The sequence below is a fragment of the Coregonus lavaretus genome (assembly GCF_964263955.1).
Source record: "Coregonus lavaretus genome assembly, chromosome: 30".
In the NCBI taxonomy this organism is placed as follows: Eukaryota; Metazoa; Chordata; class Actinopteri; order Salmoniformes; family Salmonidae; genus Coregonus; species Coregonus lavaretus.
In genome coordinates, this window is record NC_140017.1 from 26,680,850 (window position 1) to 26,825,028 (window position 144,179).

General features: G+C 43.5%; 1 protein-coding gene across 1 annotated transcript; it reads left to right on the forward strand.

The window, feature by feature from the left end:
- Positions 1 to 22,435: 22,435 nt before the first annotated feature.
- On the forward strand, positions 22,436 to 67,914 carry LOC311106183 (cell adhesion molecule DSCAM-like; the record flags this gene model as incomplete). Its single annotated transcript, XM_084148499.1, has 31 exons — positions 22,436 to 22,472; positions 33,789 to 33,935; positions 34,120 to 34,398; positions 34,618 to 34,893; positions 35,706 to 36,002; positions 37,153 to 37,425; positions 38,774 to 39,052; positions 39,331 to 39,450; positions 41,641 to 41,820; positions 48,052 to 48,248; positions 48,495 to 48,591; positions 48,804 to 48,932; positions 49,094 to 49,261; positions 49,718 to 49,788; positions 50,148 to 50,391; positions 51,919 to 52,065; positions 52,919 to 53,074; positions 53,353 to 53,486; positions 53,691 to 53,844; positions 54,043 to 54,160; positions 57,015 to 57,181; positions 57,340 to 57,438; positions 58,449 to 58,637; positions 59,671 to 59,961; positions 60,164 to 60,340; positions 60,669 to 60,699; positions 61,277 to 61,389; positions 61,654 to 61,803; positions 63,051 to 63,251; positions 63,453 to 63,755; positions 67,366 to 67,914. The coding sequence occupies 31 exons, from the start codon at positions 22,436 to 22,438 to the stop codon at positions 67,794 to 67,796; spliced, it is 5,655 nt and encodes a 1,884-aa protein (XP_084004625.1). The 3' UTR covers positions 67,797 to 67,914.
- Between the last annotated feature and the right edge of the window lie 76,265 nt (positions 67,915 to 144,179).

Genomic DNA, 144,179 nt, shown 5'->3' on the forward strand with positions numbered 1-144,179 from the left:
ACAAGTATTTGATACACTGCCGATTTTGCAGGTTTTCCTACTTACAAAGCATGTATAGGTCTGTAATTTTTATCATAGGTACACTTCAACTGTGAGAGACGGAATCTAAAACAAAAATCCAGAAAATCACATTGTATGATTTTTAAGTAATTAATTTGCATTTTATTGCATGACATAAGTATTTGATCACCTACCAACCATTAAGAATTCCGGCTCTCACAGACCTGTTAGTTTTTCTTTAAGACGCCCTCCTGTTCTCCACTCATTACCTGTATTAACTGCACCTGTTTGAACTCGTTACCTGTATAAAAGACACCTGTCCACACACTCAATCAAACAGACTCCAACCACTCACAATGGCCAAGACCAGAGAGCTGTGTAAGGACATCAGGGATAAAATTGTAGACCTGCACAAGGCTGGGATGGTCTACAGGACAATAGGCAAGCAGCTTGGTGAGAAGGCAACAACTGTTGGCGCAATTATTAGAAAATGGAAGAAGCTCAAGATGACGGTCAATCACCCTCGGTCTGGGGCTCCATGCAAGATCTCACCTCGTGGGGCATCAATGATCATGAGGAAGGTGAGGGATCAGCCCAGAACTACACGGCAGGACCTGGTCAATGACCTGAAGAGAGCTGGGACCACAGTCTCAAAGAAAACCATTAGTAACACACTACGCCGTCATGGATTAAAATCCTGCAGTGCACGCAAGGTCCCCCTGCTCAAGCCAGCGCATGTCCAGGCCCGTCTGAAGTTTGCCAATGACCATCTGGATGATCCAGAGGAGGAATGGGAGAAGGTCATGTGGTCTGATGAGACAAAAATTTAGCTTTTTGGTCTAAACTCCACTCGCTGTGTTTGGAGGAAGAAGAAGGATGAGTACAACCCCAAGAACACCATCCCAACCATGAAGCATGGAGGTGGAAACATCATTCTTTGGGGATGCTTTTCTGCAAAGGGGACAGGATGACTGCACCGTATTGAGGGGAGGATGGATGGGGCCATGTATCGCAAGATCTTGGCCAACAACCTCCTTCCCTCAGTAAGAGCATTGAAGATGGGTCGTGGCTGGGTCTTCCAGCATGACAACGACCCGAAACACACAGCCAGGGCAACTAAGGAGTGGCTCCGTAAGAAGCATCTCAAGGTCCTGGAGTGGCCTAGCCAGTCTCCAGACCTGAACCCAATAGAAAATCTTTGGAGGGAGCTGAAAGTCCGTATTGCCCAGCGACAGCCCCGAAACCTGAAGGATCTGGAGAAGGTCTGTATGGAGGAGTGGGCCAAAATCCCTGCCGCAGTGTGTGCAAACCTGGTCAAGACCTACAGGAAACGTATGATCTCTGTAATTGCAAACAAAGGCCAAATATTAAGTTCTGCTTTTCTGATGTATCAAATACTTATGCCATGCAATAAAATGCAAATTAATTACTTAAAAATCATACAATGTGATTTTCTGGATTTTTGTTTTAAATTCCGTCTCTCACAATTGAAGTGTACCTATGATAAAAATTACAGACCTCTACATGCTTTGTAAGTAGGAAAACCTGCAAAATCGGCAGTGTATCAAATACTTGTTCTCCCCACTGTATATGCTCTCTTATTGGAGCTGGAAGGAATAGCAGCCGTTTTACGGGCTCCTGACCAATAGTGCTATTTTGTGTGTTTCTTCCCCGCTGATCGAAACTTTTTTGTTAACATAATGTTTCCGCCATATGACCGAAATCTTCTGGACATCAGGACAGTGATCACTAACCTCAGTTTGGATGTGGATTTCTACTTCAATGAGACAACGGCAAAGGACATACTGCTCATCCCGGGCCAGGCCCAAATCCCCAACACTCGAAAAAGGAAGAGACTGCGTTATAGAGGCTGACGAGACTACGTCGGCGATAGAACAGTAATCACTGGAGAATAAACTGTACGAGCTCTGTTCAAGTTCTTCAGATCAACGTAATCTGAAGAACTGTGATATCCTACATTTCTTCAAGTGGTGGCTTAACAAGAACATGGAAAATATAAGTCTAGCTGGTTTTTCTGTACATCGGCAGGACAGAACGGCAGCGTCGGGTAAACACAAGGGGGGTGGTGTGTGTCTTTGTTAACAACAGCTTGTGCACGATCTCTAATATTAAGGAAGTCTCGAGGTTCTGCTCGCCTGAGTTAGAATACCTCATGATAAGCTGTATTTTTGTAGCTGCCTATTTACCACCACAAATCGATGCTGGCACTAAGACCGCACTCAACGAGCTGTATAGGGCCATAAGCAAACAAGAAAATGCTCACCCAAAGGCGGCGCTCCCAGTCGGCAGTGATTTTAATGCAGGAAAACTGAAATCGGTTTTACGTCATTTCTGCCAGAATGTAAACTGTGCAACTAGATCACCTTTACTCCACACACAGAGACGCATAACAAGCTCTCCCTCGCCTTCCATTTGGCAAATCTGAACATAACTCTATCCAGGCAATATCCGCACTGAGCTAAAGGCTAGACACTAATCCAGACACCCAGACACCCTGGACCCACTCCTATTGTAGTCCCCTGTAGCTCAGTTGGTAGAGCATGGCGCTTGCAACGCCAGGGTTGTGGGTTCGTTTCCCACGGGGGGGGCAGTATGAAAATGTATGCACTCACTAACTGTAAGTCGCTCTGGATAAGAGCGTCTGCTAAATGACAAAAAAATAAATAAAAATATCCACAGATGACGCAATCTCTATTGCACACCACACTGCCCTCTCCCACCTGAACAAAAGCTCAGCTTTCAACACCATAGTGCCCTCCAAGCTCATTACTAAGCTAAGGACCCTGGGACTGAACACCTCCCTCTGTAGCTGGATCTTGGAATTCCTGACTGGCTAGTGATCCGCCACGCTGACCCTCAACATGGGGGCCCCTCAGGGGTCCATGCTTAGTTCCCTCCTTTCCTCCCTGTTCACCCGTCACCCACGACTGCGTGGCCGCGCACGACTCCAACACCATCATTAAGTTTGCCGACGACACAACGGTGGTAGGCCTGATCACCGACGACGATGAGACAGCCTATAGGGAGGAGGTTAGAGACCTGGCAGTGTGGTGCCAGGACAAAAACGTCTCCCTCAACGTCAGCAAGACAAAGGAGCTGATCGTGGACTTCAGGAAACGGAGGACCGAGCACGTCCCCATTCACATTGACGGGGCTGTAGTGGAGCGGGTTGAGAGCTTCAAGTTCCTCAGAGTCCACATCACTAAGGACCTATCATGGTCTAAACACACCAACAGTTGTGAAGAGGGTACAACAACGCCTCTTCCCCCTGAAGAGGCTGAAAAGCTTTGGCATGGGCCCTCAGATCATCAAACACTTCTACAGTTGCACCATTGAGAGCATCTTGACTGGCTGCATCACCACTTGGTATGGCAACTGTTTGGCATCCGACCATAAGGCGCTACAGAGGGTAGTGCGTAAGGCCCAGTACATCACTGGGGCCGAGCTTCCTGCCATCCAGGAACTCTATACCAGGCGGTGTCAGAAGAAGGCCCTAAAAACTGTCAAAGACTTCAGCCACCCAATTCATAGACTGTTCTATCTGCTACTTCATGGCAAGCGGTACCGGAGCGCCAAGTCTGGCACCAAAAGGCTACTGAACGGCTTCTACCCTCAACCCATAAGACTGCTGAACAGTTATTCAAATGGATACCTGGACGTTTTGCATTGACCCCCTTTTTTTGGGGGCACGGACTCTCTTGCGCTGGCTTTATGCACATTCAATGGACACACTCACACACACACACACACATACAGTGCATTCGGAAAGTATTCAGACCCCTTTACTTTTTCCACATTTTGTTACGTTACAGCCTTATTCTAAAATGGATTAAATACAAAAATGTCCTCATCAATCTACACACACAACCCCATAATGACGAAGCGAAAATAGGTTTTTAGAAATTTGTGCAAATTTATTACAAATAAAAAACAGAAATAACTTATTTACATAAGTATTCAGACCCTTTGCTATGAGACTCGAAATTGAGCTCAGGTGCAACCTTTTTCCATTGATCATCCTTGAGATGTTTCTACAACTTGATTGGAGTCCACCTGTGGTAAATTCAATTGATTGGACATTTGGAAAGGCACACACCTTTCTATATAAGGTCCCCCAGTTGACAGTGCATGTCAGAGGCAAAACCAAGCCATGAGGTCGTAGGGATTGTCTGTAGAGCTTAGAAACAGGATTGTGTTGAGGCACAGATCTGGGGAAGGGTACCAAAAAATGTCTGCATCATTGAAGGTCCCCAAGAACACAGTGGCCTCCATCATTCTTAAATGGAAGAAGTTTGGAAGAAGAACCACAAAGACTCTTCCTAGAGCTGGCTACCCGGCCAAACTGAGCAATCGAGGGAGAAGGGCCTTGGTCAGGGAGGTGACCAAGAATCCGATGGACACTCTGACAGAGCTCCAGAGTTCCTCCGTGGAGATGGGAGAAACTTCCAGAAGGACAACCATCTCTGCAGCACGCCACCAATCAGGCCTTTATGGTAGAGTGGCCAGACAGAAGCCACTCCTCAGTAAAAGGCACATGACAGCCCGCTTGGAGTTTGCCAAGAGGCACTGAAAGGACTTTCCGACCATGAGAAACAAGATTCTCTGGTCTGATGAAACCAAGATCGAACTCTTTGGCCTGAATGCCAAGCGTCACATCTGGAGGAAACCTGGCACCATCCCTACGGTGAAGCATGGTGTGGGGATGTTTTTCAGCGGCAGGGACTGGAAGACTAGTCAGGATCGAGGGAAACATGAACGGAGCAAAGTACAGAGAGACCTCAGACTGGGGCGAAGGTTCACCTTCCAACAGGACAATGACCCTAAGCACACAGCCAAGACAACGCAGGAGTGGCTACGGGACAAGTCTCTGAATGTACTTGAGTGGCCCAGCCAGAGCCCAGACTTGAACCTGATCGGACATCTCTGGAGAGACCTGAAAATAGCTGTGCAGTGACGCTCCCCATCCAACCTAACAGAGCTTGAGAGGATCTGCAGAGAAGAATGGGAGAAACTCCCCATATACAGGTGTGCCAAGCTTGTAGCGTCATACCCAAGAAGACTCAAGGCTGTAATCGCTGCCAAAGGTGCTTCAACAAAGTACTGAGTAAAGGGTCTGAATACTTATGTAAATGTTATATGTCCGTTTTTTATTTTTAATACATTTGCAAACATTTTCTAAAAACCAGTTTTTGCTTTGTCAGAATGGGGTATTGTGTGTAGATTGATGAGGAAAAAAACAACTTAATCCATTTCAGAATAAGGCTGTAACGTAACAAAATGTGAAAAAAGTCAACGGGTCTGAATACTTTCAGAACGCACTGTAGATACACTTTCACACTCTTCACATACGCTGCTGCTACTCTGTTTATTATCTATCCTGATTTGCCTAGTCACTTTTACCCCTACCTACATGTACATATTACCTCAATAACCTCAACTACCTCGTACCCCAGCACATTGACTCGGTACCGGTACTCCTTGTATACAGCCTCGTTATTTTATTGTGTTACCATTGCCTTTTTTTGTGTGCAAATATTTCTTACTTTTAAACTGCATTGTTGGGCAAGGGCTTGTAAGTAAGCATTTCACAATAAAGTTTACACCTGTTGTATTCGGTGCATGTGACAAATAAGATTTGATTCAATGACCTGACAAACCATGCATCATTTATGAAAGGCATTGTCAATAATTGTGGCTTTTTTTTCTCTGTGCTGTAATTGATTGACAGATTTATTATCACTATTTCATGTTGTTTCATGTGGGCTTCGTGCATTGTTTCATGCAAACTATTTTCAAAGGTAATACTAGCCAGTATGTAGCAGTGACTGCACCCCCCAGTGTTGAAGTAGGGCAGCTCAAGGCAGCATACAGAAGCTCTCAATCATGATGGGGGACTGCCTGATACACATCACCCTGAGGAATAATGGTTATTTTGCATGTGTGTGTGTGTGAGTGTGTGCATGTGTGTGTGTGTGTAATGCACAGTACAGTATTTGACTCGATTATTTGGGGGGGATGGGGTGCTTGCTGGAAGTGAGGGAGAGGCAACAGTTGCCCTGACAACGTCAGTAGCTGTCAACACCTCCGTCTTAAGAGTGACAAATGGTACTTATTACATCAGCGTTAATTTCCCCCCATCTCCTTCAGATGAAGATACTTAGCCTGCACTGATCAAATTGTGTCAGCATAATTACTGAGAACAGACCCTATTAAAAGCCAGGGCTTCAGATTCAGTGTCGAGCCTCATAGTTAGGCCTATCATTCAGCTGCATCTCTGGGAGGCTGATGTAGACAACCCGTATACTAATGTCTTTAAGTCCAGAACTCTACTCACTCAGACAGAAATACTGTAGGAGAACAGGCAAGGGGGTAATGGACATAGGGTTCAATTCAATGGAACTGCACTGCATTATTTACAGTACATAGGAGGAACTTTTTCCCATGGTCCAATAGAATCACAGGATGGTTTTGGGTGCTGATAAAAATCTACTTCTCTTACCAAGTAGACTCCCTTCACAGGTGTTTCAAGTTGTTTGTGTGATCAGTAATTTGTCAACAAACACTGCATTGTAAGATCGTTTGTATGCTTATTACTATGAAATGATTAACGGGGCACCAGTCCTTTCTTGGACAAAATTAGTATTCTAAGACGACTTACAATAACTTATTTACAATAACTCTGTAAGACTCAAATTTGAATAATAGTAATACATTGATTTAATCTGAAGGTATAAATTATTTAAGAATCTATTGGAGTTCTTTCCCAGAATAACAAGACAAACACAAGTTCTTAAAATAGCTCAATGGACCGTAAAGGAAATCACACCACAAACAATCACCCTCATGCTCTTAAGGAAATCGTGAATGTCATGGATACATTAGAACTAGTAGATATATGGAGGCTTAAATATCCTGATCTAGTGAGATATACAAGTTAGTCGTCTTGACTTCTTTCTTATGTAATTCTCGTTGGCACCAAAAGTTTTTAAAGTGTTGATAGGGGACAGAATGCGGTCGGACCATCATATAATTATAATTATAATTATTATAATTATTATTTAAAAAAAAAAAATTGGGGGGGGGTGGGTCAGCTTAATATTATAGATAGATTGTAACTTCCATCAATGTACTTGTCTGCATCACTTCCAATCCCCCATGTTTTTATATATATATATATATATATATATATATATATATATATATATATATATATATATATATATATACAGTGAGGGAAAAAAGTATTTGATCCCCTGCTGATTTTGTACGTTTGCCCACTGCCAAATAAATTATCAGTCTATAATTTTAATGGTAGGTTTATTTCAACAGTGAGAGACAGAATAACAACAAAAAATCCAGAAAAACGCATGTCAAAAATGTTATAAATTGATTTGCATTTTAATGAGGGAAATAAGTATTTGACCCCCTCTCAATCAAAAAGATTTCTGGCTCCCAGGTGTCTTTTATACAGGTAACGAGCTGAGATTAGGAGCACACTCTGAAAGGGAGTGCTCCTAATCTCAGTTTGTTACCTGTATAAAAGACACCTGTCCACAGAAGCAATAAATCAATCAGATTCCAAACTCTCCACCATGGTCAAGACCAAAGAGCTCTCCAAGGATGTCAGGGACAAGATTGTAGACCTACACAAGGCTGGAATGGGCTACAAGACCATCGCCAAGCAGCTTGGTGAGAAGGTGACAACAGTTGGTGCGATTATTCGCAAATGGAAGGAACACAAAATAACTCTCAATCTCCCTCGGCCTGGGGCTCCATGTAAGATCTCACCTTGTGGAGTTGCAATGATCATGAGAACGGTGAGGAATCAGCCCAGAACTACACTGGAGGATCTTGTCAATGATCTCAAGGCAGCTGGGACCATAGTCACCAAGAAAACAATTGGTAACACACTACGCCGTGAAGGACTGAAATCCTGCAATGCCCGCCAGGTCCCCCTGCTCAAGAAAGCACATATACAAGGCCATCTGATGTTTGCCAATGAACATCTGAATGATTCAGAGGAGAACTGGGTGAAAGTGTTGTGGTCAGATGAGACCAAAATTGAGCTCTTTGGCATCAACTCAACTCGCCGTGTTTGGAGGAGGAGGAATGCTGCCTATGACCCCAAGAACACCATCCCCACCGTCAAACATGGAGGTGGAAACATTATGCTTTGGGGGTGTTTTTCTGCCAAGGGGACAGGACAACTTCACTGCATCAAAGGGACGATGGACGGGGCCATGTACCGTCAAATCTTGGGTGAGAACCTCCTTCCCTCAGCCAGGGCATTGAAAATGGGTCGTGGATGGGAATTCCAGCATGACAATGACCCAAAACACAAGGCCAAGGCAACAAAGGAGTGGCTCAAGAAGAAGCACATTAAGGTCCTGGAGTGGCCTAGCCAGTCTCCAGACCTTAATCCCATAGAAAATCTGTGGAGGGAGCTAAAGGTTCGAGTTGCCAAACGTCAGCCTCAAAACCTTAATGACTTGGAGAAGATCTGCAAAGAGGAGTGGAACAAAATCCCTCCTGAGATATGTGCAAACCTGGTGGACAACTACAAGAAACATCTGACCTCTGTGATTGTCAACAAAGGATTTGCCACCAAGTACTAAGTCATGTTTTGCAGAGGGGTCAAATACTTATTTCCCTCATTAAAATGCAAATCAATTTATAACATTTTTGACATGTATTTTTCTGGATTTTTTTGTTGTTATTCTGTCTCTCACTGTTCAAATAAACCTATCATTAAAATTATAGACTGATCATTTCTTTGTCAGTGGGCAAACGTACAAAATCAGCAGGGGATCAAATACTTTTTTCCCTCACTGTATATATATACACAGTGAGGGAAAAAAGTATTTGATCCCCTGCTGATTTTGTACGTTTGCCCACTGACAAAGACATGATCTGGATAAGAGCGTCTGCTAAATGACGTAAATGTAAATGTAATGATCAGTCTATAATTTTAATGGTAGGTTTATTTGAACAGTGAGAGACAGAATAACAACAAAAAAATCCAGAAAAACGCATGTCAAAAATGTTATGTTATAAATTGATTTGCATTTTAATGAGGGAAATAAGTATTTCACCCCTCTGCAAAACATGACTTAGTACTTGTTGGCAAAACCCTTGTTGGCAATCACAGAGGTCAGATGTTTCTTGTAGTTGGCCACCAGGTTTGCACACATCTCAGGACGGATTTTGTTCCACTCCTCTTTGCAGATCTTCTCCAAGTCATTAAGGTTTCGAGGCTGACGTTTGGCAACTCGAACCTTCAGCTACCTCCAGAGGAGGAATGGGAGAAGGTCATGTGGTCTGATGAGACAAAAATATAGCTTTTTGGTCTAAACTCCACTCGCAGTGTTTGGAGGAAGAAGAAGGATGAGTACAACCCCAAGAACACCATCCCAACCGTGAAGCATGGAGGTGGAAACATCATTATTTGGGGATGCTTTTCTGCAAAGGGGACAGGACGACTGCACCGTATTGAGGGGAGGATGGACGGGGCCATGTATCGCGAGATCTTGGCCAAAACCTCCTTCCCTCAGTAAGAGCATTGAAGATGGGTCGTGGCTGGGTCTTCCAGCATAATAATAAATAATAATAATATGCCATTTAGCAGACGCTTTTATCCAAAGCGACTTACAGTCATGCGTGCATACATTTTTTTTTTGTGTATGGGTGGTCCCGGGGATCGAACCCACTACCTTGGCGTTATAAGCGCCGTGCTCTACCAGCTGAGCTACAGAGGACCACATGACAACGACCCGAAACACACAGCCAGGGCAACTAAGGAGTGGCTCCGTAAGAAACATCTCAATGTCCTGGAGTGGCCTAGCCAGTCTCCAGACCTGAACCCAATAGAAAATCTTTGGAGGGAGCTGAAAGTCCGTATTGCCCAGCGACAGCCCCGAAACCTGAAGGATCTGGAGAAGGTCTGTATGGAGGAGTGGGCCAAAATCCCTGCTGAACTGTGTGCAAACCTGGTCAAGACCTACAGGAAACGTATTATCTCTGTAATTGCAAACAAAGGTTTCTGTACCAAATATTAAGTTCTGCTTTTCTGATGTATCAAATACTTATGTCATGCAATAAAATGCAAATTAATTACTTAAAAATCATACAATGTGATTTTCTGGATTTTTGTTTTAGATTCCGTCTCTCACAGTTGAAGTGTAACTATGATAAAAATTACAGACCTCTACATGCTTTGTAAGTAGGAAAACCTGCAAAATCGGCAGTGAATCAAATACTTTTTCTCCCCACTGTATATTATATATATATATATATATATATATATATATATATATATATATATATATACAGTGAGGGAAAAAAGTATTTGATCCCCTGCTGATTTTGTACGTTTGCCCACTGACAAAGAAATGACCAGTCTATAACTTTAATGGTAGGAATATTTGAACAGTGAGAGACAGAATAACAACAAAAAAAATCCAGAAAAACGCATGTCAAAAATGTTATAAATTGATTTGCATTTTAATGAGGGAAATAAGTATTTGACCCCTTCTCAGTGTATCAAATACTTGTTCTCCCCACTGTATATATATATATATATATATATATACATATATACACATATACATACATATATATATATATAAATATATATATATATACACATACACACATACAGTGGGGAGAACAAGTATTTGATACACTGCCGATTTTGCAGGTTTTCCTACTTACAAAGCATGTAGAGGTCTGTAATTTTTATCATAGGTACACTTCAACTGTGAGAGACGGAATCTAAAACAAAAATCCAGAAAATCACATTGTACGATTTTTAAGTAATTCATTTGCATTTTATTGCATGACATAAGTATTTGATCACCTACCAACCAGTAAGAATTCTGGCTCTCACAGACCTGTTAGTTTTTCTTTAAGACGCCCTCCTGTTCTCCACTCATTACCTGTATTAACTGCACCTGTTTGAACTCGTTACCTGTATAAAAGACACCTGTCCACACACTCAATCAAACAGACTCCAACCTCTCCACAATGGCCAAGACCAGAGAGCTGTGTAAGGACATCAGGGATAAAATTGTAGACCTGCACAAGGCTGGGATGGGCTACAGGACAATAGGCAAGCAGCTTGGTGAGAAGGCAACAACTGTTGGCGCAATTATTATAAAATGGAAGAAGTTCAAAATGATGGTCAATCACCTTTGGTCTGGGGCTCCATGCAAGATCTCACCTCGTGGGGCATCAATGATCATGAGGAAGGTGAGGGATCAGCCCAGAACTACACAGCAGGACCTGGTCAATGACCTGAAGAGAGCTGGGACCACAGTCTCAAAGAAAACCATTAGTAACACACTACGCCGTCATGGATTAAAATCCTGCAGCGCACGCAAGGTCCCCCTGCTCAAGCCAGCGCATGTCCAGGCCCGTCTGAAGTTTGCCAATGAACATCTGGATGATCCAGAGGAGGAATGGGAGAAGGTCATGTGGTCTGATGAGACATAAATAGAGCTTTTTGATCTAAACTCCACTCTCCGTGTTTGGAGGAAGAAGAGGATGAGTACAACCCCAAGTACACCATCCCAACCGTGAAGCATGGAGGTGGAAACATCATTCTTTGGGGATGCTTTTCTGCAAAGGGGACAGGACGACTGCACCGTATTGAGGGGAGGATGGATGGGGCCATGTATCGCGAGATCTTGGCCAACAACCTCCTTCCCTCAGTAAGAGCATTGAAGATGGGTCGTGGCTGGGTCTTCCAGCATGACAACGACCCGAAACACACAGCCAGGGCAACTTAAGGAGTGGCTCCGTAACAAGCATCTCAAGGTCCTGGAGTGGCCTAGCCAGTCTCCAGACCTGAACCCAATAGAACATCTTTGGAGGGAGCTGAAAGTCCGTATTGCCCAGCGACAGCCCCGAAACCTGAAGGATCTGGAGAAGGTCTGTATGGAAGAGTGGGCCAAAATCCCTGCTGCAGTGTGTGCAAACCTGGTCATGACCTACAGGAAACGTATGATCTCTGTAAATGCAAACAAAGGTTTCTGTACCAATTATTTAGTTCTGCTTTTCTGATGTATCAAATATCCGTCTCTCACAGTTGAAGTGTACCTATGATAAAAATTACAGACCTCTACATGCTTTGTAAGTAGGAAAACCTGCAAATTCGGCAGTGTATCAAATACTTGTTCTCCCCACTGTATGTATGTGTGTACATATACATATACACACATACACACACATACACACCCACATACATACATACATACATACATACACATACATATCCTTTAAAAAAAAATAGATATATTCCCCTTTATTACTTTCCAACCCCGCCACCCTTTCCCCACTTGGAGTAAACTAGTGAACAACAACGCCTAGGCCTCTACTTCCAGCCCATACCCACTATCTACATTTTATGGACACAGTCAATTTTACAATAATTACATTTTGTTTGTTTTTTCTCCTGAACTTCTTCTACTCTCAACCTCTCCGATCATTTTCATGATATCCATCCGGTTTGCTTCTATATGCTATATCTTTCTAACTGTGCTCCTTCACAAAAGCTCCCAACCTACAACCCATACACTTATTATGGACACAGCGTACCTACATTATTAGTTATCTTGTTATTGTTTGTTGTTAGTTGTTATTAGTCCCATCCTTCAATTCCATTCAACACCTCCCATCTATCTTTTAACACCATCCATATAGGATTTCTATTTGCCATATATATTTCAACTGTACTGTGATGTCTTACAAAAGCTCAGAACCTTTCTATTCTCATAGTTTCTACAGATTGTGAATTGAAAATAAACATTTTTGCTAATAGTATTATTATGTTATTGATCGATTGACTATGACTTTTCAGATCACCCAGTAGTGCTATCTGCAGGGTTAGCTCCAGGTAAATATTGCAATCCTTTAGCCATTCCTGGACCTGTGTCCAAAAACAAGCTACAAATGGACAGTACCAAAACAAATGATCTAATGATTCTGTCTCTTCGCAGCAAAATCTGCAGAGCTGGGAAGATTGTATCCCCCATATAAATAACATTATATTGGTAGCAAGAATTGTATATAATAATTTAAATTGAAAGATTCTAAGTTTTGAATCCGGTGTCGTTTTGCGTATCAGTTCATAAACACTATGCCATGGGATCGGTACGTCAAAAATCTCTTCCCAACTATTTTGCAATCTATATGGGACGGCTGTCAATCCTTTGGTCCTTAAATGAAACTGATATACTTTTTTATTTATCACAGCTTTCCTTAACCAATTATGTTCTTTAATGCAAGGCCGACAGACAAGTTCCTTACTTTCTCCTCCTTCCACTTTCCTCTTCCATTTTTGCGGTAAGGCTGCAATTATTTGGTTGTAATTTTGGGTAGAGCAGACATTTCCATATGTTTTTGTTAGCTGCATGTGCGACATAACTCCACCAGTCCTACCGATGATATAATTTACAAAGATTATACCTTTTTTAAACATTTTGTAAAAAAAAAAAAGGTTTTTTGTCAATTAGTATATTTGAGTTTAACCACAATATTTGTTGCATTATTTGTTCTGTCGTTTCTGGAGGATTAAATTGAAATTGCAACCAACTTTCTATGGCTTGTTTTAGAAATAGTGATATCTGGGAGATGATTTCCTTTTCAAATAACTGAAAGTGAGTGGTTGTAATCTGAATAAAGGGAAAAAGGCCATTCTTGAACATTGGGTGAGACAATCTTACAAATTTTCTAGAGAACCAGTTCGGATTTAAGTATAACTTTTGTATGACTGAAGCTTTTAGTGATAGGTCTAATGCTTTAATGTTTAATACTTTCTGTCCTCCGAATTCATATTCATTATATAAATAGGCCCGTTTAATTTTGTCTGGCTTGCTGTTCCAAATAAAATGGAATATTTTTTTCTCATATAATTTAAAAAACTGTTCGCTAGGCGTAGGCAAGACCATAAGCAAATAGGTATACTGGGATAATACTAAAGAGTTAATCAGGGTGATTTTTCCACAAATTGACAGGCACCCACCTTTCCATGGTAGCAAGATCTTATCTATTTTTACTAACTTTCTATTATAATTTATTGAAGTGACATAATTTATTTCCTTTGGGATATGTATTCCGAGTATATCCACATCACCATCAGACCATTTTATTGGTAAACTACATGGCAATGTAAATGTTTTATTTTTTATTGAGCCAATACGTAATATAGTACATTTGTCATAATTTGGTTGTAATCCAGAGTGGTTAGAAAATGTATCTAGATCCTCTATGAGGCTGTGGAGGGATTCTAGTTGTGGATTTAAAAGAAAACATGAATCATCAGCGTACAATGACACCTTTGTTTTTAAGCCCTGGATTTCTAATCCCCTGATATTATTGTTGGATCTGATTTTAATAGCTAACATCTCGATGGCCATAATAAATAGATATGCCGATAGTGGACAAACTTGTTTCACTCCTCTTGACAGTTTAAAACTTTCTGAGAAATAGCCATTATTTACTATTTTACACCTAGGGTTACTATACATGATTTTGACCCATTTTATAAGAGATTCACCAAAATTGAAATGCTCCAGGCATTTATATATAAACCCCAGTCGTACTTTATCCAATGCCTTTTCGAAGTCTGCTATGAATAGCAGGCCTGGTTTCTCCGATTTTCCATAATGTTCTATTGTTTCCAATACTTGCCTTATATTATCTCCAATGTATCTTCCATGTAAAAAACCTTTCTGATTAGAATGAATAATATCCGACAATACCTTTTTAATTCTATGCGCTATACATTTTGCTAGAATTTTTGCATCACAACACTGAAGTGTAAGGGGTCTCCAATTTTTTTAATGGACTGGATCTTTATATTTTCCACTTGTATCCTGTTTCAGTAATAATGAGATCAGACCTTCTTCTTGAGTGTCAGATAATCTACCATTTACATAGGAGTGGTTAAAACATGCTAATAACGGTCCTCTTATTATATCAAAAAAGGTTTGGTATACTTCGACTGGTATGCCATCCAACCCTGGAGTTTTTCCAGACTTAAAGTCTTTAATTGCATCCAGAAGTACCTCCTCTGTAATTTCACCTTCACATGAGTCTTTCTGTTTGGCTGTTAATTTTACATTATCAATAGAAAAAAAATCTCTACAATTAGCTTCAGTTAGAGGAGATGGAGGCGACTGAAACGAAAACATATGCTGAAAGTACCTTGTTTCCTCCTTCAAAATATAATTTGGTGAATCATGGGTTACTCCGTCAATTGTAAGCAGTTTCATTAAATTGTTTTTGGTAGCATTCCTATGTTGAAGATTAAAAAAGAATTTGGTGCATTTTTCCCCATATTCCATCCAGTTTGCTTTATTTTTATAATATATTACACTTGATCTTCCTTGAATATGTTTCTCCATTTCTTTTTGTTTTTCCTCTAATTTTTTCTGAGCCTCTATGTTACAGTTTTTATTGCCATCTATCTGTGCTGTTAGACTTTCTATTTCCTTTGTTAGTATAAACTCTTTTGACCTAAATTGCTTTTCAATTTTCGAGATGAGTTCTGAATTGCATGGCCTCTAAAGGCACATTTAAAGGTGTCCCATACAATAAGGGGATTTGCTGTACCTATGTTTTGTCGGAAAAAGTCAGTTATACATTCCTTTGTCCTAGTTAAAAATAAATTATCATCCAATAGGCTTTGATTAAAATGTCCAATATCCTCGCCCACGTGGAAATTCAGTAAGAGAAATGTATATTCCAATTATATGATGGGCCGACCGCATTCTGTCCCCTGTAGCTCAGCTGGTAGAGCACGGCGCTTGTAACGCCAAGGTAGTGGGTTCGATCCCCGGGACCACCCATACACAAAAATGTATGCACGCATGACTGTAAGTCGCTTTGGATAAAAGCGTCTGCTAAATATTATATTATTTATTATTTTATTATATCAACACTTTTTTAACTTGTGTTGCCAACGAGAATGAGATATGAAAGAAGTCAAGACGACTAGCTTGATTGAGTCTCCGCCATGTATATCTCACTAGATCAGGATATTTAAGCCTCCATATATCTACTAGTTCTAATGTATCCATGACATTCACGATTTCCTTAAGAGCATGTGGGTGATTGTTTGTGGTGTGATTTCCTTTACATTTACATTACATTACATTTTAGTCATTTAGCAGACGCTCTTAACCAGAGCGACTTACAGGAGCAATTAGGGTTAAGTGCCTTGCTCAAGGGCACATTAACGTCATTTAGCGACTCACAAATTGGTGCGTTCACCCTATAGCCAGTGGGATAACCACTTTACAATTTGGGGGGGGGGGGGGGGGGGGGTTAGAAGGAATACTTTATCCTATCCCAGGTATTCCTTAAAGAGGTGGGGTTTCAAATGTCTCCGGAAGGTGGTGAGTGACTCCGCTGTCCTGGCGTCGTGAGGAAGCTTGTTCCACCATTGGGGTGCCAGAGCAGCGAACAGTTTTGACTGGGCTGAGTGGGAGCTGTGCTTCCGCAGAGGAAGGGGAGCCAGCAGGCCAGAGGTGGATGAACGCAATGTCCTCGTTTGGGTGTAGGGACTGATCAGAGCCTGAAGGTACAGAGGTGCCGTTCCCCTCACTGCTCCATAGGCAAGCACCATGGTCTTGTAGCGGATGCGAGCTTCAACTGGAAGCCAGTGGAGTGTGCGGAGGAGGGGGGTGACGTGAGAGAACTTGGGAAGGTTGAACACCAGACGGGCTGCGGCATTCTGGATGAGTTGTAGGGGTTTAATGGCACAGGCAGGGAGCCCAGCCAACAGCGAGTTGCAGTAGTCCAGACGGGAGATGACAAGTGCCTGGACCAGGACCTGCGCCGCTTCCTGTGTAAGGCAGGGTCGCACTCTCCGAATGTTGTAGAGCATGAACCTGCAGGAGCGGGTCACCGCCTTGATGTTGGCGGAGAACGACAGGGTGTTGTCCAGGGTCACGCCTAGGCTCTTCGCACTCTGGGAGGAGGACACAGCGGAGTTGTCAACCGTGATGGCGAGATCATGGAACGGGCAGTCCTTCCCCGGGAGGAAGAGCAGCTCCGTCTTGCCAGGGTTCAGCTTGAGGTGGTGATCCGTCATCCATACTGATATGTCTGCCAGACATGCAGAGATGCGATTCGCCACCTGGTTATCAGAAGGGGGAAAGGAGAAGATTAGTTGTGTATCGTCAGCGTAGCAATGATAGGAGAGACCATGTGAGGATATGACAGAGCCAAGTGACTTGGTGTATAGGGAGAAAAGGAGAGGGCCCAGAACCGATCCCTGGGGGACACCAGTGGTGAGAGCACGTGGTGCGGAGACAGCTTCCCGCCACGCCACTTGGTAGGAGCGACCGGTCAGGTAGGACGCAATCCAGGAGTGAGCCGCGCCGGAGATGCCCATCTCGGAGAGGGTGGAGAGGAGGATCTGATGGTTCACAGTATCAAAGGCAGCAGACAGGTCTAGAAGGACAAGAGCAGAGGAGAGAGAGTTAGCTTTAGCAGTGCGGAGAGTCTCCGTGACACAGAGAAGAGCAGTCTCAGTTGAATGACCAGTCCTGAAACCTGATTGGTTTGGATCAAGAAGGTCATTCTGAGAGAGATAGCAAGAGAGTTGGCTAAAGACGGCACGCTCAATAGTTTTGGAAAGAAAAGAAAGAAGGGATACTGGTCTGTAGTTGTTGACATCAGTGGGGTCGAGTGTTGGTTTTTTGAGGAGGGGAGCAACTCTCGCTCTCTTGAAGACGGAAGGGACATGGCCAGCGGTCAAGGATGAGTTGATCAGCGAGGTGAGGTAGGGGAGAAGGTCACCGGAGATGGTCTGGAGAAGGGAGGAGGGGATGGGGTCAAGCGGGCAGGTTGTTGGGCGGCCTGCAGTCACAAGTCGCAGGATTTTATCTGGAGAGAGAGGGGAGAAAGAAGTCAAAGCATAGGGTAGGGCAGTGTGAGCAGGACCAGCAGTGTTATTAGACTTAACAAACGAGGATCGGATGTCGTCAACCTTCTTTTCAAAGTGGTTGACGAAGTCATCCACAGAGAGAGAGGAGGGGGGGGGGGGGGGGGAGGAGGATTCAGGAGGGAGGAAAATGTGGCAAAGAGCTTCCTAGGGTTAGAGGCAGATGCTTGGAATTTAGAGTGGTAGAAGGTGGCCTTAGCAGCAGAAACAGATGAAGAAAATGTAGAGAGGAGGGAGTGAAAAGATGCCAGGTCGGTAGGGAGTTTAGTTTTCTTCCATTTCCTCTCCGCTGCCCGGAGCTCTGTTCTGTGAGCTCGCAGTGAGTCATCAAGCCACGGAGCTGGGGGGGAGGACCGAGCCGGCCGGGAGGATAGGGGACACAGAGAGTCAAAGGATGCAGAAAGGGAGGAGAGGAGGGTTGAGGAGGCAGAATCAGGAGATTGGAGGGAGAAGGATTGAGCAGAGGGAAGAGATGATAGGATGGAAGAGGAGAGAGTAGTGGGAGAGAGAGAGCGAAGGTTGCGGCGGCGCATTACCATCTGTGTAGGGGCAGAGTGAGTAGTGTGGGAGGAGAGCGAGAGAGAAAAGGAAACAAAGTAGTGGTCGGAGACTTGGAGGGGAGTTGCAGTGAGATTAGTAGAGGAGCAGCATCTAGTGAAGATGAGGTCAAGCGTATTGCCTGCCTTGTGAGTAGGGGGGGACGGTGAGAGGGTGAGGTCAAAAGAGGAGAGGAGTGGAAAGAAGGAGGCAGAGAGAAATGAGTCGAACGTGGACATAGGGAGGTTGAAATCCCCCAAAACTGTGAGGGGTGAGCCATCCTCAGGAAAGGAACTTATCAAGGCGTCAAGCTCGTTGATGAACTCTCCAAGGGAACCTGGAGGGCGATAGATGACAAGGATATTAAGCTTAAATGGGTTAGTGACTGTGACAGCATGGAATTCAAATGAGGAGATAGACAGATGGGTTAGGGGAAAAATTGAGAATGTCCACTTGGGAGAGATGAGGATTCCTGTACCACCACCCCTCTGACCAGATGCTCTCGGGGTATGCGAGAACACATGGTCAGACGAGGAGAGAGCAGTAGGAGTAGCCGTGTTTTCAGTGGTGATCCATGTTTCCGTCAGCGCCAGGAAGTCGAGGGACTGGAGGTTGGCATAGGCTGGGATGAAGTCAGCTTTGTTGGCAGCAGAACGGCAGTTCCAGAGGCTGCCTGCGACCTGGAACTCCAGGTGAGGGGTGCGAGCAGGGACCACCAGGTTGGAGAGGCAGCAGCCGCGCGGTGTTGTGCGTTGTTTGTGTAGCCTGTGCAGAGACGAGAGAACAGGGATAGGCAGAGGCATAGTTGACAGGCTGTAGCAAATGGCTACAAAAATGCAGAGGAGATCGGAATGAAATGAGCTAAGCATCTGGGAGAGGAGAGAGGGGGGCCTCCCTCACCAAAAACTTCTACCTCAGAAACTAAAATTGTTTCACTGAACAGTTGTTCAATGTTTAAAGGAATAAACTCAAACCCACTTTATTCAGCTAGCCAACTATGACACCATAGCTGACTAGCATGCTAGCATCCAATAACACACAGTTTAACACACAGTTAAGCACCAATACTCACAACAAACCACCAATAGTGTGTTAACTAGCTAACCAGCATGCCAGCATCCAGTAACACACAGCCAAGCACAAACACTTGGTCACAGCAAACCACCAATAGTGTGATAACACACTAAACAGATCATTCGTGTCTGTGTCAAGTTCCTTTCATGACGCAGCAATGATTCAACATTGGCTAGCTAGGACAAGTATATTGTAATTAGCTACTACCGCACCGTTCGCTGGTCGTGATGGGTAGCTAGCAATGGCCACTGTGTTGGCTTTGTTTGAAGAACGGCTAGCTAGCTAGCTTCGTGCTACACCCGGCACACAATGGCTACTGTGTTGACTCTGACTCTGTTCGAAAAAACGGCTAATTAGCTCGCTTCGTGCTACAGCCGGCACGGCGGAAGACACTGCCAAGACACAGTAGCTACCCACGATACCTAGCTATGACGCCGTAGCTAACTAGCAAGCTAGCATCCATTAACACACAATTAGCACCAATACTTGGTTACAACAAACTGCCAAGAGTGTGTTAGCACACTAGCACACTAAACAGATGATTCATGTCCGTGTCTAGTTCCTTACATAACGCAGAACGCAGCAACGCAGAACGCAGAACGCAGCGAAAATTAAACGTTGGCTAGAAGCACATTTAACAGTGGGAACAGCTAATCGTTACCAGTAGCTACCCGCTAGCTAGCTAGCCTCGTGCTTCGATACTAACCTACAATAACCTACAATAACAACAATACTAACCTATAATAAATACAATACCTAACTACAACTAACTACCAACCTACGATCTAATGCATGGTTAAGCTATACTCAACACCAAATGAGAAGTTTGCTTACCTCCAGCTAGAGAGCTAGCTAGCCTCGAGCTTCAATACTAGCCTACAATAACCTACGGAAACCTACAATAACAACAATACTAACCTATAATAAATACAATACCTAACTACAACTAACTACCAACCTACGATCTAATGCATGGTTAAGCTATACTCAACACCAAATGAGAAGTTTGCTTACCTCCAGCTAGAGAGCTAGAGAGCTAGAGAAAAACACGTCCTCTCCCGACTGCTGCTCCCGACACCAGTGGTGTCGGTCCATTGAGCTATTTAAAACAGTATTATAATCCCCCACCATAATAATATTGTCTTGAATTGCTTGCAGGGTTGATAATTTATTATATATATTGTCAAAGAAGTGTGGATCATCATTATTTGGTCCGTAAATGTTAATGAGCCATATCTGTTTATTGTCCAATAACATATTTAAAATAATCCATCTACCTTGCGTATCTATTTGGACAATTTGCACATTCGGATCGAAATTACTATTAATTATTATCATCACCCCTTTTGAGTTTCTTTGCCCATGGGAGAAGTATATTTTGCCCCCCCCATTCCTTTTTCCACGCAACTTCATCTAGAATTGTTGAATGGGTTTCCTGTAAACAATAGATATTATATTCCTTCTCTTTGAGCCATGTAAATATTGTTCTTCTTTTGTTATTATCAGCTAAGCCATTACAATTATAACTGGCTATACTTATTTCACCATACACCATAATGAGAAACAAGTTTCAAGTCTATTTATCATTATATATGTCTGTACATTTACCAATAAAAAATACCGTAATGGCGTATACATTACTCTTACTGAATTTCCACGTGGGCGAGGATATTGGAAATGTAATCAATTTATTTATTTTTAACTAGGACAAAGGAATTTATAACGGATTTTTTCCGACATAACATACGTACAGCCAATTCTTTATTGTATGGGACGCCTTTAAATGTGCCTTTAGAGGCCATGCAATTCAGTACTCATCTCGAAAACAAAAGCAATTTAGGTCAAAAGAGTTTATACTAACAAAGGAAATAGAAGGTCTAACAGAACAGATAGATGGCAATAAAAACTGTAACATGGAGGGTCAGAATAAATTAGAGGAAAAACAAAAAGAAATGGAGAAGGCATTTGATTAAGTTCGACTGGGGTTCATATATAGATGCCTGGAGCATTTCAATTTTGGAGAATCTCTTATAAAATGGGTCAAAATCATGAATAGTAACCCTAGGTGTAAAATAGTAAATAATGGCTATTTCTCAGAAAGTTTTAAACTGTCAAGAAGAGTGAAACAAGGTTGTCCACTATCGGCATATCTATTTATTTATTTATTTATTTATTTATTATGGCCATCGAGATGTTAGCTATAAAAATCAGATCCAACAAAAATATCAAGGGATTAGAAATCCAGGGCTTAAAAACAACGGTATCATTGTACGCTGATGATTCATGTTTTCTTTTAAATCCACAGCTAGAATCCCTCCACAGCCTCATAGAGGATCTAAATACATTTTCTAACCTCTCTGGATTACAACCAAATTATGATAAATGTACTATATTATGTATTGGATCAATAAAAAATAAAAATGTTACATTACCATGTAGTTTACCAATAAAATGGTCTGATGGTGATGTGGATATACTCGGAATACATATCCCAAAGGAAATAAATGACCTCACTCCAATAAATTTTAATAGGAAGTTAGCAAAAATAGATAAAATCTTGCTACCGTGGAAAGGTAAATACCTGTCAATTTGTGGAAAAATCGCCCTGATTAACTATTTAGTATTATCCCAGTTTACCTATTTGCTTATGGTCTTGCCTACGCCTAGCGAACAGTTTTTTAAATTATATGAAAAAAATAAAATCAATTTTATTTGGAACGGCAAGCCAGACAAAATTAAACAGGCTTATTTATATCATGAATTTGAATTCAGAGGAAAGAATAGCACTCGCTCATTATGCAGTGTGATGGTGTGGAGATGAGAGCCGTTGGTTGGTTGGTGCGTGGTCGCGGAATGGCACAGCGGGAGAACACCTCCACAATGGCACCAGGTATGCAGAGAGCACATGGAGGGAAGGTGTATTAATGATACATTTAAGTACAATACAGTAGCTCCCTGCCTGCCTGCTGCCTCTGTGCCCAGCCAGGCTCAGACTAAAGGCTCACACACATTGCACTGAATGTGCATCTACCATTCGTCTGCCGGTCGTTCAGCACCCTGTGTTTTAGGGACCACCCACTGTAGATGCCAAACTGCCTACATTTTTCATGCAATTCTACATGTAAAATCGGTGCGCGCTCGGTTCGCAAATTACATTGAGGTGCTAAGTACTCTCAGCCAGCAACCTCTATCGGTCTGTCTGAGCCCTAAGCTGTGTGTTTATAGGATCCACAGTGCTGAACAACTCAGGTCCCAGAGGTTATGCAGGCTGGATCGTTTCCTGTATAGGCCTTGTATTACTAAGAAGGGTTGAAGGCTCATTGACATCACAGCTTGAAGAGGGAGTTTGAAATACTATTATTGATGTATAAAACAAGCTAATTCAGGACAACCATTGTTGGTTGTGCTAAAGTACTGTACAGGTCATTCTATACTCTGCTACACTGTTCATATGTGTTAGTGGCTACCTTCACAATCCAAACTAGGATTTGAATTGCAGTCTGTCTCTCATTGTGCAGTGAGCAAGGCTGGGAGGTCAACCTTTTCAAGAGTCCACTGGGATATGTGCCAATAGTGCTCGCTGAAATGTTTTTGATAATTGTATAATCTAGCCATAATTGGTACTAGCGTATCAGACCTACTGTATAGCATATGCTTTTGTTTGCTACTTTGAGAGGTTTTCTTCTGTAAAGTACATTCTATATGCTATTTCAGATAAAGTCATATCCTTCAGATATAGTCCTGAATCACAGGTTCCAACCAGCACTTTGATCAAAACTAGAGAGAGTAGGAAAAAGGTGTTTGGAAAAAGGTTAACTCCACATGATTTATTCAAATAACATATTTCACATATAAGATTTGTGTTTAAATATGCATAGTTCATCTCATGGCAGCTGGGCATTTTTTGCATGGATTGATTCAACCCAGCTGAATGATTTATGATGAATAAAAAGGCATCTTTAATTTACTGACCAGAGGTAAATAACACCAGTCACTGCAAAATAGAGGCCGCTTTCTTTACAGGCCAATCACAACAAGCCATCAAATAATTCCTCTAAAATCACTTCTTGATTTTACAGGTCTTTGATCCATCACTCAACCCTAATCCTCTCAAAGATCAAAGGAGTTACTATGTGGCCTTAAGGGGTGTTTTGCTGTAGCACAAAGGAGAAGAGGGGAGATGGCGACACGCTTCGTCACCCTTACACACACATTCATTATTGACGCTCCACAGTGCGCCGCGTCCCTATGCTACCCTACCCGTGGGTCGGTGTGGTGTGGCTGGGCCAGCTGTCTAGTGGGCTGGGCTCTGTGTACTGGAAGAGATAGGATTATTTTATTGACCCTGCAGGTACAAGGTTCCCCCTCACCTCTATAGGATGGCTAGCAACCCTTTCTAACCTCAAATAACAGGAGTCAGGACCCATACAGTACATGTAGCTGAATAAGTAGAGAGGACAGAAAGAGGTGGGAAGGAGGAGAAAGTGCAAAGAGGGTCTGAGAGGTGGCTGAAGGAGAGGAAGGTCCAGAGAAAGGGCGGAGTATGTTTTATATTATCCAGGGTGTGAGGACTGGGCTGTTGGTGAATGTAGCCTATGTACACTCTGACAGCCATGATGGAGCCATGTGGTCAGCCAGCCGGGTGTCCATTCAGCCGCCCTGCTGCACTACAGGCTGAGGAGGAGAGGAGCTCGCTGGCTCCCTGTCCCTGCATGGTGAGGTCAGCAGCCCAGTGATCTGACCTCAATCAGACCAGATTAGAGATCAGATCAGATCACCGGCACGACGCAGTGCATCACTGACCTCGGAGCAGCCACCAATTAGACTCCGAACATGCCATCAGAACAGAACACCCTGTCCAGGAGGACAAGGAGAGAGTGTGGAGGAGCAGGCAGAGCCAAGATCCCTGTCCGTACAATGTCCATACAATCCCACACCTATTTCCCATAGATTTTTCCCATTGAGGTTTTCGACAAGGCATTGTAGCATTTTGTACTACTATTTCCATGTCTTTGACTACAGATCTGTGTCAGAAGGTGTGCTGTGAAGGTGTGGTGCAGGAATCAAGCGCAGGACGCAGGAACTTAGTCCAATAGACTTTAGTGAACCAAAACTCAAAACGAGTCAAAAGAGCTTGGAATACGAGCGATTACGCACACAGGCGTAAAATCAAACAAAATAACAATAACGCACAAACACGTGCGAGAACCTCTCCAACACAGAGGAGAGAACGAAGCACAGACATACACGATAGCAAGTTCAATCACACACAACACATGACAAACACAACGAGAACTATTATGACAATAATGAACGCTAAACGATAACAGGTGTACAACATCAAGACAAAACCAAACGAACATCGAAACATACAACGGTGGCAGCTAGTACTCCGGAGACGACGACCGCCGAAGCCTGCCCGAGCAAGGAAGAGAGGCAGCCTCGGCCGAAACCGTGACAGTACCCCCCCCTTGACGCGCGGCTCCAGCCGTGCGCCGACCCCGGCCTCGGGGACGACCAGGAGGACGCGGAGCAGGGCGCGTCGGGTGACTACGGTGGAATTCTGTCAGGAGAGACGGGTCCAAAATGTCTCTCCTCGGCACCCAGCACCATTCCTCCGGGCCGTACCCCTCCCACTCCACGAGATATTGGAGACCCCCCATCCGACGTCTCGAATCCAAGATGGACCGCACGGTGTACGCCGGTGCCCCCTCGATGTCCAATGGGGGCAGAGGAGTCTCTCTGATCTCATCTTCCTGGAGTGGACCAGCTACCACCGGCCTGAGAAGAGACACATGGAACGAGGGGTTAATACGATAGTCACTAGGCAGTTGTAATCTGTAACACACCTCGTTCAATCTTCTCAGGACTTTAAACGGCCCCACAAACCGCCGACCCAGCTTCCGGCAGGGCAGGCGGAGGGGTAGGTTTCTGGTAGAGAGCCAGACTCGATCACCAGGTGCGTACACCGGCCCCTCACTGCGGTGGAGATCGGCGCTCGCCTTCTGACGACGGATGGCCCGCTGCAGGTGGACGTGTGCAGCGTTCCACGTCTCCTCCGAGCGCCGCACCCACTCATCCACCGCAGGAGCCTCGATCTGGCTCTGCTGCCATGGTGCCAGAACCGGCTGGTAACCTAACACACATTGGCAAGGGGTTAGGTTAGTTGAGGAGTGGCGTAGGGAATTCTGGGCCATTTCTGCCCAGGGAACATACCGTGCCCACTCCTCCGGCCGGCCCTGGCAGTATGATCTAAGAAACCTACCCACATCCTGGTTCACACGTTCCAACTGCCCATTACTCTCTGGATGGTAACCCGAGGTAAGGCTCACCGAGACCCCCAAACGCTCCATAAATGCTCTCCAGACTCTGGAGGTGAACTGGGGACCTCGATCAGACACAATATCCTCGGGTACCCCGTAGTGCCGGAAAACGTGGGTGAATAGAGCTTTGGCGGTCTGTAGGGCAGTAGGAAGGCCCGGCATAGGGAGCAAACGACAGGCCTTAGAGAACCGGTCCACAACGACCAGTATAGTAGTATTCCCCTGCGAGGGGGGAAGGTCAGTGACGAAGTCCACCGAGAGGTGAGACCATGGTCGTTGTGGAACGGGCAGGGGTTGTAACTTACCCCTAGGCAGATGTCTAGGCGCCTTACACTGGGTGCACACCGAGCAGGAGGACACATAAACCCTCACATCCCTGGCTAACGTGGGCCACCAGTACTTAGCACTAAGGCAGTGCACTGTCCGGCCAATACCAGGATGTCCAGAGGAGGGTGACGTGTGAGCCCAATATATCAATCGATCCCGAACCTCGAGCGGGACGTACGTCCGACCCTCCGGGCATTGAGGAGGACTAGGGTCGGTGCGCAACGCCCGCTCGATTTCAGCATCGACCTCCCACACTACCGGTGCCACCAGACAAGACTCCGGCAGTATGGAAGTGGGCTCCACGGACCTCTCCTCCGTGTCATACCGCCGAGACAGTGCGTCTGCCTTACCGTTCTGTGACCCAGGGATGTATGTGATCTTAAATACGAACCGGGCCAAAAACATGTTCCACCGCGCCTGGCGAGGGTTCAGTCTCCTAGCTTCCCGGATGTACTCCAGGTTACGGTGGTCAGTCAAAATGAGAAAAGGGTGTTGAGCCCCCTCAAGCCAATGCCTCCACACCTTTAGGGCCTGTACCACGGCTAACAGCTCCCTGTCCCCTACGTCATAATTTCGCTCCGCCGGACTGAGCTTTTTGGAATAAAAAGCACAGGGGCGGAGTTTAGGTGGCGTGCCGGACCGTTGCGAAAGCACGGCCCCTATACCGGCCTCTGACGCGTCCACCTCTACCTGAAATGGTAAAGCGGGATCCGGATGCGCCAGCACCGGAGCCGAAGTAAACAGGTCCTTCAGTCTCCCAAAAGCCCTGTCCGCCTCGGCTGACCACTGCAAACGCACCGGACCCCCTTCAAAAGAGACGTTATGGGAGCTGCCACCTGTCCAAAACCCCGGATAAACCTCCGGTAGTAATTTGCAAACCCCAAAAACTGCTGCACCTCTTTAACAGTGGTTGGAGTCTGCCAATTACGCACGGCTGACACCCGGTCAACTTCCATCTCCACCCCTGACGCAGACAACTGATAACCCAAAAAGGAGATCGACTCCTGGAAAAACAGACATTTCTCTGCCTTGACATACAGGTCGTGCTCCAACAGCCTCCTCAACACTCGGCACACCAGGGCCACATGCTCGACTCGGGTAGACGAGTACACAAGAATGTCATCTATGTACACGACCACCCCCTGCCCCTGCATGTCCCTGAAGATCTCATCCACGAATGATTGGAAAACTGAAGGAGCGTTCATCAACCCGTATGACATGACAAGATACTCGTAATGACCCGAGGTGGTACTAAACGCTGTCTTCCATTCATCGCCCTCTCTAATGCGTACCAAGTTGTAAGCGCTCCTGAGATCTAATTTTGTGAAAAAACGCGCCCCGTGCAATGACTCCGTCATGGTCGCAATCAGAGGAAGTGGATAACTGTACTTCACCGTGATCTGATTGAGACTACGGTAATCAATGCACGGGCGTAACCCTCCATCCTTCTTCTTCACAAAAAATAAACTCGAGGATGCAGGGGAAGTGGATGGCCGTATGTATCCTTGTCTCAGAGATTCGTCTATGTAAGTCTCCATAGCTCTCTTCTCCTCTTGAGACAGAGGATACACATGGCTCCGTGGGAGCGCAGCTCCTGCCTGGAGGTCTATCGCACAATCTCCCTGCCTATGAGGAGGTAACTGCGTCGCCCTCGACTTACTGAACACAATAGCCAAATCCTCATACTCGGGGGGAATGTGCAATGCGGGCACCTGGTTTGGACTCTCCACTGAGGTAGCCCCCACGGAAACACCTAAACATCGCCCCACACACTGGGCAGACCACTCCATCAGAGCCCTCTCCTGCCACGAAATAGATGGATTATGGATACTCAACGCATTCCCAGCACCACCGGATACGCAGGAGAGTCGATCAGATATAGCTGGATAATCTCCTCATGACCCCCCTGCGTACACATCCTAAGTGGTGCTGTGACTTCCCTGATCAAGCCCGATCCCAACGGACGGCTATCTAGGGCATGAACGGGGAATGGGACGTCAACAGGAAGAAGGGGAATCCCTAATTCTAAACAAAATTTACTATCTACAAAATTCCCAGCCGCGCCTGAATCTACTAGCGCCTTATGCTGGGAATGAGGTGCAACCTGTGGAAATCGCACAGGTATACAGAAGTGTGCAACAGAGAGCTCTGGGTAAGTGGGGCGCCTACTCACCTGGAAGGACTCCCCAGTGCGGAGCCTGTCGTCTTCTCCCCTAGGAGACCCTCCCCAGCACCTAGCCGCGGTGTGTCCTCCACGGCCACAGTTGGTCGAGGGGACGGCCCCCCTCGTGCTCCGACCCCTCCTCTCTCTAGCGCCAGCACCCCCGAGCTCCATAGGGCTCGGCTCGGAGGTGCTGGAGGATGGAATGGACGGACCCCCCTCGGAACGTCCGCGGGTAGCCAGCAGGGTGTCCAGCCTGATGGACATGTCCACTAACTGATCGAAAGTGAGGCTGGTATCCCTGCAGGCCAGCTCCCGACGGACGTCCTCTCGTAGACTATAGCGGTAGTGATCGATGAGGGCCCGCTCATTCCACCCTGCATCCGCCGCTAGAGTTCGGAATTCTAAAGCGAACTCCTGGGCGCTCCTCCTCCCCTGCCGGAGGTAGAATAGACGCTCCCCCGCCGCTTTCCCCTCAGGTGGATGGTCAAACACAGCCCTGAAGCGGCGGGAGAACTCTGAGTAGGTGATAGTGGAGGCGTCTATTCTCCTCCACTCGGCGTTGGCCCATTCCAACGCCTTGCTGGTGAGACAGGAGATGAGGGCGGACACGCTCTCGTGTCCCGAGGGCGCCGGGTGTACGGTGGCCAGGTATAGCTCCACCTGTAGAAGGAAGCCCTGACACCCGGCAGCGGTCCCATCATATGCCCTCGGGAGCGAGAGCCGAATTCCCCTGGGTTCCGGAGCTTGTATGGGCTGACTGGCCGATGGTGATGGCACGGAAGGTGGAGGTGTGGGTGTCCCTCTGGTCTCCCAGCGTTGAAGCGTGTTGATCACGTCCTGAAGGGCGGTCCCGATACGAAGGATCTGGTCGTTCTGCTCGCGGACCCGCTCCTCCAGAGACTCAGGTGCTGCTGCGGCTCCTGCTGATTCCATCTTCGGTGTGTGATTCTGTCAGAAGGTGTGCTGTGAAGGTGTGGTGCAGGAATCAAGCGCAGGACGCAGGAACTTAGTCCAATAGACTTTAGTGAACCAAAACTCAAAACGAGTCAAAAGAGCTTGGAATACGAGCGATTACGCACACAGGCGTAAAATCAAACAAAATAACAATAACGCACAAACACGTGCGAGAACCTCTCCAACACAGAGGAGAGAACGAAGCACAGACATACACGACAGCAAGTTCAATCACACACAACACATGACAAACACAACGAGAACTATTATGACAATAATGAACGCTAAACGATAACAGGTGTACAACATCAAGACAAAACCAAATGAACATCGAAACATACAACAGCTAGTACTCCGGAGACGACGACCGCCGAAGCCTGCCCGAGCAAGGAAGAGAGGCAGCCTCGGCCGAAACCGTGACAATCTGTATTTCTGTCTTAGCATATTGCTGGAGTCTCCCTATCACACATTAGCTGTTGGCAAAGTTGAATACACAGCTGTGTGTAGAATCACTCTATCAATAAGATCAGAGCTAACCCACTGGGCACACACTGGTTGAGTCAACGTTGTTTGCATGTCATTTCAATGAAATTAGGTTGATCCAACATGGAATAGATGTTGAATTGACGTCTGTGCCCAGTGGGAAGCCACATGGCCAGAATCATCCTATCCGTCGTCTCTCTATGGAACTGGGAAACACGGTCTATGTCACCAGAGGAGCCAGAACCCCCTCCCCTTAAAAAGGAGAATACACATTCTCATCTACAAGTCGTGCCTTATTTAGCATTCAAAGTAATTCGATTTAGTCCAGGGAAAAGTGAAGGTGATTAGATTAAGTGTGTTTCTGGAGAACGGAGGGAGAGCTTTTGATGCTCTGCCTTTATCACAAACACAAGGCTGCCTGTTTCAATGACTTCGCCTCAGTTTCAGAAGCTTAATGTATACATGCATATACACTGAGTATACAAAACATTAAGGACACCTTTCCATGAATCCAGGTGAAAGATATGACCCCTTATTGATGTCAAATCCACTTCAATCAGTGTAGATGAAGGGGAGGAGACAGGTTAAATAAGGATTTTTAAACCTTGAAACAATTGAGACATTGATTGTGTATGTGTGCCATTCAGAGGGTGAATTGGCAAGACAAAAGATTGAAGTGCCTTTGAAGAGGGTATGGTAGTAGGTGCCAGGCACACTAGTTTGTGTCAAGAACTGCAACGCTGCTGTTTAAAATAAAATGCTCAACAGTTTCCCCTGTGTATCAAGAATGGTCCACCACCCAAAGGACATCCAGCCAACTTCACGCAACTGTGGGAAGCATTGGAGTCAACATGGGCCAGCATCCCTGTGGAATGCTTTTGACACCTTGTAGAGTCCATGCCCCTACTAGTTGAGGCTGTTCTGAGGGAAAAAGGGGGGTGCGCAACTCAACATTAGGAAGGTGTTCCTAATGTTTGGTATACTCGGTGTATAACAGTACTATATTTCTGGAGGATATGTTACAGGCTCACATTGATAGAAGAAAAGGGACAGAATATCTCTGAGTGCTGTGAAATCAAAAGCCAGATGGTCGAGAAGGAGTCAGAGGCAAGGTGAGAGAAATACAAATAGAAAGGATAGCGAGATAGGAGAAAGACAATAGATTTTCTTTCATTTTGATTTTCTGCTGCAGTCTGCTGAGCCCATGTCCTCTCTCTAGCATCCACTCTTCCTGCTCTTCAGTCTGTCATAACACAATAACAGAGGACTGACAGCTTAAAAGACACTGGAGGAGCATGGAGGTGCTTGGGGAGACAATTGCTGCAGAACACAGGCAGCTCAGCGGCTAGAGAGAAATACAATTTTGTCTCGCTCAAGATGGATTCCACTGTGAGATTGCAGGTCTACCAAAGACAGAATCAAAATGGAGAAAATAAAAAAGGTTGTTTATTTTTTGACATAATTGCTATTGGCCTATGTTGGTGATATCAAATACTCTGATACAAATCACACAATTTTATATTTTCACTTTGAATGCGCAATGTATTGTTGACAATATTGAAGTAAATCATACATATAATTTATGAATATCAATATGAAAGAGATATAATTTTGCTGCAGGGGTTATTATTGATGTATCTGATCTCCTCAACCTTTAAAGAAACGCCTGGCAATGATAAGGACACACACACACACACACACACACACACTCTCTCTCTCTCTCTCTCTCTCTCTCTCCCTCCCCACGGATCTCACTGCTGGTTGCCCGTCTCACACAACTGCATTTAAACCAGGCGCTAGAAACCCCTTCAGGATATCAAATCCATGGACTCTGGTGTCTATTCTAACTAGGTCAACGCTTACAATAGCTGCAGACTCTTTCTCCCTCTCCTCTCTCTTGTTATTTTTACTACCTTTCTTATGTGGATTTATTTTTAATGACTTATTTGTATAAACAATAGATATCGAATGAATTATTAAATATGCCAATATTAAATGAAGGTAAAACATTTCTTTATCCGGTCCTTTTGTATTTATTTACCAATTGATCACTTTGTCAAAAAATCACTGATATCCTATGCTTGACTTGTCATTGATTCTCTGTAGATTTCAGGCCACATTGGGCCTGTAAGCACGACGTTTTACAGTCTATTTTGATCAGGCTTTATCTGAAGACACCCTCCTCATTGTCAGAGACAAGGCACAGCCCTGCTACTGTAGCTGGTTTTAACTGAAGCTGCCCCTGGCTGGTGTTCCTTGGGGCCTAAATGCTCACTAAGCTGTCTCTGTCTTAGCATGCTCGCCACAGCACAGTGAAGACAATCTCCTGTAAATTGCTTTTTCGATCAGTTTTGACATCAATCTGCTCTCCTGGGGATAACGCATGCATATGATTGCGAGAGGAAGGTATCATTCCTTATGAATGTTGACAACCCCACTCAGTCGGGTTTGATCCCCAGAATTAACATAATATTACTCACAGACTGAACTGCTAGTGACACCCAAAGATGATTTGGTTGATGTCGCAGAGGTTCAGACCAGATAGATTACTGGAGCTAGGAAGGGCAGAGGTCAAATGTGAAGTTTATCTCAGGTAAAAGGTATTGGTATGATATGTTTAAGGATATACAGTACCAGTCAAAAGTTTGGACACACCTATTCATTCAAGGGTTTTTCTTTATTTTTACTATTTTTTACATTGTAGAATAATAGTGAAGACATCAACACTATGAAATAACACATATGGAATCCTGTAGTAACCCAATACATTTTAAACAAATCAAAATATATTTTTTATTTGAGATTCTTCAAAGTAGCCACCCTTTGCCTTGATGACAGCTTTGACACTATTGGCATTCTCTCAACCAGATTCATGAGGTAGTCACCTGGAATGCATTTCAATTAACAGCTGTGCCTTGTAAATGTATGGAATTTCTTTCCTTCTTAATGCGTTTGAGTCAATCAGTTGTGTTGTGACAAGGTAGGGGGGTATACAGAAGATAGCCCTATTTGGTAAAAGACCAAGTCCAAATAATGGCAAGAACAGCTCAAATAAGCAAAGAGAAATGACAGTCCATCATTACTTTAAGACATAAAGGTCAGTCAATCCAGAAAATGTGAAGAACTTTGAAAGTTTCTTCAAGTGCAGTCGCAGAAGCCATCAAGCGCTATGATGAAACTGGCTCTCATGAGGACGACCACAGGAAAGGAAGACCCAGGGTTACCTCTGCTGCAGAGGATAAGTTCATTAGAGTTACCAGCCTCAGAAATTGTAGCCCACATAAGTGCTTCGCAGAGTTCAAGTAACAGACACATCTCAACATCAACTGTTCAGAGGAGACTGTGTGAATCAGGCCTTCATGGTCGAATTGCTGCAAAGAAACCACTTCTAAAGGACACCAATAATAATAATATATGGGAACTCCTTCAAGACTGTTGGAAAAGCATTCCAGGTGAAGCTGGTTGAGAGAATTGTTTTTAACATTTTAGCAGACGCTCTTATCCAGAGCGACTTACAGTTAGTGAGTGCATACATAATTTTTTTATTTTTCAAACTGGCCCCCCGTTGGAATCGAACCCACAACCCAAACACCATGCTCTACCAACTGAGCTACATCCCTGCCGGCCACACTTTTTTGGTTACTACATGATTCCATATGTGTTGTTTGATAGTTTTGATGTCTTCACTATTATTCTACAATGTAGAAAATAGTTAAAATAAAGAAAAACCCTTGAATAGGTAGGTGTGTCCAACCTTTTGACTGGTACTGTATATATACAATATAGTTTATCTAGACCATTCAGTACTGTTTGTGAATGCTATGGATTGTGGGATTGGGTGTCTTTTCCAGCTGGATGGCGTACTACAGTAGCTTCCTATGAGCTGATTGGCCAGACAACCTACTGTATTTTTTATGTGAATAATCCCTCCTCTTTCTCTCTCTTTCTCTTCCAGGACCTAGATTTCTCATCACAACCACGGGAGCCTTGTATATTCTGGATGTCCAGAATGAGGATGGATTGTATAACTACCGCTGCACCACACGGCATCGCTACACGAGCGAGACCAGGCAAAGCAACAGCGCCCGGCTTTTTGTGTCAGGTCAGTCTGTGCTGCCCTAAATACCCTAAATAACGGTACCCCAGAAACATCTAGATTTCTGTACAGTACACCATGTTGCAGTAATACAAAGTCCACAACACTGTGAATGCTATTGTAACACTATCTCTTCTAATAGTGAACTCTATTCTTATCATAACATCTTCTTTCTCTTATCTCTCATAAGATCCCACTAACTCAGAGCCGGGGATTCTGGATGGCTTTGACCGTCGGGAGGTCATGGCGTCCCATCGGGTAGAGCTGCCCTGTAAGGCGTCAGGCCATCCGATGCCCAAGTACCGCTGGCTGAAGGACAACAGCCCCCTGGAGCCCGACACACGTTTCCGCCAGAGTGTCACGGGCCTGCTGATAGAGAGCGCCCAGCCCACCGACTTTGGCACCTACGTCTGTGAAGTGTGGAACAGCTATGGCAACGCTGAAGTGGTGGGCCGGCTTCTGGTCAAACGTGAGTCCAAACACCACATCACACTCACACATCAGGAGCCATCCCAGTCTGGTAGCCATGATGTTTCTGCATTAGCTGCTATAGCTCTGTCACTTTGTTGATCTATTTCTTTGATAATGTTCGACGACAAAATATTTGTGACACGGTATAACAATGTCATAGGCCGTCAGTTTGGTTTGTGATTTTTGATGTGTGTTCTGTGTTTTCTCTGGTGTCCAGAGCCCCTGAAGGCGGTGGTCAGCCCACGAAAGGTGAAGGGCAGCGTGGGTAGTAAGGTGTCCTTGCATTGTAGTGTCAGTGGTTCTGATGAGTACGAGCTGTCGTGGTACCGTAACGGAGAGATCATCTACCCCGGCAACAATGTGCGGATCACAGGCATCAGCAGGGAGAATCTGATCATGGAGGGCATGGCCAAGAGTGACGGCGGAGCCTACCAATGTTTCGCCAGGAAGAACAAAATGTCAGCTCAGGATTTTGTTCAGGTCATCTTGGAGGGTGAGATACAGCAGAGGTTTCTTATAAAGATCAATGTTGCAATGGCAGTTATTGGATATATGAGTGTTGTTGTAACAAGACAGTGGTTAGAATATATCACCATGTGTTATTTTTTTAATGTGTACTGTACCGCTTGGCAGTTGACTATAGCATGAGCCGTTACGGTTTTATGTTGTGTGTATGTTTCTTGTACATGTATGTGTAGTAGCAGCAGCAGTGACTTAGCAGAAAGGGATTTTGGCCCTGGATTGATGCAGGGCCTGTGTTAATGCGTTGTGTTGTGCTGCTGCAGAACAGCCACTGTTATTAGGGTTACTACCCCAGTCAGCTTTAAACTGCTTAACTGAGCCTGGTTGCTTGGGCAACTGTCTCGCATGGCCACGGAACTGTATAAGGAGGATATTGATAATCTATAATGATGTAGAACATGCCAGGGTTATCAGAGAGCAACAGCAGGCCACTCTAAAATAGAGCTGTTTTTTATCTGGCCAAGACTGCCCCCAATAATGGGAGAAAAAGAAAAAAGGTAGATGTACAGCTTTTAGTGACAGAGGATAGATATTCTATTGCTGCTTTCATTCATTAAGATATTTTTTTGGTTTTGTGTTGCACACTATTTTCATACTTGTAGGGATTTTATTTTTTATTTTTATGTGAGCGATACCTTAGCTGACTCTAATGTCTGTATAGAATACGTGTTTAATTGTCCATACAATACATGATGCAGAGATTTGTCAGATTTTCTGTCCGAGTCTCCCGCTGTAGTCCTATTAACCATTACCTATGGTCTCCCTCTCTCTCTCCCCTTTCAGACGGCACTCCGAAGATTCTGTCCTCCTTCAGTGAGAAGGTGGTCAACCCCAACGAGCCGGTCTTCCTGGTGTGTAACGTCAAAGGCACTCCCCCTCCCTCCTGCACCTGGAACCTGGACGACGACCCGGTCATCAAGGACAGCCACCACCATCCCGGCCACTATGAGACCCACGAGGGCCACGTGGTCAGCCAGCTGAACATCACCCACACCAAGGAGGTGGACGGAGGGGTGTACCGCTGCACCTGCAGGAACTCGGCCGGGGCGGTCTACCACCAGGCTCGAATAAACGTAAGAGGTGCTTGTCAGATCAGCTCCTCCAAAACAACAAAAACATACACCTAACTCATGTTTGTTTGGTTTCCAAGTGAAATGCATGTTCCTTTTAGGTTTTTGTTGTATTCTCCCTCTTTTGCAAAGTGCCTACAGATTCGTAACCTTTTTACTTGAGCTCATTATCAGATTATTTTGTTTTGTATTTCTTTCTTTCTCTTCACTCCCTTTATTTCTCAGTTTCAGTTGCAGCTTTTGGACTCCATTGTTTAGTTTCCCCTCATTTATTCCATGGTGTTTTTTATCCCTGTGTGAATCTCTCTTGTCACATTGTCCCTCTTTGTGTGATTGTGATACTCCAGTTCTTTTGCTTTTTCTATCCTGACACTATTTCTAGTTGCCCATATGTTGTTGGCCTGTTTGCATGTCAGTCCCTCATACTGTCAATGTCAATGACAATGCCAGGTCACAACCACCCATGTTTTGTTTGTGTGTGTTTGTGTATGTATGATCCATCCATAACATATCTGTCCTATTGATTGTGTCTCATTTGTTGGACAGGGAAGTTCTGTTTGCTATAGTACCTCTCTTCCTGTCTTTAATAGTAATCTGATCCTCTATCCAGATCACTGTTGCTGAGATGATTCCCTTCAGCTGATTTGCACTCCTGTTCCATGTGTAGATGTTTGAACACATTTGACCAATTGATTATTCTTTTCTTTGTAGGTTTTCAGCCCAGTGTGGTGTATACTGTAGGTACATAGGTCAACTTTGTACTGCATGTTTCTAGGCTGGTGGTGGTTTTGTCTTTAGACTGCAAAAGGGAATATAGTTTCTTACTTCGTTTTTTGTTGTTGAATGTATAGTTTATTTATTCAGACAGTTAGTTTCAAGTGGCTCTTGGATTTGTAATGCAGATAACTCATACAGTGAATATTGTCCACTAAAATGTTCTGTCTTTCAGCTGTCAGCCAACCCTACCTTGTCCTTGTCTAATATGGTCCTGATTTCACAGCCCTCTCTTCAGAGTCTACCATGAGGTCCTGTGGTAAAAAACGAACACATTTGGCTGTGCTGTCAATACATACGGCTTGATGTTGCTGACTGTCATGTCACTATCCCCTCACCCATAAATGTGTTTATAGAGAGCTCTCTCTCCCTCTCTGTATTTTTAGGGGCTGCCAGCATCCGTCCAATGAAAAACATCACAGCCATCGCAGGGCGGGACGCGTACATCCACTGTCGCGTCATTGGCTACCCGTACTATTCCATCAAGTGGTATAAGAACTCCCACCTGCTCCCCTTCAACCACCGGCAGCGGGCCTTCGAGAACAACGGCACTCTGAAGCTGTCCAACGTGCAGGAGCTGGACCAGGGAGAGTACAACTGCAGGGTATTGGTCAAACCTCAACAAGAGACCAATCAGAGCGTCCATCTCAGTGTCAAAGGTAGGAAGAGCCGTCTCCCTGACTCATGCACTGTGACAGTACATAGTAAACAAGGGATCTGTTCTAATATCCACACTAGCATACCACACTTGGGTAAGTGCAAAGGACGTCACCCTGCTTGCTTAGTGAGTACCACTTCCTCCCGATTCGGCCCATACCCAGCGCGAACTCAGGACATCTGCCTTGCTAGCACACGTGACCACCCTCCTGAAGCGTCTTACCAGTCGGCACCACGTGAAAAGCTAGCTATTCACTGGCGCAAGTGGGGACACTTCGGGGTGAGGAGTAGGTTACACACATCCCCATGTGCTACATAAGTATTCTAAGAGGTATGCGAGTGTGGACAGTAGAACATGGAAACGCTGTAGGCAGAGATAGGAAGTGACCTCGCAGGTCATACTCCCATTGGCCAGGGCCATCACATCACATTGTGTACCATAAGCTACAGTAACACTGCCTGACATTCACCACTGCTACGACTGAACTCCTTTGGTATGTGAGACTAAACTAGAGTCATTAGTATGACTGCACATACAGTAGTGATTGAGCTTGATAACCAGAGACCCAAGAATACGTAATGGGAATGTTAACGAGTGATTCCCCACACCTCATATCCATGTCATGAATGATGCAGCCGCTGCTTAAGACATTTCCACGAGATGAGCCTGGGGTGGGGTGGGGAAAAGGGGGACCACATGATATAAAGCAACACTTCCCGCTACAAGTACGTTAGTTAATTTGCTCTGCTCATGCTTAACATTCTGAAGCGGCTGGGGAGATCCCAGGAGTCCATTATCCCTACTTTGTTGTGAATTAAATCAGTGTTCAAGTGCTGCTTATTTCAATGTTATTCTCAAATGCGGCTAACTTGTGAGATGGCTGGAGAGTCCCCTGAGAAGGTGCTATAGTGGACTTACTGAGCAGGATCTCACATCTAGGTTGTTATCTAGTCTAGCATGGGGCCTGATTCTCCATTCATTTGGATAACATGGTGTTTTTCCCTACTTGAGAGTCATTAGGTTTTATTTGATCTTCTCTTTCTAGACATACTGACGTGACATGAGTCACCAAAATACAGAATCACCCCTCCAAGTGTTTCTGGAATAGTACACCTGTGCTTGGTACTGTTTGCTCTGACTCAGAGTACAGAATGTTTGGCTAGACTGGAGGAATGACTAAAGTGGAATTACGTGATGATTTACTCTCAGTCCTTTTGAGTTCAGAGTCAATGATTTCCAATGACCAAAGGGATTGATTGAAGTATGACACACAGGAGATTGTACCGGTATAGTGTATTGTCTCTCAGCCTAATGTGGTTATGGTCATCTCTCCCCCTCTTCCCCTCCAGTTCCACCGTACATCCAGCCCTTTGCATTCCAGCGGTTCTCCATTGGTCAGCGCGTCTTCATCCCCTGCGTGGTAATGTCAGGTGACCAGCCCCTGGACATCACCTGGCAGAAGGATGGGCGGCCAATCCCTGCCAGTCTGGGGGTCACCATCGACAACATAGAGTTCACCAGCTCGCTGCGGATCTCCAACCTGTCCCCAGACCACAACGGAAACTACACCTGCATCGCACGCAACGAGGCTGCAGCCGTTGAGCACCAGAGTCAGCTCATTGTCAGAGGTGAGAGGAGGCTAACACATTGTTCCTCTGTCTCTGTCACTGCTTCTAGATGTATCTCTCTTAGGCTCCCTCCTCTCACTCCCTGACTCGTACTCTGTCTTTCTTTCTCTCTCTGTTTCTTTCTCTGCTCCTCTCTCCTTTGCTTCTCATCTGTCTTTATACTGTGTTTTTCTCTCCACTGCACTCTTTTTCTCAATCTTAATCTATCTCTCCTACTATCTTTCTGTCTCAGAAGTACTAGTAAGTCAGTCTGTGTGTGGTTCCCTCTGCTCCTCCAGTTCCTCCCCAGTTTGTGGTGCAGCCCACAGACCAGGATGGGATCTATGGCAAAACTGTGACCCTTAACTGCTCTGCTGAGGGTTATCCACGCCCCACCCTCGTATGGAAGCACTCCAAAGGTAAACAGATACGGAAATCAAGCATCAGAAGACTGTCGTAGCATTAATTAAATGGTTATACAAACGTATTAATGGACATTGTTTGGGGATGCAACAGCAGCTGTTTTGGAGGGAGTAACTGTAATTGTAGGCATTTGGGTTACATTTGTTTCATCCACAGCCCATGTATGATGTGGTTCAACAACTTCAGGTGTACACACACACTGTCACAGGTCGCAGGTGTACAGCCACTGTCGGTTGTGAGGTGGGGGAACTACCAGTGAGGTGTGAGAGAGCAGGTGAACAAAGTGGCACAGCACTTGACCTGGATAGCTGAAGAGGGAACCCAGGTGTTTGTTGCTTCGTCCATAACCAGGGATGAAAGCTTCCCCCAATGGAGAGACAACAACCAATCCAACCAATGGGGTGGCGTAGGGGGCAGTGTGAGAGGCATCAAAGGCGTGGGGACAGGGCCAGACAGACAGCAGCCAGGCTTTGATGAGATTTGCTTGTGACTTGGGCTCCCTGGGACCGAGAGGAGATTGGGTTTGATGTGAGAGAGATGCTCCTGAATGTCTTAGACCCCCTGTCTGATTAATAATGTCTGACAGAACCTTGGTCCGTCTGCGCGGCGATGACAGAGTGAAGACTCGGCCGACGCCTTTATCTGAGATGTAGCTCTAATTTGTAAGTGCATGTGTCTGTGTTGCTGTATGTTGTGGCGCTGGAGATGCTTTTTATTCTCGCAGTCAGGTGCTAGCAGAGCCACATAGAGATAGAACAGTGAAGAAGGAAAGGTCAGCTGGTATTAGCATAACTGCTAAAATCCGTCATTCAAGAGCACGGCCTCTTCTCTCTCTCTCTCTCTCTCGCTCTCTCTCTTCCACCCCCCCCCCCTCCCCCCATCCCCCTTTCCTCCCTCCCTCCCTCCCTCCCTCCTCTACAAGGCAACATAGTGGGAATAATACTGCCACTTGACCCCTCGCTAACCAGAAGCACTTGACTGGATTTTTTATTAAGGACCAAAACCCACAGTTCACTAAATGTCCTTATCTTTACACGCTAACTTTATCGCATGCTAATATCTGGCCCAGTTCAGACATATGTTTAATTCTACTATGAACGAGCCTGGATGTGTTGCTGTTACTGTAACATAGGTAGACCACTTACAGCTCTGAGTGGATTTTCATTCCCAGGCAACTCGTTGACCTGAACATTTTCAGTATTACACATTTCCTACAGTACTGAAGTAATTTAGACCTTTTTGAATGAGACTATCCAACATTACCTCCAACAGAAACATGGATGATTATAGAACACATACTTGTTCCCTAATATGTGAAAAGTATAATGCTGTATGCTAGTATGCTGAAGTATACCTCACCACCAGGGAGATGTGCCCAACAATTGAAGAATATTTGACCTACAAATAGCATGTACATACTAATACTAATCTTTGTGTTTCACCAAGACAAAACCAATGCTTTGGGGATTAGATTGTATTTACCCAAAAATATATGTACAATACAATGTTCAGTCTTTGATGTGTAGATTTGTAAATTTACATGCTTACATGTTCACATGAAAGATGCCAAACATGGCTTACAGACAGCAAATCCTGAGAGTCAGTGGATAAATACATCCTCACATGTAAAAACAAAGGGGGAAAAAAGTACTTTGCTGTGTAAAGGAAACTGCTCTGCATTTCATTGGCTGATTCCTTGTTTCAAGGCCACATTGCAGTCTTGTTGTTTTCTTCCTTAGCAATCTGCTCTGGTGTTGAACATGGCCACCATCTCTATAATGATTACCTCATTTTAGTGTCTACATTCTCCACAGCAGCTGCTGAGGTTTAGGGGCAGCGTTAAGATGCATGTTTACTGTCCTTAAATCCCTAAAGCTTTGTCACTGAAGCGTTACACACACTGTACAAGTCGAATAAGGATGCGCATCTGTCAATAGTCTGCCCTTTTGACCCAAAACATGAGCATTTAAAACAAAAACAGTAGTAGCTTTGGGTTTAAATTAGTACGTGGAAATTGTAGAACACCACCCAAATGTGCTGTTAACCTGACATTGCTTATGCCAAAAATACAAAGGTCCTTTACAAATACGTACAACATTTTCAAAGGTGCTAAATGCATTTGAAATGTGGATCTCTGGTTGTATCATCCGTGACTCATGGCCCCGTCCCTCCTGTCTCCTCCCCAGGTAACGGGGTTCCCCAGTTCCAGCCTATAGCCCTGAACTCTGGCTCCCGTATCCAGCTGCTGGTCAACGGCTCTCTGCTCATCAAACACGTGCTGGAGGAGGACAGCGGCTACTACCTGTGTAAGGTCAGCAATGACGTGGGAGCTGACGTCAGCAAGTCCATGTACCTCACCGTCAAAAGTAAGACTCCAAAACCACTGTAACGTTTCTTTCTGACTTCATATTAGATTAACTCTGTTTGGTATTGTTGGGTGAAGCATCAAATGACAAGTGTGTATCGGGTCTGTGAGTTTAGGTCAGAGCAAAGGAGGGGAATATAAGGGTGAAATCTTGACCCCACAGTATAGTCACTGGTCCTTTGGCCCTGGGTGTGTGTGTGTGTGTGTGTGTGTGTGTGTGTGTGTGTGTGAGCAGCTAAGGACTTATGCCCCCTCCATTACATAACTCTTCATTCAAGCGCAATCTGCCATGTGGAAGAGAGAGGGAGCGAGCACTACACCACTGTGCTCTCTCGTTCTCTGGCCTGCTTTCTCTGTCTCACTCTTCCCCCTCTCTGTTTCTCTCTCTATCTCTCTCTCGTTCTCTGATAATGATACTGTTGCCCTACTTGTCTTACATCGCCTACACCTAATTTGAAATGACATAAAGCACCTTCATAAGGTCACCAGTATGCCATCTCTCAATCTGTATTTCCCAGAAGTCACATAAATGTCTTGTACCACCCTATATGTTATCTTCTGGTATCAGCCCTGTCCCTGGCTGTGTATTGCTTTGTATTACAGTGTTCTCCTATAGCCTTGTAGACATCATGTGTAACCGACAAGGGGGAGAGGGCCTGCCTTGCCAGGTCTATTTTAATCAGTACCAGCAGCAGTCTAATGTAACTGTAGCATCACTAATCACTTTCAAAACCAACCTGAGACAGAGCCAAGGCCTGGGCCATGGCCAGGCTAAGCATCATTAACGTCAGTGGGACTTGGAGAGAAACTGGGACACAGTTAAGTGACATAAGGTCACTCATTAGACGCTGTGTCATTCCAAAGGTTTAGTCATTGAACAATCGACCTTAAGGTTGCTCAGATGGCCTATAGGCTACTGTAGAAACGGTACATTGAATCATCACACAGTTGAAACAGATACAGTCTGAGTAATGAGTCATGACATACTGAAACAAGGACAGGACATCGTTTTGTATTGGAGTCCAGACAGTTTGTGGTGTGTCTCTCTCTGCTGTGTTGACTGGTGTGGCTGCAGCATGTGGAGTATGTTAATGACCTGGTCACCAGTCTCCTGGCACTGCCAGTCTGGCTTCGCTGCGTGGGGGAAGTATTCTCATTTGATGGTGCTCAGATGTGAGTAGAGCTTATTTACGGTTCTTATCAAGTTGTTGCAGGAGCCCCCCCCCCACCCTACCCCCCGCTAAGCTGCTCTCTCAGTCAGAGCCAAAAGCAGCTCCCTCCTGGCATTGACTGCTACACAAATATGCAAACACACACAAACACGCAAAGATGGTCACACACACGTGCGCTCCCACAGTACACACAAGCCCACATTTACACACGTGCACCCACACTTTCTCTAACATGCATCCATTCAGATTCACATAATGTACAAAAATACACACTCTCACACACACTCTCACACACATCAGTAACCATACATACACATGCACACATCATCAATACACACAGACGTGCACATACTTTCAGGTTCCATTCCCTACCTTTGCGTTTCATATACTTACTCTGATTTGTGCAAACAAGCATGAACAATCTATTTAGACAGACAGTCTCTGATCATGGTGTGGCTAAGACACTGAGAAGATGCAACAGACAGTGGCTGTATGCTAGCCAGCATGGCTACGATGCTCTGGCCTACCCCACCCAGTGTACTGTACAGTATGAGCTTGTCATAGTTAATGAGGCTAACATGGAAGTGCTTATGTAGCACTCTGTGTTTCCATCAGTATATTAGCTCACTGGAGGCCATGGTTGCCATGGTTGCCATGCAGCGCTGGACCTGTGGTGACACTGACTCTCAGCCCTCCTAGAGACAGCACATTTACACAGCCAATCAGCAACTAGCTGGGCCCGGGCACCATTCATTTATTTTTTTACATTACCACACAGGTCAGCATGCCATTAATAGTAGCTATGCAGTTGGTTAATGGCTAATTATCACTGACAGACAGTTGGCTGTACACCGTAGCCAGGCCCAACAACAGCAAGGCGCTTCCAGTCACAAAAAGCCTCTTCCTCTCTTCCCTGCCTTCTTTTCCCAGGTGGTATTTGTCTCCTGTTATGTGGGAGAGTAATTGTGCAGGAGAACAGGGAGAATAGAGTGGCTCCACTCAACCAGTCATCCCTGTATTGTATGGCCTGTAAGAAGAACACTGGGCCGGCCTGAGGAGTGTGAGTGTGTGTGTGTGTGTACTGTAAATCTGTGGGTGTATTATAGGCTATATGCATTTCATTGTGTGTGTGTGTGTGTGTGTGTGTGTTTGGGGGGTATGGCCCAGTGAGGCATTGCATGGCGTGGTGGCCTACTTTCCCAGGATGCCCGGCGAGGAGAGGAGATGATGAAATGAGGGTTGAAGCGTATTATCCTCACACAGCGCCGTCGCCTCAGCCTCAGCCCCAGATCAGCTTCCGCCATGACACTGAGACCAGCACGCCCCAGGACACACGATATCATTGGGAATGTACAGGGGGAGGAGGGGAGAGCAAGAGATTTGCTTTTGATGTATCAGTCTCATAATGTTTCATAGCCTCCTGTAAGTGTGTGTATGTGTGAGCTGACTACATTGTACTGTACTGTAGGCCTATGCAGGACTGGGGAGTTAGGTGGAGAGCTCCTTATCACCAGATTCCATAATCCTTCAAAAGCTTAATCAGGAAAACGGAGGGAGATTTAGGGCTGTTACAGTAAGGGGTGTTAGAGTAACACTAATTGTAAAGGGTACCCACTGTGAGCGTGTCTCTGTGAAGCGTACTGTATAGATTCCCTACTTTATAGATTCTGTCTCGTTCTCTCCTATAGCCTACTCTCATTTCCTGTTTAGTTTTACTCAAATCTCTCAAGACTATTTTAGTTTAATGATGATCGACGTCTTGGAAAGGGGAAAATTCTGATTATCCAGAAAGGCCAGAGTTGTGATGTCTTTGGAGGTTTTGTTAGTGGTATCCATCTTGCTACTGGGGGGTTGGAAGCTGTCATTACATGATGGTACAGCTGTACTCTTGTCACTCATCAAAATATCACATTTCATGCCTTATAAACCCCGAACTGTGCACTCGTAGACTCAAGATGCTTTCTGTAAAAGTGTACTTATTCGCTTGAGTGGATTGAAAAGGAAGACCATTAGTGTCTCAGTATGCACTGCTGCCCCCCCCTCTCCTAGCTATCGTGTGTGTGTGTGAGTGTGTGTGAGTGTGTGTGAGTGTGTGTGAGTGTGTGTGCGCGTCCGCATGTGCGCATGCATGTGTGTCCCAGGCCGATGAAGCTCTTCAGTGCATTTCTGCTTCATTTAAACCCGTCAATATTTCAATTAGAGACAAACTAAGTAAGGGCCCAGGGGAACAGCTATTTGCATGTGGTGTTCTACCTTATTTTCAGTCCCTCTCTTACAGAGAAGGGGTACAGATCAAAAAGATAAAACAACTCATGATTTTACTCCTGCTGTGCAGCTAACACATTTTACTCAAAGTGTGTACACCCTAGCCAACTACAAATCCTACAGTAAGATGTTTTAATTTGATTTGATATACCAATGTTTTTGGGATTTCCCTTTACCAAAATTTAACTCTATAATGGTCTGTTCATCATGCACAATTTCAAGACTGGCATTTATTGCAATTCACACCTTTTAATAATGCTACTGGATGATTGTTTACTCAGTCAGTTGTAGTCCATCTCCATCCAAGATGGCAACCTCCTCCTCAGTCTCCTTCTGCCAGCCCTGACTGGGACCTGACAGACCGATAGGAATAGAAACCTCCTCCCCCTCTCTCTCTCTCTCTCCCTCTCCCTCTCCCTCTTTCTCTCCCTCCTGCGCTTTATTACCAGGCTCTGTAACATCGCTGGATATAAAAAAAATATACATCAACCAAGCAATTATGGGCTATCAAAAATAATACTGGTAGCCTGGGGGGCTACTGAGGGCTGTGTGGTGAATGTAGGCTGGAGAGAGGAGTCTGGCTGGGAGCAGCCTTTTGTTGTCCCCACAACCTTCTTTAACAAGTCTCAGGTTGTTTTAAGATGGAGAACACCTTGAGCTGCCTGTTTGTTCTCTGTCATCTTTGACACCCGAGCCCTTTACTGTAGCAGTATTGGGAGTGTCATAGCAAACAGAGGATGACACCACGACAGCACAGAGCAGCCAGTCTCTGTAGCTTTAACAGACAGCCACAACAGACAGACATTTCCCTGCAATTTGATCAGGTGGAACTGTGCTGATCACACAGTGGAGGAGCTGGGTTCTTCCAGAGCTATGCATGTGATAACAATAGCAGATCGTTTGCCTGTGTTGTTTGAAAGGCACGTCAGAACTAGGATTCTTCTTTCCCCCCCCTCTTCACTCCTCTCCTCGAAGGTGGAGCGCTCATCAATGCATGCCCTCCGTCTCGCGGGGGCAGGAGTAAGAGAACATCAGGCAGGTCTCCTGCTGACGCCGCCTACCACAGCGCTGCCTGCTGCCTCAGATGTACAGAGAAACTACCCCTGTTAAGGAGCAATAACATTTAGAGAAGGGCTGAGGAGGATATTTTAATGTGCATCACTTGAAATTCATAGTTGTCATGCAAAATAAATCAACGTTCTTTGGTGAAGCTTGAGAGTGAATAAGAGATGAGGCTTAAACGTTGGCAGACCTTAGTCTGACACATTCAATCTTGTCAGAGAGGGGCTGTTAGCTAGCGGAGCCGCACCCCCTCCTACACACACACACACACACACACACACACCCCTCTGCACCGAGAACCTCAATCGGGGTGATGCAGAGCGAACGAGGGAGATGTAGAGAGTGTGTCACCTGGGATTATGAGTGGTTTGTTTTTGCTGCATGTGTTTTTCTGTTTTACTGAATTTGTGTGTGTGTGTGTGTGTGTGTGTTCTGTGTATGAGTGTTGCCTTCTTGTGTGACTGTGTGTGTAGAAGGCAGTGGAGAGGGTTGTGGGTTCGATTCCCACGGGGGGCCAGTATGAAAAAATGTATGCACTCACTAACTGTAAGTCGCTCTGGATAAGAGCGTCTGCTAAATTACTAAAATGTAAAATGTAAAAATGAGAGGTTGAGGCTCGGAGTGTGTGTGTGAAGGGGTAGTGAGACAGTAGTGGGGCCAGAGGAGTAGTGTTGTCTGCTGTGTATGAATAATCAAAGTGGGCTCTCATCATTAAATCATAGCCGTCCTGGTGGGATAGGAGAGAGAGGCGAGAGATCACAGTTCCACTGCTGCAGGGGAACATGCTCTCAGACAGTGTTTCTGAGACTTGTCATGAGTCCTCTCTGCTCGTACTACCCACTTAGCGCCTGGAGAAACAGCTCCTTTAACACACACACACACACAGAGGAGAATGTATACAGCACCAGCCCCCAGACTTATCCCATTGTCTTAGCCAGTAGAACGTACTGTATGTATGATCTTGTTAAACACGTACAGTAGACATACCGTATGTACATACACATTCATATACAGTACATTATTTTGTCTGCCTTGAAGTCCATTCCTCTCTCAAACATCAGCAACAGTGCATTGTACATACAGTATGTGCAGCATTTGTAACAGATATCAGTACAGCAGGTTGTATCATCAAGGCTTTCAATGTAACTGTGATATACACAGACCTGTGTGAGACAGTACAGGACTGTGTTTTGTGTGTGTGTACAGTAGTAGAGGACACCTGCAGCAGTTTATAGCTGGACTGGGGTATTTCCCCAAATACACACACACACAGCGCCGCTGCTAATGAGCGTTGTGCGCCGTAGTGCCGTAACGCCAGACGAGCTCTACACACACTGCGGGGAGTTCAGACTAGTCACAGCTTTCCTCCGCTCTGTAGCACCCTGGCTCTGTCTCTGTCTGAGACTCTCTGCCTCAGGAACAACACGCAAACAGTTTCTGTCTGTCTGTATCAAAGATGTTGTAGCAGAGACAAGATTGCTTACCTGGCCTGTTTTTGAACCATTAGTGTTCAATGCATTGTGGGAACCAGGGAGATCTAGATATGAGTTCATGCCTCTCCATAGTTTTCTTTTCTCATCCGTGACGTTGGGAATGAGTCCTCCCTTAGGCTTTAGGGTGGCAGATTCCAGTTAAAGGAGAATGTATGAGTCTCTATTAAGTTACGTAGAAGTTCCAACCTCTGCTTCACTCTCTCCCTTTCTCTCTTTCTCTCCTCTCACCCTCTCACTCAGTCCCGGCCATGATCACATCGTACCCCAACACCACCATGGCCACGGTGGGCCAGCAGAAGGAGATGAGCTGCACGGCCCACGGGGAGAAGCCCATCATGGTGCGCTGGGAGAAGGAGGAACGCATCATCAACCCAGAGACCAGCCGCTACACCGTTGTGGTCAAAGAGGTGGCTGACGAGGTCATCTCCACTCTGAAGGTGGGCCAGGGGCCTCCACCTCAAAAGGGGGTGATGTGTATTGTTGTGTTTATACTGAGCTATTAGTTTAGTACGTTCTCAATATAGCATGAATTATCATAGTAGCTTTTGTGCTTGCAGTGATTGAAATTTGACATTTTGTGTAGCCTATAAAATAACCAGAGGTTATGATCAGTTGAATATCAAACTATTTTTGTATATTATGGAGATGTTTCCTGGTTGAAAACTACGTTGACCTCTCTTCAGATTTTGCCCACTGTTCGGGAAGATTCTGGGTTCTTCTCCTGCCATGCCATCAACTCCTATGGTGAAGACAGAGGGATCATTCAGTTAACAGTGCAAGGTAAACCCCTGGCTTCAGCTCCAGCTTCTTAAGCTGTTTCTCCATAGTGGTACCTTTTTGTTGCTACTGTAAGTTTTTCCTGACCACATCAGCTAATATCTCTGGGCCTTAGTTAACTTGAGCCTGCAGGTTGTTTTCTCCTGGTCAGGTCAACTAAGTGAACAGGTAAACCTCTGTATCTAATCTGTGTGTGTGGTGTTAAACCCTTTTAGAACCTCCGGACCCTCCTGAGGTGGAGATCCGAGAGGTCAGAGACCGGACAATCGCCCTCCGCTGGACCATGGGCTTCGACGGAAACAGCCCCATCACAGGATATGACATTGAGTGCAAGAACAAATCAGGTAGGGCTGGCATATAGGCCTATGGAATAATGTGAGAAATACATATGAAATTGCATATGACATAGTTATAACTAAATCTGTTTTTGCATTAGCTAACTCGTTTGTTGTTGATTGTCATGTCATACAGAGATGCTAATAGGTTAATTGTGTTTGCTCCCCAGCCTCGTGGAATTCAGCCCAGATAACCAAAGACGTGTCCCCCCAGTTGAACCAGGCCACCATCATAGACCTGCACCCATCCTCCACCTACAACATACGCATATTCGCCAAGAACGACATCGGCAAGAGCGACACCAGCAACGAGCTCACTATCACCACTGACGAAGCAGGTCAGCCCACACAGATCTCTCCTTCACTGGGCCAAAACATCTTGTAGTTATGTTCCAAACCAGGTTGACACATATATTCTGTTTGTCTTCAGATCTTGAATACGGTAAAGGTCCATCTCTCGTTCATAACAGAGCAAAGGGATTCCTAGCACTGTAGCACCATCTAGTGAGATATTTCCTCAAAATAATTAATGTCTGAATTGTCTCAGTCAATGATGGTGGATTATAAAAATGATTCAAAAAGGCCTTTTACCATTGAAAAAAATGGTCACAGTTCTGGTCTACTTAAGGGGTGGCTCTCCCATAGGCACCAATGTGATAGCAGCTGGGTCTTTTCTACTTAGTTCATGCGCCACGCACCAACCAGAAAAAAGGAGCCTATGAAATCGCTTTCTCTAACAGTCAACTGACTCTCTCGTAAGAGTATTTTGTGTTAATATTACACCTGTTCTTCAGCCCCTGATGGTCCTCCACAGGAAGTACAACTGGAGGCCACCTCTCCACAAAGCATCAAAGTCACCTGGAAGGTACTGTTTCCTCATGGAGTTAAACAGAGCTATTTTTCTGTTTCTATCTGTGTCTATGTACAATCTGATCCTATTTATCATGGAGATGCATCCCACTGGGCACACACTGGTTGAATCAACATTGTTTCCTCATCATTTCAATGGAATTATGTTAAACCAACATGGAATAGATGTTGAATTGACGTCTGTGCCCTGTGGGATAGAGCTATATTCCTGTTTCTATCTTTGTCTATGTACAGTCTGATCATATGATATGACAATAGTAATGCAGAGCATTTGACCAAACTTGTTACCCTAATTATAATTAAAGCAGCATTTTAACATATTGTCGTTGTCCCCCTCCTCTTCCTCCTCCTCAGGCCCCCCATAAGCACCTTCAGAATGGGGTGATTCGGGGATACCAGGTGGGTTACAGAGAGTACAGCTCTGGAGGCAGCTTCCAGTTTAACATCATCAGCATGGACACCACAGGGGACAGCAGCGAGAGCATCACCCTGGACAACCTGAGGAAGTTCACTGAGTATGGGGTGGTGGTGCAGGCAGCTAACCGTGCTGGCACCGGCCCTTCCTCTCAGGAGGTCATCACCAAAACACTGGAGGATGGTTAGTAGGCGTGGGTAGAGGTGTGTGTGTGTGTATGTTTAGTTTACTTCTTGATAGCATGAGAATGTTGCACAGAGTGAAAATTAATTGCCGTAGGTAGACTACCATCTTCTGGATGATTGATGAATTACCTCAAACCAAAATATTTGAAATCACTAATACAGTAAGAAGTCAGTAGGGGGAGATATTGCAGCCTAGTCTGAACAAAAATATAAACACAACGTGCAACTATGTCAAAGATTTTACTGAGTTAAAGTTCATATAGGCCCTAATCTGGTGAGTATGCAGGCCATGGAAGAACTGGGACATTTTCAGCTTCCAGGAATTGTGTACAGATCCTAGTGACATGGGGCCATGCATTATCATGCTGAAACATGAGGTGATGGCGGCGGATGAATGGCATGATAATAATATAATAATAATGGGTAATGGGCCTCATGATCTCGTCACGGTATCTCTGTGCATCAAGTTGCCATCGTTAGAATGCAATTGTGTTCGTTGTCCGTAGCTTATGCCTGCCCATACCATAAACCCACCGCCACCATGGGGCACTCTGTTCACAACGTTGACATCAGCAAACTGCTTGCACACACAACGCCATACACGCTGTCTGCCTGCCCCGTACCGTTGAAACTGGTATTCATCCATGAAGAGCACACTTCTCCAGCGTGCCAGTGGCCATCGAAGGTGAGCATTTGCCCACTGAAGTCGGTTATGACGCCGAACTGCAGTCAGGTCAAGACCCTGGTGAGTGCGACGAGCACACAGATGAGCTTCCCTGAGACGGTTTCTGACATTTTGTGTAGAATTTCTTCGGTTGTGCTAATCCACAGTTTAATCAGCTGTCCCGGTAGCTGGTCTCAGACGATCCCGCAGGTGAAGAAGCCGGATGTGTAGGTTCTGGACTGATGTGGTTACATGTCATCTGCGGTTGTGAGGCCGGTTGGACGTACTGCCAAATTCTCTAAAACGACGTTGGAGGCGGCTTATGGTAGACAAATGAACATTCAATTCTCTGGCAACAGCTCTCGTGTACATTCCTGCAGCCAATTGCACGCATCTGTGGCATTGTGTTGTGTGACAAAACTGCACATTTTAGAGTGGCCTTTTATTGTCCCTAGCACAAGGTCCACCAAACTTTGGCAAAGGAGAAATGCTCACTAACAGGGGTGTAAATATGCTCCGTGTAGCTCAGTTGGTAGAGCATGGCACTTGCAACGCCAGGGTTGTAGGTTCGCTTCGCACAGGGGGCCAGAATGAAAAAAATGTATGCACTGACTAACTGTAAGTTGCTCTGGATAAGAGTGTCTGCTAAATGACTAAAAATAAATAAATAAGTGTAAACAAATTTGTGCACAACATTTGAGAAAAATAAGCTTTTTGTGCGTATGGAACATTTCAGGGATCTTTTATTTCAGCTCATGAAACATGGGATCAACACTTTACATGTTGCGTTTATATTTTTGTTCAGTGTACCATTGTCAATACATTTGTCCTAACTTCGTTTCCCCTCCTGTCCCTTGACAGTCCCCTCACGTCCCCCTGAGAATGTACTGGCCATGGCCAAGTCTCCAGAAGTAATCTCTCTGTCCTGGTTGACACTGCCCAAAGAGGCCCTCAACGGAAACCTGCAGGGCTACAGAGTAATCTACTGGGCCAACCTGCCAGATGGAGGTAGGGGCTTATTAACACACACTCAGAACACACCAGCTAGCAGGCACTTAGCGGACCACTGGTGGTGTGAGCACTATGATTATAATGGTTTTAGCCCATTCTTTAATTGTCTATATTAACTGTGCTATGTAGCATGTCATTGATCTTGTACTTGACAGATTTGCGCCACTAGGTGAGGCTGTGGTTTAGTTTTTAGTTTTCTCAACAGGCAACACTAGATCATGGGTGTGCCTTGTTGAACGTTTGTAATATCTCAGCAACGTTGCCATTTTCTCCTTCAAATTACTTACAAATCAACTATCCAATGACTATTATATCTCAATAGACACATATCCATTTAAAATGGGTTCCTGTTCTGTATATAATCTAGTCCATTAGATGTTTAGTAGCTTCATTCTAGTGAGGTGTGTTATTTGGATGGAGGTACCATGGGGCCAGAGTGGGCAGCACCCAGAGCTAACACCCTGCTCCTGCTCAGGCCCTGTGGATGGGATCCAGCCTGCAGCCTGTCGGAGCTCCATCAATAATAAACAGGATTCAGTAACTCACTGAGAGTCACTGCTTCAGCTCTGTCTACAAGGACAATCAGTCAAGGACAGAGACGCAGCAGACAGAGCACTACTGCCAGTACTCAGTCATGACTATATCACAGATACTACCTCGGTCAAAAATCACAGTAGCTTACTGTGTATGTGCATCGTCTTGTATGGTAGTTTGCAGTGTGGTCCTACAGGGAGCATGTTATAGGTTTATTGTGTTATTGTGGTAACTGTAGTTACTTTATCATAATAGACTTGATTAGACATGGTGTGAGAGTGAGTGATAAAAGGTTGTTTGTAATTGACATTGTCAGAGTTGGGAGAGATCAGGAACGTGACCACCTCCTACCCGTCTCTGGAGCTGGATGGTCTTGAGAAATACACCAACTACAGCATCCAGGTGCTGGCCTTCACCCGGGCCGGAGATGGGGTGCGCAGTGAGCAGATCTTCACCCGGACCAAGGAAGATGGTGAGATACAAATCCTGGCTTGAGATACACTTGTAAGATGCACCAAATTGTAAGTCGCTCTGGATAAGAGCGTCTGCTAAATGATGTAAATGTAAATATAATGTGGATCGTTGCTTTCACATTGACATCAAAGCATGATTCCTGCAAAAGTTCAAACTATGCACGTAATAAAGCACTGTCTGCAATAAGGCCATATAAGCCCATATTCAATGTTTCTATTCATATATACAGTATATATGTATGTTTAACCTAATATTTTCCCTCCTTCCTCCATCTAGTCCCTGGGCCTCCAGCGGGGGTTAAGTCTGCAGCCTCCACCAGCTCTGTGGTGTTTGTGTCCTGGCTCCCTCCTCTCAAACTCAACGGCATCATCAGGAAGTACATTGTCTTCTGCTCCAACCTGCACCCCACGGTACAGAGCTGTATTATTATTAACACAGCTCTCACAGCAGCCTTGAGCACTCATTATAATGCCGCCTCCAGTCCTGACATTCTGGACTGTATTAGAAAGTCCTGTAGGGAGAGAGAAAGCTCATGAAGATTACTCCCCTGTTCAAGTTGTATGATAAATGCACAGACGTGTAAACCCCTTCCCTTTCTCCCTCCCTCTCTCCAGGTGATGAGTGAGTTTGAGGCTTCTCCTGATGTATATTTCTACAGAGTGCCAAACCTGGCCCGTAACAGAAAGTACAGCATCTGGGTGGTTGCCGTGACAGCCGCTGGGCGAGGCAACAGCAGTGAGACCATCACAGTGGAACCTCGGGCCAAAGGTACGGGTTGCCTGTGTAACAGTGTAACTATTGAAAGCTGGGAATCAAAACTAATGTTGCTGAAGGATTAGTGATTGCAGTATGATGTTGATTGATATGACATCTAGGATATTGCTTGCATTCTGTTATTATTCATAATTGTTTTCCATTGGAATAGAATGGTACAGTCACAGGGATGCATGTGTGTAACGCCCATAGCTCCTGCCAGGATCCTGACGTTCAACAGAACAGTGACTACACCCTGGATGAAGGACATCGTTCTGCCCTGCAAGGCAGTCGGAGATCCACCCCCCACCATCAAGTGGCTGAAGGGAAAGTAAGTGAAGCCATAGAGATGTATAGAGATCACAACGTTGTATCTGTGCCATTATGACGTCTGTGACAGCATTGGCAACACCATTGAGGCTATCTCAAGTTTCTTCTTCTTTTGATGTTTGAAAAAGTGTCAAGCTAATATTGGTGACTCACGGCCACCTGCAGTGCTGGAATCTTGAACCAAATATTGTCAGTCATTTATTGTGGCCGCTAGATGGCGGTGATATAGCGTTAAGCCATTTACAAACTAGGCAAACCAATTTGAAGAAACAGACAATGCTTTGATCATTGGCAGATCGCTACCAACACATAGGAATCTCCACCTAGTTGACTACTTTAAAATGATGGAAGCCCTGAATGGCAATGTCCATGCGAAAGTCTCGAGGTATTATTCATAGCAGTCTATTTACCACCACAAACCGATGCTGGCACTAAAACCGCACTCAACGAGCTGTATAAGGCCATAAGCAAACAAGAAAATGCTCATCCAGAAGCGGCGCTCCTAGTGGCCGGGGACCTTAATGCAGGCAAACGAAAATCAGTTTTACCTCATTTCTACCAGCATGTGCAACCAGAGGGAAAAAAACTCTAGACCACCTTTACTCCACACACAGAGACACATACAAAGCTCTCCCTCGCCCTCCATTTGGCAAATCTGACCATAATTCTATGCTCCTGATTCCTGCTTACAAGCAAAAACTAAAGCAGGAAGTACCAGTGACCCGCTCAATACGGAAGTGGTCAGATGACGCGGACGCTACGCTACAGGACTGTTTTGCTAGCACAGACAGGAATATGTTCCAGGATTCATCCAATGGCATTGAGCAGTATACCACCTCAGTCATCGGCTTCATCAATAAGTGCATCGACGACATCGTCCCCACAGTGACCATACAGTGAGGGAAAAAAGTATTTCATCCCCTACTGATTTTGTACGTTTGCCCACTGACAAAGAAATGATCAGTCTATAATTTTAATGGTAGGTTTATTTGAACAGTGAGAGATAGAATAACAACAAAAAAATACAGAAAAACCCATGTCAAAAATGTTATAAATTGATTTGCATTTTAATGAGGGAAATAAGTATTTGACCCCCTCTCAATCAGAAAGATTTCTGGCTCCCAGGTGTCTTTTATACAGGTAACGAGCTGAGATTAGGAGCACACAAGGCTGGAATGGGCTACAAGACCATCGCCAAGCAGCTTGGTGAGAAGGTGACAACAGTTGGTGCGATTATTGGCAAATGGAAGAAACACAAAATAACTGTCAATCTCCCTCGGCCTGGGGCTCCATGCAAGATCTCACCTCGTGGAGTTGCAATGATCATGAGAACGGTGAGGAATCAGCCCAGAACTACACGGGAGGATCTTGTCAATGATCTCAAGGCAGCTGGGACCATAGTCACCAAGAAAACAATTGGTAACACACTACGCCGTGTAGGACTGAAATCCTGCAGCGCCCGCAAGGTCCCCCTGCTCAAGAAAGCACATATACAGGGCCGTCTGAAGTTTGCCAATGAAAATCTGAATGATTCAGAGGAGAACTGGGTGAAAGTGTTGTGGTCAGATGAGACCAAAATCGAGCTCTTTGGCATCAACTCAACTCGCCGTGTTTGGAGGAGGAGGAATGCTGCGTGGCTGAACACGACTCCAACACCATCATTAAGTTTGCTGACGATACAACAGTGGTAGGCCTGATCACTGACAACGATGAGACCTGGCAGTGTGGTGCCAGGACAACAACCTCTCCCTCAATGTGAGCAAGACAAAGGAGCTGATCGTGGACTACAGGAAAGGGTGGGCCGAACAGGCCACCATTAACATCGACGGGGCTGTAGTGGAGTGGGTCGAGAGTTTCAAGGTCCTTGGTGTCCACATCACCAACAAACTATAATGGTCCAAACACACCAAGACAGTTGTGAAGAGGGCACGACAACACCTTTTCCCCCTCAGGAGACTGAAAAGATTTGGCATGGGTCCCCAAATCCTCAAAAAGTTCTACAGCTGCACCATCGAGAGCATCCTGACCAGTTGCATCACCGCCTGGTATGGAAACTGCTCGGCATCTGACCGTATAGGCACTACAGAGGATAGTGCATACGGCCCAGTACATCACTGGGGCCATGCTTCCTGCCATCCAGGACCTATATACTAGGCGGTGTCAGAGGAAAGCCCAAAAATTGTCAAAGACTCCAGTCACCCAAGTCATAGACTGTTCTCTCTGCTACCGCAAGGCAAGCGGTACCGGAGCACCAAGTCTAGGACCAAAAGGCTCCTTAACAGCTTCCACCTCCAAGCCATAAGACTGCTGAACAATTAAGCAAATGGCCACCCGGACTATTTACATTGACCCCCCCCCCTCCCCCCCCCCCCCCCCCCCCCCCATTTACACTGCTGCTACCCGCTGTCTATTATCTATGTATAGTCACTTTACCCCTACGTACATGTACAAATTACCTTGACTAACCTGTACCCCCACACATTGACTAGGTACCGGTACCCCATGTATATAGCCTCGTTATTGTTATTTTGTGGTGTTACTTTTTATAATTTTTTACTTTAGTTTATTTGGTAAATATTTTCTTAACTCTTTCTTGAACTGCATTGTTGGTTAAGGGCTTGTAAGTAAGCATTTCACGGCAAGGTCTACACCTGTTGTATTCGGTGCATGTGACAAATAAAGTTTCATTTAATATGAAACCAGGTTATTTCCAAGGAATGATCTCTATACATTTCTATGGTCAAGGCCCATCTTTCACATGATTCAACACAATGCAGGAATGTCAAAATCGTAATCATGTCTTTACTATGATCACATACTGTACTGAACATCATCTGGTCAACTCTACCTCTCAGCAGCAATGGTACCCCTGCCCCTGTTCTGATTGACGGACGCCGCAGTGTCCATAGCAACGGCAGCTTCATCATCCGGACGGTGAAAGCAGAGGACTCTGGGAATTACAGCTGTGTGGCCAGCAACAACTGGGGCTCAGATGAGATCACGCTCAACCTGCAGGTTCAAGGTAAGACAGAGAGAGATGTCCAAGGATAATTGTCCAATACTGTCCAATACTAATTTTCTACGTAGCTCTTCTGAGGACACTTTGAGGCTAGTTTGATGTAGCACTGATGCTTTGTTGTCATGGATCTGGTTATAAACATAATTCCTTTTGTTCTACAGTTCCTCCAGACCAACCACGCCTCACAGTTACCAAGACAACCACCACGTCAATCACTCTGTCCTGGATACCTGGGGACAATGGAGGAAGCTCCATCAGAGGTGAGTGACATTAGGCCATTTGGACACACCAGAGACACCTCTACAAGGCATAGACCTCCTTTCCGACACCCCAGTGACACTTCAACAAGACAAAGATCCCCATTCAGACACACTAACTAATGACATTTCAACAAGAGATAAAGTAGACCTACATTCGGGCACACCAACGACACCTCAACAAGTCACTGGTAACTACTAAGACACACCAATGGCACTTCAGTAACATGGCTAGTACCCTATTAGGACATTGGGTGAACAAAATCATCTTACAAGGCCCCCCACTTCTCATTATCTTAGACAGGCTTAGTAATTGCGCTGAGTGGGGTGCTAAAACAGTGGAGAGGGAATAGATTAAAAAGGAACAAAGAAGATTAGGTGGGTTAACGTGGAAGATTAAACCACTCAGTCAAGAAGAAAGGCCAATCACAGAAGGAGTAGCACTGGTGATTTATCATAGCTGGTCATCACTGGATCACAACATTGCGCTTCTGGCCTCTCAGACTTTTTAAAGGAGATTATAAGGGATGTCCAGGATGATTTCCTATGGTATTTGTTTTCATGTCACGAGTCAAATGGTTTTGTCTAGTCCTTGCACTTAACACAATACAGTGCCTTATTTCCCTTGTATCTGTGTAGAGTAAATAGTGGCTATGATCATGTGCTGTTGTCCTCCCTTATGTTACATTTAATGTTAATGTTAATCAATCTCAAATGCATGTTTATAAGCATTTAGCCCATGTCTAAGTGCAAATACTACAAGGTTCCACTTTGCTGTGCCAGCACTGTGAGTGATTATCTGGGTAATGTAGTTATAAGATTAACTTGGAGTATGTTGGGAGAGATTTTATCTCTCTCTCTCTCTCTCTCTCTCTCTCTCTCTCTCTCTCTCTCTCTCTCTCTCTCTCTCTCTCTCTCTCTCTCTCTCTCTCTCTCTCTCTCTCTCTCTCTCTGTCTGTCTACCTGTCTGTCTGTGTCTCTCTCTCTCTCTCTCTCTCTCTCTCTCTCTCTAGGCTACATCCTGCAGTACTCAGAGGACAACAGTGAGCAGTGGGGCAGCTTTCCCATCAGCCCTAGCGAGCGCTCGTACCGTCTGGAGAACCTGAAGTGTGGCACCTGGTACAAGTTCACCCTGACTGCTCAGAACGGAGTGGGCCCCGGACGCATCAGTGAGATCATTGAAGCAAAGACCCACGGAAAAGGTAGAGTCTCTATAGCAGGGATGGGCTATAGGTAAAGTCTCTATAGCAGGGATGGGCTATAGGTAAAGTCTCTATAGCAGGGATGGGCTATAGGTAAAGTCTCTATAGCAGGGATGGGCTATAGGTAAAGTCTCTATAGCAGGGATGGGCTATAGGTAGAGTCTCTATAGCAGGGATGGGCTATATGTAGAGTCTCTATAGCAGGGATGGGCTATAGGTAAAGTCTCTATAGCAGGGATGGGCTATAGGTAAAGTCTCTATAGCAGGGATGGGCTATAGGTAAAGTCTCTATAGCAGGGATGGGCTATATGTAGAGTCTCTATAGCAGGGATGGGCTATAGGTAAAGTCTCTATAGCAGGGATGGGCTATAGGTAAAGTCTCTATAGCAGGGATGGGCTATAGGTAAAGTCTCTATAGCAGGGATGGGCTATAGGTAGAGTCTCTATAGCAGGGATGGGCTATAGGTAAAGTCTCTATAGCAGGGATGGGCTATAGGTAGAGTCTCTATAGCAGGGATGGGCTATAGGTAAAGTCTCTATAGCAGGGATGGGCTATAGGTAAAGTCTCTATAGCAGGGATGGGCTATAGGTAAAGTCTCTATAGCAGGGATGGGCTATAGGTAGAGTCTCTATAGCAGGGATGGGCTATAGGTAAAGTCTCTATAGCAGGGATGGGCTACTGGCCCTCGGATCAATTGTTTATTTTTCTTTTTTAAACTGAGTTGGAGTCTCAAGTTACTGTTGCAAGTTAGAATAGTAGAATACACAAGGTGCAAAAAAATTAATAAAAATGGTTGTGCATCAGCAATTATTCTCTTGTAATGTCAGTCACTGATAGTCACTCAATTAGCCCATGTCAGCTAACATTTTTTAGATTGGTAATTGACTCTAACTCAACAGTCCTATCTAAAGATTTACCAAGCATTTCCTCGAACTAGCTCAATTATTATGTGACCTGATTTGTTTCATGAATATAATGTTACAAGCATCCTTTAAAGTCTACATCTAGTCTCTTCACCACTCTTATTTCCAGAGCCCCAGTTTGCCAAAGAACACGAGCTGTTTGCCAGCATCAACTCCACCCGGGTCAGGCTCAATCTAATTGGGTGGAACAATGGCGGCTGCCCAATTACCTCGTTCACCCTGGAGTACCGTCCGGTGGACATGGCAACGTGGACCACAGCCCAGCGCACCTCACTAACCAAGAGCTACATCCTGTATGACCTGGCGGAGGCCACCTGGTACGAGCTGCAGATGAAGGTTGTCAACAGCGCCGGCTCCGCCGAGAAGAAAATCACGTTCGCCACGCTCAACGCTGATGGAAGTGAGTTCAGTTCAGTGGTCTTCTAGGATGACAATATTTTTTCCTAAACCATGATAATTTCATTTACCAAAGAAGTCCTTCCAAAGAAACATATTTGAGTACGATTCTTAGTCCTCCCAAGTCCCAACCCTGGTGGTAAATAGTAATGCCTAATACTCTGGATGGTAGGTTCCCCAAGCTTATCTGGTTTCTCTACCCGCAGGCACTATCCCTCCTCTGTTGAAGACAGTGGACCCCATCACAGACAACATGTCAGGCAACGAGGGGCTGAAGATGATAGTGACCATCACCTGTATCCTGGTAGCTGCTGTCATGGTCTTCATCCTCCTGATGGTGCTGAAGAGGAGGAGGAGGGAGCAGAGGCTCAAGAGGCTACGCGGTGAGTCAGAACACACAGACACTCACGTGCACATGCACACACGCACACACACACAATAGAAACAAGGCACACAATAACACACAAGCACTTTTTAGAGCATTATGCTCAAGAGAGTGAGGATCAATTCACTTGAGTAGAGTAGAATTGTGAGTTTGTGACACCGTAGAACGGTCTGATCAGATCCAGTGTTCCACTATTAATTTGCCCACACTAATGTTCTAGTTTTGCACATCTAGGAAATTGTCTTGGTGCCTATGATTTCAATATGTAAGCTTTTGTCAACCACAACTCTGCATTAATACTAACATATTTCATGCTGACTTCACAGATGCAAAAAGCCTGGCAGAAATGCTGATGAGGTACGTGAAGAGGAATACATCTTAACTTTAGATAGGAATCATTAAATACTTTAAAGTAACTGTCCAGTGTTTCCAGATTTCTATGAAATATGACCTATAATTACTTACAATATGAGTGAAATAGGTTTCCTTCCAAAAAATGGTAATGAAGTATGTTAAAAAGCAGCTTTTCTGTGTTGGAATGGTGTGGGTGTACCCCAACAACAGAATGGTGTGGGCGTATACCAGTCATTAAAAATATTAATGCGAGTAGACCAATGATTGGCCAGCTCATCCCCCTCTAGACTGCTGATTGGCCAGCTCATCTTCCTCAGGAGTATGACATAATACTCTATGAGGAAATAGCAAGTCTTTTTCTGTTTGAGATACAAGTTTGAGGTGGGATTTTTGAAGTGTTTTTTTTCTCTAATTTGTGCTTTGGCCAGTACAGGACGAGTCAACAACATTATCTTGGTATGAGTTAACATAATATTCATTTTTAAAAGTGAGATTTTCACTGGACAGTTACTTTAAAACTATGACAGAATACTTAAAAACAATACAACAATACCTCCTAACTGACATTTCTATCTCCTAGTAAAAACACACGGACACCAGACACATCGAACAAGCAGCAGACCATGAGAATGCACATCGACATCCCCCGAGCCCAGCTGCTCATCGAGGAGAGAGATACTATGGAGACTATCGGTGAGACCCCTGTCTGCCCTGCCAGCTTACACTATGCTTATCCCTTGCACATTATATTTGATCATCTTTTCTAACAACTCAACCTGTAGCTCAGTTGGTAGAGCATGGCGCTTGCAACGCCAGGGTTGTGGGTTCGTTTCCCAAGGTGGGCCAGTATGAAAATGTATGCACTCACTAACTGTAAGTCGCTCTGGATAAGAGGATCTGCTAAATGACAAAAAATGTAAAATGTAATTGTCTTCCTCCCTGTTTTCTGTCTGTCAGACGACAGGTCGACGGTGCTGCTGACTGATAATGACTTTGGGGAGACGTCCAAACAGAAGTCGTCCACTGTCACGCACACAGTCCATTATCAGTCCCTATCTCAGGCCACCGGCCCACTGGTGGACGTCTCCGATGCCCGGCCAGGAACCAGTAAGAGCCTTACCTATTTAATCACCTCTATATCCCACGCCTCACTACCTTTACTCTGACATAAAGTAAGCTACTAGCCTAATGTCGTCCCCTGGAGGAATGGGGCTAATTCATTGTTGTTTATTTATTTGTAGTTATGTAAGAGAATGCTCTCTCTCAAGATTAATATTTTCTGATATAGTTGCATTCAATCCAAGCATCTGCTGTAACTTCAAATCATTGTACATATTTATCTCTCAGGTGCCTGTAACTGAACCCCAGTCCTCCAATCAGTGTTTAGACTCTAGAGTTTTTATAAACAATAGCTCTAACAATAAACCTCCAGGTATCCACATACCCTGATCCCAAATCCATTCTAAGCAAACTAGAATTTTCAGCCCTCAGATGCCCTCACAGAGCCAACAGCCCAGAGCAGTGGGAGGCAAGGCAGTGGCTGCACAGTGGCCTATGGAGGCTCTGTTGCTGCTGAGCTTCAGTGGAGCTGAACTGATGAAGAGTGGAGAGGCATCTGGCTCCACCTGACAGCTCACCTGATTGGGCTCATTGAGGCTGGCCAGGCAGCACAGTGGGCCTGAACCTGATCTGCTGACTCAGCCACATCTATCCAGAGTGTTGGGCAAACACAGCTTGGTGCTCCAGTCTCCAGCCCACTGATGGAATTACTTGACTCTGACCTACTACTATTACCACTGCTATTCTTCTCGGACTTTTCCAGGCCGGATCTAGTCATGGCCGTTCTAAAGGGCCATTCTGATTTGGTGCCATTGATGCATAGCACAGTACGTTAAATGTCTGGGTCAGACCGAATATAATAATAATAATATGCCATTTAGCAGACGCTTTTATCCAAAGCGACTTAGTCACGTGTGCATACATTTTTACGTATGGGTGGTCCCGGGGATCGAACCCACTACCCTGGCGTTACAAGCGCCATGCTCTACCAATTGAGCTACAGAGGACCACACTATGGTACTATTTCTGGCTTTGGATGAGTTTAGGATGATAGTTTCAAACCTATAAATTATTATTGATCAATAGATATTTGTGTAATTTGATACACAGACAATTAAGACTCAATATATAGTATGTAATTTACTGTCTAGTAGCTCTTCAGTGGTACGTCCGAAATGGTACCCTATTCCATTTGGACCCTGGTCAAAAGTAGTGCACTACATAGGGGATAGGGTGCCATTTCCGACACTGCCTAGGCCTATCATCAGTAATGACCTTGGCCCTTTCACCCCCAGACCCCACAGCACGCCGCACAGCCAAAGCAGGCCCTGCAGCCAGCAGGAACCGCTACGCCAGCCAGTGGACCCTGAACCGGCCCCAACCTCCCACCTCCTCCCACACCCTCAGCACAGACTGGAGACTGCCCACACCGCGCGCCACCGGCTCTGTGGACAAGGAGAGCGACAGCTACAGCGTCAGCCCATCGCAGGACACAGGTACTGGACTGACCCTATGTCTCACATACAACATTAGTCTGCAGCAAAGGGGAGACCACTACTACTGTACGTGGAAGGGTCAGAGTTTTCACGGTATGTTTTAAGATATTTTCTATATTTCTTGGAAATTTCAGCTATATGCATATACTATAATGGATGTTTTTTTTGTGTGTGTGTGTGTGTGTGTGTGTGACTACGCAGACCGCGCGCGGAGCAGCATGGTGTCGACAGAGAGCGCGTCGTCCACGTACGAGGAGCTGGCCCGGGCCTACGAACACGCCAAGATGGAGGAGCACCTGCGGCACGCCAAGTTCACCATCACAGAGTGCTTCATCTCCGACACGTCCTCGGAGCAAATGACGGCCGGCACCAACGACTACACAGACAGCCTGACGTCCAGCACGCCGTCCGAGTCAGGCATCTGCAGGTTCACCGCCTCCCCGCCCAAGCCTCAGGACGTCAGCCGGGTCATGAACATGGCCGCACCCAAGGCCCACAGACCGGGTGAGGAGAAGGCAGCACTCATATACAGGACACACACAGTACAGTTCAAACTGAAACTACATTATTTTCCTCATTACTCTAGATCGCTGTTTTCCAACTCCGGTCCTCCAGTACCCACCAACAGTACATATTTTTGTTGTGGCCCTGGACAAGCATACCTGATTCTACTAATCATCAAGCCCTTGACAATTTGAATCAAGTGTTTTTGTCCGGGCCTACAGCACAAATTTGTGCTGTTGGGAGTACTGGAGGACCGGAGTTGGAAAACACTTCTATAAATAACAGTTCAGTTCTGCTCCAATTAGGCCTTGGGCCACAACATTACTACTGTAACTTCCACAGCTCTCTGGGCCTGTTCAAAGTTTCATAGCTTTCATTTAACACTGCATATTACAATACACCTATTGCAAAATAATGATAATGATCATGAGATACACTTCCTCAGATAACACCTCTGGCATGCTGTTAATGCTTGATGAAGTACAAACACTATTAAAACCCCAGTAATAACCCTCTCACAGTGCTGTATTCATATTCAGTGCTCTGCAGCAATGTCTGCACATGGAGGAGCTGTCTGTCCGTCTGTGTTCGCCCGTCCGTCTGTCAATCTATCCGTCTGTCCGTCTGTCTGACACTGTCCTCCCCCAGGTTGGCCTCATATGACCTGCTGCTCCTCACCTCCCATTCCTATTGGTTCCACTGTCTGGCGCAGCTTGTGGACAGACCAAACAGAATGGGTTGAAATACATAGACATGAGGAAATGCACATTTTTCAAATACTTTTTGTAAAGAATACACATACACAGAGACAGATTGTATATTGTGCGTTTAGCGAGTCCTTGCCTGCCGTGTTGTCAGTCTGGGCTGGCGGTAGGAAGACTAGGTGTTGATGGTGTCTGGAGGCAGGAGCTGGGTTGGGCTGAGTGAGACGAGGTAGACAGGTTTTGGCTATCTGAGCTGGGTCTTGAGTTTCCGTCCCTCATTATGTTTTCATGGTGCGCACACTAGCCAGCTGCCCACAGTCATCAGCCAACGGGAGGCTTAAACCATCAGCTGAGGGCAAGTAGAGGCTATCTGTCAAGCCAATCTAAAGCTATTGTCTGTCAATACAAAACAGCACTTTACTGCCACAATGAAGACGTTCAGGGTGATATCGGTCTTTCAGACGCAGAGCCTGTTGTAACGTCGTGCTAACCCTGGTGTCACTTGCATCCAGTGGGAGCTGGGCGACACCAGCGACACATAGACAAGCTTTAGAGGTTTCTACAATAAGTCCCTGTTGAAGACTGTTGTTGCCAGTCTGGTATAGCATCAGCCAGCTCTGTTGTGGCACACACTGTGGAATTCACTCATGTTAGTTTGAACACAGTTCATTTTTATGGTGTTTTTGCCCAATGAGTGTCACATAGTAGCATCAGATTCCTCAAGAAAAAAGGTAATTTTCAATATAAAACATACATGTCGATGCTGGCATACAATAGCGATGGCATACAAAAGTGCTTGATGGACGTCTGTCGGTCTTTCTGACAGTGGCCCACTGTCCCCCCCTTCTGTAGTAATATACCTTTGCCCTGAGTTGACCCTGTGACCTCATCTGTCAGTCACATAGGGACACAGAGGAGGGGACAGCCCTCTCTCCTGTTACTCTGACACGTTTCAATCACAATCACACACACCTGATACTGATACAGTAGGTCAACCTGGGGTTATGACTTTGACATGAAGTCCACTACGTGTGGTATTTGGCAAGCTCATTTCTTCATGTGTGAGTGTGTGACCATAGTCATTTGGGCAAGCTGGATGGAAACATTGGGCAACTGTACAATTACTGTAGGGAGCCAATTATAGAGGATGATCTTGAGGTTCTCAGCTCATAAACATTTACTGCAACACTGTTTCTTGTGTCATGGGCCTTTAAACAAGTGAATGTGTCTCTGTGTATTTGTGTGTTTGTGTGTGTGTGGGGATGTGTGCGCAATGTGTCTGTCTGTTTACTAGTGTGTGGGTAGTTGTGGAAGCTCATTGGAAGGCCAGATTACAGAAAATGAGAACAGCTCCTTCCCCAGCAGCACAGATCGACTTGGTCACACAGAATGTTAAAACACTCATATACATCAAACCCCCAGCTTAGAGACTTATTGCATGGCTGGGAATCATTATTGTGTAGTTGATAAAAATTGTGCCATTATCCATGCCCTGCAATTAATAGCCTGATGGATTTCAGCTAAATCAATTCCTAATGAGCTCCCAAAGAAAGTTTAAATCTATATTTAATTCAATTAAAGCTGGTCGCCATTTATCATATTTACTGGTTTTAATATAGCCTATTATATACACAGTAAATTATGCATGCTCCCCGTGAACTCTGGAATTCAGTCACTAAGGTCACATGTAGGATACAATCCACATAGACGGGCCGGTCCTCCTCTGTATGGCGGGGTGGTGATGGCGGCGGCGGTGGTGGTGGGGGATAGTTATTTGGCATTGAAAAGGCCAGTCACTGAAGCATGCTGATCTCTGTGGCCTCTGAAAGATTAATATTGAAGACATCACTCCTAATCAAGTGTAAAATCTTTAGTACGACTCATACATATCTGGCTACTGGACATGTCTTTGTGATGAGCTAATTTCCTAAATTAAATATGTAATTTATTCAGTGGACGAGATACATTTACAGCAGACGTGATTGTATCATCATCCACTCAACCATGTCCAGTGATTCACTCAATGTCTGCATGGGGGAATACTGTGTAGAGAAGCCCAAGTGCTGCAGTGTCATTAACTAAATGTACACTTGGGTTACGTCACAGGCTTGGTTTATTCTGGCTCCTGGACAGCAAAGATTCTGTCTCCGAATGAGATTTGAACCACCTTTCTGCTTCAGTTAACCCCAGGTATAGATGAGGAGAGTTTGAGAGTGGGCAGTGCAGGTTTGTTTGATGTGATAATCCTGAAGAAATTGAAAAGTGATTTAAATATGAATCTGACAGGTTAATGCAGCAATATCAAAGGATAAGATATCCCGTCGCCAAGCCATGAAAAATTATACCGTCCTGAAATCCTTATAGAATCTGTATCCTCCCGACTCAATATGATAGATTAGATTACATTATCCAAACTGAAATCATATTTCCTCAACTAATTTGATTTCCTATCATATGCCATATATCCTGACAGTAAGTACATACCTTATGAAAAGACCACTATGGAATAGAATGTAACCGAGTTATGCTGACATTGAGAATTGTCCTCCCAGTTCAGTATGTAGTGAGTGTACCCCTTTAACCTCTATGACTGGGTACCCCTCTAACCTTTCTGACTGGGTACCCCTTTAACCTTCCTGACTGGGTACCCCTCTAACCTTCCTGACTGGGCACTCCTCTAACCTTCCTGACTGGGTACCCCACTAACCTTCCTGACTGGGTACCCCACTAACCTTCCTGACTGGGCACTCCTCTAACCTTCCTGACTGGGTACCCCACTAACCTTCCTGACTGGGTACCCCACTAACCTTCCTGACTGGGTACCCCACTAACCTTCCTGACTGGGTACCCCACTAACCTTCCTGACTGGGTACCCCTCTAACCCCCTCTCTGGTCTCATCCCTTAGGAGGAGAGCTGGTGCACCTGCCCCCGTACCTACGCATGGACTTCCTGTTAAACCGTGGCTCTGCATCAGGAGGCCGGGGGTCCAACGGTGGTAACGGAGGAAGAGAAGGAGGAGGAGGGGAGGCAGTGGCGTTGGGCCAGGCGTGTCTGGAGCCCCAGAAGAGCCGCACACTGAAACGGCCCCCGCTCCTGGAGCCCACACCCATGGAGGTGCCCACGTCCAGGGAGGTGCAGCAGTGGCAGCCAGGGACTGCCTCCACACTGCCCCAGCATGAGCCCACTGGCCGTGAGGCTACTGGCCGTGAGGCTACCGGAGACCTGGCCCAGGCGCAGGCCGCCAAGCTCAGCAGCTCACAGGAGTCCCTGCTAGACTCCAGAGGACACCTAAAACAGAGCAACAACCCCTACGCAAAGTCCTACACATTGGTATAACACAAGGAGTTACGTTACACACTCCAGGACTTAGACTGTAAACTGTACTGCAGCTCTACACTGAGAGCTGGCACAGAACAATGATGATGATGGACACTTTTCAACAACAACTAAAGTTGTATATATATATATATATATATATTTCTGACTCCAAGTGGATGCGTTACTTTGATTCTTTCTGTCTTTCTTTCTCTTACTTTCTTTCTTTCTTCTCTCTTCTATATTCCTTTCTTTCATTCTTTTGTTCTTTCTCCCTTCTTTCCTCTTCTGGCTCTCATTTCTCCGGTTTCTTTTCTATTTGAGGATTATTTTATTCTAAACACCATATGAAGATTGCCAAAATAATGTATTTAAATTTGACAGAGAAAAATACTATTGAATTTATATCAAGGGTAATTATAGTCATTATTATTATTATTATTATTATTATATATAAAAATATAAAAATGTCTAAAAACAAGAAGAAGAAGAAGAGGAGCACTCTGCAGGAGGATATTGCTTTCTTCATTTATTTATTTTGTATGTCGCAGTGTGATCAAACGAGGATTGGGTAGCGAGAGGAAAATAACTGCATTAAAGCTGAACCTGTCTGTCCATGCCGTCTACTCAATCTACTCAGATTGTTACTACATTCTTCAACCTTTCCAATGACTGCATGGGGACTGATCTATGACAATTATAAGAATGGCTGGAAAATCCAAAAGATAATTTTGTCACACTATAAAAATTATACAATGTGAATATATATAAAAGAGATCACTTTTATTTGTGGATATTACAGGGGAAATGATTTGGTTAATAAAGTCCTTAGTCATGTTTGCACACGTGGGTTTGATTTGAGATGTGGACACTTCCTCTCTTTATTCCTCCATCTCTACCCTCTCAGCCACCTCAGAGCCCAGCACACAGATCGCTCCATAGCCTGTGTGTTGTGTAACAGAAACACCCTTCCCTATGTAGACACTGCAATAATTGATCTGGGTGTATACATGATAAATGACTCTGAACAGGTCACCTGGATCGGGTGTCTCACATTATATTAGCTAGTGGAGGGCAGGCAGGGAATTGACATCACTGCTCCCTATCAGACCTCAGGGGGGTATCTGACTCCAGTGACCCCATCACCCTTAGTGCAGAGGGCTCTCTGGTTAAATAATTATATAATAATAATATGCCATTTAGCAGACGCTTTTATCCAAAGCGACTTACAGTCATGTGCACATACATTTTTACGTTTGGGTAGTCCCGGGGATCGAACCCACTACCCTGGCGCTACAAGCGCCATGCTCTACCAATTGAGCTACAGAGGATGATTTAGGTATGATTTATCTACAGTAGTGACGACTTATTGGTATGTGGACAACTGTGACAATCCAATACATGCATCACCTGAAAGCCCAGATCTAATTTTAACGCTGCAGTGAAGGGTATTGACTAGACATCATACCTGTCATCATTGTGACCTCACCTTTCAGTGAGATGACAAACTAATGAAAGATGAGACTTCCTGTGTCTTAGTCCATGTTTTGGGGTCATCAAAGTCCTCAACACTGGTTGAGTGTTATGCTCTTCTGATCTGACTTCTCTACATGGCTCTCACTGGGTTGGCCTGGAGTTGTCACCCCCAACAGAGGGCGCTGTGTAGTCACTCAACACAGCACCTCTGTGACAATAAATGAGGAGAAATTGGTTTTGCTTTAGAGAGGGCTGTACAGTACATTTTTGACATTCTTATAGGAAGCTTCAAGGGCAGGACAGGACGACGCTGTAGTCTATCCAGCCGTTTGGAGAGTCGCTAGACTCTACCACACAGAATCCAATAAATGATTCATCCCCACACCGACACTGGGTCCCAGATCAGGTTCACATTGTCACACACTGATCCCCCTATGCCGGAGTATGGAGCACCACACACACACACATACACAGCACTATGCCACTGCAGGGAGTGGTACTGACATCCTAATGAATCTACTACCTCTCTGGAAGGTTAGGAACGCTACGGAGGTGCGCTATTGGGTTTGTCTGCTGTCCAAATGGGTCTGCATGTAGACACACCATCTATAATGTAGCACTGGAGATCTGATGATACACTCTACTGAGCCTAAGGAGTCACATCACAGCTGTGGGCCTTACGTAATGACAGATGTGGGCACTTGGAGTGGGAAAATATGTTGGGTTTTGAAAAACATCTTCAGTACATGATGACATATTCCTAATTGACTTGATATCATCTATATACTGTACATACTAACATGATGTAACTGGGGAGAAGATGATCCTCCCTTTACGTGGGAAGGGTGGTTATAACTACACTTATCGTCGCTGTCTGATGAAAACCTTTTTTTAAATTATTTTTTTACATGTATTAAAAGCAGCAACCCGTCAATGTACTCTGAACATTTCATGACTCTAGGACCATGAAAACGTATTCAAAATATCCTAAATAGGTTTTGATGTTTCATAATTGTATGTTCATTAATTTCCTACCAAGCTTCTGTTTTGGAGGTTTTCATCAGACAGCAACAATATGTACAGTATATGCCCCATGACAGCGATAAGTAAGTGCCATGTACAGTAGTGAATGTAATATATGAGTGCTGATTTTACTCTCTAACAGTAAGTATAGAATGGAGGAATAGAGTGCTTCTGTTCCTCTGACCGGAGGCCATTATTCCACCTCCCAATGCGCACAGCGGAGAGAAGCTCCAAATCTAATCAGATTTTAGATAGAGACACGACGACCTTCCCCTGGGGAAAGAAGACGTGAATGCCTCAGTGTCAATCAGGAGAGATTCACACCTTTTCCTTAAATCATAGCCTGCATCCAAATGTAAAAATGGTGTTACTTACAGTATAAGCTAATGAGCTCATTCAGTAAGTGTCGTTGGGGTTCGGAAATTATAAGATAGGTTTGTAGCACAGTGTACAAGGACCATACAGCCTCACAGGGAGTGAATGTACAGTAGAAGAGGGGGTTCATGGCTTTCCCCACTTTGAGATGGGCTGAAATTCTAAAATTGTGTGTGTGTGAGCTGATTCGGCTAGAGGTCAGAGATAATGCACCGAGGACATTTCTATTGGTTAGGGAGGCTCTGAGGGGATTGTGCTGCAGTGTCAGTTTGGGCAGGTTTGGAATAGACCACCACTCTCCCCTGAGCCTCATAATGAGGTGCCAGAAGAACAGGCATCAGACGGGGGCAATTTGGAGCTCATGAAATACTGGGCATCTCTCTGGAGGTAACCCCGTGCTAATTTCATCTGTCAGCCCTTGTCCTCCTCATCTCCTCACAAGACCAGTCTTCCCCCAATTTCCTTCTGGCATTCTCTCCCTCTCTCTTCACTCTTCTCTCTTCTCGATCTATTGATCCTGAAGCTGTCTTTTCCTTGTCCTAACTGAAGGGTCTGAGCTGCGCTGCTGGATGCTTCTGACAATACATTTTATATTTTTAGCGTTTATCACCAAACTGGACTAGGTGGGAGACTTGGTTGGGTTGGCAACCTCCTGGTGAGGGGGTGGATTTATCACCTTATGCCACATAACAGTATTCATCTTCTTGCCCCCCATCCCAACTTCCTCTGAAGTAGGCCTTCAAACCAAATTAACCATGGTGGTGGTCTGAGATTTACACGCAACCAGCCAGGGCACGCTGCAAGTTTATTAACTGCTCTCTTAAATCAGCCAGACAGAATTCTCCCCTCTGATCGGCTAGAGGAATATGGAGCTCCTAGATTGTGAGATATTGATTGGTCCAGGGTAGAACGGTCCTGATTGACGGGCGGCTTTCTCGATTCCTCTTAATTAGTTCCTTTTAATTACTATCCATACAGTATGGAGGCTATACAGTACATGAGGGACTGCAAATTAAACAAGTATGTGGTCATGTGTTGTGGTGGTGGGGGATGTCATTAGGACCGTTCACAACCTACCTCATACCTTATAGTACCTCATGTTCACCTCATTATCAGTATCGTGCCTCATTATCAGTATCTTATAGTACCTCATTATCAGTATCTTATAGTACCTCATTATCACATGTAAGATGTTCTATTGTACTGCGGGTAGTGCCTCTATTCTACAAGATGTATCTATGTTATTTGTGGTTCCTATTCATTGATAGTTGAAAGTGTGTGCATGTAGATTCAAGGCATGTTTTGGGTCAGTTCAGTACTTCTCTGTATATAGGACATCCTAGTGACTGTTATACAGTCCTTGTCAAACAAAGTCAATGAGTATCTGGGGTAAAACATGTAAGTAGGCCAGTCTGCCTGGAGTTGGTCAAACAATTTTAGGTCGCCTGTTACTGGTCACCCCTGGGATGATGTTTCTACACGAACATTAAGGACACAACACTCTGTCTGACCTTGACGGCAGTACCTCCAAAGACATTCTATGCTCTTGGGGATTCTCCCCAATTTTCCTTAACTCTGAAATATATTTATCATTTTGATCGTGAAGGGGCATTCATTACACTTTGTGACCAGATTTAATGGTCCGCCCTTTGTGTGTTTTACGTGGTAAAATGGTCCCTTTACTTGAGTGAGGCCATAGAAGACGGAACCATTAGAGATTATTAGGTTTCTGTTGCAAGTTTAATCTGTGCATGATGACTGTTACAGTAACAAAACATCTTTTCCGACCTTCATGTTCACATTATCTGACTAAATCCAGTTGTTACCACCAGGATGAACAACAAAAGTGCTGTTATATACATGTCCTGTAGATGTTCAACCTTGAGACAGTCAGGCCTGCTGCAAGAGCTGGCTTTTTTCTCTGTTTGCTGACCCCCTATGGAGGAAATTGGGAAATTTGGAGAGATTACATACCTGAAATATGCGTAGGTGATTTCTACCCCATTGTAATGACCACAAAATGCCGCAATACATGCTTTTTTCAAACAACAGGGAAATCCATGTTGTAGAAATTGGTATAGTGTCTATATCTTCTATAACTTCTACTCTTTAAGATACAGTTCTTCTTTCTAATTGGAAATACACATTAATGCATGCAGGAATTCCAAAAAGATAGGTGGATCAACATGTGAACTGCTGTAAAATCAATTTATTTTAAAATCCGGATGAACACACCTGAGAACTATGTCTATAACTGGATGGTGGCACCTGTGAATAGGTGTGACCCATTACAGTGGTTCGAAATACTCAGTAGTTCAGGGGGTGGCCCAGAATGAGTGAGGCTACTGGAGCAACCTAGCTGCTGGCTGTGCCAATCATTTCTAGGCCATTGTTCAAGGTGGTGAAAGACAGAGAAGCAAAGAGAGTTCTCAATGACTTACAGTATGGAAACATAGAGGGTTGAATGAGGTTATATTATAATGGGGATCACTGTCCTTTCAGAAACACTGAGCCAGAGTATATGAATGTTTGATCTTTTTAAATGAATAGGTCCATTTTCATGAGGTTTAATCAAATTAATTGACAAGTTCACTGGTTAGATTATTTGTCTTGGTGGATTTCCATCAGGGTGGAAGTCCACAGTGGCATTAGTATTGATTTTAGATCTATTGGTCCAATATTATTCTATTTAAATAGCCTGTTCTGAGAACTTTCACCCCGCTCTAAAGGCAAAGTTGATATCGTTCTCCACACAGAGAGCAATACCTGCGGTGTGAGGGTTTATCTGAAGGCAACCCTGTGTGTTTGTACTTCATACCTGGTAGAAGACAAAGGCACTGTTTGTTCAGTGGTACATGTACCTCCATCACAGAGGAACTCCCTGACCACCGGTCACATTGATTTCAGGCCAAGTAAGTGACTTGCAATACACTACATTACCCCAATCAGTTTCACCCACCCCAATGGGCACATAAAAATACATAACAACCTGGATCTTACATCAGGGATGACCAGGTTTCCTTCATTGCTCCCAGAGAGCAGTTAAGTCTATTCAAATCACCATTGAACACCTGGCTCAAAGTTTCCTTGGAGATAAGGGGAGGTTATACTGTAGGCCCTCCATTACCCCCACGCCCCAATGAAAGATGTCCATGTGTAATGACAGTGGTTTTAGAAGAGCAAGGGGAGCATTGATGTTGTTATAGTCCATCTTTATTTCCCACTTATTGGATCTCTCTGACAGGCCAGCTTGAAAACTGAGTCCTGGCTGATTCCATTATGGCCCCTAACCCTAACCCTAACCCTAGCTACATGTCCACATCCCGGTTCAACCCTAACCCTATCCTCAACCACAACCCTAACCCTAACCCTAGCTTCATATCCACATCCTGGTTCAACGTAACCCTAGCCTCAACCACAAACCTAAACCTAACCCTAACCTCGTCCAGTGGCCTCTACCCCTTTTAGTCTCTGAGAGAACTGTATGTGGTCCTGTCTCGGCCTAATAAGCGAAGTGGAGTTTACTTTCCACTATATTTCTTTCACCTATCCAGTCCTTACAGATTTTGACTTTGTATTCTGTGAACACGGTGGGTTACTGGCACTGGCCCAGTCTGATAGTGATGCTGGGATTCAATCATAAAGTTTTAATCAGGCTTTCAGAGTGACAGCAGGATGCGGCTTTGTTCAGCACTCTCAAAAAATGCAAACGAATGCATTCAGCAATAAGTTTCTGTTTAAGCTATGAGCATTCCATTTCAACTGTCCCCAAGGATAAGCGTTTGCTATGTAAGAGGATCTAGGGAAACTCCGAATGAAAGTTCTCAGCTCTCGTATCAATCAAAAGTGACTTGAGTGGAGCTAAAGAACAAAAAAGTTGAGGATCAGTGAAGGTAAACTTCATTCGATTTTGTGGAAGCTATTAATATAGCGCTGAAGTTCAAACATAATCCCCATGTGGAATTTTCCCATTAGTATATAACACTGAGCTATATCTTGAGCAATGAACCTCTCAACACAATCAAAAACAAATTTTCACAAATATTATTTTCTAGTGAATTAAATCCATATAATTGAAACTATTATTATACTGTAGTAGCTGGAAATATAAAATAGAATGAATTAAATCTGCAGTAGGATATAGCTACAATCAGCCTTATTTTTCTGTGCTGTCTAAACCTGTACAGCCTCTCAACAGAGGAAACGCCGAAGCACTAACCAACAAATCAAGAGATGGGGGAAGTGTGTGGATCACTGCTGTCTAGAGATGGTAACCTAAGCTCTCATTATAGAAGGATACGCTTGACAGGAACTCAGGAAGTGATCTGCACATTATTTGCTTTTATTTTCTGGAAATATATTTAGAAGAAGTGGGTCGGCGCAGTGATGCGAGGCGCAATCATTGAACTGTCAGTTCCCATAACAATATGGATGATTAATTATTATCAGTAACCTTATACTGTGAAATTAATTAGTGTATATGTCCAGTCTAGAATATGAGGAATGGTAGTGTACATATATTGTACCTTGCTGTTGCTTTAAAATGGAAGTACAGTACAGGGTAAATATGTTTTATGGTGTGCACTCATCCATGAGTGTATTATTCCTCTATGGGCGATATATTATATTTCACCACAATGACAAGCATAGAAATATCATCTATTTCTATGATGACAAGAACATGCCCTTGAAGGGTGTTCTATCAAAAAGAGTAGACATACAGTATCATCACTGAATTCAGATGGGCTCTCCCTCTGTTAAAATATTGAGTGTATTATGTGTGAAAGCCCTAACACATCATACAGTACGTCTATGTGTAACACCACAATTCTACTATACTCTATGTTTATCAAAACAGGTGTTGTTTTTTCCTCAAGATTGTGGAGTGAGATTAAGCTTCTTCATCTGAGAGATGCTGCTGATTTTAGGGCTGTATCTAACTGTAATGTCTGCGTTGTGAAGCCTGTGCCGGCCTATCGGACCCATGGTGCTTCAATCTATCTCCAATTTATAGATGAGAGAAGATCTTGTCCACACTCTGATTGCGCCCACATTTTTGGACTTGTGTAGAGGATTAAAAGACACATTGTGATCTGATTGTGATCAGATGTTTCTGACCACCTCCGGAGGTAGCCAGGTGGCAGGTAGTCTCAAGGTTAGAGTATTGGGCCAGTAACCGAAAGGTTGCTGGTTTGAATCCCTGAGCCGACAAAGTGAACAATCTGTTGCTGTGCAAGGCCAAACCCAATTGCTCTAGGGGCGCTGGACGATAGTGACGTCGGCTGTGACCCTGCGGGTGTCTCAGGGGGCGTTGGGATATGCAAGAAACACATTTCCATTACACACTTGTAGAAGTGTGTAACAGGACAAATACAAGCACACCCCAAATTATTAATTAACCTAAAAGTGTAAACAGATCTGGACAGTGAAGCCATTTAAATCATCATTATACCACTTATGACATCAATATGTGTCTTAAAATAAATAAATACATATTTGCATACAGAGGGCGGACCATTAAATCTGGTCACAATGCTGACACAGTGGACGGGCAAGAGACACATTTTATTACCATGTGTAAATGCAAAGTGGGCAAAATCAGAATGTGGACAAAGGACGCATGTTAGCACCAGGTATAAACAGGGCTAAAGTGAGAGGGGAAAATATTGCAGCCTGGGCTCAGCTGGAACACCCACACCCAAAACACCTAAAGGACACTTGTTTACTCACATCTCAGGAGAAGTATTACCCTCAGCCAGTGGCATACTGTTCATCCTAGCAGGGTGGGTTATGGCACTCTGGTTCATCCTAGCAGGGTGGGTTATGGCACTCTGGTTCATCCTAGCAGGGTGGGTTATGGCACTCTGGTTCATCCTAGCAGGGTGGGTTATGGCACTCTAGTTCATCCAACAGGGTGCGTTATGTGCTGTGCTGTAGGGGGAGCTGGAGTGAATGATGTATCTTCTCATGCGAGGAATGACCTTCACAAGAGCTCTGAAGGCCATTGTTCCCTTACTTTTTATTGAAAACTGCATAGACAGTGACTTTACTCTTACAGTAAATCACTGGCAAACTGTCATTTTCACTGTTTCAATATCTGGAAAGCATCTTGATGAGGTAAACGTAATACTCTACACTTGCGTTGTGTCTGACTAAGACTTTGTTGCCAATATGGCCCTATATGTCGTTACATATCAAGGAAATCGGCCAAGCAGCAGTTAAATCTTCTCCGTTTACAAGGCTACCGAGTCAATCACTACGAAAGATCAATGAGGTGCAGTTCAAAGGTCACTACTGGCCTCGATAAAGTCCAATTGAGCTGCTCCCAGAGGCCTGCTAATCCCTATAATGATGCTGTAGTCTAAGAGGCTCAGGCACCTCACTGGCCACCTCAGGTCAATTCATTATCCCAGAGAAAAATGTCTGGTACAAATACTCTTAAAGGGGGTAGTGCAGTCAGAAACATGGTTTTCCTGTGTTTTATATCTATTTCCACACTATGAGATTGGAGTAATACTGTGAAATTAGGAAAATTATGTTAATTCCCTTTTAGTGTAAGTGCTGTTTGAAAAGATTGCCTGAAATTACTGCTTGTTTTGCATGGGTGGGGTTTTGGACCACCTGGCGACATCACCAGGTGGTATAAGTTTATAGACCTATAACAAAGAGAGTTTGCCCTCCTCTGCTAATAACAGCTATTTTTATTTTTATTTTATTTTACATATCCTTCCCATTAGGCTCCTCCAATTAGGCCCCCCACTCAGACCACTCCCAGACAGTCCTAGCAAAATCCTTACTTGAGAAATTGCTTTTAGCTAAGAAGCTATTTTTGTTTCTTTTTGACAATTTTAATTGAGTCTCCCGAGTGGCGCAGTGGTCTAAGGCACTGCATCGCAGTGCTAGCTGTGCCACTAGAGATCCTGGTTCGAATCCAGGCTCTGCTGTAGCCGGCCGCAACCGGGAGACCAATGGGGCGGCGCACAATTGGCCCAGGGTAGGGGAGGGAATGGCCGGCAGGGAGGTAGCTCAGTTGGTAGAGCATGGTGTTTGCAACGCCAGGGTTGTGGATTCGTTTCCCACGGGGGGCCAGTATGAAAAAAAAAAAATTAAGAATAATGTATGCACTAACTGTAAGTCGCTCTGGATAAGAGCGTCTGCTAAATAATGTAAATGTTAATTGAAAACAATCAGAGTAAGGTACTTAATTGTTACCCAGAAAAAAAGGTACTTGAGATAAAAATGGCTACATTGGACCTTTAACCAGAACCATATATTTAAAGTCCAATGTAGCCGTTTTTACCTTAGGGTTAGTACTTTACTGTGATTGTTTGAAATTAAAATGGTCAAAAAGAAACTAAACAAAAATCTAAATACCCCATAACATCAGAGATCCACCATATGTCACAGTAGGTATGGGGTTATTTTCTGCTTATGCTTTCACATTGACATCAAAGCATGATTCCTGCAAAAGTTCAAACTATGCATGTAATAAAGCACTGTCTGCAATAAGGCCATATAAGCCCATATTCAATGTTTCTATTCATATATACAGTATATATGTATGTTTAACCTAATATTTTCCCTCCTTCCTCCCTCTAGTCCCTGGGCCTCCAGCGGGGGTTAAGTCTGCAGCCTCCACCAGCTCCGTGGTGTTTGTGTCCTGGCTCCCTCCTCTCAAACTCAACGGCATCATCAGGAAGTACATTGTCTTCTGCTCCAACCTGCACCCCACGGTACAGAGCTGTATTATTATTAACACAGCTCTCACAGCAGCCTTGAGCGCTCATTATAATGCCGCCTCCAGTCCTGACATTCTGGACTGTATTAGAAAGTCCTGTAGGGAGAGAGAAAGCTCATGAAGATTACTCCCCTGTTCAAGTTGTATGATAAATGCACAGACGTGTAAACCCCTTCCCTTTCTCCCTCCCTCTCTCCAGGTGATGAGTGAGTTTGAGGCTTCTCCTGATGTATATTTCTACAGAGTGCCAAACCTGGCCCGTAACAGAAAGTACAGCATCTGGGTGGTTGCCGTGACAGCCGCTGGGCGAGGCAACAGCAGTGAGACCATCACAGTGGAACCTCGGGCCAATGGTACGGGTTGCCTGTGTAACAGTGTAACTATTGAAAGCTGGGAATCAAAACTAATGTTGCTGAAGGATTAGTGATTGCGGTATGGTGTTGATTGATATGACATCTAGGATATTGCTTGCATTCTGTTATTATTCATAATTGTTTTCCATTGGAATAGAATGGTACAGTCACAGGGATGCATGTGTGTAACGCCCATAGCTCCTGCCAGGATCCTGACGTTCAACAGAACAGTGACTACACCCTGGATGAAGGACACCGCCCAACAAGGCGGTCGGAGCTCCACCCCCCACCATCAAGTGGCTGAAGGGAAAGTAAGTCAAGGCCATAGAGATGTATAGTGTCGCAACATTGTATCTGTGCCATTATGGCATCTGTGCCTGCATTGGCAATGCCATTGAGGCTATCTAAAATTTTAAAGTAGTCAATTTTCTTCTTCTTTTTATGTTTGTGTCAAGCTAATATTGGTGACTTACTGCCACCTGCAGTGCTGGAGTCTTGAACCAAATATTGTGTCATTCATTTATTGTGGCCAGTAGATGGCGGTCATATAGCTTTAAGCCATTTACAAACTAGGCAAACCAATTTGAAGAAGAAGACAATGCTCTGATCATTGGCTGATCGCTCCCAACTCATAGGAATCTCCACCCAGTTGACTACTTTAAAATGATGGAAGCCCTCATTGCAATGTCCATGCAAAACCGAGATATTTCCAAGTAATGATCTCTATACAGCTCTATGGTCAAGGCCTATCTGTCACATGATTCAACACATTGCAGGTATGTCAAAATTGTAATCATTTTTTTATTTATTTTTATTTTTTAGGGGGTAGATCAGCTTTAATATTGCAGATAGATTGTAACTTCCATCAATGTAATTGTCTGCAACACTTCCAATCCCCCATATGTTTTTTTTATCTCGCAAATATATATATATATATATATATATATATATATATATATATATATATATATATATATATATATATATATATACAGTGGGGGGAAAAAGTATTTAGTCAGCCACCAATTGTGCAAGTTCTCCCACTTAAAAAGATGAGAGAGGCCTGTAATTTTCATCATAGGTACACGTCAACTATGACAGACAAAATGTGGAAAAAAAATCCAGAAAATCACATTGTAGGATTTTTTATGAATTTATGTTCAGATTATGGTGGAAAATAAGTATTTGGTCAATAACAAAAGTTTCTCAATACTTTGTTATATACCCTTTGTTGGCAATGACACAGGTCAAACGTTTTCTGTAAGTCTTCACAAGGTTTTCACACACTCTTGCTGGTATTTTGGCCCATTTCTCCATGCAGATCTCCTCTAGAGCAGTGATGTTTTGGGGCTGTCGCTGGGCAACACAGACTTTCAACTCCCTCCAAAGACTTTCTATGGGGTTGAGATCTGGAGACTGGCTAGGCCACTCCAGGACCTTGAAATGCTTCTTACGAAGCCACTCCTTCGTTGCCCGGGCGGTGTGTTTGGGATCATTGTCATGCTGAAAGACCCAGCCACGTTTCATCTTCAATGCCCTTGCTGATGGAAGGAGGTTTTCACTCAAAATCTCACGATAATAATAATAATAATACAAGGCCCCATTCATTCTTTCCTTTACACGGATCAGTCATCCTCTTCCGTTTGCAGAAAAACAGCCCCAAAGCATGATGTTTCCACCCCCATGCTTCACAGTAGGTATGGTGTTCTTTGGATGCAACCCAGCATTCTTTGTCCTCCAAACACGACGAGTTTAGTTTTTGCCAAAAAGTTCTATTTTGGTTTCATCTGACCATATGACATTCTCCCAATCCTCTTCTGGATCATCCAAATGCACTCTAGCAAACTTCAGACGGGACTGGACATGTACTGGTTTAAACAGGGGGACACGTCTGGCACTGCAGGATTTGAGTCCCTGGCGGCGTAGTGTGTTACTGATGGTAGGCTTTGTTACTTTGGTCCCAGCTCTCTGCAGGTCATTCACTAGGTCCCCCCGTGTGGTTCTGGGATTTTTGCTCACCGTTCTTGTGATCATTTTGACCCCACGGGGTGAGATCTTGCGTGGAGCCCCAGATCGAGGGAGATTATCAGTGGTCTTGTATGTCTTCCATTTCCTAATAATTGCTCCCACAGTTGATTTCTTCAAACCAAGCTGCTTACCTATTGCAGATTCAGTCTTCCCAGCCTGGTGCAGGTCTACAATTTTGTTTCTGGTGTCCTTTGACAGCTCTTTGGTCTTGGCCATAGTGGAGTTTGGAGTGTGACTGTTTGAGGTTGTGGACAGGTGTCTTTTATACTGATAACAAGTTCAAACAGGTGCCATTAATACAGGTAACGAGTGGAGGACAGAGGAGCCTCTTAATGAAGAAGTTACAGGTCTGTGAGAGCCAGAAATCTTGCTTGTTTGTAGGTGACCAAATACTTATTTTCCACCATAATTTGCAAATAAATTCATTAAAAATCCTACAATGTGATTTTCTGGATTTTTTTTCCTCAATTTATCTGTCATAGTTGACGTGTACCTATGATGAAAATTACAGGCCTCTCTCATATTTTTAAGTGGGAGAACTTGCACAATTGGTGGCTGACTAAATACTTTTTTTCCCCACTGTATATATATATATATATACATACATATATACATACATACATACATACATACATACATACATACATACATACATACATACATAGACATACACATACATATATACATCATATATACACATACATATACATTTCATTTAAAAAAATACATTTCCCTTTATTATTTTCCAACCCCACCACCACTTCCCTAATTGGAGTAAACTAGTGAACAACAATGCTTAGGCCTCTACTTCCAGCTTATACATAATATATACATTTTATGGACACAGTCAATTTTACAATAATCATATTTTGTTTGTTTTTACTCCTGAACTTCCTCTACCCTCAACCTCTCTGATCATTTTCATGATGTCCATCCGGTTTGCTTCTATATGCCATATCTTTCTAACTGTGCTCTTTCACAAAAGCTCTCAACCTATAACCTATATACTTATTATGGACACAGTATGCTTACATTATTAGTTATCTTGTTGTTATTATTTGTTGTTAGTTGTTATTAGTCCCATCCTCAACTCCATTCAACACCACCCATCTATCTCTTAACCACCATCCATATTGGATTTCTATTTGCCATATATATTTCAACTGTACTGTGGTGTTTTACAAAAGTTCTGAACCTTTCTATTCTCATTGTTTCTACAGATTGTAAATTGAAAATAAACATTTTTGCTAAAAGTATTATTATATTATTGATCGATTGACTATGACTTTTCAGATCACCCAGTAATGTTATCTGCAGGGTTAGCCATTCCTGGATCTGTGTCCAAAAACAAGCTACAAATGGACAGTACCAAAACAAATGATCTAATGATTCTGTCTCTTCGCAGCAAAATCTGCAGAGCTGGGAAGATTGTATCCCCCATATAAATAACATTTCATTGGTAGCAAGAATTGTATATAATAATTTAAATAGAAAAATTATAAGTTTTGAATCCGCCGTCGTTTTGCGTATCAGTTCATAAACACTATGCCATGGGATCGGTACGTCAAAAATCTCTTCCAAACTATTTTGCAATCTATATGGGACGGCTGTCAATCCTTTGGTCCTTAAATGAAACTGGTATACTTTTTTATTTATCACAGTTTTCTTTAACCAATTATGTTCTTTAATGCAAGGCCGACAGACAAGTTCCTTACATTTTCCCCCTTCCACTTTCCTCTTCCATTTTTGCGGTAATGCTGCAATTATTTTGTTGTAATTTTGGGTAGAGCAGACATTTCCATATGTTTTTGTTAGCTGCATGTGCGACATAACTCCACCAGTCCTACCGATGATATCATTTACGAAGATTATACCTTTAAAAATATATATTTTTTAATCAATTAGTATATTTGAGTTTAACCACAATATTTGTTGCATTATTTGTTCTGTCGTTTCTGGAGGATTAAATTGAAATTGCAACCAACTTTCTATGGCTTGTTTTAGAAATAGTGATATATTCAAATAACTGAAAGTGAGAGGTTGTAATCTGAATAAAGGGAAAAAGGCCATTCTTGAACATTGGGCGGGACAATCTTACTAATTTGCTAGAGAACTAATTCGGATTTAAGTATAACTTTTGTATGACTGAAACCTTTAGTGATAGGTCTAATGCTTTAATATTTAATAATTTCTGTCCTCCGAATTCATATTCATTATATAAATAGGCCTGTTTAATTTTGTCTGGCTTGCCGTTCCAAATAAAATTGAATAATTTTTTCTCATATAATTTAAAAAACTGTTCGCTAGGCGTAGGCAAGACCATAAGCAAATAGGTAAACTGTGATAATACTAAAGAGTTAATCAGGGTGATTTTTCCACAAATTGACAGGTATTTACCTTTCCATGGTATCAAGATCTTATCTATTTTTGCTAACTTTCTATTAAAATTAATTGGAGTGAGATCATTTATTTCATTTGGGATATGTATTCGGAGTATATCCACATCACCATCAGACCATTTTATTGGTAAACTACATGGTAATGTAAACATTGTATTTTTTAGTGATCCAATACGTAATATAGTATATTTATTATAATTTGGTTGTAATCCAGAGAGGTTAGAAAATGTATCTTGATCCTCTATGAGGCTGTGGAAGGATTCAAGATGTGGATTTAAAAGAAAACATGAATCATCAGCGTACAATGACACCTTCGTTTTTTAAGCCCTGGATTTCTAATCCCTTGATATTATTGTTGAATCTGATTTTAATAGCTAACATCTCGATGGCCATAATAAATAGATATGCCGATAGTGGACAACCTCGTTTCACTCCTCTTGACAGTTTAAAACTTTCTGAGATATAGCCATTATTTACTATTTTACACCTAGGGTTACTATACATGATTTTAACCCAAATTATAAGAGATTCTCCAAAATTGAAATGCTCCAGGCATTTATATATAAACCCCAGTCGTACTTTATCAAATGCCTTTTCGAAGTCTGCTATGAATAGCAGGCCTGGTTTCCCAGATTTTTCATAGGGTTCTATTGTTTCCAGTACTTGCCTTATATTATCTCCAATGTATCGTCCATGTAAAAAACCTGTCTGATTAGAATGAATAATGTCCGACAATACCTTTTTAATTCTATGCGCTATACATTTTGCTAGAATATTTGCATCACAACACTGAAGTGTAAGGGGCCTACAACTTTTTAAATTGACTGAATCTTTATATTTTCCACCTGTATCCTGTTTCAGTAATAATGAAATCAGACCTTCTTCTTGAGTGTCTGATAATCTACCATTTACATAGGAGTGGTTAAAACATGCTAATAACGGTCCTCTGAGTATATCAAAAAAGTATACCTCGACTGGTATGCCATCCACCCCTGGAGTTTTCCCGTATTTAAAGTCTTTAATTGCATCCAGAAGTTCCTCCTCTGTAATTTCACCTTCACATGAGTCTTTCTGTATGGCTGTTAATTTTACATTATCAATAGAAAAAAAATCTCTACAATTAGCTTCAGTTAGAGGAGATGGAGGCGACTGAAACGAAAACATATGCTTAAAGTACTTTGTTTCCTCCTTCTTCAAAATATAATTTGGTGAATCATGGGTGACTGTCATTTGTAACCAGTTTCAGTCAATTATTTTTGGTAGCATTCCTATGTTGAAGATATATTCTTGAATATGTTTCTCCATTTCTTTTTGTTTTTCCTCTAATTTATTCTGAGCCTCTATGTTACAGTTTTTATTGCTATCTATCTGTTCTGTTAGACCTTCTATTTCCTTTGTTAGTATGGACTCTTTTGACCTAAATTGCTTTTGTTTTCGAGATGAGTACTGAATTGCATGGCCTCTAAAGGCACATTTAAAGGTGTCCCATACAATAAGGGGATTTGCTGTACCTATGTTAAAAACAAGTTATCATCCAATAGGCTTTGATTAAATTTCCAATATCCTCGACCACGTGGAAATTCAGTAAGAGTAATGTACAGTGGGGAGAACAAGTATTTGATACACTGCCGATTTTGCAGGTTTTCCTACTTACAAAGTATGTATAGGTCTGTAATTTTTATCATAGGTACACTTCAACTGTGAGAGACGGAATCTAAAACAAAAATCCAGAAAATCACATTGTATGATTTTTAAGTAATTAATTTGTATTTTATTGCATGACATAAGTATTTGATCACCTACCAACCAGTAAGAATTCCGGCTCTCACAGACCTGTTAGTTTTTCTTTAAGAAGCCCTCCTGTTCTCCACTCATTACCTGTATTAACTGCACCTGTTTGAACTCATTACCTGTATAAAAAACACCTGTCCACACACTCAATCAAACAGACTCCAACCTCTCCACAATGGCCAAGACCAGAGAGCTGTGTAAGGACATCAGGGATGAAATTGTAGACCTGCACAAGGCTGGGATGGGCTACAGGACAATAGGCAAGCAGCTTGGTGAGAAGGCAACAACTGTTGGCGCAGTTATTAGAAAATGGAAGAAGTTAAAAATGACGGTCAATCACCCTCGGTCTGGGGCTCCATGCAAAATCTCACCTCGTGGGGCATCAATGATCATGAGGAAGGTGAGGGATCAGCCCAGAACTACACGGCAGGACCTGGTCAATGACCTGAAGAGAGCTGGGACCACAGTCTCAAAGAAAACCATTAGTAACACACTACGCCGTCATGGATTAAAATCCTGCAGCGCACGCAATGTCCCCCTGCTCAAGCCAGCGCATGTCCAGGCCCATCTGAAGTTTGCCAATGACCATCTGGATGATCCAGAGGAGGAATGGGAGAAGGTCATGTGGTCTGATGAGACAAAAATAGAGCTTTTTGGTCTAAACTCCACTCGCCGTGTTTTTTGAGGAAGAAGAAGGATGAGTACAACCCCAAGAACACCATCCCAACCGTGAAGCATGGAGGTGGAAACATCATTCTTTGGGGATGCTTTTCTGCAAAGGGGACAGGACGACTGCACCGTATTGAGGGGAGGATGGATGGGGCCATGTATCGCGAGATCTTGGGTCCATCCCAAGATGGGTCGTGGCTGGGTCTTCCAGCATGACAACGACCCGAAACACACAGCCAGGGCAACTAAGGAGTGGCTCCGTAAGAAACATCTCAAGGTCCTGGAGTGGCCTAGCCAGTCTCCAGACCTGAACCCAATAGAAAATCTTTGGAGGGAGCTGAAAGTCCATATTGCCCAGCGACAGCCCCGAAACCTGAAGGATCTGGAGAAGGTCTGTATGGAGGAGTGGGCCAAAATCCCTCCTGCAGTGTGTGCAAACCTGCTCAAGACCTACAGGAAACGTATGATCTCTGTAATTGCAAACAAAGGTTTCTGTACCAAATATTAAGTTCTGCTTTTCTGATGTATCAAATACTTATGTCATGTAATAAAATGCAAATGAATTACTTAAAAATCATACAATGTGATTTTCTGGATGTTTGTTTTAGATTCCGTCTCTCACAGTTGAAGTGTACCTATGATAAAAATTACAGACCTCTACATGCTTTGTAAGTAGGAAAACCTGCAAAATCGGCAGTGAATCAAATACTTGTTTTCCCCACTGTATATGCCAATTATATGATGGTCCGACCGCATTCTGTCCCCTATCAACACTTTTTAAACTTTTGGTGCCAACGAGAATTACATAAGAAAGAAGTCAAGACGACTAGCTTGATTGAGTCTCCGCCATGTATATCTCACTAGATCAGGATATTTAAGCCTCCATATATCTACTAGTTCTAATGTATCCATGACATTCAGTATTTCCTTAAGAGCATGAGGGTGATTGTTTGTAGTGTGATTTCCTTTACGGTCCATTGAGCTATTTAAAATGGTATTATAATCTCCCACCATAATAATAGAGTCTGGAATTGCTTGCAGGGTTGATAATTTATTATATATATTGTCAAAGAAGAATGGATCATCATTATTTGGTCCGTAAAGGTTAATGAGCCATATCTGTTTATGGTCCAATAACATATTTAAAATAATCCATCTACCTTGCGTATCTGTTTGGACAATTTGCACATTCGGATCGAAATTACTGTTAATTAATATCATCACCCCTTTTGAGTTTCTTTGCCCATGGGAGAAGTATATTTCGCCCCCCCCCCATTCCTTTTTCCACGCAACTTAATTTACAGTTGTTGAATGAGTTTCCTGTAAACAATATATATTATATTCCTTCTCTTTGAGCCATGTAAATATTGTTCTTCTTTTGTTATTATCTGCTAAGCCATTACAATTATAACTGGCTATACTTATTTCACCACATACCATAATGAGATACAAGTTTCAAATCTATTTATCATTATATATGTTTGTAAATGTACCAATAGAAAATACCATAGTGATTGAGTGTCCATATAGCTGTACCATGATATTTGCATTGCTACTAAGTAACCCTCCAATTGTTCTCCACTAATTCCCACGCTAAAGCCCCTCCCCAAGTTGGGCCGGCATCCCAGTGATCGGCATACCACCCCCGTCCCCCCGGATCCCTAGGCCCCCGAGAGGCCAGGACCCATCCATCGAAAACAGCACACAGTGCCACCCACAAAACAGAAGCAGGTCAACCACCAAAAGCATTTCCAATGCTCTCACTTCAATATATTTATATAGCTATTTAAAAATATATATCTATTCAAATATCTTGCATATCTTATTTTCCATCATTATCAATTAATATGCGTAATAATGTTGGCAGTTCATGCGTAGGATTTTAACCTATAACCCGGATTGCCATTGTATTACATTACATTTTTGACAAGCAATCATTATTTTAGCAAACAATTATTGTGGTTCATCCTATATTCTCCCTAACATCCTTACCCCCTTGCAACAGATGTGGGATAAACACATACGCACATACTCTAACACACTCAACCCCTTTCCTCCACAATCAACCATAAGATCAGATACTCAACGGTTGTTACATCCCAGAGCCCAACTCAAGAAAATACCTGATTTACGAATGCATATACAGTTACAGCTGTTTGAGAAAGCATGCAAGATTGAGCAAAAATTGACAACAATGTGAGATTTGATTAATCAATTTAGTCTATGTCAAGTCCTAGGTGATGGAGATCAGATCCACTCTCTTCACCTGAGACACAAACACTCTGGTCCCCCGTTGTAACCATTTTCCCCAAGCATCTCCGTGCAGTCAGACCTTTGATTATTTTGTGCCACTTGGGCCACAATAATAAGCCCCCTCTCTGATTGTCAGAGTGTGACCCCCTCCCCATGGGTTACTGCAGCCAGTGTTGCCAGCACTGCCACTACCTGGGTGGGGGTAACCCACCGGAATCCCCACCGGCTAGGTACAAGGTCGTCAAGGTTCTCATTAGCAGCTTTGAGAATGTCCTTGTATATTATGCTCTCCCATCAGGGGGCTCTGGCTTTGTAGGACCAACCCTGCCAGGCAGGCTCAGAATCTTGAGGGGGCGGTGCTGCTCAAGTAGGTCTCTGACCGCATTTATTTTTCTGTTTTGGCTGCATATAGGCAACACACAGCAGGTCCATAAAACAGATGGAGACTTCTCTTTGATGTATGGGTCGCTCAGGTGGGTGTCCAGGATATAGGGTTGGGGATCGTTCCATCATGATAGGACAATAAAAAAATTGATTAGATGTATACTATATTTTAAAATGTATATCCCTCATCTGCACAAAATTGAAAGCTCTCTCTCACAACCCCTGCTCACAGACACACATTGGTTCTGGGATATGCAACCATTTCCTTTCTCACTCACTTAACGTCACACTTTTTCAAACACAAAAATGCACACCACACCTTCCATCACAATTCATCCACACATACCCACATACTGAAGATGTTAGAAGAACTGTCCACATTTACTTTTCGTCAGCCAACAAGATGAGTAAGCCTAATGAACAGCAAAAGCACTAGCCTATGTCAATCTACTATCCCCCATAGTACAAAAAAAGACCTATTCTATTGGTCAACTTGTCCTTCTATGCGAGAAATAAATATTCCAAACATAGTCTGTGACATTTGTGGGATGCGATAGATCCCAAATTAATACAACCACTCGCATAAAAAAAAAAAACATTTTAAAAGCAACGAGGCTGATGCAACAGAACATTTAGCTTAAAATGTTGATGAACTATTAGGCCATTTCTTCACATTATACGCGCAGCAATGCGCACATGGCAGTAGGCTATAAGCGCGAATGTTCTAAAATGCAATCAATTAGAAAACACCATTCTCAAAAGTGACCGCAAATGCGATTATGCATGTAATGCTTTATTATGATACATTATAAACGTGCATTTTAATGGTGAAAATGATCTTCCCCAAACTTGAAACTCACGCACCGCCTATGTATGCCAGTTAGTTGTGATACAGACCTTATCAAAACAGAGGCCTATGGGCTAGGCTACATGAGGTGTGCGACTATGATATGAAACATTCGCTTAAAAAGGCATGCGCTGTTTCTGCCTTACTGCACACAAGCTGGGCATCATTCACAAGTGATAATATATAATTTACAAGTGATAGGTTCATTTTCTCACCCATCAGACTATTCTTGATTTAATCTTGTCTTTACATAGGCTATGCTGTAGCTCAGGCCTCCTGTAGCTCAGTTGGTAGAGCATGGCGCTTGCAATGCCAGGGTTGTGGGTTAGATTCCCACGGGGGGGCAGTATGAAAAATGTATTCACTCACTAACTGTAAGTCGCTCTGGATAAGAGCGTCTGCTAAAGAACAAAAATGTAAAATCTAAATAATATGTGTGAAATTAGTTTTGATTTACAATGGACCATTATCATGCACCTATCTCGGAACAGGGCAGGGGAAAAAAATACATGTCATCTATTCACTTAAACAGCAAATGGAGGACGCTTTTCCCTGGTTCGTTTTCATGCCAGCTAGGTAGGCTATACTCCTGTTGTAAAGCAAAGCAATGTGCTTAATATTAGGAAAGTACAACAATTAATATATTAGGCTTAGCCTATACTGTAGAAAGCTGATGGGATCCTCCTCTTTTTAATAGAGGCCATCAAAACTCTGTTTTCTCACACAATTGCATAGCCTATAGAAATGTTGTGCAACATGAGGTCATGGGCTCTCATGAAGTGTTTGATTAGATTTTTGATTTGCATTGATGTCAGAGTGATGACAGGGACAGTAGAGTGCTGAGTACCAGGCAGTTAGCAAGTTTGGTAGGCTACTAATGACCAGCAGCAGCATCAGAGCTTGGAGAAGCCTAGTTACCGTGACTAAACAGTCAAGTGGAATTTGACTGCAGTCATGACTCCTGACTGCCGGTGTGGCAATATTTTTACCCTAACAACCCTACTTATGCATCCTTATTTCAACCCCAAACACACCACTGATGTGTGTGGCCAAAGAGCTCTATTTTCATGTCATCTGACCGTAGCACCGGTTCCAATCCAAGTGCCAATGCAGTTTAGCAAACTCTAGGTGTTTGCATTTGTTGGAAAATAGAGCTCTTTGGCCACAGCCAACAGTGGTGGGTTTGGCGTCGAAATAAGGACGCATAAGCAGAAAATAACCCCATACCTATTCTACAATATGGTGGTGGATCTTTGATGTTATGGGGCTATTTTGCATCCACTGGTCCTGGGGCCTTTGTTAAGGTCAACAGCATCATGAACTTTGCCCAGTACCAGGACATTTTAGACAGAAACCTGGTTGCCTCTGCCAGGAGGCTGAAACTTGGCCACAAGTGGATCTTCCAGCAAGACAATAATCCCAAGGACACATCAAAATCCACAAAGAAATGGTTAATTGACCACAAAATAAAATTGTTGCTTTGGCCATCTCAGTCTCTGGACTTGAACCAAATTGAAAACCTGTGGTTTTAATTGAAGAGGGCAGTCCATAAGCGCAGACGAAGGATATCAAGGATCTGGAAACATTCTGTATGGAGGAATGGTCTAAAATCCCTCCCATTGTGTTCTCCAATCTCATCAAACATTTTAGAAAAAGGCTCAGTGTCGTTATCCTTGCAAGGTGAGGTATTGAAAACGGGGTTGTCAATAATTTTGACCCCTATCTTTTTGATAATTATTTGTATTACAAAATCTCTTTCTCTGAACTATTGTATTTCCTATAAAATAATAATAATTCTGGACCTGACTCACTGTATCTAACTGGTTAAATTATTGGGATTTGGAAGGCAGCGTAGCGATGACCCTTCTAAAACATTCAATAGCCAATAAAATATTCATCACAGTGTTCAGGCAAAAACTCCCAGTTAGTTACGGATGAAGCAATTTGTTTGCAAGTAAGTAGAGCTCTAACAACCATGAGGAAGAAGGAGGAGGACGGAATCGAATAAGGAGAATCAATCAATTAGGATTATTGCTCATTGGGATGGTAACACTGTAGAGGAGGGAGGGAAGACAACATAGGAGTGGTGCTCCTCATTCTGAACAATGCTCTATTTTTAGAGTTCCACAGGGATATGATCAAGTCCCCATGCTAGCCTGCAGAGCAGGGGTATGCTAATGCCATCCATCATAGATAGCCTAGTGGCTTACAACAACAACATGCCAAGCTTGATATATACCTACAGGTAATTTACTCGCTTTCTAATTGCTATATTGACATATGCACTTGTCCACACAGAATGTTTATTTAAATTCAATGTACATTGTTACACAGTAGATCATAGCCTGAGGGTGCCATGCGGATAAGAAAAATGCATTAATATTATAATGTGGTGAAATCATCTTCTATTCTACATGGAGAAACCCTGATAAATACAGAACGGATGGTGGATGTAAAAAGCTGAATAAATACTAAATACATTCTCTAACACATTACATTACACAAGCTACACACCATGGATGGACAAAATGGTGGGACAGAAAACCGATCTTCAGAACTTTGCCATTTATTGGTACAGCAATCAAATAATAGGTTACGTATGGAGTTTCACAGACATGTCAGTGATCGACAGGCTTCTGCTTTGCTTTCTCCCCCCACCCCACCCCACCCCTTGAGTTTGTATGGTATGAATATGTATACATGCAAACGCCACCACGCCAAGCTGCACCTGCCAGGTCTCCACAGCTACAGGGAAACCCTGCGGCCACTATGACTTGTCGTCAGTCTTCTTCTTAGTCTGGAACTTCCGGAACTGCGATTGGATGGCGACGGCCGCCTTCTCAGTCTCCGGGGCGTCCATGTCGATGTCAAAGTCCTCCGCTGGGACTTCCTGGGACTTCTTGGATGCATCTGGAGGAAGAGGAAATGAGGCTTGTGACTCACTGGGTTCCACAGAGTGGTGCTCCACAGAGGGCTCCACAGAGTGGTGCTCCACAGAGTGGTGCTCCACAGGGGGCTCCACAGAGGGCTTCACAGAGTGGGGCTCCACAGAGTGGTGCTCCACAGAAGGCTCCACAGAGGAGTGCTCCACAGAGTGCTCCACAGAGTGGTGCTGCACTACTACTCTGGGTTCCTGCAACTGGGAGACCCTCTGAATACACAATACATAATACAGAATGTACACATACAGTAGAATCACACGTTTTTGTTTTTTCCCTAGTACTACACAGCTGATTAAAATAATCAACTCATCATCAAGCTTTCATTATTTTAATCAGCTGTGTAGTGCTAGGGCAAAAAACTAAACGTGCACCCAGGGGGGGCCCCAGGACCAAGTATGGGAAACCCTGATCTAAAGCACAATAATGCATACCAAAAGAAAGGGCACCACAATTTTATTCATAGAACACAACATGGTCCAGAAGATTATAATTTCCCCTGTAGCTCTCAGGCCTTCATTATGGAAGGTTTGGCCATGCAATTCCAGGGGGTGAACAGACAGTGGTTTTCCATGCCTGAGGACAAGGAACACATTGATCTGCTGTAGCTAATCCCCAGTTCTCTCTATAGACGGACTCAGCTCACACTCCTAACCAGTGGTGTGAGCCAATCATCTCACAACAGGAAATGTTCAAATGGATAAGTAGTAACTTTCTGTGCCAAAGTATTGAACAGTTGATGAATTAAAAGTTAAAATGTTGAAATATATGTTTAAAATATTTTCCCTCTGTATACTAAATTCCAAAGTGAGCATTATGAAATAGAATGAGCATTGAGAATATAAGTTTGCAATCTCTGGAAAAATGGTTAGATGATGTTTGGATAAAGAGGGAAGGATTTATACATACAAGGTACTTGAACCAGAGAAGCCTTTTACCAGATCTGGTGTGATAAAACACAATTCTAATAGAAATGGGAAACCACAATGATCAATATCCACTCCAAACTGTTTTAGATAACAGTTTCTCTACAAAGCAGAGATGGAGGAGGGCTATTTAAATCTTTTGATTCTTGCATGGAACATTCTCCCATTGAATTGATCTGCTTCAGTATGATCCACATAAAGAGAAAGGGAGAAAGAGAGAGAAATAAAATAGAAAAGCAACTCATGTATCGACTGGCAGCTAGCTATCCCGGTCTCCCTGGGGGTGGGTTTGAGTGCCTTTCTCTCCCTATTCAAGACGGAAATGCTTACTACTATGTCAAGGCTAGCTTCGACCAGGGGCGCTTCTAGGTTTTTAAGACATTTGGGGCTTAGCCCAAAGCCAGCAGGGGGGTCTGGGGTCATCCTCACCCAGCAAAAAAATAAGGAATTTCAACAGCTAAATGCATGAATTTGTTGCACTTTGAGATAAACATTGAGAGATTAGGGGCTCTATTCATTCTGTATCGCTGAAATGCTGCAGATTGTGTGCTAGAAATGTAAAGGTACATTTCCGATGGAGCCGACATACAGTGCCTTCGGAAAGTATTCAGACCCCTTGACTTTTTCCACATTTTGTTACATTACAGCCTTATCTACACACAATACCCCATAATGACAAAGCAAAAACAGGTTTTTAGAAAATTTTGCAAATGTTTTAACAATAAAAAACTGAAATACCTTATTTACATAAGTATTCAGACCCTTTGCTATGAGACTCGAAATTGATCTCAGGTGCATCCTGTTTCCATTGATCATCCTTGATATGTTTCTACAACTTGATTGGAGTACACCTGTGGTAAATTCAATTGATTGGACATGATTTGGAAAGGCATACACCTGTCTATATAAGGTCCCACAGTTGACAGTGCATGTCAGAGCAAAAAACAAGCCATGAGGTCGAAGGAATTGTCCGTAGAGCTCCGAGACAGGATAGTATTGAGGCACATATCTGGGGAAGGGTACCAAAACATTTCTGCAGCATTGTGGCCTCCATCATTCTTAAATGGAAGAAGTTTGGAACCACCAAGACTCTTCGTAGAGCTGGCCGCTTGGCCAAACTGAGCAATTGGGGGAGAAGGGCCTTGGTCACCAAGAACCCAATGGTCACTCTGACAGAGCTCTAGAGTTCCTCTGAGGCGATGGGAGAACCTTCCAGAAGGACAACCATCTCTGCAGCACTCCACCAATCAGGCCTTTATTGTAGAGTGGCCAGATGGAAGCCACTCCTCGGTAAAAGGCACATGACAGCCCGCTTGGAGTTTGCCAAAAGGCACCTAAAGGACTCTCAGACAATGAGAAACAAGATTCTCTGGTCTGATGAAACCAAGATTGAACTCTTTGGCCTGAATGCCAAGCGTCACGTCTGGAGGAAACCTGGCACCATCCCTACGATGAAGCATGGTTGTGGCAGTATCATGCGGTGGGGAAAAAAAACAATTTAATCAATTTTAGAATAAGGCTGTAACCTAGCAAAATGTGGAAAAAGTCAAGGGGGTATGAATACTTTCCAAAGGCACTGTATGCAGCATTTACCGTGAATGCAGTCTCCACTAACGCGGGAACATTGCCTTTAAATTTCACTCATGCTGTAACGCTGAATTTCCACGATACGGATTGATTAGAGCCCTAGATCTAATAAGATTTTTTCTAATAACTTTTTATTTAGTTTGTAATTTTTTCAATTGCCGTTACACAGGTATAATATTCAGACTAATATCAATTCATTATTCAGTTATCATATTTTCTGTTCATATTTTCCCATATATATTTTTCTACTAATTTTATAATAATACAATATAAATACAATACAATACATTCAGGTAACTTGCACCTTCCCATCTGCCACAGCAGACACTGCTAGCACTCAATTACAGTAGCTACTGTGGGTCTCTCTACCCTGGAAAAAGAGTACACACTCTCTAATGCGTCAAAGAAGTCGCCGGCTTCTGGGACTGCCTTGCAGGTGTAGCATAACACCAAGTTAAGCTCATGCGCATAACAGTGGATATATATCGCTTCTGGGTGATTGACATGGAAATGGGCCTGTACACCACCAACTGCCCCGCTCATGACTGACAGACCATCATAGACCTGAGCCACACACTGCAGATTCTCAAGGCCATTTGACACCAGCATTTGCTCTATTGCTTCAGTGATGGACTATGCATCAAAAGCTTTCAGCTTTTTTAGCTCCAGGAAACGTTCCTTTAGTGCAGGGGTCAGCAACCGAGTGATGTTTTTGGGCCACCTAAAGTTTTTAGTAAAACAAAAAAAAAAGAGAACAAAAATACATAGTGTCTCAATGTAATCAAGGTATTGTTATTATTTTCAAATACATTTCTCTTTTTGGGGTTAGTTGTGGTCAATTTGCAGTGTACAAATGATTATAATTATGTTCCGGCCCCCCAACCATCCGCTCCCACGGCTGAAGTGATACGTCACAACACGTTCTAAACCGCTCTGGTGACAAACTTTTTTCCTGGTCTCCATTCGTCCACATGGCTGCTTGCTGCGCTTTGCTACCGCCGAAAATATTGTGAAGATTGCACATTATTTTGTTTTTGTAAGGACCCAAAAAATGTAGGCAGTGGGAGAACCTATTAATGTAAAAAAAAACTATGTATTATTAGCTAGCTAGCTAGCTGGCTACAGTAATAATAATAATAATAATAATATGCCATTTAGCAGACGCTTTTATCCAAAGCGACTTACAGTCATGACAGTAGGCCACTTTGTAGGCTAACTCAACTGAGCTGCTAGCTAGCTATCTAACTAACTTTGGCTAAGTGAATTAAATGTCATCAGATAGCTAACTTCCTATTAGCTAGCTATCTTGATGTAATCATTGTAAATTAAAAACAGTCTCTAAATGCATTTATAGATAACAGCCATGGAAGAGGGGGTGGGTCACCTAAATCATCCTCTTCCCTACCAGTTGCCCCTGGCTGCTGCTGTTCTAAGTGCTCCACTGGCCTGCTGTTTTCATTTGTCCTCGTACTTGGCTCAACTGCAAGGTACCAAGTTTTAAAGTTACTGTATACTGACACAACCAGGGCAACTCAACTGTAAAGAAAAATTAAAGTGTCCATAACAGAGCCACACAACTCCAAACATGACAGATGTGAGACTTTTAGATTCCATGACATTTGAGGACACATAACGTAAAGGACAATTCCACCACTTTAATCAGTTATTATGCTGTTAGTATATTAGAATACAACATTTATTATGAAATGTACAGGCAAATCATTACGGAATCCTCGTCTCTCATGATTGAAGCCTGCTCTATCTTTGGTGCTAACATTAGTAAAAAATAACAGCCAAATACAGCCTTAGCAACTGTCCAAGCAACCATCCAACAACACTGTAGGCCTATTGGAACTAATAAAAAGTATGACGTTTACAAGTAATTCACTACGAAAATATAGGCTATTTGGAAACGGTGCAATGGCTGCCGGAGCTGTAAATTCGACAGTGATGGTGTGAGTGGTTTTGGCTAATGGAATCATGGCAGTTTGAGCCTTGAACAACTATAAATATAAATCTATAGGTTTACAGATGTTATTAGACAAAGACAACCAGAGCAACATATAGCAGGGAGTTCCAATATGATCAGAAAACTTTATGAGTTATATCACTAAATACTTCATAATAACAACCCAAATGTTAAAAGTGGTGGAGTTGCCCTTTAAGGGCCTATGTATTATCAATGTTTTGTTCACCTACAATCTAACCACAAAGCTGGCCATCTTTTCCCCTCTCTTTCTGGCTGCCTTCCCCTTTCCTTCTGTTCAAGAGGAGTGCACAGTGCTATGAAATGCTTACTTGCAGGTTCCCCTCTCAACAATGCAATAACAATAGAAAAAGTAGCTAAGTGAATAAAAATAGTAATAAAAACAAAAAGGTAAATTACATAATTTCACCGATTTAATAATGGGCAGTTATTTTTACAAATAGTTACATAGCCTATATGGAAATAACAGACATGAGCCAATCATGTTTACCTGTAGAATGGAATAGGTTATAAGACCTCTATGATTCATTTCATTTCATCACTTCTACCACCTCAACATTGCCAATTTTAAACAGGGTTAAATATCTAGTTGTACTAAAGTTCAGCTTCAGTCCACAGGGGCGCACTGTGTCACTGTCAGAAGATATGCGCTTGAGTCAGAAAAACTTTCTCTCATCTCTTCGGTCTCAGCTAGCTAGCCAGCTACTAGTAGCTACTGAAGTGGCTAGCCAGCCAAGCTAGCTACATAAACAAAACATCCTTAGCTTGCCCATTCACTAAATATACTGTTAAATAACTCTGGCTGACAACCAATAGCTTATGGATGCTGAGCGCTAATGCTAGCTTATTAGCATTAGCCAACCCTTATGCTGAGGGACACTAGCTAGCTAGCTAGTTAGCTACCATCAACCCTGCACAAACCTGAGACTAACTCTGTTGCTGCTGCGGCTGAACTTTGACTTTCTGGCTGTTCTGCCCTCTCCACCTCATTCACTGCTGCCTGCTTGTGTTCAATCAGCTCGCTTTCTTTGCCTCTCTTTCAGAAGAAGTTCTGAATATCCATATTTGCTCTGTGCGATGCTGCAGGCTCTGACTAAGTGATGACTTCAAAGACAGTACAGTAGGAAGATAGACAGAAACTGCATCTCCAATAGAAATCCCAGATCACACAGGTAAGCGATGTCAAGCTCATGCGCAGAAACACGTCATGAAGTCTAACGGTTGTCTCGAGCAGAACTGCGCATGTGCAGGCTATCAAATCAAAGGCACTCCTTCGATATAAAGTTGTTTTTGACGAAAATTAAAACCTGTCAGTTTGTCACTTTTAAGAAGTTGGTGTAATAACATGTTCAACTACTTAAGACATTGGCTCGAATCTAGGTTCTGTCTTTAGATTTTGAGAAAATTAACAACTAAGGAAGAATTTTTCACTTCCATCGTTGACTTCTCAAACCCGGAGTGGTCTGCTTGGTCTGTTTCGCAAGCGTTCCGGGAAGTCTCGCGATGTTGCGCCTCTGGGTTTAGAAACTCTGTGATGACTTGACATCTGACCGGCACTGTAGGGGTGGGGGAGGGGTCAAGGGATGTGAACGGTCCACTGAGTTGTGAAATCTCTACCAATCACAGCAGGCACTGGCGCATCACTCCAGGGGCTTCTTGCAGTGCCTGCTACTGCCTAGCGCAGTATGTTGGATTGTTTATTTTTTTCATCAAAATGTGTCAGTAAAAAAAAAAATTATATATATATATATACTACATAGCGCAAGTGATGTGGGGTTATGGAAACTCATGTCAGACAGCCTGAAATAAAAACATTGATAAAATAAATCATAAAAATGTTCGAGGCTGGACCAAGAACATCTGGGGCATAAGCCCCGGAAGCACAGACCTAACCTCGTCACTGCCTTCAACCCCTGCATTAATTGGTATTGAATTTTCCTAAGCTCTAATGTGCGCTGTATTCATCTCACAGCATTAGCTATTGAACTGCGCCCTCCCCGGTATCGACAACTAGATGTATTAATAAGCTTTGTGCTGTGAAGGACAGAGAGGTGTTTCCAACCACAACACCTTCCTTTTTCCTTTCAGGACTCAAGGCTGTTGGGCTAAGTTTGATATCTTATTACGATCTCATTATCCAAACTAGAAATGTCTACATTCAAAATGTTTTAATAAAGAGTTGAGGTTCTTGCATGGTCGTTTTTGGGGGATTCTTCATCAAGCTGAAAAATTAATGTTGTTGGCCCGAATGACAATGATGGATCACGTTCCCTGGGGTAGCTTTAGGAGTCCTCTTTTCTCCACACAGGACAGATGATCTAAGTTATTACTCTTGGCAGCACTTTCAATGGCCATGTCCTTGCTCTTATGAGACTGTAATGCCTGGTGTCAGGGTGACACTCAATAGTCTTTAGAATACTTTTGCTGCAGTTTTTTTTTTATATAATTTTTTTTTTTTTTACAGTACAGTATATGTTTATGGCAGCTGGATGGTGGTAACAACTGTTATCAGAAACGATATGACATCATGCCACAGAGAATTGATTTACCCTGTCTCAACGCATGGGTTCCTTGGCCGACTTCAACATACTGTACTGTGACAAAACGGAGCTGGATGGATGTTTGAAAAGGTCCTTCATAAAAGAGGAAGGACAAAAACAGGATTGTAGACTTCATATTTGGATGATATGTGCTGAATGTACAAGCAATAAAATGCACATTTCATTATTACCTACACATGTTACCATCACAAAAGCCTCGCTCCTAATACAATAGAATAACACATTTCCTACTCTCATTCCCATAGGACCATAACTTGGAAAGGAAATGACATCAAAGCGAACCAGGGGGCCATCTCTCACTCCTCTTTAATCAGAGGAAATGTGTGTGTGTGTGTGTGTGTTTGTGTGTGTGTGTGTGTGTGTGTGCGTGTGTGTGTGTGCGTGTGTGTGTGTGTGAGTGAGTCCCACATGGGGCTTTGCGTGGCTGTGTGTGTGAAGGTCAGGTAAATGCCACAAACGCTAGCTCCACCTCTGCGTCTCCCCAGCCACCTGAGGTGCACTAAAGCGTGAGGTCCCCACAGAATCAATAGCTTGGGGCCTCATTGATTGCTTGCCTTTTGTGTTTTAGTTTTTTAATAGTGGCTACTTTTTATTGTATTTAAGGGATGACGTATACATACATAGACATGTCATAGTGACAGGTAAAGTGAATTTCAATATCAGTGGAGACTGCTGAGGGGAGGATAGCTCATAATAATGGATGGAACGGAGCAAATGGAAACCATGTGTTTGATGTATTTGATACCATTCCACTGATTCCGCTTCAGCCATTACCACAAGCCCGTCCTCCCCAATTAAGGTGCCACCAACCTCCTGTGTTCAATATGTACTTGCACTAAAAATATAGTATTATGTTCTGGGAGCAGATCATTTTGTTGTTTTTTGAGAGGTACGTTTATTACTCTTTTTATTTTATTTTTTACAACCATTATTTGTGTATTTAATTGTTTTATATTGGATCCTGATGTGTGTAATGGGTTTATTCAGATATCAATTTGGACTTTCCATAAATATTGGTGATATTTAACAGAACAAGGTGAATTTATTCTGGGTATAATTGAGTGCAGTAGTGCTAATTATGAGAGCATAAGAAAATGGGTCATCGGGCCTCACATTGAGAGCTAGTCCATAGCTAATTATAGTACATGATGACTTTGATCTCAAAGGTGAGGGAGTTGGAGATTATGCTGTGCCTCATCTGAATAAAAATATTGATCTGCATAGTTCTCCATTTGGGGATACCTCGCACATTATTATGAACTGTTATAAAATCTCTGAACTATAAACTCTGTGAACTATGTAATTTATACGTGATATGTCTTTTATACATGATCTAACCATGCCATCTCTCACCCCCAGCTGTTTCTATGAGAGGGACAATCTGTGTGGTGAGTAGGACTTCATACAGCCAGGGAACAAATGGGCAGAGTGTATGACAGCTGGGATTCAATCAAGCACTCTGTCCAAACTCATATTACAGATTAACTGTAAATGTTTTAGGTAGATATATTAATATTGTCATATGAATATTGTGGTTATGTGAATGAGCAATTTATGTGAACACGCTTCTGCAAAATATCTCTCTCTCTCTCTCTCTCTCGCTCTCTCTCTCTCTCTCTCTCTCTCTCTCTCTCTCTCTATCTCTCTTTCTCTTTCTCTTTCTCTTTCTCTTTCTCTTTCTCTTTCTCTTTCTCTTTCTCTTTCTCTTTCTCTTTCTCAGGGCATGTTACTGTCATTAGTGTAGCTGTGGTGACTTCACATCTCTGAACTCCTGGCTGATGCTCCTGTTTGGGGGGCCCTAAAGTGTGTCTTTCAGTTGGCTCTGTGCTGTCATCCACACACACTCATCATGACAGCTATGGTGGCACTTGTAGCGTGAATGGACATATATAATGAAAGTTTGGACTGGACCTGTATTCGTTTTTGTAAAAATAATCTATGATTAATCTACTTCCCCCAGATGCATGTTCTATTTCCCTCCGTATCGAGAACACCTCGTTTAATGGGATCCTTCTGATAGTAATTCCATTCCATCTCTCCGTAGAGATGGTTATCATGCAAAGCGCCTTGGCTTCGACTACGATGTTCTTCAGAAATGTAGAGTACAGAATGAATATGGTATACCAATGAATATGAATACATATCTCTCTCTGTTGGTGTCCTTGGTTTCTGAAAGGCCTTCCTCTATTTGCTTTGTATGTAGAGTGGGGGAGAGAGTCAATAGCACCGTTGGACTCCCTCCTCTGCAGCCTAAGAGCTTTGCATATGTACGGAGTGGGGTTCCAGGATGCTGGGGAAGCATTTTTCCCCTGCCTTCCAAGCATTCAATTAATTGTCAAGGTCAGACAACAAAGGCATTTCAGTCTTTTGTGTTGTTGTGTGCATGTGCGTAGGTGTGTGTGTGTTTGTGTGCTTTCCTTCACTTTCTTTAATTAAGTGAACAAAGAGAGTGGGCCTGAATCGTGAAGCACAATAACATTGGTTGCCTGTATACTGTACCAAGTCGCTTTTTCTTCTCCATCAAGAGCTGGAGGTGATTTGGATTTCAGTAATTGCTAGTGTTGAATAATGTATGACAGCGTTTTATAGCAGTGTTTCTCTTTACATTCCACCATGGATCATTGGACCACTGAAGTAGGTTGAATTGATAAGTTCATGTCACCTCTTATGAGAGGTCTTATGTATTTTTAACCCCCACTGTTGACCTACACTGTCATTTCACCATTCATGACCTGTAATTGTATTTTGTATTTCTCATGCTCTCACCTTCGTTTGTTATAATTGTGTCACTGATTCTTTTTTATGTACTTTGTATTTCTTGCTGCACTTTTGTGAAGCAGGGCTACCTTGCAAAAGAAACATTGTTCTCAATGGGACTTCCCTGTATAAATAAAGGTTAAACAAATTAATAATGTGGCCTCCCGAGTGGCGCAGCGGTCTAAGGCACTGTATCACAGTGTTGCGGCATCGCTACAGTGTGGGGTTTCATCCCAGGCTGTGTCATTACCGTCCGTGACCGGGAGTCCCATAGGACGACACACAATTGGACCAGCGTCATCCGGGTTAGGGGAGGGTTTGGCCGGGGGGGGCTTTACTTGGCTCATCGCGCTCTAGCGACTCCTTGTGGCGGGCCAGGTGCCTGCAGGCTGACTTCGGTAGTCAGTTGAAAGGTGTTTCCTCCGACACATTGGCGCAGCTGGCTTCCGGGTTAAGGGAGCGGGCTGACTTCGGTAGTCAGTTGAAAGGTGTTTCCTCCGACACATTAGTGCAGCTGGCTTCCGGGTTAAGGGAGCGGGTGTTAAGAAGCGCGGTTTGTTGGGTCATCTTTCAGAGGACGCATGACTTGACCCGAGCCCGTTAGGGAGTTGCAGCGTTGAGACAAGATCGTAATCATGAAATTGGGAACAAAAAGGGGGATACAAATTTAAAAAATTAAGTAATCATGTAATAGATCTGCATTCTACTGATAGATCAATCATAATTCCAGTATCACCATGAATATTTGGCGTCAGTTTGAAGACCACTCATTTTCACTTCCATTTTCCAAGTTCGTGTACTTACTTCACCAGTGAACTTTGCGAACACGAATAATATCTGTGGTCATTTGTTAAGCCATCTGAATTAAACACATCCCATGCTTATCTGATGAAATAGGGACAGCTTATTCCTGAATCAGGATCTAATGTCTTGTCAGCTGGACGTGTCCTCCACGTGTAATAGGGAGGATATAAAACTATGAGAATTCAGAAAGGCACGTTTCAGGGTTCCCATCAAATCCTTTGGACGACGGGCAGCGGGATAAATGAGTTTTCCCTGCTAAAGCCGTTAATTCCTCCAGGATTGGACTGAGACAGGCAATACATCTATATATCTCTGGTTCAAACACACAATCCTCAGAGCTTTGGGTTTACAAGAATTCTAAGGGTTATATATTGTATAAAAGTTTGTTCTTTTATCAAATGGAGTCAGGACATTAAAGTTGAATAGTGTCGCAGAAATCTTGTGTTTTGTTAAAGATAGATTAGGATGAGGAATATTGAATTGTTGTTGAAATACACAGTGCCTTCAGAAAGTATTCACACCCCTTGACATTTTCCAAATTTTGTTGTGTTACAGCCTGAATTTAAAATGGATTAAATACAGATTTTTTGTCACTGGCCTGAAAACAATACCCCATAATGTCAAAGTGGAATTTTGTTTTTCAATTTTTTTTACAAATTAATACAAAATTAAAAGCTGAAATGTCTTGAGTCATTAAGTATTCAACCCCTTTGTTATAGCAAGCCTAAATAAGTTCAGGAGTACAGTGCATTCAGAACATATTCAGACCCATTGACTTTTTCCACATTTTGCTACGTTACAGCCTTATTCTAAAATGGATAAAATAAAATAAAATCCTCATCAATCTACACATAATACCCCATAATGACAAAGCACGAACAGGTGCTAATTTATAAATAAAAAACAGAAACACCATATTTCCATAACTATTCAGACCCTTTGCTATGCGACTCGAAATTGAGCTCAGGTGCATCCTTAAGATGTTTCTACAACCTGATTGGAGTCCACCTGTGGTAAATTAAATTGATTGGACATGATTTGGAAAGGCACACACCTGTATATACAGTGGGGGAAAAAAGTATTTAGTCAGCCACCAATTGTGCATGTTCTCCCACTTAAAAAGATGAGAGAAGCCTGTAATTTTCATCATAGGTACACGTCAACTATGACAGACAAAATGAGAAAAAAAATCCAGAAAATCACATTGTAGGATTTTTAATGAATTTATTTTCAAATTATGGTGGAAAATAAGTATTTGGTCAATAACAAAAGTTTCTCAATACTTTGTTATATACCCTTTGTTGGCAATGACACAGGTCAAACGATTTCTGTAAGTCTTCACAAGGTTTTCACACACTGTTGCTGGTATTTTGGCCCATTCCTCCATGCAGATCTCCTCTAGAGCAGTGATGTTTTGGGGCTGTCGCTGGGCAACACGGACTTTCAACTCCCTCCAAAGATTTTCTATGGGGTTGAGATCTGGAGACTGGCTAGGCCACTCCAGGACCTTGAAATGCTTCTTACGAAGCCACTCCTTCGTTGCCCGGGCGGTGTGTTTGGGATCATTGTCATGCTGAAAGACCCAGCCACGTTTCATCTTCAATGCCCTTGCTGATGGAAGGAGGTTTACACTCAAAATCTCACGATACATGGCCCATTCATTCTTTCCTTTACACGGATCAGTCATCCTGGTCCCTTTGCAGAAAAACAGCCCCAAAGCATTATGTTTCCACCCCCATGCTTCACAATAGGTATGGTGTTCTTTGGATGCAACTCAGCATTATTTGTCCTCCAAACACGACGAGTTGAGTTTTTACCAAAAAGTTATATTTTGGTTTCATCTGACCATATGACATTCTCCCAATCCTCTTCTGGATCATCCAAATGCACTCTAGCAAACTTCAGACGGGCCTGGACATGTACTGGCTTAAGCAGGGGGACACGTCTGGCACTGCAGGATTTGAGTCCCTGGCGGCGTAGTGTGTTACTGATGGTAGGCTTTGTTACTTTGGTCCCAGCTCTCTGCAGGTCATTCACTAGGTCCCCCCGTGTGGTTCTGGGATTTTTGCTCACCGTTCTTGTGATCATTTTGACCCCACGGGGTGAGATCTTGTGTGGAGCCCCAAATCGAGGGAGATTATCAGTGGTCTTGTATGTCTTCCATTTCCTAATAATTGCTCCCACAGTTGATTTCTTCAAACCAAGCTGCTTACCTATTGCAGATTCAGTCTTCCCAGCCTGGTACAGGTCTACAATTTTGTTTCTGGTGTCCTTTGACAGCTCTTTGGTCTTGGCCATAGTGGAGTTTGGAGTGTGACTGTTTGAGGTTGTGGACAGGTGTCTTTTATACTGATAACAAGTTCAAACAGGTGCCATTAATACAAGTAACGAGTGGAGGACAGAGGAGCCTCTTAAAGAAGAAGTTACAGGTCTGTGAGAGCCAAAAATCTTGCTTGTTTGTAGGTGACCAAATACTTATTTTCCACCATAATTTGCAAATAAATTCATCAAAAATCCTACAATGTGATTTTCTGGATTTTTTCCCCTCAATTTGTCTGTCATAGTTGACGTGTACCTATGATGAAAATTACAGGCCTCTCTCATATTTTTAAGTGGGAGAACTTGCACGATTGGTGGCTGACTAAATACTTTTTTTCCCCACTGTAAGGTCCCACAGTTGACAGTGCATGTCATACCAAAAACCAAGCCATGAGGTCGAAGGAATTGTCTGTGGAGCTCCTAGACAGGATTGTGTCGAGGCACAGATCTGGGGAAGGGTACTAAAACATTTCTGGAGCATTGAAGGTCCCCAAGAACACAGTGGCCTCCATCATTCTTAAACCACCAAGACTCTTCCTAGAGCTGGCCGCCCGGCCAAACTGAGCAATCGGCGGAGAAGGGCCTTGGTCAGGGAGGTGACCAAGAACCAGCTGGTCACTCTGACAGACCTCCAGAGTTCCTCTGTGGAGATGGGAGAGCCTTCCAGAAGGACAACCATCTCTGCAGCACTCCACCAATCAGGCCTTTACGGTAGAGTGGCCAGACGGAAGCCACTCCTCAGTAAAAGGCACATGACAGCCCGCTTGGAGTTTGCCAAAAGGCACCTAAAGACTCTCAGACCATGACAAACAAGATACTCTTGTCTGATAAAACCAAGATTGAACTCTTTGGACTGAATGCCAAGCGCCACGTCTGGAGGAAACCTGGCACCATCCCTACGGTGAGGCATGGAGGTGGCAGCATCATGCTGTGGGGATGTTTTTCAGGGGCAGGGACTGGGAGACTAGTCAGGATCGAGGGAAGGATGAACGGAGCAAAGAACAGAGAGATCCTCAATGAAAACCTGCTCCAGAGCGCTCAGGACCTCAGACTGGGGCGAAGGTTCACCTTTGAACAGGACAATGACCCTAAGCACACAGAAAAAAACAACACAGGAGTGGCTTTGGGACAAGTCTCTGAATGTCCTTGAGTGGCCCAGCCAGAGCCCAGACTTGAACCTGATCGAACATCTCTGGAGAGAAAATAGCTGTGCAGCAACGCTCCCCATCCAACCTGACAGAACTTGAGAGGATCTGCAGAGAAGAATGGGAGAAACTCCCCAAATAAAGGTGTGCCAAGCTTGTAGCATCATACCCAAGAAGACTCAAGGCTGTAATCAAATCAAATCAAATCAAATCAAATCAAATTTTATTGGTCACATGCGCCGAATACAACAGGTGCAGACATTACAGTGAAATGCTTACTTACAGCCCTTAACCAACAGTGCACCTAATCGATGCCAAAGGTACTTCAACAAAGTACTGAGTAAAGGGTCTGAATGCTTATGTAAATGTGATATTTCAGTTAGTTTTTTTATACATTTGCAAACATTTCTAAAAACCTGTATTGTGTGTAGATTGATGAGAGGGAAAAAAACAATTTAATCAATTTTAGAATAAGGCTGTAACGTAACAAAATGTGGAAAAAGTCCAGGGGTCTGAATATTTCCCGAATGCACTGTACATAATACGTTGCATGGACTCACTCTCTGTGCAATAATAGTATTTAACATGATTTTTGAATGATTCATCTCTGTACCCCACACATACAATTATCTGTAAGGTCCCTCAGTCGAGCAGTGAATTTTAAACACAGGTTCAACCACAAAGACCAGAGAGGTTTTCCAATGCCTACCTATTGGTAGATGAGTAAAAAAAATGTTTTAAAACATTTAAAATACATTGAATATCCCTTTGAGCATGGGGATTATTAATTACACTTTGGATGGTGTATCAATACACCCAGTCACTACAAAGATACAGGCGTCCTTCCTAACTCAGTTGCCGGAGAGGAAGGAAACCGCTCAGGGATTTCACCATGAGGCCAATGGTGGCTTTAAAACAGTTACAGAGTTTAATGGCTGTGATAGGAGAAAACTGAGGATGGATCAACAGCATTGTATACTGAACAAAAATTAAAGTGTTGGTCCCATGTTTCATGAGCTGAAATAAAAGATCCCAGAAACTGTCCATACGCACAAAAAGCTTATTTTGTCTAAAATGTTGTGCACAAATTTGTTTACATCCCTGTTAGTGATCATTTCTCATTTGCCAAGATAATCCATCCACCTGACAGGTGTGGCATATCATGAAGCTGATTAAATTGCATGATCATTACACAGGTGCACCTTGTGCTGGGAACAATAATAGCCACTCTAAAATGTGCAGTTTTGTCACACAACACAATGCCACAGATGTCTCAAGTTTTGAGGGAGCATGCAATTGGCATGCTGACTACAGGAATGTCCAACAGACCTGTTGCCAGAGAGTTGAATGTTCATTTCTCTACCATAAGCTGCATCCAACGTCGTTCTAGAGAATTTGGCATTATGTCCAACCGGCCTCACAATTGCAGACCACGCGTAACCGTGCCAGCCCAGGACCTCCACATCCGGCTTCTTCACCTACAGAATGGTCTGTGACCAGCCATCCAGACAGCTGATGAAACTGACAAGTATTTATGTCTGTAATAAAGCCCTTTTGTGGGGAAAAACTCCTTCTGATTGGCTGGGTCTAGATCCCCAGTGGGTGGGGCTGGCTCCCAAGTGGGAGGGCTTGGCTCCCATGTGGGTGGGCCTATGCCCTCCTAGGCCCACTCATGGCTGCACCCCTGCCCAGTCATGTGAAATCCATAGATTAGGGCTTAATTTATTTATTTATTTATTTCCTTATATAACTCAGTAAAATCTTTGAAATTGTTCCATGTTGCTTTTATATTTTTGTTCAGTAGTTACTCCACAATACTAACCTAAATGACTGTACAAAATAAAATATTTATTTTATTTTGTTTGCAACAAGAAACTAAAGTAATACTGCAAAAAATGTGGCAAAGCAATAAACATTTTGTCGTTAATACAAAGTGTTATGTTTGCAGCAAATCCAATACAACACATTACTGAGTACCACTCTCCATATTTTCAAGCATAGCTGCATCATGTTATGGATATGCTTGTAATCGTTAAGGACTTGGGAGTTTTTCAGGATAAAAAATAAACGGAATGGAGCTGCCAAAGGTGCTTCTACAAAGTATTGACTCAGGGGTGTGAATACTTATGTTAATGAGATATTTCATTTTCAATACATTTGCAAAAATTTATAAAAACATGTTTTCACTTTGTCATTATACGGTATTGTGTGTAGATGGGTGAGATTTGTATTTATGTAATCCATTTTGAATTCAGGCTGTAACAACAAAATGTGGAATAAGTCAACGGGTGTGAATACTTTCTGAAGGCATTGAAGAGAATCTTCTACATGTCAAGTCTGCTTTGACATTGGACTTTGAACTCCCTCTGTGACGGTCATGACAGGGTTTGACGGACAGCCCTTTGGCCGCTCCTGTTCCTGTCTACGTGCGTCCTCTCCCTCTCTCCCTCTCCCTCTCCCTCTCTCTCCCTCTCCCTCTCTCCCTCTCTCCCTCTCTCCCCCTCTCCCTCTCTCCCTCTCTCCCTCTCTCCCTCTCTCCCTCTCTCCCTCTCTCTCCCCCTCTCCCTCTCTCCCCCTCTCCCTCTCTCCCTCTCTCCCTCTCTCCCTCTCTGTCTACGTCAGAATGCTGCTCTGGCTGCAACACTGTGGACAACTGTTCTCTTTTTTTTGCTTACCAGGCTCTGGCTTCATTTAGTGGCCATAACGCAGATCAGCAGTGTTTCATTGGGCACTTAGTCCCGTGGGGAAACATTGAGTGACTGAAAAAGCAGCACTTTAGCTCTGCTGCTAGTGTTGTTGGTGGTGTGGTGCCTCTGTAAGTTATTGGTAAGGAAATCCAATGTGACTTCCTGTAACTTTGGTTCTCAATGCTAATGGCCAGATGGAGCATATCTAACCCTATAAGAAGACTCCTGACATATTACAACCTACATTAAGATGCTGTTGTTGACAAATTTGTAATAACAAAAATAAAAAATACATAACACTAACAGGTTAAAGGCCCTACAAGGACATATAGTAAGTCCTCTGTTTCATATTGCAAGGCTTTTAAAAATTTCTAATTACCGGTACATTAAAATTATGTTTTGTTTACCTTGTCCTCCAGATGTTTTGCTGTTCCCGCCCGCTGCACCAGATCCTTGTCTCTGTAAAACACACAATGGACACAACAAATATTAGGTTTAGGACATTCAATCTGTATTAATAGTATTTTCAGAAGCGTTATTCAAGGGAAACCCCCTCTAGATTCCATCAGGAAAATTTGACATTTCCCATGATCCTCTGGGTTTCAGACAAAGACCGAGCCTTGGATGGTCTGACTCCAGGGGCTGTTGTGCACACTTGTCAATTAGGTTGTGTCCTCTTGAGTGCTCTGACAACCAAATCTGGTGTACTACCTAGCGTGCTCTAGTATAGCCAGTGGCCTGGCCCTTCCAGTGACTGTATGAATAAGGCAGAAGTGGCCTGTGGGATGTACAGTGCCTTGCAAAAGTATTCATCCCCCTTGGCGTTTTTCCTATTTTGTTGCATTACAACCTGTAATTTAAATGGATTTTTATTTGGATTTCATGTAATGGACATACACAAAATAGTCCAAATTGGTGAAATGAAATGAAAAAAATTACTTGTTTCAAAAAATTATAAAAAATAAATAACGGAAAAGTACAGTGAGGGAAAAAAGTATTTGATCCCGTGCAGATTTTGTACGTTTGCCCACTGACAAAGAAATGATCAGTCTATAATTTTAATGGTAGGTTTATTTGAACAGTGAGAAACAGAATAACAACAAAACAATCCAGAAAAACGCATGTCAAAAATTTTATAAATTTATTTGCATTTTAATTAGAGAAATAAGTATTTGACCCCCTCTCAATCAGAAAGATTTCTGGCTCCCAGGTGTCTTTTATACAGGTAAAAAGCTGAGATTAGGAGCACACTCTTAAAGGGAGTGCTCCTAATCTCAGTTTGTTACCTGTATAAAAGACACCTGTCCACAGAAGCAATCAATCAATCAGATTCCAAACTCTCCACCATGGCCAAGAACAAAGAGCTCTCCAAGGATGTCAGGGACAAGATTGTAGACCTACACAAGGCTGGAATGGGCTACAAGACCATCGCCAAGCAGCTTGGTGAGAAGGTGACAACAGTTGGTGCGATTATTCGCAAATGGAAGAAACACAAAAGACTGTCAATCTCCCTCGGCCTGGGGCTCCATGCAAGATCTCACCTCGTGGAGTTGCAATGATCATGAGAACGGTGAGGAATCAGCCCAGAACTACACGGGAGGATCTTGTCAATGATCTCAAGGCAGCTGGGACCATAGTCACCAAGAAAACAATTGGTAACACACTACGCCGTGAAGGACTGAAATCCTGCAGTGCCCGCAAGGTCCCACTGCTCAAGAAAGCACATATACATGCCCGTCTGAAGTTTGCCAATGAACATCTGAATAATTCAGAGGAGAACTGGGTGAAAGTGTTGCGGTCAGATGAGACCAAAATCGAGGTCTTTGGCATCAACTCAACTCGCCGTGTTTGGAGGAGGAGGAATGCTGCCTATGACCCCAAGAACACCATCCCCACCGTCAAACATGGAGGTGGAAACATTATGCTTTGGGGGTGTTTTTCTGCTAAGGGGACAGGAAAACTTCACCGCATCAAAGGGACGATGGACGGGGCCATGTACCGTCAAATCTTGGGTGAGAACCTCCTTCCCTCAGCCAGGGCATTGAAAATGGGTCGTGGATAGGTATTCCAGCATGACAAAGACCGAAACACACGGCCAAGGCAACAAAGGAGTGGCTCAAAAAGAAGCACATTAAGGTCCTGGAGTGGCCTAGCCAGTCTCCAGACTTAATCCCATAGAAAATCTGTGGATGGAGCTGAAGGTTCGAGTTGCCAAACGTCAGCCTCGAAACCTTAATGACTTGGAGAAGATCTGCCAAGAGGAGTGGGACAAAATCCCTCCTGAGATGTGTGCAAACCTGGTGGCCAACTACAAGAAACGTCTGACCTCTGTGATTGCCAACAAGGGTTTTTCCACCAAGTACTAAGTCACGTTTTGCAGAGGGGTCAAATACTTATTTCCCTCATTAAAATGCAAATCAATTTATAACATTTTTGACATGCGTTTTTCTGGATTTTTTTGTTGTTATTCTGTCTCTCACAAATAAACCTACCATTAAAATTATAGACTGATCATTTCTTTGTCAGTGGGAAAACGTACAAAATCAGCAGGGGATCAAATACTTTTTTCCCTCACTGTATTCACCCCCTTTGCCAATAAGCCCCTAAATAAGATCCGGCACAACCAATTACCTTCAGAAGTCACATAATTAGTTAAATAAAGTCCACCTGTGTGCAATCTAAGTGTCACATGATCTGTCACATGATCACAGTATATATACACCTGTTCTGAAAGGCCCCAGAGTCTGCAACACCACTAAGCAAGGTGCACCACCAAGCAAGCGGCACCATGAAGACCAAGGAGCTCTCCAAACAGGTCAGGGACAAAGTTGTGGAGAAGTACAGATTAGGGTTGGGTTATAAAAAATATATAACCATTAAATCCATTATTAAAAAATGGAAAGAATATGGCACCACAACAAACCTGCCAAGAGAGGGTCGCCCACCAAAACTCATGGACCAGGCAATGAGGGAATTAATCAGAGAGGCAACAAAGTGACCAAAGATAACCCTGAAGGAGCTGCAAAGCTCCACAGCGGAGATTGGAGTATCTGTCCATAGGACCACTTTAAGCCATACACTCCACAGAGCTGGGCTTTACGGAAGAGTGGCCAGAAAAAAAGCCATTGCTTAAAGAAAAAAATAAGCAAACACATTTGGTGTTCGCCAAAAGGCATGTGGGAGACTCCCCAAACATATGGAAGAAGGTACTCTGGTCAGATGAGACTAAAATTGAGCTTTTTGGCCATCAAGGAAAACGCTATGTCTGGCGCAAACCCAACACCTCTCATCACCCTGAGAACACCATCCCCACAGTGAAGCATGGTGGTGGCAGGGACTGGGAAACTGGTCAGAATTGAAGGAATGATGGATGGCACTAAATACAGGGAAATTCTTGAGGGAAACCTGTTTCAGTCTTCCAGAGATTTTAGACTGGGACGGAGTTTCACCTTCCAGCTGGACAATGACCATAAGCATACTGCTTAAGCAACACTCAAGTGGTTTAAGGGGAAACATTTAAATGTCTTGGAATGGCCTAGTCAAAGCCCAGACCTCAATCCAGTTGAGAATCTGTGGTATGACTTAAAGATTGCTGTACACCAGCGGAACCCATCCAACTTGAAGGAGCTGGAGCAGTTTTACCTTGAAGAATGGGCAAAAATCCCAGTGGCTGGATGTGCCAAGCTTATAGAGACATACCCCAAGAGACTTGCAGCTGTAATTGCTGCAAAAGGTGGCTCTACAAAGTATTGACTTTGGGGGGGGGGGGGGTTGAATAGTTATGCACGCTCAAGTTTTCTGTTTTTTTGTCTTATTTCTTGTTTGTTTCACAATAAAAAATGTTTTGCATCTTCAAAGTGGTAGGCATGTTGTATAAATCAAATGATACAAACCCCCAAAAAATCCATTTTAATTAAGGCAACAAAATAGGGAAAATGCCAAGGGGGGTGAATACTTTCGCAAGCCACTGTATGGGGATTGGGACCATGACGGGTAGGGTTGCACAGCTTTCGGTAGTTTACCAAAGTTACCAGAATCGTCACTAATTTTGGTCATTAACAGAAAATCGATGGCAATCAATCATATTCATTTTTTTATATCTGTCCATATTGTCCATGAGATTCTATTAAATAGACCATATGGTTCCAGAGAAAAAAGCTTCTAATCAACAATGCCATTATTTTCAATTAACTCTGCAACTCTTCACAACTGCCACCACTTTGACGCCAAAACACTGAAAACAAATACATACTGACATAGATAAATGCTAAATGTGTGTAAAAAAATTATAACGTTTTTTAATGCTGAACCCATCATATTAAACACCAATGGTTTTCACTAAATTGATGGTTTATATTTAGGATTATGTTTTTCAGCTTTCTCATTACATTTTGCATTAGAAAATCATCGTATTTAATTATTTCATATATTTTACGTGATAAGGCCACACAGAGGGCCAGAGATAATTAAATTTGCCTGTAAAATCTGAAGTACCCAAAAGGGCCACTAGATGTCTTGTGATAAATTACATAAAATCCTTGAAAGATACCAAAATTCTGGTTGTTTACCCGTAAACTTTGCAACCCTTGTGACGGAGGTGGAGAGAGGCCTAAGGAGGGAGATCTGATCATCAGCAGTGCCTTGATCCCCCAGGCCCAGTCATTTACTAACGTTTGACATTGCCACAGAGCAATTGTGTTGTCATCAAAACTGGAGATAGTGAGGAGATGCAGTGGGGATACTGAGCTACGGGAGTGTTTATGGAAAAACAGCCTCATCGATCCCACAGAGACTCTACCATCACAGTCCTCAGAAATACCATGTGTACACTATAATTAATGTCTTTCCATATCTGATGCAAAATAACAGTATGAGTCACCTACAGTGTAAAATCACAGGCCATCTCATCTCGCCTACATTCTGATGGATGCTGCTGATTTTAATCACTTTCCATTCCAAAAGCTCTATCTTTCGTCACATTAACTTGCAAATCAACTCCATGCTCTGGGGAAATTCAGAAGCGGTTGTGTAAAAGGTATCTTCATCTGCTCTGATTTGGGTTGCAAGAGCTTTCTGGGTAAGTTTGTCGACTATGGGTATTTGAGTACAACAGTGAACCCTCAGAGGCTCCACTACGAGGTGCACCGGGTTCAGACACAATGTGCTGTTTGAGCTTCTGAGTGCAGGTACTGTTCAGATAGCACTACAGATGTAGGATCTTAATTTGAGCCCGTTTGCTACGGTAGGAAAATAATCCTGCAACAACAGGAAATGTAAATTATTATGTGGATTATAATTAATGGACATCTTTCATAAGGGAAAATCAAGTCTGAAATAACAAACTTAAGAAGCCTTTTTCTAAACCTCAAATACACTACACATTTCCTGCATTGCAGGAGCTCAGGGTGATCAAATTTAGATCCTACATCTGTACACTAAAAGACCCAGGCACAGTAAAAGCAGATATTACATTAGAGAGAAGTACAGGAGTGACACACGCTTTCACAATGGAGAGATTAGGGAGGCTATTCTTAGAATCATATTATACTCATCCTTTTAATATGCGGCAGCGGTGCGAGTGAGAGAAGGGATATCACAGGGAATGAATGACAAAGGAGCAAACAGACTGTTGAGGAGGACCAGGGTGAAAAGTTGGAGCTTAAGCCTCTCACGAACTGTAAGGCATTAGGGTTGTTCACAGCAGCAGGCATGTTCTGGTGAGACGTTTCAAATCATTTCAATGTAAATAAATAGTGAAACGGAAAGTGGCAGATGTTACTATGTGTCACAAGATGTTTTCCAAAGTGTGAATGTTTTCCAAAGTGTGAATGATGGGTGTATCTCAAGCTAGCAATATACTACAGTAGCTATGCATCTAAACAACCCCATTTAGCGTTCGGTGTGAGGGACGATTACACAGTTTGGGACATTTTCTTAATTTATTGCAATGAAAGGTTAAGCATCAACGGACTGAAAAATATATATGTTTACGGTATAGTCCTCTCAAAAAGATAATCTTCTAATACCAAGGCTCATTTACCACAATGAAGGATGTTAAACGCAGCAATAAAAGATGATTACATCAGATGATCTTGTTGTTTCCTACTCCACCAGATCTAACCATGCTAATTCAACATTAAGCATCTCTCCTATAATTGATGTCCCTGGACCTTTCATCAGTTTTCAACTGATGATCCAGAATCTGAGCCAATAATGGTACTGTCTTAAGTTAGCCACTGACTGATATTTGTACTGTGCATGTTTAAAGCTTGGTACTGCAAAGACCAGTCAAATCTGGATGGATCATTCTATATATTTTATGATTCTGTGTGCCCCATGAAACATCCATGTGTGTATCCATGAAACATTTCATGAGGCTTTTTTCTTCCCAATTCCAATCAAATCTGAGGAAATGCTATTGGATGGGGAGTTTGCACAACAACACAAACACAGGAGGGGAGGGGGGAGGAATGGGGGGATTGAAACTTCCTTACAAGCCTAACAACCCAGCCTTATGGGGAAGCAGTCTAATTCAAGAAAGGTCTCTTATGCAATTTAGGATTTTATAAGACCTTATTATTCTACTGACTGTGAGATATGCAAATGTGAAATCACTGCTGTTGTTTCCCTGTCAAAACACTTCCCAGCTCTCACCCGGGACACGATCTCTCATTACCTTGTCACAATACAAGGAGCTGCAACTCCTGTCTCAAAACAGTTATCATAATAGACGGATAGGCTGATGTTTCTTATGAAGTCACAGTGGAGAGGGTCTTCCTGCTCTCCTGCCTTCATCCTTGCAGCTCCAAACAAGCCCCAGTAGATAAAGAGGCTGTTTTGTTCTCGATGGCTGCTAATCCCAGTTCAAAGGGAAGAGCCGTGTCTCCGCATCAGGGCCCTGTAATGCCCATGAAATGAACTGATGCCTGCCTGACTGCCCTGTCTGCCCTGTCTGTATGCCTGGGAGTCCTGAGTGAGTGCCACGCTAGGCAACGCTAACGTGGCTCCCATCGCTAGAATCAGCAGCACTCTGATTGGGAGAGGAGAGAGCACTGCATGGGCGCCCATGCAAAAACCACACACACAACAACAAAAAAGATCAAAAGGCACTGAAGCTGGAGGCAGGAGGCAGCCCTTCAGCTCAACCACAACCGAGCCTGTATCTGTGTTATTGGAGCAGTGAGGTTGCAGCAACATTGCAGAATCATTGCAAGAACTTTGGGGTAATCTATGCATGAGCTGCGAAGGCATTCAAAGATGGTTAACCTAAAGGCAACTCATTCACAAAGACCCTGTGGTTTGTATGACAGTTCAGCAACATTGTAGCCATTGTGGTTTCTTAACCAAGACTGTGGAGCAGCACAGCGCACCTCCTTTAAACGTAGGGATAAATAATGGAGTTAAGCGTCCTCGGACAACACAGAACAGGGCTTCAGATCACTCCAGAGGTGATGAGAGACTAATGCACTGAAAGACAGGGGAGAGGAAATACCATTAGGGCTGAGGCTGAGGCTGAGACAATTGTAAATTGCAATAACAGTGGCTCGGTGAGTGTGATTACTGATGGGGAAAGGGCTATCCTCAGTCTGCAGATATACAAAAGTATGCCCACACACACACACACACACACACACACACACACTCCAATACACATACACACATGCACATGGGCAGGGATATCCTCAGTATGATGTCACACACACACACACACAAACACCTACACACACAAACACTCACACACACAAACACCCACACGGACAACAACAATGTAAGTAGTGCTGGGAGGCTATGCTGCAGTTAGAGATATGGGGGAGAGCGAGATGGGTAGAAACCCATCAAGTGCAAAGAGACACTAATTACATTGCAATGACAGGGAAGAGAGGGATACACAGTGCGCCTTTCATTAGGCATTTAGAGTTATATACTCACACAAACACTAGGCCGTTACACATGCCTGCACACAGACACACATCCATACACAAACACATACACAAACATGAGCATGCACACACACACACACACACACTCACACACACACACATTGCAAATTCCATGGTGGCTACAGCAGCATTCACGCCTCTGGGCTGTCAATTAGGTTACATCAAGGAAATAAACACACACACACACACACACACACATACGCAGAAAGAAACGATTCCCTAGTCAGGCAAAAATGCAGATGCAGGAATTAATGTACACAAGATCAGACAAATGTAAATATGTTTCCCTCTGACTGGGCTGTGCTCTTTGGAGGGTAGTTAAGAGTAGAGCTTTACACAGGGAATCTTTTTAATGATTTCAACCTCCTTTCTGCTGAGAGGTTGCCTTCTATTTTCCTCTTTAGTCAACATCTCCTCTGCAGTAGTGTGTGTCCTCAACCTTTTCTCAGCTGGACTAGGTCTGGGAATCCCATGGAACCTATTCATTCTCTGTCCCTTTGCTGTTACCTGGTGGTGTGGTGGTGGAGGAGGATGGCTCTGACTGGGTCCATAATAGCCGGTGAGGAATGGTGTCTAGACTCATTACCTGTTACACTCCTTCATCACCATTAATTATAGTCTTGCCTCAGGTCTCACCTCCACTATGCCTCTCCACCTGGCTAACATGAGCTGGACAGTAGCCTCACTTGGCCAACACAGACACAGTGGTTGGGAAGTTGAGACTACTGACTGAAGTGGACAGTTATGAGAAAGACATACAAAATGTAGCTGTAGAAAGCCAGATTAATCCTCCAGACACCTTATCCTCCTACCTAACATTTCAGCAATCATCACAGTATGCTACTCCCTGTGTTGGCTGTGAAACAAGAGGGCTTCACATTGGGGAGGTTCCTGATTTGTTCACCTCTCTTTGTGAGAGAGGCTGTTACATAAACCATGCTGTCATTATGCCTTCCAGGCATGGTGTGGAACATCAACATGTCAGTAATAGGTCAATAGTTATTCATAATGGTTTTTGGTTTCTCTGTTTTGTATTCTTGCATGTAACCAGAGAGGTAGAACGCTATGCTCTTACTGGGGCTTGAGCTGTGCAGAACAAATGATTACCATTTCATGCTAGGGAGGCCTCTTGGGAGGGGGTGAATTGAAGGCTGTATCTTATCTCCTAATATCCACAAGGCAGGTTGGAGGTATTCTTCTAAATAGGTACCCTTTGGGGAGAGGAAGAATGGGACAGCAAGACAACGTCTCGCTTAAGTTGAAGGGATAGTGGCAGATTTGGGTGTCATAAATATCAGCTGTTTTACAATGACTGGCGAGGCTCAGCCGAGGCGCAGTCTGCCGGCATCACGGGCGGCGTGCTGCTCAGCTGTCTTCCCTGGGTTCTTCTATTTCATGGCAGTCAAGACTCCTGCCGCTTTCTGAACTGTCAGTCCACGTCAAGAGTAACCCCCCACTTCTCTCTCTTACACCCACCCACACACATACACATGCCATATCTTCGTTTGAGCCAGTTTCACACAGCAAGAAAATAATCCTTCAACAACTGGAAATGTGAATTGCTATGTGGATTATAATTAATGGACGTTTTTTGTAGGGGTTGATACATTTTTCATTAGGGAAAATCAAGTCTGAAATTAAAGTGGAAATTACTTTTTAAACCTTGAATACACTACAAATGTGCATTTCCTGCTGTGCATGAAAATTCCTGCAAAAACAAGATGATCAAATTAAGATACGGCATCTGTACACACACAGACTACCTCTTAGACTGGCTTCGGAAGCTATCTCCACAAGTGATGCACACACTTTCAAACAAAGTGCATAGATTTGCATATAACAGTTTTGTTTTGTTTTCTACTGAAGGGGGTTGCAGAATGTTTGTGCAGAAAGGATGTGTATTACGCACCCACAGAGCTGACCCTAGCAAACCCCTCATAAGGGAAAAACGCATAAACAAACACACACACACACACGTACACTCAGACGTCATACCTTTACTATTTCATACTGTTTAATATGTTTGTGAATTGCGATGCACAATTTCTAAAGAAACATAATTGGTGAGTACTCGTCACTCCTACATGGTCAGGAAAGCCATACAAAGGTAGCTATCCCTCCAAAAATAATTTGTTTTCCTTCTTACACACAACTGCTACAGTAAGAATGCTTTGATTCACGCCAATTACCATGTTGAGAGAGAGAAAAAACATGTTAACACTCTTCTTCAAATTATTTCTTCAAAACTCGCGTTTGTTACACAGCTTAATGAGCCTTGAAATTGGTGAGATTACTTTTCTGTATGTTTCTTTCAATAGCGAGCGTCTCCAGTCTCAGTGGGATTGGTTTCCCCCTGGACGATGATGACTGTATACAGTATGTTGCGTGCGTGCAGCTGCAGATCACGTGATGGAGCAGAGCACTGCAGTGCTACAGAGAGTAAGTAACCACTGGTCTGGGAAGTAGGTGAAGGAGTCCCCCCTGATCACAGTGTAGTTGAGGGTGCCATTAGCCAGCTGATTTACTTTAGGAGCTACATGGCTGGTTGAAGTCCTGGCAAAAAATACAAAGGTGTCACTTTGGAGGTGCCACTCAGGTGACTCAGGGTCAGATTACTATTTTCAAGACCTACTATGCCTGCAATGCTTGGTTCTACTTCTTCAATGCAAACCGTTCCTGGTAAACTATCCTTTAGAGATGCTGTTCAGACCGAGACAATGAGGACATTCCCCCCATCCATCCCCATGATGTTGTTCAGACCGAGACAATGAGGACATTCGCCCCATCCATCCCCATGATGCTGTTCAGACCGAGACAATGAGGATATTCCCCCCATCCATCCCCATGATGCTGTTCAGATTGAGACAATGAGGACATTCCCCCCATCCATCCCCATGTTTCTGTTCAGACGGAGACAATGAGGACATTCCCCCCATCCATCCCCATGTTTACCACTACAGTATGACAACACATACGACCTGGAAGCCTCCTGGGCTCATTGGATGTGAAAATCAATAGCCTTTTTTCCCTGCCAGAACCATTTTAGTTTGCTAATCTGTAATGCCTGATGCATAAACACAATTGGCATTATGAAGAGATGGATGTTCTATGGATGTTTTGGCTTTGGTCAATGTTACTGGCTCAGCTAACACCCACCACTTTGAGTCGCTTTCAGTCCCAGAGAAGCACTTGTTTAGAGGCGGACCGACAGACAGTCTGTCACATGTAATCGCCGCCAAACTCATGTCAGCCACAGCCGCGGGGGGTCCATGTGACTCTTCCCTCATCCCTCACCGTAACCGGACGACCCAGATAGCGCTCTGCCTGTCTTTGTGGGCCACGCGGCAGGAGAATAGCTTGCAAATGAGCCGAAAAGAACAAGGTGTTAAATTTAGGCCCGTAATTATGTGAAATTACGAATCCGTCCTCCAACATGTGCTGCCCCTAGAGGATGGCTGGACCGGAAGCATCCCACATAGTGTCCCCAGGGGAGAAGATAGCCCTCTCCCTGAACTGTGCATGTTAGAGGAAGAAGATGATCTCATGAATCTACAGCAAATGGTTACATTCCAGCAAATGTTTACATCCTTCTCAAACTCTTGCATTCCTTGAAGGATGTCGTTTTGTTGTTGTTACTATTTGCTGTGTCTGGGAACAAGATAACTATTTGTCATCCTATTGTGGTTATACTAATAATACCTACTGTATAATGCTAGCAAATTCAAAACCTCAGTGGGTGGGCAGAAAATGGCACATCTTCTATCCAAATGCACAGCAAATCTAGTGGCAAGGGTGGAATTACTTAAATAAATAAATAATCCCACACAGCCGTTTGTAGTGCTATTTTAAGGCTTTTGGCAGCATTAGCGGTCCGAAAGAGTTCCATGCGGCACTCAATGTCCATTAAGAATTTAAAGAGGAGACTCAGAACTAGGCCACAGGAAATTAAAGCAGAAGAAACACAAGGCTCGATCGCTTCCTCTCCCTCTTGTTCAGTCTGATGGCTTGTAGATAGAAACTGTCTCTGAGACTGTTGGTATCAGACCTCATGCTCCGATACCGTCTGCCCAACGGTAAGGGAGTGAACAGCTTTTGGCTGGGGTGTGTGGGGTCCTTGATGATGCTGCAGGCCTTCCTCAGGAACCGTTTCGACTAGCTGTCCTGGATGGGTGGGAACACGGTCCCAGTGATGTACTGGGCCATCTTCACCACCCGCTGGAGGGCCTTGCGGTCGTGGACGGAGCAATTCCCGTACCAGGCCATGAAGCAACCAGTTAGGACGCTCTCGATGGTTCAGTAGTAGTATTTGGAGAGGACCCGGGATGGAATGCCGAATTTCTTCAGCCGCCTTAAGGTTCTATCAGAGTACCAAACATGTACGTGTATGCACAGCAGTGTTCTAGAATATTGAACCTTTGGCATTCATACTTTTCAAATTCTCAGCACAGCTCACGCAATTTCTCCAACTGTCAACACATTCAAATTAATAGACGACGTGCACCGGAGACAAGTTGGTTGGGAATTGTGGGGAGGTGCACATTCGGGCTGTGCGTTCCCCGCGGATGGTGGTCTCAGAGCGGCGTAGCTATGTCACAATGGGAAGCCGGACTATCGCGTCTCAGCATCTGTGGACTATTATTTATGCATAAGAAAGTAGAAGCGCTGTTGTGCCCTCTTGACAAGTGTGGTGGTGTTGTTGGTCCATATCAAGTCCTCGGTGACTCTTTCTACTACAGTCCCGTTGATGTGGATTGGGGCATGTTCCCTCCTCTGCTTCCTGAAGTCAACAATCAACTCCCTTGTTTTGCTGACGTTGAGGGAGAAGTTGTTGTCCTGGCACCACAATGCCAGTTCACTTACCTCCTGTGGGTCTAGCCGTGGGTCTCCCCGAGAGAGACAGTCACTGCCACATCCTGAGCTGGATGAGTAGAGAGCTCAATTCAATTCCCATTGAAGCCTACTGTACAAACTCAGAGTGGCAACTACCGTGGAAGTTCAGTTCAGCAGGGCTCTTGAAACAAGCCATGAGGTTGTTTGGGCCACTATAACAAAACCGATCATCAACTTTCCATACAATGACTGGTTATAAATCTAGACAGGTAATGGCTGTTTGACAATCTACTTTGTATGTATAGCGTTCTGACAGATCACAATTACTGAGGGGCTTTATAATGCACAAGGGGAAGTGACAGTTTGTCAAACATTAAAGCGTGTTGAGCTGTACTGAGAAAATTGAAAACGTTTCACTCCCATCACTTCCTTTGACTAATGATAAGTCTGTACTGTTCCCAAGGTATACAGCTTGCATTAGTGTTCAATCCAAACCTTAAAGAACCTTTGTCTCATAGGACTATGCGGCTACCTACAAAATAATGCCTAGGAAGTTTTGTGCCATTTCTGTGATATCCAGAGAGGACGTTATCAGGCTCCTGGGTCAGACGGTCTGTTAATCCAAGGCGGGATTCTGACATAGTCACTTTGAGAAATGCCCATGTCAGAGCGGGCTTGCAGGAAAGGTTAGAATGGACCTTGCCGAAGACAAGCGACAAAGCTGTTCTAAGGATCTAATGTCCTTGGATTTCCCTGACGCAAATCATATCATCACTTCTGAGACTCTAATTTCACATCTGTTAATCTAAATGGTGGAGTGAGTTATTCTGCTTTTTGGAAGAATTCACTTGTCTCCATATGGTGAGCATTACGCTCCCAAGATACGGTTTGTCAAAGTATTTTCTCCAAATGCACACTTCAAGTAGAATTGGCCACAGAATACTAATCTTGGGAGTTCAAAGTCAGAGAACATACCAAGTCTGATGCAATCAAAATCACTAAAGGGATCTCTTCTGTGTGCATCCAAGAGACGGGTAACTCACAAATTAATTAAGAGTTGAGAGAGATTGAATGACAGATGTTGACTGTCAGCAGAAGAGATTATTTATGGCCACCTGTAAGGCAGTCCCCTGGACCAACACCATGGGAAACGCCTCAAATCTCCAACCACATCGTAGCCTGTGTCTTTACTCGATCTACGTCTATCGCTAATTCATCCAGAGAGACATAATTTCAGTCTGGGCAGCAGATTTCTCTTCCACTTGAGTGAGTTTAGAAATGAGCACACCAGTGTTGCTCCATTTAGCCAGTAATGGGAGTTGAAAATGCCATCAATAATACAACAGCTCTAGTCACCCAACCAGGCTGGCTGAGACTGTACCCACGACCGTTTGGAGACGTCTCACGCAACTTTCTGTTTCATCTCAGTAACCTTGCCTACAGGTAGTTTTAGGGGAGATGAGAGGCCAATGACCCTCAAGAAAAACAGCGCGATTGCATCACATATTCCACAACCATAGTAGACACCAACATTCACCCTAGTCTGTGCTGCAGTTTCCAGCTCTATACCTAATTTCTGTGCTACCCTGATATTGGTGGCAAATTGCCAGTAGATTTAGGGAAGGAACTAAATCTTCTGAGGGGAAGGCCGGTCTGGAGCTCAAGCTGTGCTCCCTCATCAGAGTTATTACCAGTCGAGCTCAGATAATTTACCACACCATCCCGTTACACATTTACATTTATGATTGTCACGCCCTGATCGAGAGAACTCTTGTTGGTTGGGTCAGGGTGTGAGTTTTCTGTTGAGATCTATGTTAGTGTATTTCTATGTTGTAGAACTAGGTTGATCTATCTATGTTTGGCCGGGTGTGATTCCCAATCAGAGGCAGCTGTAGCTCGTTGTCTCTGATTGGGGATCATACTTAGGTAGCCATGTTGCCTACCTTAGTTGTGGGATCTTGTTCCTGTTAGGCTTGTATGTGTATAGCCCTTTGTTTCTTGTTTTGTTGTATGTTTATTGAGGTAATAAACATGTACGCTTTTCACGCTGCACCTTGGTCCGACCCGTCTCTCAACGATCGTGACAATGATAGCTGTTTTCATTCTGCAATGTTTCATATTGTCAGATGGATACCCACTAGTCAGGCAATCGATTGTTGTCAAAACCTTTCAAACCTGTTATTCCTCACATCTGGGTTGATTTACAGTTGAAGTCGGAAGTTTACATACACCTTAGCCAAATACATTTAAACTCAGTTTTTCACAATTCCTGACATTTTATCCTAGTAAAAAATTCCCTGTCTTAGGTCAGTTAGGATCACCACTTTATTTTAAGAATGTGAAATGTCAGAATAATAGTAGAGTGAATGATTTATTTCAGCTTTTATTTCTTTCATCACATTCCCAGTGGGTCAGAAGTTTACATAGACTCAATTTGTATTTGGTAGCATTGCCTTTAAATTGTTTAACTTGGGTCAAACGTTTTGGGTAGCCTTCCACAAGCTTCCCACAATAAGTTGGGTGAATTTTGGTCCATTCCTCCTGACAGAGTTGGTGTAACTGAGTCAGGTTTGTAGGCCTCCTTGCTCACACACGCTTTTTCAGTTCTGCCCACACATTTTCTATAGGATTGAGGTCAGGGCTTTGTGATGGCCACTCCAATACCTTGACTTTATTGTCCTTAAGCCATTTTGCCACAACTTGGTCCTCTGTAGCTCAGCTGGTAGAGCACGGCGCTTGTAACGCCAAGGTAGTGGGTTCGATCCCCGGGACCACCCATACACAAAAAAATGTATGCACGCATGACTGTAAGTCGCTTTGGATAAAAGCGTCTGCTAAATGGCATATTATTTTATTATTATTTAACTTTGGAAGTATGCTTGGGGTCATTGTCCATTTGGAAGACCCATTTGCGACCAAGCTTTAACTTCCTGACTGATGTCTTGAGATGTTGCTTCAATATATCCATCTATTTTGTGAAATGCACCAGTCCCTCCTGCAGCAAAGCACCCCCACAGCATGATGCTGCCACCCGTGCTTCACGGTTGGGATGGTGTTCTTCGGCTTGCAAGCAGCCCCCTTTTTCCTCCAAACCTATCGATGGTCATTATGGCCAAACAGTTCTATTTTTGTTTCATCAGACCAGACTACATTTCTCCAAAAAGTACGATCTTTGTCCCCATGTGCAGTTGCAAACCGTAGTCTGGCTTTTTTATGGCGGTTTTGGAGCAGTGGCTTCTTCCTTGCTGAGCGACCAAAATCAGGTTATGTCGATATATGACTCGTTTTACTGTGGATATAGATACCTTTATACCTGTTTCCTCCAGCATCTTCACAAGGTCCTTTGCTGTTGTTCTGGGATTGATTTGCACTTTTCGCACCAAAGTACGTTCATCTCTAGGAGACAGAACACGTCTCCTTCCTGAGTGGTATGACGGCAGCGCGGTCCCATGGTGTTTATACTTGCATACTATTGTTTGTACAGATGAACGTGGTACCTTCAGGCGTTTGGAAATTGCTCCCAAGGATGAACCAGACTTGTGGAGGTCTACAATTTTTTTTCTGAGGTCTTGGCTGATTTCTTTTGATTTTCCCATGATGTCAAGAGGCACTGAGTTTGAAGGTAGGCCTTGAAATACATCCACAGGTACACCTCCAATTGACTCAAATGATGTCAATTAGCCTATCAGAAGCTTCTAAAGCCATGACATCATTTTCTGGAATTTTCCAAGCTGTTTAAAGGCACAGTGAACTTAGTGTATGTAAACTTCTGACCCACTGGAATTGTGATACAGTGAATTATAAGTGAAATAGTCTGTCTGTAAACAATTGTTGGAAAAATTACTTGTGTCATGCACAAAGTAGATGTCCTAACCGACTTGCCAAAACTATAGTTTGTTAACAAGAAATGTGTGGAGTGGTTGAAAAACGAGTTTTAATGACTCCAACCTAAGTATATGTAAACTTCCGACTTCAACTGTAGGTCTCACAGTAAGTAATATCGCACATAAAGCACTCACATTTTTATAAGAGGGAAGTTGTGGAAACCTAATGTCTGGATAAAATAGACTGGGACACCATAACATTGTAATAACAGCCACACCCATTGCTTCCGGATTCATGCAGTAACAATATAAAGAGTATCAAAGTCCCCCCACACGGATGCTAATTTGAGCTATTCTCATTCAGTGTTCTGCTAACCATTTACCCCCATAGAAATTCCATTACAATGATAGAGACATTTACATACTTGGGATGTTCTACTTGCTGACTGAGTCTCACCCATCATCCGATGGACAAAGTGGTGTTATTGTCCTCCAATGCATTTCTCCTAAACAACAGGCTTAATAAATAAAGTCATACATTTGTTTTATTGATTTAATTTACCAATAGGCATTGCCTCTTCAAGATGCAGTGCAGAAGAGGCCTATTATAAAACTGTGTGCAGGGCTGGAAACATTTACTGGCAGCACGATAGTAATCAAACAAATACCACTCACATTACAAGGACTATTTATTTTCCTGAAAATACTTAACCTCTCAAAGCTCAGCATGTTGGTTGTTGAATGTTGAACACCGACACAAGTGATTTATGATCTTCTAATTGGAGCAAATAGCCAGTTAGATCTTCTTTGCCTGTTAATAAAGGTCTAGATAGTTGATATACTATTTACTTTCCATGTTTTGGAAGAAAGAAACAGATATTAGTGAAAAACGACACAAATATTGTTTGCCGCTAGGTTTAGAATAAGGGAAAACATTTCCAGGATTCTAACCATCTGTGTCAGTTACATCACCCAACAATTCAACAATAATAATCCATCTCATTTAATATGGGAACAAATGTTCTCTGTCAGAGAGAAAATATAATCTTGGCCATAACAGCATGGGGGGGGGGGTGGGTCTGCTTAGCTTCCCCATAAAATAATGGTCAGGGTGATGATTTATGCTTGCGTGGTTGCACTTTATCCCGGCAGCGGGACATTGCCATTTGGACAGGCTAAGCCTATTTAACCTGTGTGTCATTAGAGAACGAAGATCCCTCAGTTTGCCCTGCCTGCCTGTTGTACACACTGTCCCAAGGATCAGTCTGGCAATGTGGGAGGCCATACAATACAACAGCAGAGCATCTATTCTACACAAACCACCAAAGTCCCCTAATCCTGCAGCAAAAGTATCCCCTAAAGCAGCTTAATATTCTAGAGTAGGCAGAAACGACAGCCCTCCAGTCTCTCGAAGGCAACCAATCTGGAAAGATTGGGATGTGCCGCTTATCCTTTAACTCTGGCCTGGTCCATTTTGCAGATTTGTACCCTAAGATACAGCCTGTGCTTTGAAGATTAAATAACTGCCTTCTGAACCCTTGGTAAAGCCTTCGGCTTCCAGCAGTGGCAGTCTCCTACTTGAATCGACTACAGTGCAAAGGATGAAAAGTGTTTAGAGAATATCTGAAAAAGTGCGTTCAAATCTGATTTCTCTGTGCCAAATCTGATTTCCCTATACTCTGTCCTAACTCAACTCATGGTAATATAGGTAGATTAATGCAAATGATTATTCTCAAATTCCCTTTTCCACACACAAAAGAATAGCTTTACTGATCACAGCTGAACGTCTCTACCCTAACTGAGCCAAACAGACCCATTTAGTACATTAATATTACCCCCCCCCCCCCCCCACCCTGTTATTAAAAACGATACATCAAACTGTAGCAGAAAAGTAACCAATTGAAAACTGCAAGACAATAAAACAGTGGATCTACAGTGTCCAATCTGATTGCTGCTAGTCCTCCTGGATGCTTCCAGAGCAACTGCAAGGCCTCTTGAGTAGCATAAAGCAATCCAATCTCGGGAATGGGAGTGCGATGATGTGTGAAGATGTCAGTGCAGAATTAGATGGGAGAGGAGGACAGAAAAGCACTGTTTGAAATCAGGAGGATTGGTAATTATTGGGGATGTGTCCAAATCAGATGAAATGCTCTATGGCTCCTCTGTGATTCTATCCATACATTGCCTTCAGAAATTATTCACACCTCTTGACTTTTTCCACATTATGTTGTGTTACAGCCTGAATTTAAAATGGATTAAAAGAATCCATTTTAGATTTGTTGTCACTGGCCTACACACAATACCCCATAATGTCAAAGTGGAATTGTGTTTTTTGACATTTTTTGAAATAATAAAACATTAAAAGTCCTCAACCCCTTTGTTATGGCAAGCCTAAATAAGTTAATGAGTAAAAATGTGCTTAACAAGTCACATAATAAGCTGCATGGACTCTGTGTGCAATAATAGTGTTTAAAATTATTTTTAAATGACTACCTCATCTCTGTACCCCACATATACAATTATCTGTAAGGTCCCTTAGTCGAGCAGTGAATTCCAAACAGATTTAACCACTAAAACCAGGGAGGTTTTCCAATGCCTCGCAATGCCTATTGGTAGATGGGTAAAAATACAAATAAACAGACATTGAATATCCCTTCTAGCATAGTGAAGTTATTAATTACACTTTGGATGGTGTATCAATACACCCAGTCACTACAAAGATAAAGCCGTTAAATAGTTAAATAAAGGTTAAATTAAATAAAACATGTGAAAAAGACGTCCTTCCTAACTCAGTTGCTGGAGAGGAAAGAAACCACTCAGGGATTTCACCATGAGGCCAATGGTGTCATGATCGTCCTGAGAAGAAGCGGGCCAAGGCGCAGCGTGATATGTGTACATAATATTTATTGAATGTACAACACAACGAACAAAACAACAAACGATACGAAACGTGAAGTCCTACGGTTACACAAACCATACACGGAACAAGATACCACACCAAAACAATGCCAAACGGCTCCCAATCAGAGACAACGAGCTACAGCCGTCTCTGATTGGGAACCACCCTGGCCAACATAGAAATACCAAACTAGAACACAACATAGAAACTCACACCCTGGCTCAACATACAAGAGTCCCCAGAGCCAGGGCGTGACAGTATCCCCCCCCCCCCAAAGGCGCGGACTCCGACCGCGCCAACCAAACACAACAGGGGAGGGGCCGGGTGGGCACTCCGCCTCGGCGGCGGATCCGGCTCCGGGCATGACCCCCACTCCCTCTCTAACCCCCCAAAGTGCCCCTGGTCCGGTCTGGCCCTGCTGGCCGGAGCTGGACTGAACACTGGTGGAGCGGATTGCTCTAGCTCCGGAGTGGAGCAGCTGACCGGTGCCGGACCAGGCACCGGTGGAACAGGCACGGGCTGTGCCGGACTGACGACGCGCACCACTGGCTTGGTGCGGGGAGCAGGAACGGGCCGAACCGGGCTGACGACGCGCACCACTGGCTTGGTGCGGGGAGCAGGAACGGGCCGGACCGGGCTGACGAAGCGCACCACTGGCTTGGTGCGGGGAGCAGGAACGGGCCGGGCCGGGCTGGCGACGCGCACCACAGGCTTGGTACGGGGAGCAGGAATGGGCCAGACCAGGCTGACGATGCGCACCGCTGACTTGGTGCGGGAAGCAGGAACGGGCCGGGCCGGGCTGGCGACGCGCACCACAGGCTTGGTGCGGGGAGCAGGAATGGGCCGGACCGGACTGACGACGCGCACCATTGGCTTGGTGCGAGGGGCAGGAACAGGCCGGGCCGTACTGGGGACACACCACCGGCCCTACGCGGGGATCAGGAAGGGGCCGGACTGTACTGGGGACACACACCACTGGCCCTACACGGGGATCAGGAACGGGCCGGACCGGACTGGCAACACACCCCAGTACCTCTCGCCGTGCCTCTACATTCTCCTTCCCACTGGTGACCAGTGACTCCCGTAACCTGGCGGCCTCCCTTGCCAACCCGCTGAACCACTCTATCCCGACCTCCTGCTGCCCCGTCGTCCACGGCGTGAGCCCCCCCCCTAAAAAAATTCTGGGCGTCTCTCCTCCCCGTGGACCAGGCCTCCATGGCTCTCGCCAGACTCTCGCTCCTCTGCTCCCACGTCCAACCTCTCTCCTCCTCACGCTGCTTGACCCAGTCGTGGTGGTATCTTCTGTCACGAGCGTCCTGAGAAGAAGCGGGCCAAGGCGCAGCGTGATATGCGTACATAATATTTATTGAATGTACAACACAACGAACAAAACAACAAACGATACGAAACGTGAAGTCCTACGGTTACACAAACCATACACGGAACAAGATACCACACCAAAACAATGCCAAACGGCTACCTAAGTATGGCTCCCAATCAGAGACAACGAGCTACAGCCGTCTCTAATTGGGAACCACCCTGGCCAACATAGAAATACCAAACTAGAACACAACATAGAAACTCACACCCTGGCTCAACATACAAGAGTCCCCAGAGCCAGGGCGTGACAAATGGTGACTTTAAAACTGTTATACAAAGTGTTATGTTTGTGGCAAATACAATGGGCTCCCGAGTGGCGCAGCGGTCTAAGGCACTGCATCTCAGTGCTTGAGGCGTCACTACAGACCCCCTGGTTTGATTCCAGGCTGTATCACAACCGGCTGTGATTTGGAGTCCCATAGGGCGGCGCACAATTGGCCCAGCATCGTCCGGGTTTGGCCGGTGTAGGCCGTCATTGTAAATAAGAATTTGTTCTCAACTGACTTGCCTAGTTAAATAAAGGTAAAATAAATAAAAATACAACACATTACTGAGTACCACTCTCCATATTTGCAAGCATAGTGGTGGCTGCATCATGTTATGGGTATGCTTATAATCGTTAAAGACTGGGGAGTTTTTCTGGATAAAAAATAAACGGAATGGAGCTAAACACAGGCAAAATCTTAGAGGAAAACCTGGTCCAGACTTCTTTCCAACAAACACTGGGAGATTAATTCACCTTTCAGCAGGTCAATAACCTAAAACACAAGGCCAAATCTACACTGGAGTTGCTTACCAAGAAGACAGTAAATGTTAATGAGTGGCTGAATTACAGTTTGACTTAAATCTACTTGAAAATCTATGGCAAGACCTGAAAATGGTTGTCTAGCAATGATCAAAAACAAATTTGACAGAGCTTGAAGAATTTTGAAAATAATAATGGGCAAATATTGCAGAATCCAGGTGTGGAAAGCTCTTAGAGACTTACCCAGAAAGACTCACAGCTGTAATCGCTGCCAAAGGTGATTCTACAAAGTATTGACTCAGGGGTGTGAATACTTATGTAAATTGGATATTTCTGTATTTCATTTTCAATAAATTTGCACAAATTTCCAAAAACATGTTTTCACTTTGTCATTATGGGGTATTGTGTGTAGATGGGTGAGAAAAAACACAACAAAATGTGGAATAAGTCAAGGGGTAATGTTATTTTGGTCATATAGGAAGTGTGGGTGTGCGAGTGACGGAGAGTGTGTCTGGTGAATAGATAGGGAGGCGGGTATCTAGATGGGTTCATGAACTGACTGAAATACATTTTCTCCTCGCTGAAAGATCCTATTTGACATGTCTGCCATCATGCAACTTGATAGTATCTGCAGCAAGGGAGGATGCTTTTAAAGATGGACCTATATAAGTGATTCACTTGTTTTTCAAGCAAAGCCAATCGATTCTAGTAAACCCGCCACGTCTTCCAGCTAAGATCTCTTAAATTCAGTCCTGGTCACATTGTCTGTAGATTTAGGGGTAGTGAATATCGCACGACAGCTCTGTCATCCCAGTTTAAATGTTTTGGGGTTATTCAAGACAAGTGTCAAATGTCTATCGGCCCTTAAAGTGGATTTAAACTGCTTTTTCAATGAATAAACATCCAAGGACTCCTGGATTTACTCTGAAATAGGAAATAAGGAGAGGCAAATGCAAATTAGTGGAACACAACATATGGTCTCTCACTGCAGTCATCCAAATAATTGGTAGCTTTCTTTAGATATTAAGAACTCTAATACTCCAAGGAGCTGGAACATGTGGTAATGACCTGGCAGGATGGATCTGGGCTGAGCTTATGCTAATTTACCGTCACGTAATTAACTTCCCTATCCATTCTACAGCTGGGCCGACTTGTTCAAAAGTGTTGCAGGTCGTAAAAATTAATGGTGAGAAAAGAAACACATAAGAACACACCCAATTCCCTGCACATACTGTACACTGACTTCAGCATCCAACACGTCTGTGTTGGTGCATTAGGTTACAGCACTGTGATACAAGACATATTTGATCTTAGTAAGCATATACTAAGATGTGGAGGGAAGGTGCTGAGGTAAGATTAATAAGATCCAAGAATATCCTACAGTTCATTTGAACGTTCTGTTCCGAATAGGAAATGAGTTGGAACCCTGCATGCAGGAGGATAACATCCATGACCACTGACACTGCTGATTTGACAGTAAGATGCTATGATTCATGGTGCTACTGTACATGTATGTTGCAATGATATTGGATTACAGGAAAATGTGCATTGATGTCTTAATGCGATTCAAAATGGACAGAAAATGAGTCTAGTAAAGAGTTTATGTTCCCTGAAGTAATGTTGGATTATTTCTAAAAGAGCTTTGTTATTACACACAAACGAGGAGACGGTGGTATCTATCTTCATCATAAAACGGGGGCCACAAAAGACAGCAAAATGCTTTCAGAGGCCAAGCAACAGGTCATATCGGATGTACAGGTATGATTGATTGGCCAATTGCTTGAGTGGGGCTGTGTGGTGCACAAGGTGCAGGGCCATCCTCAATATCCAGCATACGGCTACACAAACCTGTGTCTGAGGCTTTGGGACGTGGAGTGGAGAACTGTACAGCCATAAAGAACTGTACAGCCATCAACCGACAAAGCCATAAAGTTTTTTTTGTGTGTCAATAACTTACAGTACACATAGTCTCTACTCTAGGTCAGGACTCCAACCCTGTTCCTGGAGAGCTACCGTCCTGTAGGTTTTCGCTCTAACCCTAATCTAGCGCACTTGATTCTAATAATTAGCTGGTTGATAAGGTGAATCATGTTAGTTACAACTGGGGTTGGACTGAAAACCTACAGGAGGGTAGCTCTCCAGGAACAGGGTTGGAGAGCCCTGTTCTAGGTAATGGAAAGACTGGGAGTATCGAGAAAGTAGCTATATCAGCATTTCCCAATATTAGTCCTCCATCACCCCTGAGAATGCTAGTTTTCAGTCCAGCTTGTCTTTTCATTATTTCATTATTTTGACAAGTCTAAAGCTTTTGACATTCAGGTTATTCAGCTGAATGTTTAATCCCTGATAACTGAAAAGTAGATTCACTAGACTAATTGCCTGGCTAAGAAATATATTTTTTGACAGCCTTTTACACGCTGTCAAAATAATAGCCCAGAGTTGTGCACTTCTACAATGTGCTGAGAGGAAGTACGTGTGGACGATGGGAGGGGAGGAGAGGAGAGGAGGGGGAGAAAGCAAAGTGCTGCATTGCTGACCAGTGCTAGGCTATTCCATCCAGAACGTGCTGGCTGCTCTGCTGCATTGCTGACCAGTGCTAGGCTATTCCATCCAGAACGTGCTGGCTGCTCTGCTTCAATTACTGGCTTCATGTCAAGCTTGGTGGGAGAGAGGCAGCCGACTTTGAATGAGAACAACTCTGCTCTGCATGAGCCTGACAAAACACATCAACTAAGCAGAAAAACCTATTTGAATTCTGTCCGCTAACCGCACCGGACGTCTCCTCACCGAAATTACACTTCTCTGAATCAGCGGGAGATGGGAGGCTCAGGTTGCCTTGCATATCTTACAAGGGACATTTAATTTCCCGTAGGTCAGGGCTGGCAAGCTTTCAATAATTCAACACCTGTTATAATTCCTGTAGGGTAATATAAACATTTAATTTTCATTGTGGTGAACAAAGCTGGATAAACAACTATAGCCTAAGCACAATGAGGCAAATTCCTTTCATTTCCTTCCCAAATCTAAATTTTGAGACCAAGCTAACAATAAGACATTAGAAATGAAGAGCACCAGACTGTAAATAAATATGCACTTGAATAACCTCTGCTGGTTCTCGTGTTAACTTGGAGCAGCTTCCTGTCCCAGGGCATTGTTAGGCTGGAAGCCTCCCTTAGCCTGTGTCTTAAGAGAGGATCCACAGTGTCTGGAGAGGTTAACAGTCTGCTGCTGATGCAGATCCTCAGGGACCACAGTGCTCTCAGGCAAAATCAACACGCACACACACACACACGGGCGAGCACACACACATGGGTGGGCACAGGTGTGCGTGCACATGCACGGCAGGTTTCTTCCACAACTCAGATGGTATTTTCAGCACAAAATGTCCCCAAAGTGACAGTGTCATCCTCACTACAGTCTACCCCAGAGTCGGTGTGCTACCAGCCTAAATGTGTGAGTAAACTCAACTGCTAACTTGTCACTCATGTTCTGAAGACAGAATGTAAAAGTAAGAACACAGTAAGCCTGTTAATTCCCTGGGTGGCAGAAAAGCCTTCTTTAACTCTTTATTTTTCCACAATTGTGACTGACTTCTCAGCAGAATTGAGAGCTGAACATCTTTCTGACAATTCAGAATACTTGTGCCCCAATTCAAACTAACAAAATGTCAGATACTTGGATGGGATATGGCTATAGGTTATTACAGTATGTAAAGAGTATATAGGTGGACAAAGCATGGAAAACGGCATTACAACACGGTTATTCAACATTAGGCTATACATTTAGCTCAGCAAATATGTGTATTGCATGCTGTCAGTCAAATTACTTAAAGGCCCAGTGCAGTCAAAAACGTGATTTTCCTGTGATATACAGTTGAAGTCAGAAGTTTACATAAACTTAGGTTGGAGTCATTAAAACTCGTTTTTCAGCCACTCCACAAATTTCTTGTTAACAAACTATAGTTTTGGCAAGTCGGTTAGGACATCTACTTTGTGCATGACACAAGTAATTTTTCCAACAATTGTTTACAGGCAGATTATTTCACTTATAATTCACTATATCACAATTCCAGTGGGTCAGAAGATTACATACACTAAGTTGACTGTGCCTTTAAACAGCTTGGAAAATTCCAGAAAATGATGTCATGGCTTTAGAAGCTTCTGATAGGCTAATTGACATCATTTGAGTCAATTGGAGGTGTACCTGTGGATCTATTTCAAGGCCTACCTTCAAACTCAGTGCCTCTTTGCTTGACATCATGGGAAAATCAAAAGCAATCAGCCTTGGGAGCAATTTCCAAACGCCTGAAGGTACCACGTTCATCTGTACAAACAATAGTACGCAAGTATAAACATCATGGGACCACGCAGCCTTCATACCGCTCAGGAAGGAGACGCGTTCTATCTCCTAGAGATGAACGTACTTTGGTGCGAAAAGTGCAAATCAATCCCAGAACAACAGCAAAGGATCTTGTGAAGATGCTGGAGGAAACAGGTACAAAAGTATCTATATCCACAGTAAAACGAGTCCTATATCGACATAACCTGAAAGGCCGCTCAGCAAGGAAGAAGCCACTGCTCCAAAACCGCCACAAAAAAGCCAGACTACGGTTTGCAACTACACATGGGGACAAAGATCGTACTTTTTGGAGAAATGTCTTCTGGTCTGATGAAACAAAATTGGAACTGTTTGGCCATAATGACCATCGTTATGTTTGGAGGAAGAAGGGGGGAGTTGCAAGCCGAAGAACACTATCCCAACCGTGAAGCACGGGGGTGCAGCATCATGCTGAGGGGGTGCTTTGCTGCAGGAGGGACTGGTGCACTTCACAAAATAGATGGCATCATGAGGAAGGAAAATTATGTGGATATATTGAAGTAACATCTCAAGACATCAGTCTTGTTGAAGTTGAAGCTTGGTCGCAAATGGGTCTTCCAAATGGACAATGACCCCAAGCATACTTCCAAAGTTGTGGCAAAATGGCTTAAGGACAACAAAGTCAAGGTATTGGAGTGGTTATCACAAAGCCCTGACCTCAATCCTATAGAAAATGTGTGGGCAGAACTGAAAAAGCGTGTGCGAGCAAGGAGGCCTACAAACCTGACTCAGTTACACCAGCTCTGTCAGGAGGAATGGGCCAAAATTCACCCAACTATTGTGGGAAGCTTGTGGAAGGCTACCCGAGACATTTGTCCCAAGTTAAACAATTTAAAGGTAATGCTACCAAATACTAATTGAGTGTATGTAAACTTCTGACCCACTGGGAATGTGATTAAAGAAATAAAAGCTGAAATAAATTATTCTCTCTACTATTATTCTGACATTTCACATTCTTCAAATGAAGTGGTGATCCTAACTGACCTAAAACAGGGAATTTTTACTAGGATTAAATGTCAGGAATTGTGAAAAACTGAGTTTAAATGTATTTGGCTAAGGTGTATGTAAACTTCCGACTTCAACTGTGTATATATATATATATATATATATATATATATATATATATATATTTATGAGGTTGGAATAATACTGTGAAATTGTGAAAATTATGATAATGCCCTTTTAGTGTAAGAGCTGTTTTCAGCCTGTTTTGGTGGGATGGAGTTTTGATATCACCAGGCAGTAAATTAGTTAATACACCAACAAGAAAGAGAGTTTCGAACCTCTGTGCTAGTATTCCGTTTTCCCCTCCACTCCCAGACAGTCCTAGCAAAATTCTTGCTTGAGAAATTGCTCTTGCTAAGAAGCTATTTTTGTTTATTTTTTACCATTTGTGCTGAGTGATTAACCGACATTTCGGTTTTTCTTCGGTTTTTAAACAACTAATTGACCGACGTCTGTTCAATTACTTGAATTCCATTTAGGTCGCTTTTTTTTTGTGAGCTCTAGAGAAATCAAATCATTCACGACAGAAATCAAGTCAAAAACTATGTGGGATGCTGGGCTGAGGGGAGTTGTAGTTTTCAGTTAGCAAATATTCAACCTAGTTCAGCTCAGAAACGTGGAAATTAACTACAATCCCACAGTCCACTGCGTCAGTTTTTCAGTCTCGGACGGAGATGGATCAGAGAGGAAGAGGCCAAGCGAGAGTGTTAATTTTCGCCAAAATCTGTCCAAAATAAGCCCAATAAGTTTCTATGGGCATATTTTGAACCTACATTTGTCGCCTGCTTTCCCGCCTTTGGGATAATAACTCCCATTGTTAGGGCGGAGAAATTAGCATCCCATTATTATATACGACTTTAAGGAATGAAAAAGAATAACGTAATCAAATAAAGATTAAGTAATATACACAACTGAAATATTTTATTATTTCATAGTAATTTCCTATTTTCTATTGATGTATACCCAATGTGGACCTGACAGAGACAATGGAATATTTTCAATGTTTTGGCAATTGAATGCTCACTAAAAAAGCTCTATTTCATGCTTTGAAATCGAAAACTGTAATTATTTTTGCAGAAACCGAACCGACCTCAGAAAGCACTAATCGCTCAACACTATTGACCATTTTGATTGAAAACAATCACAGTAAGGTACTTAATTGTTACCCAGAAATCATTTGATATTGAGATAAAAACAGCTGCATTGGACCTTTAACACTGTAATGTGCAGTGCCAAAGTTTATGGCCTTATGAAACTATATTAACATTGTCACGTATAGGCAAGCTATTAACACCATAGCTGCAAAAGGGTTTGGTGACCTCCACCAATGTGCGAATATTCAATAATGAACTTTTGAGACCCTGCCTGATAAAAATGTTATTGCTGTGACAGAAAAAATGGCTATTAATATCCCCCTCCAACCACTTTGAAATGAATCAAGCCAGAACATCTATGACCAAGGATCAGAGGCCAAAACCTAACAGCAGTTTTCCATTCCAAGCTGTAAACCCCTATGAAGTTGGCAGTGCTCTTGTTGCCTAGGACCGTGCTGGTTACAGCTTTATTGTGTGTATAGTAGCCAGTAACCAATCTCACCAATCACCGAACATATAGACTGCCAGTAGTACAGTAGCTTATATGAATTGAGATGAAAAGATAATTCGTTCTCGAATGCATGATAAGAAACATATTAATGGCAGTCATTAAGTTATTTGTTCCTAAAGGAAATGGTTAAGAAATGTTTACAGCGTGCTATAGTATATTGGCCATTGCAATTCATGGTGAGGGATCATTGACATTGTATTTTAATAAAAGTTAAAATTCATAAGACATTTTGATCTGTGATATTCTCAATACACTCATTAGCCTAAGATTGGAAATTAATGACTATACTCTAGGCACCCGGAATTCACCTGTCCATGCAACAATTACTTAAAACCTGTTCCAATTGGTACAGTTCCCGTTTATATGCCATATTTCATCGAAAAACAATTAGGCTTCGGACTTATCTATTGTAAAGGCATAAACAAGAGTTTCGTGGTCATATTGCAACTCAGTGCCCATGAATGAAGGGTAGGCTAAAGTTGTTTAGTCCACCCGTAAACCCGTTTAAATCTTTGTAAACGGCAGGTGGGATGAGTTGAGGATAATACAGACAGTATAGATGCATGCGCCCGCGGAGGTCCAAACAAACTCGCGTTGCCGCGCGGCACTTTGATGCTGCAGCATCCAATTCTGCAAACGTGAATCATGTCTGTTCGCAGCATCAGTGGATTCAAGGTAAATAAATCACATCATTTGTTGGTAGCAATCCGTCGGCTATGGAGCATGAGGATTATTGAAAGATGGGTAAATGTATCTCAATTTATTCAGAATTAGGCTATTCATACAAGAGCTGCGCCCGTGTGTAAATACCTCTCCATTCTACAATTTTTCTTTTTAAAAAAAGTACCCTACCTCACTCATGATGTACAGTAGTAATCTCGAGGTTGCTCTCGGTTTCCAACGCTTGAGGTCGCCTATCAGGAGTTAACTGTCGTCTTTTTCACAGTGGCTCACCACGGACAGAGAAGCTTTATAAAATATTATGCCGAACTCCTGTGTCATCACGTTCCCTCTAAACCAATAGGAACGCCGTCGGCAAATTTGTCTCACAAGTCACCACCCAACTCTTTGAAATATTAATATAGGCTACTGTGTAAGCTTTTTGTCATTATAATAAAAAAACTGTGTTTCTGTTTCTTTCTGACAAACGTTAGGTCGTGAATTAAAACAGGGGGAGGCATTTTATGAAATTTCTATCTTTTTAAAACCGAAGTCATTATTTCATTATTGCGCATCGCATCTTATGCAGAACCCGGGGACCACAATGTATCTGACTATCTTGACACATATGTAGGCTAGTACTTTTTATACTTTTACTTCGATTTCAAGAGTAGGCTATAGGTTGTGTTGAGAGGTTGAACACTTGTATGTCTTTGCATCAGAGAGTTAATGAGAGTAAATTATACAAAGTTCTGCATGATCTCACCATGCGTGGGTGTTTGAGTTTTAATGCTTCACATAATCTCTGAGGTGAATTTAGACATAAAATTGTATTTGCCTTTTTTGTTCCCAATTAGAATTCCTTTGGCGAATCCCCAGTAACAGGGTTTAGATTGAATTGGTGGAGTCAGATAGACAATTGTGTTTAAAGGGATCTTTCTTTAGGACAGTTTTCTTGGTGTTGTAAGTATATGGTAATTCATATTATGACAAGGTCTATCAACTGTTTGACAATCAGGACGTTTCCCAAAACAATTCTGCTAAGGGCCTGAAAAATTCGAGCGTTATTTGTCATATTATTATGTTTATTAGTAGGCTAGTCCTCAATGCCATTGCATGCCATTGCATATAGGCCTATTGGCATGAAAATACAATATCCACTATTACTCACTCTGGCTCTTATTCTCTCTCTCCATCTCCCCCTTTTATAATCCCCACAAAGTCTGTTAAATGTAATTGAGGATAGCTCATTATAATTTGCTTCAAAGCTGTACATTTCTATCTCTGAACCTACTGGACACAAATTAAACGATGGGGTTTCTATTCACTCAATAAGGAAGTAAAGATTTCACCTACATTTTGCATTCTCCCATTCACTCATCTCTTTGTATCTTTTTCTTTAACAGAAATCATTTTGAACACGGTGGAATTGCAGTTAGCAATATTCTCAGTGCCTTTGTAGTTGGTTTTCACTCTAGGGGTGTACAGCAGAGGAGGCTGATGGGAGGAACTATAAGAGTACGGGCTCATTGTAATGGCTGGAATGGAATAAATGGAACAGTATCAAACACATCAAACATATGGAAACCATGTGTTTAACTCAGTTCCATTAATTCCATTCCAGCCATTACAATGAGCCCGTCCTCCTATAGCTACTGTAGCATCCTGAGGTCTGGACTGTCATCAGAGTGCCAGTGAAGTCCCTGAAGAGGGATGACAGATGGAAGAATGATGACAAATGTAGCCTAGGCCTCTCGTCTGTGTCCTTCTGATGAGGGCATCACCTCATCTAGAGGAACTATCTATCCATTTCCATCCAGTGAGAACCATATATGTAATGTGAATCTAGTACACAGCATATCTTTCTTATTATCATACATGAGAAGAGAAGCCAAAGGACATTCATATTCACCATGTGTCAATGAGAAACCCCAGTTCTCAAAGGTACTAAATGTCCTGTACCCCACAATGAGTTTATGATGTTAATGTATGAGGCTTAGCTCTTCATTAATAACTTTGCATACTTAACCTTCTCACCTCACCTTTGTGTTTGTAAGCGTGAAGTGTGACCTCCATAGTGTATTTTAAGGGATAGCATTGTATTTGATTGTATTTGCTTAGTTAGTTCTGGGCATTGCTCCTCCCTCAGGAGGTTGCATAGAGTGTCTATTTCAGAGGTGTGTGTATATACAGTGGGGAGAACAAGTATTTGATACACTGCCGATTTTGCAGGTTTTCCTACTTACAAAGCATGTAGAGGTCTGTAATTTTTATCATAGGTACACTTCAACTGTGAGAGACGGAATCTAAAACAAAAATCCAGAAAATCACATTGTATGATTTTTAAGTAATTCATTTGCATTTTATTGCATGACATAAGTATTTGATACATCAGAAAAGCAGAACTTTATATTTGGTACAGAAACCTTTGTTTGCAATTACAGAGATCATACGTTTCCTGTAGGTCTTGACCAGGTTTGCACACACTGCAGCAGGGATTTTGGCCCACTCCTCCATACAGACCTTCTCCAGATCCTTCAGGTTTCGGGGATGTCGCTGGGCGATACGGACTTTCAGCTTCCTCCAAAGATTTTCTATTGGGTTCAGGTCTGGAGACTGGCTAGGCCACTCCAGGACCTTGAGATGCTTCTTATGGAGCCACTCCTTAGTTGCCCTGGCTGTGTGTTTCGGGTCGTTGTCATGCTGGAAGACCCAGCCACGACCCATCTTCAATGCTCTTACTGAGGGAAGGAGGTTGTTGGCCAAGATCTCGCGATACATGGCCCCATCCATCCTCCCCTCAATACGGTGCAGTCGTCCTGTCCCCTTTGCAGAAAAGCATCCCCAAAGAATGATGTTTCCACCTCCATACTTCACGGTTGGGATGGTGTTCTTGGGGTTGTACTCATCCTTCTTCCTCCAAACACGGCGAGTGGAGTTTAGACCAAAAAGCTATATTTTTGTCTCATCAGACCACATGACCTTCTCCCATTCCTCCTCTGGATCATCCAGGTGGTCATTGGCAAACTTCAGACGGGCCTGGACATGCGCTGGCTTGAGCAGGGGGACCTTGCGTGCGCTGCAGGATTTTAATCCATGACGGCGTAGTGTGTTACTAATGGTTTTCTTTGAGACTGTGGTCCCAGCTCTCTTCAGGTCATTAACCAGGTCCTGCCGTGTAGTTCTGGGCTGATCCCTCAACTTCCTCATGATCATTGATGCCCCACGAGGTGAGATCTTGCATGGAGCCCCAGACCGAGGGTGATTGACGGTCATCTTGAACTTCTTCCATTTTCTAATAATTGCGCCAACAGTTGTTGCCTTCTCACCAAGCTGCTTGCCTATTGTCCTGTAGCCCATCCCAGCCTTGTGCAGGTCTACAATTTTATCCCTGATGTCCTTACACAGCTCTCTGGTCTTGGCCATTGTGGAGAGGTTGGAGTCTGCTTGATTGAGTGTGTGGACAGGTGTCTTTTATACAGGTAACGAGTTCAAACAGGTGCAGTTAATACAGGTAATGAGTGGAGAACAGGAGGGCTTCTTAAAGAAAAACTAACAGGTCTGTGAGAGCCGGAATTCTTACTGGTTGGTAGGTGATCAAATACTTATGTCATGCAATAAAATGCAAATTAATTACTTAAAAATCATACAATGTGATTTTCTGTATTTTTGTTTTAGATTCCGTCTCTCACAGTTGAAGTGTACCTATGATAAAAATTACAGACCTCTACATGCTTTGTAAGTAGGAAAACCTGCAAAATCGGCAGTGTATCAAATACTTGTTCTCCCCACTGTATGTGTGCGTGTGGGCTCTGTGCGTGTGTGTGAGCGCTGCTCCTCTAATTCCCAGTTAAGATAAAAGTCTTGGTCCCAACTCTGGCGCTCCTGGCTCACACACGGTTCAGAATCAATCTCCTCTTTAATACACAACCCAGAGGAAGCAGTTAGACCACAAATAAACAGCTTCTCTTTTTATCTCCAGCAGAAAGAGTTCACCTTACGCTGCAGAAGAGAGGAGGAACAGAGGAACAAAGACGAGCTAACTGAGAGAGGCGGCAGGAAGCCTAACAGTTAAGCTAACTGAGAGAGGCGGCAGGAAGCCTAACAGTTAAGCTAACTGAGAGAGGCGGCAGGAAGCCTAACAGTTAAGCTAACTGAGAGAGGCGGCAGGAAGTCTAACAGTTAAGCTAACTGAGAGAGGCGGCAGGTAGCTTAACAGTTAAGCTAACTGAGAGAGGCGGCAGGTAGCCTAACAGTTAAGCTAACTGAGAGAGGCGGCAGGAAGCCTAACAGTTAAGCTAACTGAGAGGCGGCAGGTAGTGTTAAGTTGCGTCAATTCAAATCTGGTATAGGAACAAAAAAGAGGTGAACACACGTCTTTTAAGATATACTAGTATTTTAATTAATGCAAACACTTGAATGGTAAATAGAATTCACCAACTATTTGCATACACCACTAGTGTTAAGCAACCTATCGAATAAAGTAATAACAATTAGAATTTATCAAAGCATTGCCTTCCAGTCAAGTATTTAGACCTCTACTTGAAATCTTACAGCTCTATCTAACTCGCTGGACTGTCTCTATTTTTTATTTATATTTTTTCGCTAACCAGAGCCATAAATTATTCTCCTTTGTCCTCAACTCAATTTTCACAGCTCTATCGCCATTTCAGTTCGCTATTCAATTTCTTTAACTATTCTCTCTGATTAGGCCCTAATTAATAAAACAAATACTTGCTATCGTTGATAAGCATACATTTAATGATATTCCTATCATTTGAACTATCTCTCACCCCTCCCCTTGCTCCTTCCTACACAACGGGGGAGGCACGGGGACCTTGTAACATATTTTCATAGACCTTTCTAGAATACTTCTACTAAGCTATCTAGTTCAACCTTTCACATTTCTCAATCCACGTAGTAATCTAGGTCTATAGCACCAATGCGAAAGCTTTACCCACTGTCCCTACCTGGGTTCGAACCAGGGACCCTCTACATACAGTGGGGAAAAAAAACTATTTAGTCAGCCACCAATTGTGCAAGTTCTCCCACTTAAAAAGATGAGAGAGGCCTGTAATTTTCATCATAGGTACACGTCAACTATGACAGACAAAATGAGAAAAAAATATCAAGAAAATCACATTGTAGGATTTTTAATGAATTTATTTGCAAATTATGGTGGAAAACAAGTATTTGGTCAATAACAAAAGTTACTCAATACTTTGTTATATACCCTTTGTTGGCAATGACACAGGTCAAACGTTTTCTGTAAGTCTTCACAAGGTTTTCACACACTGTTGCTGGTATTTTGGCCCATTCCTCCATGCAGATCTCCTCTAGAGCAGTGATGTTTTGGGGCTGTCGCTGGGCAACACAGACTTTCAACTCCCTCCAAAGATTTTCTATGGGGTTGAGATCTGGAGACTGGCTAGGCCACTCCAGGACCTTGAAATGCTTCTTACGAAGCCACTCCTTCATTGCCCGGGCTGTGTGTTTGGGATCATTGTCATGCTGAAAGACCCAGCCACGTTTCATCTTCAATGCCCTTGCTGATGGAAGGAGGTTTTCACTCAAAATCTCACGATACATGGCCCCATTCATTCTTTCCTTTACACGGATCAGTCGTCCTGGTCCCTTTGCAGAAAAACAGCCCCAAAGCATGATGTTTCCACCCCCATGCTTCACAGTAGGTATGGTGTTCTTTGGATGCAACTCAGCATTCTTTGTCCTCCAAACACAATGAGTTGAGTTTTTACCAAAAAGTTCTATTTTGGTTTCATCTGACCATATGACATTCTCCCAATCCTCTTCTGGATCATCCAAATGCACTCTAGCATTCTTCAGACGGGCCTGGACATGTACTGGCTTAAGCAGGGGGACACGTCTGGCACTGCAGGATTTGAGTCCCTGGCGGCGTAGTGTGTTACTGATGGTAGGGTTTGTTACTTTGGTCCCAGCTCTCTGCAGGTCATTCACCGTGTGGTTCTGTGATTTTTGCTCACCATTCTTGTGATCATTTTGACCCCACGGGGTGAGATCTTGCGTGGAGCCCCAGATCGAGGGAGATTATCAGTGGTCTTGTATGTCTTCC